The following is a 141794-nucleotide window of genomic DNA, read 5'->3' as shown; positions in this document are numbered from 1 at the left end:
TCAACAGGTCAGGTCTGCCCTCAAGACTCTTCCAGTTATTTATAAAATCTGTATTATTCTGCAGGCACCACAACCAGCCATTTAGTGATGATAATCTGCTACAAATCTCATCACCACGGTAAACAGTAAGGGGGCCAGAGAATATTACAGTGTCTGACATCGTTTTTGCGAGCTCACACACCTCTTTAATATTATCTTTAGTGATCTCCGATTGACGGAGTCTAACATCATTTGTGCCGACGTGAATAACAATCTTACTGAATTTACGATTAGTTTTAGCCAGCACATTTAAATTTGACTTGATGTCAGGCGCTCTGGCTCCCGGTAAACATTTGACTATGGTGTCTGGTGTCTCTATGTTAACGTTCCGGACAATAGAATCACCGATCACTAGGGCACATTCAGCAGGTTTCTCAGTCGGTGCGTCACTGAGCGGGGCAAACCTGTTCGAGACTTTAATCGGAACGGTTGAGTGATGCTTTGTCCTGCGACTATGCCGTCTCACCGTCACAAAGTTTCCCAGCTGCAGGGGATTTTCAACCGGAACCGAGCTGTGTGAACATTGCTCGCATCCGAAGTGTTTTCTACAGTCCTAACACTCTTACTATCCTCAAATAAAGATTGGATGCGAGACTCTAATTCTAAGATCTTCTCCGTCAGCCTAACTACTCCCCTGCATTTATCACATGTAAAACCCTCGCCGCTGACAGAGAAGGCTAAGCTAAACATATGACATGATGTGCAAGTAACAATAATAGGAATAGAAGCCATAACTCACCGGGTATGAAGTGCAATCCTAACTTACCAAGGTTGCTTGATGAGTCTTAGTATATACACTTAAAATGAGAAACAGTTAGCACACAAGACAAATAGGGGGAGATGATATTCCACAACGTAAACAGAAGGCGAGCTAACACGCTAATATGCTAGCGGCGTTACGCTTCAATTAATATAGATTTAGAAAATAAAGTTATAAATAATTCGGCAACGACAATGATAGTAAAATACACTAATATTAAGACCAGGAACAAATGTGAGGTGAAGCAAGTGTCAGAGGATACAAACTAGCCGCCGGCAGCGATGCAATCAGGAACCGGAAGTGCAATCAGCGATCCTTCCTCCTAATACTGCCAATCTTTGCTTTGTCTATTTCTTCCATTTCTTTACTGCTTTTACGTTTCATGTTTGTTTGTTATTGCTTAGGTTTGTTTTCCCTTTAGTGTGGTCAATAAACCTGCATTTGTCTGCATGCTCGAATTGTTGCTGTGTTTCTTTATCACATATTAACGTCACTTAAACTGCTTGATTTCGTTATAATTTCTGTAGCGGTACTGTACTACATACAGTAAGAGTGTTATGTTTCCAAGGCCAGGAAAGTAATATTTCTTAGATTTGATATACGATCTGCGGATCACTCGCTGGACGAGTGAATTTTAATTTGTCGCTATTATCAGGTCTGCCGAATCCGATAAAGTGTATGAAACAGGTATAGTTAATCATCATTAATTATATGTCTTTTACTGTGATCAAACTCATAGTTTCCCCCGAAATACACTACAGTTGCCTCGCCAGACAGCCCCCCAGCCTGTCTGTGAAGCATCTGTCGTTATGGTCTCTCTTGACCATAATGGGCCCATATTGACTCCTTCCGTCAAGCCTGGAGTCGAAAGCCACCATTTGACCGCTGGAAGACAATCCAGATCTCTGGGCATCAGTCTCCGTCCATTCTCGTATGGACTTACTTTGTACCTTGCGAACCATCGTTGCAATGGGCTCATATGAAGCAACCCCCAATGGCACCCCCTGACTGGCTGCTGCCATTAGTCCGAGCAGTCTCCGACCCGTCTTTACCATAACTTAACTTGTTATGATGAAGTTGGAAGGCGGTCCTTCAGTACTGACTGCATCTGTAGAGTCAGGGATGCTGAATCCACCACTCGTAATGATTCTGGGATACTTTCCTCCTCTGTCGAGGAGGAGAACGAATCCTGCAACAGACTCTCCAAATATATCAATAGTAGAGAGTTTGTGCAAGCCAGTCGAGCTGACAAGGCAGAGGCCTGATAGGCTTTCCGCAGCTGACTGTCAATCATCCTACCCTGCTTCTGAGGGTGTGTAGCATCCCCTCCAGTCCTAGCTACAGCCCCTGTCAACATAGCAAATGTTGGTCCGATCTGAGGAGTTGTAGTCAGCCCTTGGGGCGCTGCTCCTGCCAGGTTACTCAGCTGTGTCCTGGGAAGTGCAGTGGAGCTATTGGCTTTCCAGGAAGACTGCAACTCAGCTATAAGATCAGGAAGGATTGGCAACCCCTCTGATTTATTACGCTGAGGGCCTCTATCAAACACTGAGGTTGATGTTGAGGCAGCCTGGGGAGGCAGCTTTGCTCGCACAGCTGCTCTGGCGATCACTGCCTTGATTGAAGGGTCCAAACACATTGAGTCAAAGTCCTGGGTAGCGTACTCACCCATGTCGAAGTCAGAAATGTCGTCGATGTCAGAATGCTCGGGGCATTCATCCCTTCCAAACCTGCCAGACGCTACCATTGAGATTTCATCCGGATGGCGGCGCTGCCTTTTTGGTTTTGCCAAACCCAAGCCTCGAGGTTTTGCAGCTTCTTGCTGAGCCTCCACCACAATTTTAGTTTCTCCAGCATACTTCTCATCTGCGTCTGCAGCTGATCAAGGTCGCCTTGTATATGCTTACGCTTGTAAGCTTGTTTACATCTGACCTTGTCCTCCTGAGGTAGCGAGCTAGCCGGCCATGGGACTCAAGTGATTGAAACAGCACTTATAACATACCAAAAAGTAAACACAGAACTAGCGGTAGCATACCTTTTCGTGGGTGCAGAGGCTCAGAAATTCTTACAATGTATGTTTACCAAACAAACAATCGAGTGAGCGAATACGCCCTCGTTCCAATCTTATAATCACAGATATTTCTGTTAAATACCATAAGGAAAATCTTACCGTAAACAGCTTACCTCGATAGCTAGGAGGCAAAAAAGAGAATGGGTAGTGGCTCACGCCCGTATTTATAGCCGGGGTAGCAAGCGGGGCGTGGCTTATTTGATATACCATCTCCTGACAGCTCATCCTTAGCTAGGCTGACCAATACTGTGCCGTGTTGACTGAAATGAAATAGAACGATCTTTGCTGGAATCTTACGACAAGCTCAACTCATGGTTGCTTAGAAACGGCAGACGCCACAACAGCGCAATGCCCTAACCGCTTTGAAAAAAAAAACAGAGAAAACGGCAGGCTCTATACATTTTTAGATGTTAAATGTGTATTCTGACATATTTATGGATGTCTTTGGGGTAAGCCTCGGAACTCCAGTCTCCCTAGAACCGCCCCTGGGTGACGCCCCTAAGTTTTAAATCTTTTAATTACTTTATATTAGTGGTGGGCCATTAACGGCGTTAACGCCGTTAATGCAGTGAGACTCTTATTGCGCGATAAAAAAAATGTCGCCGTTAATCTATTCTCAAAGTTGGGTTGGGAGCTGGGTCTATACTACGCAAGCTATGATGACTTTCACCTTGATATTTTAGCGCGGATGTATACCAGCTTAACTGCACTGTAGGGGGCGAGAACGAAATTTTTCAACTCGCGTGATTCGCGGACGCAGAAGCCGCCTCATCATCTCATAACCAGGGCTTCATTCGCGTCCTTAGCGCCGCCTCATATTCTCATAACCAGGGCTTCATTCGCGCGATTCGCGCAGCAAGTAGGTCTATTGGCTCTTTGCATTAACATATAAATCACTCGAACTTGACACGCCATTCGCGTTTGGTCTGAACACAACATAACGTTACTGTAAAAATTACCGCATCAAACGTGACGTGCTAACATGGATGCAGCTTTGAAGCCGCCGGGTTTGCTTCAGGGAATATTAATTTTTAAGAAGCTTTCCAATAGAAACATCGACAAGACTAAGGTTGTTTGCACCTTGTGCAATGCGGAATTGGTTTAAAAAAAACACTTTCTCTCAACAGGTAGTGGTCTGGCTTTAGTTGAAACCAGTAACTTTGTATTGAGATCTGATGTATTATGGCTCCTGTATGACAGGTCGCTTGTTGCTCCCTCACTCTTTGTAAGTCGCTTTGGATAAAAGCGTCTGCTAAATGAATAAATGTAAATGTACTGTAGGAGCTCTTCCAGTCTCAAGTACCACCTAAACGCAAATCATCCCTTAGCTAATGCGGAAGTAAACACAATTTCATCTTACTGAACATAATTTAATTTTCATCACCAATTATCATAGCAGAACAGCTTTCTCAAGCAGTTTGTGATGCATTTTGGAAACAGGAGATGAGCCCCTGGTCTAATGCGCCACCTGGCTTGAGAAACCCGTTCTCAAAGACTTACTTTTAGTCATTATTTGGATAGCACACATATTCTGAATGCCTTCGGCAGAATTCAAATGAGCCATTTTAATCTAGATTAATCTAGATTAATTTTGGAATTAATCTAGATTAATCTAGATTAAAAAAATTAATCTATGCCCACCACTACTTTATATCCAACATAACATAGTTTTCATGTCAAATTATTCCAAAAATGTATTCAGAATAATAAGACAGACTTTAATGCAGTTTATAGGGCCATGAATCAGGAATGGTACAGTGGGTACAGAAAGTATTCAGACCCCCTTAAATTTTTCACTCTTTTTTATATTGCAGCCATTTAATAAAATCATTTAAGTTCATTTTTTTCCTCATTACTGTAAACACAGCACCCCATATTGACAAAAAAACACAGATTTGTTGACATTTTTGCAGATTTATTAAAAAGAAAAACTGAAATATCACATTGTCTCAGTATTCAGACTCTTTGCTGTGACACTCATTTCAGTCAGGACCTTTCAAGTCAAGAGAAACCCGTCAAAATTGAAGACAAGTAATCTTTTATTTGCCAGATTTGCTTAATTTCATTTGGCGGTATGGCTCTGTTCTAAATTCCCCATCCTTCTCATGAGCTCCATGAGAAGTAAGATGGGGAAGCAGCAGCAGCATCTGGGGTGACTCTCCCGGTTTAGCTGGGAGAGCAGCTCAACCCCCCCAAACAAAACCATACCAGGCAATCCTCTTTGGCTTTTCTTTCTAAATCGGAGAGCCAGCAGAGGAACAAAATGACCGGTCTCTGAAACTAGATTAACTGCATTTCTCATGTTACTGCCTTCCCAGACAATCGCTTGATCCTCGATTTTATTCATATGGATAAAAGCATCTGCGGAATGAATAGATCTGAGGGGAGTTGACTGATTGGCAAGAGCATGAGAAGTTCAGCAATATTTATAAAATTGGTATAAAATACTTTAGTTAACAGGCCCGTTATTGTTGAAGCTGTACATTTTTATTATTTTTGCCACAAATTAAAGAGCTGCACTCATAGCTTTTTGAGCCTGGAGGATGGCTCGAGCATCAGGTCGAAGATACCGTGCATAAGAGGCTGAGGACCATCGTCCCATGGCCTTCAAAGGGGAAACTGTGTTGGAAGAAGCCACTTCTGTTGCGGCACCGATGCGCAGCAAATGTGCAGTATAGCGGTCTGGAGGAATCCCGCAATATTGGCAAAGCAGACGAAGATGGGTGGAGAACCAGCGCCTGGAAACAGCCTTTCCTTCCTCTTTGGCAAATAATGGGTGTTTCGGACCAGCGTGTGAACTTTTTTTCAGGTAGGCCAACATGGAATACAAAGGACAAAATGCAGTGATACTTTCAGAGATGAATATGACAGTTTCTTCCTGGTTTCTATCCGTTTTTGAATGTTTAAGAAACAAGGTGAAGTGGTGAGCATAGATTGATAAATCTAGAACTGTTAGGTCATGTAATGTATTGAAAGAATCTGTTAGAGTAGTAAACTCGCCACCTCTAAGAAAACCATAGAATGCAGCAGACGCGATTTCTTTAAGACTGCAAGGGAAGCTCAGCTTCCCCTATAATTGTCGACTCGATTTTTGACTCGACTTCGGTTTTTGGGGTCCACATCTTATAAAAACATATTTCTTGTTTTTTTTTAGCTTGTTTGCTATACACATTGTCACATATCAGCTTTTAGACATTTTTTCTTTTATTTTTATAAATCATTGTAGTAGAGTAGGCGGGGCGAGACCGTGGTTCGAGTCCGGTGAGTAATTGTGAATTAGCGCCAGCTGTGCGCACACCGGGCTCGAATCACGTAGGAGATGGGAGCATAAAAGGAACGAGCGACCGGACCGTCGAGGAGAGAGGACCGGGCCCGAACTTATGTTATGTTTGTATTTATATTATGTTTTGTTCGCCGGCGGTCGTCCGTGAGGGGCCGCCGGCTGTTATATTACTTTATTAAATGTTTAAATGTTTGCCGGTTCCCGCCTCCTTCCTTCCATTTTATTGAGATTTGTTACTTTGGTGCCGAAACCCGGGAGGAAGGAGAGACATGCTGTCGGAGAGTCCTCGCCGCCGAGTGGCCTCGCGGTGCCGGAGAGTTCGGGCAGCGCGGACGAAGGGCCAGTGGCTGCCCGTCAAAACTTTGGTGGAACGGCGACCTTTGCTGCCGCGCCCCTGGGTCGAGGTGGGGTGGCTTTCGTCCAAGTGGGAGCGGGGGGGTTGCCGCCGTCCGCCAGAGGCCGGAGCCTGTGTCCGTCCCCCGAGGGGGAGGAGCAGGGGGCGGAAGTGCCGGGTGAGCCACCGCCTGCCAGAGGCCGGAGCCTGCGTCCGTCCGCCCAAGGGGGAGGAACAGGGGACGGGGAACCCGCCCCGACTCCCGGATAAAGGAGGAGCCACCGCCGGCCGCCAGGGGGCGGACGGTCGAGCCGTCCACCGAAGCCCCAGGGCCACCGCAAGGCACCGCGAAGGAGAGTACTCCGGCTGGTTGAGGAACGAGCGGCAGCATGTCGGGGAACCGGATTTTTTTTTTTTTCTCTCTCCCCTCTCTCTTTCCGGTCGCTCCGAGGGCTCCCGTCTCCGTTGTCTCGTCTCGTCGCTGCATACCCCCCACCCCACCCCCCCCGAGGGAGGGGGAGGGAGCTTGCACAGTCGCGGGGGTACCCCCCGGCCTGTGAGGGGTGATGGGGGTATGTAGTAGAGTAGGCGGGGCGAGACCGTGGTTCGAGTCCGGTGAGTAATTGTGAATTAGCGCCAGCTGTGCGCACACTGGGCTCGAATCACGTAGGAGATGGGAGCATAAAAGGAACGAGCGACCGGACCGTCGAGGAGAGAGGACCGGGCCCGAACTTATGTTATGTTTGTATTTATATTATGTTTTGTTCGCCGGCGGTCGTCCGTGAGGGGCCGCCGGCTGTTATATTACTTTATTAAATGTTTAAATGTTTGCCGGTTCCCGCCTCCTTCCTTCCATTTTATTGAGATTTGTTTCAATCATAAATGACAAGGAGGCGGCAGCTTCTCGCAATGCAAAGAGACGGTTGGTGTGGGCATGGTCTTCAGATTATGACGCGTATCACTCTGTGTCTCCATTTCCAACTCAGTCCCATGGCGGATTTTGCATGTGTAGTCGAAAGACAAACTGCTGCAAACTTCATCGTATATTTCACACAATTTCACACCACATTCATTGTTTCAGTTTAACATAATTCCCACATTTCCTCCCGTTGAGTTAAATATATATATATTTATTAGATTGATTGTTCATTAATTAAAGTCACTGGAAAAGACGCCTAGTTGGTATGACAGGGTTACAGAGCATTTTCTTGAAAAGGAACGTAAGGCGGAATTTACATATAAATAAATGGACAATTTTTATGATTTTGGCCGAAAATGAGCTTCCCCTCTTTAAAAGATCAGCAGCCGCCACTGGAATGCAGTAAGCAAAACGGTTTCCAGCAATAGATCAGAAAAAGGTCCAAGGCACCCTTCTCTTAGCACTGATATTATCTTTCGTAAGAGTGAGAGTGAAAAAGGGAGAAGCTTATCATTGGCTTGGGGTTTTTCTCTTTTGAAACCATTTAGCAGAACACGAATCGATGGATTTCCTAATAGGCTGATGGTGGATGGATCTGTTTGAATGGATTTGTTTCCTAGCCCAGTGTTTTCCCCATAAAATACACGCTATCATGATAGGATATAGTTCCCACAGAGCGATTGACAATATTTCATCTGGTGCATGTTGCAGCTCATTTGGCCACGTGCTAGCAAACCATTGACCATTAAAGACCCCCCCCGAAACAGACGGAAGGCGCAGCATCTGTGTACAATTTAAGGGCTGCGGAAGACTCAAGGTTGTCATTATAGAAAAAGGAGATGCCGTTCCAATTGTCGATGAGCAAAGACCAGAAGCTGAGATCTGATCTGCAGCCTGCCTCTAAGATCCTTGACAGACTTTGAGAGGTCAAGAAGCCTTGCTATGAAGGACCTGCCCTGGGGAATAATTTGAATGGCAAAATTGAGGTGGCCTAACAACGAAAGCAAATCTCTTTTTGAAAGAGACGTTGACACGCGAAAATTTCTTGACTTCTCTTATGGGATTTAATTTTTTGATGGGAAGAGAGTCTTGTATGAGATTGGAATCCAAAGTGATGCCAAGAAACTGGTTGACTTTGAGGGGACCTAGAGTTTTTTCATCAGAGAGGGGAATCCCTAGGTCGTAGAATGTGCGTTTAAGTGCTGAGATACAGCGATCTGGCTTGGAGTGTGGTTGTGGATAATCTACTAGCAAGAAATCGTCTAAAACGTGACGCAATAATGGCAATTTGCAGTTGTTGAGAAGAATCCAACACAACGCTTCTGACAGTGAATTAAATATTTTTGGACTGCTGCGACAGCCGAAGGTAAGCCTAACCAAAAAAAACAATTTATTTCTCCATTTAACACCAACTAAATGCCACTGTGATGGATGTAAAGGCATGAATTTAAAGGCGTCTGAGATATCTGCTTGGCTAGCCAAGCACCTCTCCCTGCTTGCTTAATGAATTTAATTGCGTCGTCAACAGAGGCATAAAACAGAATATTTACGGGTAGCGATTCCTATGGGATTAATTCTAAGGGTTGTGAAGGGGGATGTATCAAACGGCCCTATCATAAAACCTTTCTTAACCTCCTTCTCTAACATTAAATCTACTACTTCGGGTTCTTTAGAAGCAGAAAGCAAGTTATTGTAGACAAAAGAGGACTTGGGTAACAGACATAATCCTGCAAAAAAACATGGACGAGACCAGTTAATAAATAATTGATGAAACAGCGATTAGGATGACTTCTCAATGCTCTTCCCAGCTTGGGGTTGTTTGGAGTCGAAGGTTTTATTTCTTTTTCTCCTTCCTCAGAAAGCGAGTTTGTCTTGGGCAAACTGTTTTTGGATGACCATCCCTGCTACAAGCATGAATATATTTACAACTATAGAATTTGCAAACATTTTCATTAAAATTGTAGCAAAATGGAGTTGCAAATGGCATCACCTTAGAATCGCCAGGCTGGGAACTTTGGCCAGGTGGTTGCAGGGACACAGTTTTTGGGCACAAATTGGATGTGTGAGAGTGAGAGCCACAAATTGAGCAGGAATGAGCTTGGTGACCAGTGAAATGTCTACTGATCAGGGCCAAATCGACTACGGACCAGTCCAGTCTTTGATTGAATCACTGAATGTACATGGCGGATTTAGCGTAGAAGGATTTATGATACTCATAGAAGAGAGTTCCACCATAGGTCAGAGCAAGGTCGGATATAATGGCAAATATGTGTCCAACTCTGCCCTACGAGCAGGATAAACTTTGCATATTACATCTCTGTATGCTCCGAACGCCACGTTAAATTCAGCTAGAGTTAGTGTCTTTGAAAGTCGGGGGTCGCTGTCTTTGAGCGTAACTGATACATCGCCGCAATCTACAACACGTCTGTCGCATGATTCTGAGCCCAGTAATATGTTAATAAGGTTGACATCGTTACCTGCTAGGATTTGGCTTCTCAGCTGATGAGAGATTACAGCAGCCGGAGAAAAGAATGGAGAGCCGGTGGACATGGGAACTGCCAGATCGCGGGTTTTCGAACCTGATTCTAGAGCCAGAATTCTGGAGTTCATGGCGGAGAGCGAAGACTGGATACTGGACAATGTTGACAACACTGGGACGTTGCTTTGGACCGTCGAGGGGATTGTTCGGGCTAAGCCGGCGGGACCAGCTGCCCCTTTAGGTGTAATGTAAGCCTCAGCCGGAGTGGTTGCGGGTTCGGAATTTTTGCTCTTTTGGGATCTTTTCTTGCTGGATAAAGGAGGAGGTATAAGCGATTCTGTTGAAGACATGTCGATGTTCTCACAGAATAGAATGAACAGATCTTCGCGAGTAGCTCCCGTCGGAACCGGAAAGGTGCTCTCATACAATGTCTCCAATATTTTAGGAAGTGGCCAATCATTAATGCTGGGAAGACTGGAGGATTTGCTTGCCAAGCGAGAGCTCCGACAGACTGGAACAGTGCTCTCCTCTTGGGTGGCATCCTCTGCATGGATGGGATGCTGTTGCCAGGATTCTTCGATGGATTCGAAGTGCCACCGATCTTCATCATTTGCGGCGAAAAACATTATGAAGAAGAGAGATCGGCGTGAAATAACTGTCATGGTTCCACTACCATGTCATGTTTTATTCCTGTCTCAAGTGGAATCATGGCATAACCTATGGTTTTATGTGAGATTGAATGATTCTTTCTCGTGTCTCGTCATTGTTCCCTACATCTCGTTCCTCGTCAGCCTCTCCTTAGTGCTAATCCCCAGCACCTGTTTCTCATTAACGATCCATTGTCTGTTTCCCCTATAAAGAGTCCTCATGTTCATTGTCCTGTGCTCGTGCATTGTTCTTGTATGTACTTGTTCCCTTGTCCATGTTGAGATTGCTGTTCCTGTATTTTCTTGTTACTCCGTGTCAAGTAAGTGTAGTTGAGTGTTAGTTCATTGTAAGTCCTGTTAATTATTGTATTTTGGTTTAAGTGTAGTTAGTCCAGTTCCTGTGTACCTTTTGTAGTTATTGTATCCTGTTCTGTTTTACCCCATCGTGGGCCTTTGTTTTGCCGTTTGTTTAGTCTTGTTTATTGTTTAATAAAATATCAGTGTTACCACCCTATCCGTCTGTGTCTGCCTGCACTTGGGTTCTCCTGCCTTGTCTCCCTGCGAGATTCATGACAGAATGCACGAGCCAAAATCGAACCAAGTAGGCAGCATGGACGGTACGACGTCGTCCTTGCGGTCTCGCCAAGCCCACTTGCTGCTTGGATTCCGCCAGGGGAGTCACGGTGACCGGGAGTTCGCCAGGGCATTCTCGGCGGTGGCAGAGGTGACCGAGTTTGGTGAGGCGGAGTTGAAGACGATCTTCAACTGCTGCCTCACCCGGCGCCTCACACCGTCGGAGAAGAGGCTGCTGGCTCCCTTAGGGTTTGCGGACATGGTCAGGTACGTGACCAACCGGCGATCCCGGGGGTGAGGTTCCACATGGGACTTTCACCCCACGGTCGAGCGCTACGGAGGGTCTCGTCCTGGCCGCCGCTGCCCTGGGGGACTCAGTACCCTCTGGCTCGAGCTCCATGGCCGCCGGTTCTTCTGGTGGAGTCCGAGTTGGGTGGGTGGCTAGAGACTCGGGGGCGACGTCATGGGAAACCTCCTACCCGAGTCCTGTGGTCCCGAGTCCTGTGGTCCCGAGTCCTGTGGTCCCGAGTCCTGTGGTGTCTAACCCCAAATATTTGTTGGGGGGGGCTGTGGGGAGGTGACGGTCCGAGCGTCCAGCCCGGCCGAGGATTCTCCCCAGAAACCGGCACCTAGGCTGGTCCAGCAGAGCGCTGCCCAGCCGCCGCCACAGAACGCTGCCCAGCCGCCCCCACAGAACGCTGCCCAGCAGCCGCCAGAGAGCGCTGCCGGACAGCCGCCAGAGAGCGCTGCCCAGCCGCCGCCACAGAACGCTGCCCAGCCGCCGTCAGACAACGCTGCCCAACCGCCGTCTAAGAGCGCTGCCCAGCCGTCGTCTAAGGGCGTTGCCCAGCGGCCACCAAGCCCGATCCAGGAACCCGGCACCAAGCCCGGTCCAGCAACCGGCACCAAGCCCGGTCCAGCAACCGGCACCAAGCCCGGTCCAGCAACCGGCACCAAGCCCGGTCCAGCAGAGACCGTCAAGTCCGGCTGCCCAGCCGCCGTCCAACCCTGTCAAGCCGGTTTTCCGACCGGCACCAAGCCCTGTCCAGCCGACGATCCAGTCGCCCTTCCAACCCTGGTCCAGCCCGGCATTCCAGCCGCGGACTAGCCCAGCAGTCCTGCAGGGGACTAGGACAGTTCCCCCCAGGACTACCCCTGTCAAGCCTCCTGGGGCTCCGCGCCCTGGCGCGTCCCCAAGGGCTGGAACTTCCCCACCCAGCCCTACCCCTTCTGGACTTCCCACGTTTTCTCGTCTGCCCCCACCCCCCCTCCCATGTATGTTATTTTTATTATCCCACCCCAACCCATTCGTTATCTTGTCATTTATTCTGATAAGGGAGGGGGGATCTGCCAATACCCTTTCGTCAGATCCAATGTCGAATAAAAGCGAGCCGTCCCTAGCCGTTCAAGTAATTCGTCAATTCTAGGCATTGGATAGGCATCGAACTTCGACACCGCATTCACCTTGCGATAGTCCACACAGAACCGGACCGAGCCATCAGTTTTAGGTACCAAGACTATCGGGCTTGCCCAGTCACTATTGGACTCTTCTATCACTCCCATGTCCAGCATAGCCTCTAATTCTTTCTGAACCACAATTTTTTTGTGTTCAGGTAGCCTATAAGGGCGAGTGCGAACTACTGCCCCCGGTTCGGTCTCAATGTGGTGCTCTATGAGATTCGTGCGGCCGGGGCGAGAAAACATCAGCAAACTCTGTTTGTAATTTCACAAACATCTGTGAGTTGGTAGGACGAGAGATGATCTCCCCCTGGTGCCAGCGCGAGGGATTGTACTTTGGTATTCGCCTCTGGTCTGAGATCATCTACTCTACTTACTGTCGTCGCCAGCATCACGGTGTTTGCCTCGCTCCATTTTTTGAGGAGATTGAGGTGATAGATCTGATGTGCCCCGCTCCTGTCCGATTGAACGACCTCATAATTGAGATCTCCTATTCGTCGTGTGACCTCAAATGGCCCTTGCCACTTGGCGAGTAGTTTAGAGCTAGATGTTGGGAGTAATACAAGTACCTTCACTCCCGGTGAAAATTTACGCAGTCTGGCGCCCCTGTTATAATGTCCAGCCAAAAAAAACGTATCGTTAGGCGATTTATAGTTAAAGCTTGTCCTAGTTGCCCCGCCATTGGGTTACAATGAGCCGTTTGGAAAAGCATTTCCCGACGGCTCCTCGGTACGACTAACTGGGTTATATCTTGCTTTGACTGAGTGTCCTGGGTCACTCGATACAACCGGTCTTTTAAAATAGCGAAATATGGGTAGGATACGGGTCGCTCAGGGTGGAGAAGTTGACCGTCGATTGTACAGACCTGTTCAAACGCGTGTTTCAGCGACTCCTCCTGAGACTGTTCCAGAGGGAAATCATCACTCTGAGAGAGATTTATTTTCTCTATCGAGCTCCGTTCCTCTGGAACCGTCGTCAGAGGTCTCGGCTCTACTTCTCCGACCTGCGCAACCGCTCCTCCCCACCGCACTTGATTACGCCCAGAAACATCCGCACATAATTGTCCCATTAATATTGAAAACAACGGCCAATTTGTCCCTAAAATTAGCGGATGTCGGAGGTGCTCATTAACAGCCACCTCTATCCTATGTTTTTGTCCCCGAAATTTTATGGTCAGCGGCACCAAAGGGTAGTTTACGACATCCCCGTGTACACACCTTACCTTAACCCCGCGGCTCGTATCCAATCCCTCGAATTGAATCAGACCTTGGTGAATTCAGGTTTGGTTACATCCTGAATCCACCAAGGCCTGATATGTACCCCCCCTGATACTCACAGGTATCTGGTACAGCCCGTCCTGACCGAGGGCAGCCTAAGGGTTGTCGGGTACCCTTACCATCATACCGACCTCCATCATCGGGCAGCGGTCGATAAAATGGCCGGGGTCCCCACAACGCCAACAGGCCGGCACAGAAGTCCCCGCCGCCCCAGCGGCAGGAAGCAGACCCCCGAATTGGCGAGGAGAGGCTGGCGGAAGAGGAGAGGTATGTGTGCCGTTGCTTGACCGGCCGAAGGGTCCCTCCGAGGACCTTGCGCCCCCGTCTGGTCCCGCCTCCGGGAAAGTCCGAGTCCGCGGCACTGGACGTGGGTAGAACGTCCCTCGAGACCTGGGAAATGGGACAGGTTTGCTAGAGGGAGAAGAGACAATAGAGGGAGAGAGAGAGAGTGATGGTAGGCCTACGCCGGCCCCGGAGCACGCCACCAACTGGTCCTCCGCCAACTGGATCGCCTGGGCCAACCCCCGTCGGGCGGTGACACTGGACCCACTGGGAGGTTTTCTTGGGTAGCCTGGCCACGAATTGCTCCAGCGTCACCTGATCTATGATGGTATCAACGGTGCTGGCTCCGGTCTTCAACCATCTACGACAGGCATCCCGGAGCTGGTGAGCGAAGGCAAACGGCTGTGAACGTTCCCCGAACTCCAGGGACCGGAACCGTTGTCTGTGCTGTTCGGGACTCCGCCCCACCCGCTCTAGGATAGCCTTCTTGAGGTCCGCGTACTTCATAAGGTTCTCAACCGGAAGTTGCTGGGCGGCCATCTGGGCTTCTCTGGATAGGAGGGGGATGAGGCGGGCTGTCCATGCGTCCGCGGGCCAATCGGATAGTTCCGCGGACCTCTCAAACAACTCCAGGAAGGCTTCCGGCTCGTCCTGGGGTCCCATTTTATGTAAAGGAACCGTCGGGGAACCAGCCGGGGTCGAGTTGCCTCTTTCCTTGCTCAACCAGCTCCGGAACGACTCCCGGTCCTCCTGTTGGGTCTGGACGAGGGCCTGGAATCGTCTCTCCTGGTCTTCTCTAAGGCCCAACAGGGCCCGATGATGTTCTTGGTGAAGACCGGCGAGAGAGGTGATGACCTCGGCGAACGGCGATCCTGGGCGGTGACTGAATGCTGGTGGCGGCTCCTTCCTTTCTTCCCAGGTTTCGGAACCAGTGTAAAAAGGTTCAAATGTCTGAGCAAGAAAGGAGGCGGGTCGGCGTGGCTGGGAAAACGTAAGACACTTTTTATTCCTGCAATAGTTCCGGGTTGCAGACCCGCTCACTTAATCACTGACAGTTACACACTCAAGCTCTGTTTGTAACTTCTTGCTTTCCTCCGGATACTCTCCGACGTTGCGTCCGGGTAAGACTCCTTCACGAGCGTTTTCCCAGCCTGGATTCTCTCTCTCTCTTGCTTCTTCGGTCGCGCCTTAAATGCGTCTCCTCGCCAATTACTAGAACGAGAATCATGTGTTTTCACTAAGTCGTTGATCTGCTTACTTATCGTCATCGTCCCGACACGCCCCCCTTTGCCACACACCTGTTTTAACTTTACGTCACAATCACCAACTATTAATTATGGACAGATTAATGAGGAATGGTGTAACGTCATCATACCTGACAATGGAACATTGATAGGGCCATGGGCAAGAGCAGGACTATATCACTATTGTGGTGAAAGACGGCTGTTCACTAGAGTGTCAAAAAATACAAAGGGCCTATGTGCAATGGTTAGATTAGGAGCGCCATTGACTTTGATTGGTGAAAAAGTAAAAGTAGGGCCACAAACAACAGGTACGGGATCACTGACCCGCCGCAGACGGCGACATGTCATTAGCAAAAGGTTAGCAACTTCCATTGATTTGTCATTAAATAGCCCAACCTATATTGATGCTATTGGAGTACATAGAGGTGTCCCAGATGAGTTTAAATTGGCTGATCAGATAGCAGCAGGCTTTGAGAACATTCCTATTTTAGCAGGGTTATTCCCAGTAACCCCAAACAAAAATGTTGATAGAATAAATTACATCCATTACAATGTGATGAGATTGACTAACATGACTAGGGCCGCAGTTGAAGGCCTGTCAGAACAAATAGCCCCAACATCTCTTATGGCAGTGCAGAACAGAATGGCATTAGATATGCTGTTAGCAGAGAGGGGTGGAGTATGTCACATGTTTGGTGATTTGTGTTGCACTTTCATTCCCAACAACACTGCCCCCGATGGCACTGAAACAAAAGCTTTAGGAGGATTGAGAACACGTTCCTTAGAAATGAAAGAACATTCAGGTGTAAATAACCCCATAGGTGACTGGCTGGATAAAGCATTAGGCAAATGGAAAGTGCTGGTCATGTCAATAATAGTCTCAATTGCAGTGTTCTTGGCAATCTTAGTAACTTGTGGTTGTTGCTGTATCCCATGTATCAGATCATTGTGTAACCGACTGATAATTGCAGCAATAGAAAAGAAAGATCTTACCCCACCCCCTTACAGTATGCCCCTGTTGGCTAGCCAATTGATGGATGGTGATGAAGAGGAAGATGAGGACGATGATGAGAATTATGTGTGACCTCTTACGAGGTCAAGAGAGGCAATTGTGGGAATATGTTTTTATATCATGACATTTATTACAGTGTTTTGATAATCGTTTTGTTAAATGGTTTTATTATTATGCTTTTATAACAAAGAGTTGTTAGTTTAAATAAGAGTTTAAACTGTCATAGATGTGAAACAGCTATATGCCTATTGATGTGCTTCGCAACAGGAATGTGTGTGAAAGAGGAGGCCAGCCTGAGATGGAGGCAGGGGAGTTAAGATGAGAGCAACTGATAAAATAACTTCTCCTCCAATCCACAGCAGAAGCAGAGAGTCCCTTATGCTGGAATGCGTACTCAGTTCAACAAACACACACACATGTACTATGATAGATGATAAGAGTGCCTGAGATGGGGGATGTAATATGCTGCTCCGCAGAAACTACAGAGATACTGGGTGGGGGATGTTGTGTATGTTGTTTTGCAGAAACTATGCACGAAAAGAAGTCAATGATTGGAGGAGAGGAGACAAAGAAGACTTCTGGGATTGGTGGAGGCAGGGGTGATCCCGGCCCCCGGCAGAAGAGAGATCGGCGTGAAATAACAATAAATGCTGTGAATATGTGCTGTGGGGGTTGTTGTCCAGCAACCCAGCGCGCTGTATTTTTGTTAATCTGATTAATAAACCTCAGTTTGACTAGAAATCGCCTCTCTCCAATTTTTGGACATGCAGGACATTTTTTATAGTCCAACAGTATGATCTGTGTAATAGATCCTCACAATATCATTCAATATCTCATTGTGATGTCGGGCATCATCACACAAACGTATTGTGAGCCAGTTACCAAATTAATGAACACTTCCCCTCAGTTTTATAAATGCTTACGCAAACTTAAAGCTAAAAGCAAACACTGATCACCATAATGGTGACCAAACAACAACCATCATCAACTTGTTATTATTGTCAATAAAAGATTTTGTTAACGTACAACAGGAATAAAGTAAAAGTGGTGATGGTGTTAGTAAAGTTCTTTGATGGCAAGTTTTTACATAAACAACTGGTTGGCAGAAAACTTCAGAATTTCAATGTTAATCTCACAGACAGCTTGTACAGTGCACATTCCTTCAGTTCACAGTGTACAAACTGGAGGGCATGTGTGCGCTTGCATGCCCGTCCACCATGACAACGCTGTTCTAATCATTGGTTAAAGATCAATGTGCAAGTGCAAAAGGGGATCTCCACGATTAATTTCAACACAAGGTTTAATGTGCTGCTGCTTGTAATTTGACTTAATGATCAAATGACTGCAATGTCACTGTGAGGGAAATGCAAGGAAAGAAAGAAATAAGGGCCATACAGATCTTGTTCTGATTTTATTCCATATTGTTCTCTCAGAGGGAACTATCCTTTTTTAAAGTTATAATTTGTAAAGCTGTGGTTTCTGAACTTGTATTTTGATAGTTTAGCAATTTGGCAACATGTTGTTCCAGATAAAACAATGAGTTTAAGACAGAGCTTTTTCAAAATTGTACATTTCTATGCAAGGACCACTTTTGATCTTCATGATAAAATTAGAAACATGTTTGCTTTAACTTTACTTTAAATACTTGAGAAGATTTAATATAAAAATAACTTTTGATACTTAAGTACTTAAAAACTTTTACTCAAGTCATATTCTAAAAGGGGGGGGCACGGTGGCTTAGTGGTTAGCACGTTCGCCTCACACCTCCAGGGTTGGGGGTTCGATTCCCGCTTCCGACTTGTGTGTGTGGAGTTTGCATGTTCTCCCCGTGCCTCGGGGGTTTCCTCCGGGTACTCCGGTTTCCTCCCCTGGTCCAAAGACATGCATGGTAGGTTCATTGGCATCTGTGGAAAAATTGTCTGTAGGGTGTGAGTGCGTGAGTGAATGAGTGAGTGTGTGTGCCCTGCGATGGGTTGGCACTCCATCCAGGGTGTATCCTGCCTTGATGCCCGATGACTCCTGAGATAGGCGCAGGCTCCCCGTGACCCGAGGTAGTTCGGATAAGCGGTAAAAAATGGAATGGAATATTCTAAAAGGTTAATTTCACTTCTAGCAAAGTAATTTTCTGGCAAGATATTTGTACTTTTACTCAACTGTTGCTTATACTTTATACAGCACTGCATACTGGTAACTTTTGTTAGCCGGGAACAGTCTTAAAACATAAACAACGGACACTTTTCAAATGCATGAAAAACCTCTAAGGAACGTTCTCATAACAAACTTTTGTTAGCTGGGTGGCTGCTTTTGCTTGTTTTCAGAAATAATCTACAGGGATTTTAGGAATGTTTACCGGAAGTTAAATTTGGGCCACGCATGAGCATGCGCCATAACATTTGTTTATGTTGTTGCTTTGAAACTGTAATAGATAATGATTTGTAATATTTTATGCAAATCATGACCTATCATAGTTACAGTGCATCATTTAATACTCTTTAAATCATTCTAATTAAAAATGTTAACAATAAATTACTTTAAAACAGTGAACTAACAGTGAATAACATTAAAACAGTGAACTGTACTGTGGTGTTATCTCTTCATCACTTGGTTGAAGAAACAAACTCTGAGCATTTTCTCATGCACGTAGGCACGCACACACGCACATCCACACACATTAATGTTACAGTAATTTAAAAGTAATTTATGTGTTTGTAATAATAAAACTGAAAGATAATTAATTGGAGATTACAACAATGTGTTTTAAGAGTTTTGTGAGGAACCCTGAGTGGGATTATGTAACAGAGCCTGTTCTTTAGAATCCTCTGACTAAAATATTTCCATCAGATCTAAAAGCTGTCTATGTCAGTTTCACTTCCTTACTGGGTTGCAATGTCATGACTCAAGCACAAACTAACATAGTTTATTTTATATTTTATATATTTTGATATACCATCACAGAAGATGATTCTTAATCCATTACATATGTGATGCATAAATTAGAAACGTCGTCATGACTTGAAAACTGGATTCCTTGAGAAATTACATGTAAGGTTTCACACTATCTCTCTGTCACAAAACATGTGGTAAAATGCATGGGTGGTTAAAACAGAAACAGGCTTCATTACATGCAAACCAAATACATCGTCATTTCACAACAATTTTAGCAAATGACCATGAAGACTTGAGCCTGAAAAATGAATTCTGATCTTGAAAAAAGTATTTCACTCTTGCAGGAACAAGGCTTTTGACAGACCTGCAGAAAGTCTTTCTTTTTCAAAAAGGAAGGGGTCTACATTAACTTCCTCAATTATGTTTTTTACTGGAATCACATCCCTGGCAGGGTGACAGCAGGTGTTTACTCTTGCAGAAACTGCCTGTGATGTGTTTTTTATCATAAAAGTGATATTGAAAATGAATATAAATGATTCTTTGAATATTAGTAAATTGCAACCTTGATAGCAAGAAAACATTCAAATAATGTTAAGAATTGTTGATTTGAATTAATGTAGAAACATTTTGATATTTCAACAAATTATCATTATTGTGATCAGTGTTTGCTTTAATGACTGATGTAGTTTAATGTTAAATTGTCTTTGCCTGTTGTAACAGTGTGATTATATGCATTTGTTGTGGCAATGCATTATTGGGAAAGATTATTGGGATCTGGTGATGATGAGTATTAAGCATCAGCGTTAGTTCCGGCAGGCCTTGTAGTCAAGCTTGGTTATCAGCTGTCATCAGCTGATCACAACCCTAACCCAGCCCATCAGCTGATCTGATACGTTCTATCAATTGGGCGCCCTATTTAAATATCGGTTCAGTCAAGCCTGCCTCACTGCTTCTAATGCTTGCTGCTCTAAACCCACCATCTCCCCAGCTCCTCCTTTAATTTTACTTGATCGACTGTACTCGATCTGTTTTTCTATTGCACACTCTGTTCTCAGGGGGGTTGAGCTGCCCTCCCAGCTAAACCGGGAGAGTCAACCAAGATGCTGCTGCTGCTTCTTCCCCATCTTACTTCATATGGAGCTCATGAGAAGGATGGGGAATTTAGAACAGATCCATATCACCAAACGTAAATTGAGCAAATCTGCCAAATAAAAGATTACTTGTCTTCATTTTTGACTTGGGTTTTTCATGACATGAAAGGTCCCGACCGAAGTAACGGTTGTGTTATCTAATTACTTGTTAATTAAGTTGTGTGGGTGAATATGGTGTAATGGGTGAAGGTTGTGTGAGCCTACATTGTGAGGTTAACCACCTGTAAACTAATGGAAAATAATATAAAAAACTCAACCAAACAAAGTATCATGCTGGAACGCATGTAGGCTAACTCATAGTACAAAACTCATTCGAAACACACAGCATGTGAGCATTTTATTAAAAATATTAAGACAATAAAACACATTTCAAAAAGGAAATAGTGGAAGTGGTGCTATTAATATTTACATTTACTTCATTTTCAAATGAAGGAGAGCATTTATAATTATTTCGAAGAGATAACCAACCCATCCCTGCAAGCAAGCCTGCACTGGCACTTTATTGGCCGACTTAGGGCTAGGCTAAGGGCTCCTGAGAATTTGCTCACTGTCAAAATGTTGGCCCCTTAAGACCAATTTGTTGTTCTGCGTCAGACCTACATGGCTACGCCACAGCCTGATGCGCATTTCTGTAACGCATAAATGTAATGACGCGTCAACTCAAAGCGAGCACCGTGATTGGTCTGTTTAAACTCCTCCCTCAGGTCCAAAAACTCTACGATGTAGTTATGTTTACTCAAACGCATTTACAAATGAATTATCTAAGAAATTATTTGTGCTTCTGTATTTAACATCAAATCTGCAACAAAAAAGACTGTTCACTTGCCGCTAATACAGCTTATGCTTCTCAAGCGAGCTGCTTCGGCTCTTGTCTTGGTTACACAAGCAACACGCGTACGGACACTGACGCCTAGTGGTCATTGCTTGTCGACTCGGACACCAACGTAGAAGCATAAATGAAAACCGAAACGTAGCCTACGGCGTAGAGGCTAGCACTGGTCCTGCACAGGAGCCCTCACTTAGCCCCCACTGTTGATTTGTTGAAATGTTAATCACATTTGCACCCACTATTAATGTAGAAAAAAAACACCATTATTGGTATCAGTGTTGACTTTAGTTTAGCTCTTGACTCTTGAATTTTAATATTACGTTTTTAAGATTAAATGCAATAAGAGCTCACAGAATGCATTGCAGTTTATCTGAATTAATTTGAAGACTTTCACCATTGTTGAGGTTTGGATGATGAGTGTTGATGTCAAAGTTTGTCAGACTCATTTTCTGTTCATTGTGTCACAGCATCTTTGAACTGTAACATCCAAATAATTTGTGAAAGTTAAATTTCAGCATTACTTCTCTTAACGTCCATCTCATGCTCCAGCTTAACTTTAATACAACATTTCTTTACCATTGCACATGTTTTTTCTCATTGAAAGACTTTTGTAAGACCTTAAAGAGTAAATACAAGAGCCAAACAATAGCAAACACTGACCACGGTAATAGTGGTTTGTTAAAAGTAAAAAAGAAATTCAACATTAATTGCTGGTGCAAAAGTGATATTGATTCAATGCCATTAACATTGACAAATCCCCAATTTTTAACAACGATTACATGGTTTCACCTGTTGTCTTGCTGGGAATGTACATACTACTTGTACGCTGCAGTGATAAAACACAGACCCTGGTGGGAGGTGGAGACAGAATTAGTGCTGAGAAAGCACCAAACCTCAAACAACCTTGATGGTGTGCATTTTAAAGGTCGCGTCAGCATAGATTTGGTTTTGTTTTATTTATGTTACAGACTGTTTTGTGTATCAAACAACTGAGAAAAAAAGATATTTACAGACTGAGCCAACAGAGCAAGTGTGAGGAAGTCGTTTTTTCATCACATTGTTTCGCTGTATCTGCTGTCTCAGATGCCTCACTCATTTGTTTTTAGCTTTTGAACATGAACGCCGTTCAAAAGACCTACTACATTTTCGGAGTTCTTTTGTTTTTACTTCAGCAGGGTAAGTACTTTAAGATATAACTTTGTTTTAAATAATAAAATGTAACTTTGTTCTGTTAAATAGTAGCACATGTACTTTAATGTTACAAAATAATCTAATGTCACTGAAAAGAAATATGTCTAAATGTTTTGTTGGATTTAAAATTGAAGTTAAGTAATAAGGAATTTATTTATTTTTTTCATTCATTTTCATCATGCATGGTATGTGTATCAACTTCGTCAATGCAAAAAGCAAGCTCAGCTCAGGAAACCTCAAACCTTATCTTCAGAGAACGCGGCCAGTTCTAATAGAATGTCATACAGTTTCTGTTGCATGACAAGTAACCAAAATTCTCTTATTTTATAAAATAATGTTACCCTAACAGTTTCATGTCTCAGTTGGGGATCATAATTTATTCACACAAATTAATTGTGAATTTTACTACAAAAAATAATAAGACAATAAAACACGTTTCATAAAGGAAATAGTGGAATTGGTGCTATTAATATTTACATTTACTTCATTTACAAATTAAGGAAAACTTTTATGATCATTTGGAAGAGATAACCATGTCATCTCTGCAAGCAAGCATGTACGGGCCGACTTAGGGCTCGCTTAAAGGACAACTCCGGTGAAAAATGAACCTAGGGGTAATTAACACATCATTACCGAGTAGATCGTTCTCTGGGATGTGTTTTCATGAAATAGAATGTAAAGAGTTTTATCACTAAAAACAGATTAGCTTATAGCGCTAGTATATTGGGCACAGAGTAAGTTATACACACACTAACATGGTAGCATAATGAGGGTCCCTACATGCAAACCGAAGCATTGAGAACTTTTTAAGTGTACAAACAGTTTAATAAGAAGATACTTTATGAAGACATTATTCTGGCCCAGATTTATCCCAAAACCAACACCTTTCTGTGCTCCTGTTTGACAGAATTGTATTGAGTTTCATTATTATTACAGTGATGATTGAGACATTAGTGATGAACATCTGCTGTTAACGAACAACATCACAGAAGAAAAGTTCAACAAAAACTACAAAAAATATATTTTCCCAGGGAAACATATCAACTACAACCTGAAATACAACCTGAATACAACCCAGCTAACAAAACTTTATTGAAAGAACGTTCCTTAGAGGTTTTTCACATGTTTGAATACATACTTTTTTTTAATGTTTTAAGAATGTTACCATCATGGTGATCAGTGTTTCCTTGGGTTGTGCTCTTGAAAGTGGCTGCTTATAAAGTGTACTTGTCATGGCAGAGCAAATGTGAACCTTACCAAATGGTATTGGTGAAACCACTGTGATGTTATAAATTGACTCAGTGCTCTCATTTGGATTGAGTGCTATACTGTAGATCCTGAAAGAACATTATTAGATAAGGAAATTTTACTGTGTTTAGATATCTAGAAAGATTTGTGAAAAACGGATGTGTTTTTATCAGACGACATTTTAGAATCACACAGACATCAACAATCAATGTATGAATCTCAGCAATGGTGAGAAACAACCAATTTACTCAGATAAAAGGCTCAACCGCAATGCATGCTGGGAATTATAAATTTGTTTTGTGCTATGATGTTACCCAGCATGCATCACAGCATGAAGTTTTCTTTTGTTTATTCTTACCATTGTTGAGATTCATAAACTGATTCTTCATGTCTGTAAGTCTTAATTCTGAGTAACTTTTTTTTTAATCAAATCTTTCTAGACTGCTAATTCGATCAAATTCCCAAACATTTTTCAGGAGTAAGGTGTTGGCCATATGTGGGCCGCAAAAATTTGCTATCTGGGCTTGTAGTTAGTCAACCATATATTTTAATAAACAAATATAATTCTTGCATTTCCATGTAATTAGATTTCACAACCCTTCCTTGAACTGCCACCTTACCGTGGTGGATTGGTTTGAGTACCCGGAAGACCCCAGGAGCGATGTTGTCAGGGGCTTTATACCCCTGGTAGGGTCTCCCAAGTCAAACAGGTCCTAGGCGACGGGTCAGACTAAGAGCGGTTCAAATGCACCTTATGAAGACAAAAAATTGGAGCCAGGCCTGTGGTTGGGGCTCGTATGTGAGTGCCTGGTCGTCGTGCCTCCCCCCATGGGGTTCGGCCAGGCTCAGCCCGAAGGAGCGACGTTGCGCCACCCACCACCTGCAGGAGGAACCATAAGGGGCTGTTGCAAAGTGGATCGGGTGGCAGTCGAAGGAGGGGGCCTCGACAACCCGATCCCTGGACACGGAATCTAGCTCTAGGGACATGGAACGTCACCTCTCTGACGGGGAAGGAGCCTATGGGCCAAACGGCAGTGTTGAGTACCCGGCCTTCTTGGAGTCTCGGGGAGGGGTGCTGGAAAGCACCCCGACTGGGGACTCCATCGTTCTGCTGGGGGACTTCAACTCCGACGTGGGCAACGATAGTGACACCTGGAGGGGCCTGATTGGGAGGAACGGCCCCCCTGTGCTGAACCAGAGTGGTGTTCTGTTATTGGACTTCTGTGCTAGTTACAGCTTGGCCATAACGAACACCATGTTCAAGCATAAGGGTGGACATGGCACCAGGACACCCTTGGCCGCAGGTCGATGATCGACTTTGTGGTTGTTTCATCTGACCTACGGCCGTATGTCTTGGAGACTCGGGTGAAGAGAGGGGCGGAGCTGTCAACTGATCACCACCTGGTGGTGAGTTGGATCCGATGGCGGGGGAGGAAGCTGGACAGACTCGGCAGACCCAAACGTACTGTGAGGTTCCTGTCGAGGCGGCAATCCCCGAACCCGGTGGTGGACACCGGAAGTAAAGGATGCCGTCAAGCTGAAGAAGGAGTCCTATCGGGCCTGGCTGGCTTGTGGGACTCCCGAGGCAGCTGACAGGTACCAACAGGCCAAGCAGACTGCAGCCCGGGTGGTTGGGGAGGTAAAAACTCGGGCCTGGGAGGACTTTGGGGAGGCCATGGAGAAGGACTATCGGTCGGCCTCGAAGAGATTCTGGCAAACCGTCCGGCGCCTCAGCGCTGTTTACAGTGGAGGGGGGCAGCTGTTGACCTCAACTGGGGATGTAACTGGGCGGTGGAAGGAATACTTCGAGGTTCTCCTCAATCCTGCCGTCACGTCTTCCATTGAGGAAGCAGAGGCTGAGGGCTCGGAGGCGGACTCGTCAATCACCCGGTCTGAAGTCACCGAGGTAGTCAAGAAACTCCTCGGTGGCAGGGCACCGGGGTTGATGAGATCCGCCCTGAGTACCTCAAGTCTCTGGATGTTGTGGGGCTGTCTTGGCTGACATGCCTCTGCAGCACCGCGTGTTTCACGGGGAACAGTGTGGATTTCGTCCCGGGCGTGGAACGCTCTATACCCTCTCCAGGGTGCTGGAGGGTTCATGGGAGTTTTCCCAACCAATCCACATGTGTTTTGTGGATTTGTAGAAGGCATTCGACTGTGTCCCTCACGGCATCTTGTGGAGGGTGCTCCGGGAGTATCGGATTCGGGACCCTTTGCTAAGGGCTATCCGGTCCCTGTACGACAGAAGCAGGAGCTTGGTTCGCATTGACGGCAGTAAGTCAGACTTGTTCCCGGTGCATGTTGGACTCCGGCAGGGCTTTCCTTTGTCGCCGGTTCTGTTCATAATTTTTATGGACAGAATTCCTAGGCGCAGCCTGGGGCCGGAGGGCGTCGGGTTTGGGGACCAGACGATTTCATCTCTGCTCTTTGCGGATGATGTCATCGTGCTGGCCCCATCAGACCAGTACCTTCAGCATGCACTCGGACGGTTTTCAGCCGAGTGTGAAGCGGCTGGGATGAGAATCAGCACCTCCAAATCTGGGGCCATGGTTCTCAGTCAGAAAAGGGTGGCTTGCTCACTTCAGGTAGGTGGAGAGTTCCTGCCTCAAGTGGAGGAGTTCAAGTATCTGGGGGTCTTGTTCACGAGTGAGGGAAGGATGGAACGGGAGATTGACAGACGGATCGGTGCAGCTTCTGCAGTAATGCAGTCGCTGTACCGGTCTGTCGTGGTGAAGAAGGAGCTGAGCCGCAAGGCGAAGCTCTCAATTTACCGGTCAATCTACGTTCCTACTCTCACCTATGGTCATGAGCTGTGGGTCATGACCGAAAGGACAAGATCCCGGATACAGGCGGCCGAAATGAGCTTTCTCGCCAGGGTGGTTGGGCGATCCCTTAGAGATAGGGTGAGAAGCTCGGTCACTTGGGAGGAGATCAGAGTAGATCCACTGCTCCTCCACATCGAGAGGGGCCAGCTGAGGTGGCTCGGGCGTATTTTCCGGATGCCCTTGGACGCATTCCCGGGAAGGTGTTCCGGTTATGTCCCACCGGGAGGAGACCCAGGGGAAGACCTAGGACACGCTGGAGGGACTATGTCTCCCGGCTGGCCTGGGAATGCCTCGGTGTCCCCCCGGAAGAGCTGGAGGAAGTGTCTAGGGAGAGGGAAGTCTGGGCATCCCTGGTTAGACTGCTACACCTAAACTTCAATATGGCAAGAGTAATGAGCTGCTGCATGGATTTTCTTGATGGTAAGCGTGCCTCGCTCATAGTTGGCTCGAGGCCGAGCTGTTTCACCTTTACCTTGTTGTGCTTTTGACCAATAAAAAGAATAGCGTCCATGTGATGACACAGGGATCCAGAATTAGAAATCATTTTGGGAGTGGTTTCCAGAACAGGGTTTAAGACTAGTCCCAGACTAACTCAAACGTTAGAGATGTCTTGATTGAAAACAGCTTGCACTGACATTTCTTAAAATATATTAGTGCGATTTTTTGTCTCAAGATGCAGACCAGTAATGTTTTTGTGAAGTATGGTTTTCAAGCTTATCCCTGTCCTGGAAACCGGACCTTGCGGTTTTTGCTGAATAGCAGGACCTGACGTTTCTATAACAACATGTGATTGGTTGAGCAAAAAATAGCAGCTGAATTACCTGTAGGAGTATGGTTTTGAATAATTAAAGTTCAGTTTTTACTTTCAATAATGTTAGAATGCATTTTAGCGAGTAATAAGTATTGTAATTTTTTGTGATTGGTTATGGCAAAGACGCTCTGTGTTCATAATTCAAATATAATTATGTTTAATGTATAATTTTGCTGCCTTTAAAGCCTGTCTGAATTGGTTTCTCTGAGCTGTCTTTGTGCACAAATGCCAAAGTCATTGCCGGCTGCTATTTGTAACCACGACATTGCAAGCTTTTTTTTTACAAAAAGTGTCATTGTCAACTTTTTCTTGTCAAAAAAGAAGAAAAAAGTGAACATAGCTAAAGAGCTTTGATGAGATTTTGAAGCTTTCTGACTCCCACTCAAAAACAGCAACATAACTGACATTTAAAGCGCAGAATGTCAGTTATGTTGTTATCTATAAGGGAGACAGAAAGCTTCGGAGTCTCAAACAGTCTTAGTTTAATTTAATTTGAACGGATGTCCTATGATTGCCGAATAACTTGAGGGTAGTTCATAACAGAATTTTCCACAGAGTTTCCCTTTAAAGGGATATTTTGGCTTAAAAAAACATGGTGTAATATTGCTTTGAAATATAATATCTCTTTAAGTATGGTACATGCTCACCAGATTAAGTGAATTTAAATATATAAATTTAGAGATGCCTCAGCCAACTGGATACAGACATTTTAGTATAAAGGGTTTCTTATTCTATTTTTACATCATTTTATGTTTCACTGCTCACTTAAATGTAATTAATTAAAATTAATAGAGCCCGTTTGATTTATTTAACTCCATTGTTTTTGTAACAAACACATGTCTGTTGAGTTGACTCTACACACATGTCCATGACTGTAAGCAACAACCTGATTTAACTTAGTCTAGTTCGGTCACCACAAGCAGTTTTCATATAACATATTTCTCTAAAAAGGTTGTGTGAGGATGTATAAAAGTTACATAACACTTTCTATGAATTTTTTTTCTTCCATTTTTGGGAAAATAAATAGGCAAAATAATGTAAATATTGTGTCTAGTTCAAATGTTAACTTTTGAGAAACTTTTAATATAAGCTTCTTAAAGTTCCATTTTACTTCAACTTCAAAACTTAAGTATAAAGGATCTTATCAAATTTCCTTAAGCTAAGAATCACTCTTACGCTCTCCCAATTATTTAAGACAGCTCGAGAGGTCTCTCAAGTGCTAATGAGTTGCCACTGGGGGCTTGAGATGGCGCTGAGGAGACAAGCCATGTGGTGGACAGAGGGGTTGGCCAATGGAACTGTAGATTCCGCATACACACATACATTTGCTACTTCCCTGCATAGACATAGTTGCGGGTGGGACAGGAAGTTGATTGTGTGATGATATTTAAGATGATGATATTTTAAAACATAGAAGACAATAGCTGGCTCTTACTCTGCAATCAGCTTCAAGACAGGTTTGGAACATCGCTTTTGGTTCTTGCTCTGCGATAGGATCGCTACCACATACTTTCTTTTTACCACCACTGTCACTTTATTTCTGTTGCACATCTGCAAAAGTTCTAATTGAGAATTAACACAAGTTTACGTGTTGACTGTTTTGTTGAGTCACCATTATGGTGATGAGTGTTTGCTTTAGTTGGGATCTTGACCCTTTGCTTCCTATCTCAAATCTATCTCCAGTTAAAATATTTATGAGTCAAAATAGACACTCAAATTGGTGGGCAAAAGATAAGCAAAATTACTGCAATAGTTTTGTAGTTCGGTGTGTTCTTACATGTTTTTGAGTCGGGTTGTGATTTATTTTCCCCAATTTATGATATTGTATGAAACTAAATTATATACTGTAAATCTTTAACAGCACGTCTGCTATATGAAAAATGTTCTAGCAGACCTCGAGAATAAATCAGTTTGTCTCAACAATGGTGACAACCAAAAAGACCTCTTAAGATTTACGCAATGCATTCTAGGTATCATCAAAGCACAAAACTCATCCATGACTACCAGCATGCATTGCGGCTCTATGCTTTTCATTTGTTTGTCACCACTGTTGAGATTCGTACACTGATATTTTATGTCTGAGTCTAAGACCAACTGCAGTCCTCTTATTGTTCAAATACTATTTATATTGATTGTTGCAGGAACTGTGAATCTTAAATGTAAATTCACTCACACTGTTGTAACAAAATCCCAATGAGTAACTAAACAACTTCTGAAAGAATCTCATTTTCTTTTCATGTTATTTGCTATGAAACTATGTTTTTTATTAAACACTGTCATAACATCCCACAAACCACTTGAATTTTATAAATGAAGACCACAACTAAAGCAAACACTGATCACAATCACCGTGACTTTAACCAACAATAAAACATCAAGTCATGGATATTATACGGCAGTCCCTGTGAAGCAGAAGTGATGACCGTCTTCCGTATTCTGACGTATTTTCAAGATGACTATTCATCTTAATGAATGGCTCATGTTTTCCACTATGAATTGATTTTCTGGTAGTTTGCTGACAACCACAGCTGCTGTTAATTTTCAGTAAAAACTACAGAATTTGTATTTTCTCTTTTCTTTTCTGATATTAAACGTTTTGTGGGTCACCACTATGCTGAAGAGTGGACTCTGTGTTTAACTCAAAGTCAGCAATGAGATGCTGATGTCATGCTGCATGTTGCTTTGTTTAAAAGTGACTTTGATGTTTTTAATAATGAATTACAAAGAAATAAAATAAGTAAATGTAATGTGTTCACTTTTATGCATTTGGACCAAGTTTTCATTTTCTAAAAAGAAATGTTGTTAATATAAAAGACTCAAATGTATTAAGTTTATTCACAGCTTGGAGTTTGTGTCCTGAAGTTTTAAACTGGAAAGCTGTTACGTTTTTTTTCCTGTTTTTTTTACAGAATTTTACTGACACCTCAGCTGCCGGTATTTTTCCGGAAAAATTACGGAACATTTTTTACAGTGATAGTGTATACAATATGAAAGGGTTTATTTTTTCAGAGATTTATATATTTATTTAATATAAACTATTTATTCTTTTTTGTAGAGATATGTGCTGAAAAAAAGCCAGAGATTGTACATAAAGCTGTTGGGAGTTCCCTGCATCTATTTACGGATTATCCAAAAGACAGTCTTACTCAAATTGATTGGAAATTCTGTCAGAAAACCTTTGCTGAGTATGATCAATCCAAGTTCACCCTATTTACAGATATAAACTACTCATTTTATGGAAGGTTACACACTAATGAGAGTGATATAAGTGTTACAGTTAAAAACCTTCAGTTAAATGATTCTGGAAAATTCTCAATTGTTCAAGAAGGAAATGGAATTCAATTTGAAATGAAAAACATTCAGCTACATGTGCATGGTAAGAGTAATACTTTTAATGGCATTACCACAATAATCAGTAAATACTAACTCCATGCACATACATTCAGAAGTTAAAAAGAAATAAAACAAGGCTATATTATAAAAATAATGTTTTCATGATATGTTTTCTGTTGGATTTTCTTCTAACAGATCCTATCAGCGCTGTAAAGATTCAGAACAATGTAAATTGGCTGCAGTCAAAAAACATGTGTACGTTTCATCTTCATTGTGTGACGTTTGGGCATGTGAATGCCTCCTTTAACTGGAGTGGGTATCAGGTGGGAAATGGACCACACTTGTCTTTCAATCTCACGGCAGAAGCGAGAGCCACATTAAACTGCACAGCCAGCAACCGTATCAGTGTCAAATATACTACTACAACTGTGATGTGCAAAAAGGAAAATGGATCAAATGTGACATCAGGTGGGTTTGCTGCACAGGAACAGGATTCACAAAACATTTTTAGGAAAACATTCTTCTCAGTCTTTGGGAAAAATTAAGAGGTTTACAAATTCTCGAACCAAAAGCTATTGTTAATATACTTTTAAGATTAAGCCTCACAGTTGTCATTAATCTAAAGGGTAAGATGTTTAATACATGAATTCATTTTATTCCACATGTGACGTATATTCAATTGAGCCAGAATCATAATTTTTAGTGATGAGGTGATGAGGTCTAGCTCTCTTACTTAAATTTTTCATTATTAAAAACAGTGTGCTTTTTAGATTTAATCTGGGACAAAGCGACTCGAAACAAAGAGGGTCACAAATATTATGCCGTAGTAACACACAAAGAGTATTATGATAAATATAATACACATCACACGCTACTTAATAGACATGAATTTGAGGCACAGATAAATAGTTTAGATGAATATAGTTTCCACACAAGCAGGTGAGTGTAATCATTAACAGAATATGTCATTTATACTTACAAATAATATTTGAAAATATTTGAGAACTTCTGAAGACATTTTTAAGAATCGCATTTAGGAACATTCTTAAGAATTTCATATAATTTATCTTAAGAACAATCTTGTCTTGAGAACAGTTTTGTGAATCCCGCACCATGTTTGTTATTGCATATAGAGATCTTCTAATTTATACAATGTGTTAGCTTTAGTCAATCAGTATTATTAATTAGCCATAGTACTGGTAATTATTAGCTTTAATTAATTAAAACAAATGTTGTGACAGTGTTTAGAGGATGGGATATTGGTAATTATAATTAATGCCAATTACAGTTAACCAGTTAACTGTAATTAAACATTGCAGGTATTCCTCAGGACTTGTTGCTCATTGCAGTAGGGGCTGAAATTGCTGGCATTGCTATGATTATTGGAATTATAGGAGCTTGCTACAAGTGGAGAAATCCGAAAGGTGTGTTGGGTAAAGTGTCAATGTTCTGTTGCCAAAAAATGCTGTGCAACATTTTATTCTTTCTGACCTATATCATAAAAAAATATAATTTTGACTGATGTATTACACAGAATTACCATAAAATTTCACTCACCTTCATGTCATTCCATGATCTATTTTTTGGTTCAAAGATGTCTTACTGATTGTTCTTTTCCATGTCATTATGGGACTTTAAATAGAATCCAAAAGCATTATTAAAATTGTCCAAACATTCCAAGCCATCCTAAGGTGATAGTTCATCCAAAAATGAAGCAAAAAAATGTATTTTTAAATGTAGGTAACCAAATATTAACTTCTCAGTGGTTTTATGTACACACAAAAGAAGTCAATGGCCTCCATTGTTTGGTTACATTTACATTTAGTCATTTATAAGACGTTTTTATCCAAAACGACTTACAATTAAGGTAAACAATAGAGGCAATTAGACCAACAACAGGACAACAATGCCATAAAGTGCAATAACACTGGTCTCAGACAGCCTTCCAAAGTATAGGAAGCCATGTTCTTTTTTGAAGGATAAATGAAGTAGAAAAAGAAAAAGTCTGTATTAATTGATTCATTAGTTCGTTTTGACAGAAGAGATGTTTTTAAGCAGATTCTACAAAAATGCTACAGAATTTGTCAGGTGTCAATAGGCAGATGTCACAGAACAGTAAGGCAAGGCAGAGATGGACAGATGAAGGAGGTCTGGGTGGAGGGAGTGGAGCAGGCGAGGATTAGGTAACTGGAGCAGTGCGAGAAGGGAGACACCAAGATGGAGACGACTAAGGGAGGAGCCAAGGCAGAGCACTGACAGGACTTCTGGGTGGAGAACAAGGTTAAGAAGTAGGGACGAGCGAGCCCGGTGGAGCATCAGGGATGACGGACTATGGTAGAGCCGAGGGAGCTCCGAGCCAAGGCGGTTCCAAAGGGCTGATGAGGCGAGATGGGTCAAATGCCTGGAGGACCGAGGCACAGCTAGGAGGTCCACCATGCATAGTCGAGCTGGTGTAGAAGAAGCCCGAGGCGGAGCTACAGAGCTGGTGTGTCTGTGCAGATGGGGCGGAGCCGAGGAGCTGCAAGCCAACGGCAAAGGCAGTGGATCCCATGGAGTAGGCTGATCCAGAATCCTGGACAGGGCCGGTAGCAGCACAAAAAACATATTTTGGGTATTTTGTGGGAGATAGGAGGAGAGCTGGTCAAATACTCAAGAGTTTTGGAAATGCAGGTGAGGAGAGATACCGGTGTTTAGCTTTTTATCAGTGCAGGATTAAATGTGGGTTTTTAACATTCTTACCAATGTAACCGGTTGGTAAATAGCCTTAAAGTTTTCTTGCATGACCTGTAATTTACAAGAGTTGGCGACCGGGGGGCAATGTGTAGGTGCGTGTGGTGAAATGCTCATGCGTCACAAGTGCATGGGAGACGTTCAGAGTGCAGTGTGAGAGGAATGCGCACTCGTATGGGAATTTGCGAGAATATTTAGAGCATCCTGCGACAGAATATACAAGGATATATGTAGGCTGACTATGAACAGTGCGACTGAGGTCTTTAAAAGGTTGTCACTGCCCTTATGTGGTGATTGAGGAGGTCATCATTATTATCCCCACTGCCGTAATTTTGACGTGTTCTTTTTGATATTTAAAAAATGTACTGTTGTACAGCCGGGCCTGTCGTATTTTTGTGTTTTTGAAAATTGTATAGAACAGGTTGTGTTTTTCTTTGATTGGTAAAACCACACTTTGTGGTTCAAGAAACTGTGTTTTTTGTATTGTTTTTTGGTCCAGAGCTGTGTGTTCTAAATACACGTTTATTCAGTCTGATTCGGTTTCGACAAGCGCTAGAGGTTAAACAAAATACGGCAGTGGTGAAATTTTTTGCAGAGACGGACAACGTCCAGAACGCAGAGAATCATAGTTGCAGACAAGGCGGTCAGCGTGGGACTGAACCTGTTGTCAGTGGGTCAGACGTGACAGAAGAGACCACGAAGAGGACTGTTTCTATTGGAGGCGCTTTTTCTGGTGATGTGTAGCTCCAAGGATTCCATGGTCAAATCCTGGGACTGTAGGATTTACAACACCGTGTCTGAGGTACTGAAGTGGATCGAGAGAGTTAGATGGACTTTCTCCCATGGACATTTATCCCGAAATGAGTTATTGTTGAGTTATTGTAACTTGATCTATTCGTGTAAAGATGTCAGATCCTGTTGAAGAACCTGTAGGGGGGGATGTCCCTCTTGGAGCTGTGGGAAACAATGTTATTTAGCAAATGAGGGATCAAATTGCAAAGAGTCAAGCGATTGGCGTCATCGGACCTTGGCCAACAGGGCTGTCAGTGCTGGCAACACAAATCGTTCCTACATTTATGTTCCTCGTGACTTGTTTAATTTCCTGCGGGAGGCGTTTGGGGAACGGCGTAGCGGTGCGCAATTGTTGCAGATGTTTTATAACCACAAGCAATTGGACAGAGAAGATTTTCTGAATTTTTCCCACTCTCTCTCCCGCCTTTTAAGCTCTGTTGAAAAGAAAACCCCAGGTGGTTTGGCTAATGAACAAGAGATTTTGCGCGATCAGTTTGTGGAAGGCGTGCGAGATGCGGCGTTAAGGCGAGAGCTGCTTAAAATAGTGCGAGAAAAACCCTATTCAACATTGCTCAAGATTCGTAACGCGGCCATTCTTTGGTCTATGGAAGAGAGCCGGCCGATTAGATGTATAACTAGTCGACCAGTCGATTCCATAGTGCGGCATGAAACATCTAACATCTAATGTGTCAACATCAACATAAGACATCTCATGTGTTAAATGATATCTTACAGGGGATCTCAAGACAGGAAAAGAGGATAGGTTAGCAAGAGCAGAATATTTCACAGCTCACTAATGCAGTAAAAGAGTTGACTGTGCAACGGGGTTGATGCAATGGGGTTGGACATATTGCTAGGCATTGCACAGTGAGACACGGTGGGAAAACGAAAACTGATGTTACATCTACAGATGGTCAAGAAAAATCCAAACCTTCTGTTGCATTGCGTAGGGCCGCCCAAGGATCAGTTTCTGGCCCAGGGGGAACTAGTCGGGACAGGTTTTTCGAACAGACTGTTGGGACGTGCCCAATGATTGATTTGAAAATAAAGGGGGTGTCCTGGTGCTGAAACGGTTGTCGGAGACCGGCTTAAAGTCAAGTTAGGATAGTGCAGTTTCCTTGCTCACCAGGTCTCTGCGGAGGAGATTTCCCCTGACCCGGACAAAGTCACTGCGGTCAGTAATTGGAGGACCCCAGAAACCCTTAAGGAGCTGAGGTAATTTTGGGGGTTTTGCAGCTATTATCAGAAATTTGTTGAGGGCATCTCGAGAATAGCTGGGCCATTACATGACCTGGTAAATTATGGTGTGAGGAAAGGTAGGTGTGCTAAGAGCGGTCGCCACTTTAGTCGTCTGTGGACTAAAGAGTGTGCTCATGCATTTGACCAGTTGAAGTGTGAGCTAACGAGGGCACTTGTGCTGGGTTTCACGGATTTTACTTGTCCTTTCATTCTCGAAACTTATGCGAGTCAGACTGGCTTAGTGGTGATCCTATATCAGAAAAGGGTGAGGAGAAAAGAGTGATCGCAATTAGGAGGTTGCACAATGCAGAGCGAAATGATCTGAATTACAGTAGCATGAAGCTTGAGCTACTGGCCCTTAAGTGGCTCTGGTCGAAATGTTTTGTGGCTACTTACTTGGGTCTTGGTTTGAAGTGATCACGGATAATAATCTGCTATGTCACTTACAGACGGCCAAGTTGGGTGCAATCGAGCAGAGGTGGATGGCTCAGCTGTCTGTCTTTAATTTCGAAGTGAAGTATAGGCCAGGAAAGAGTAACATTGCAGCTCATGCTCTGTCCAGGCAGGAGTTTACAGGGGAGGATGAGTCCGATGCTGATTGGGATGAGTGTATTGCAGCATGATGCGTGATAGTACTGCATTAGACCAAAATCTTGTCTCGAAGGGGTTCGACTGTAGCAGATTGAGGCAGATCCTCAATCTTGGAAGTTGGAAACTTCTGAAATGTGTAACCCAGTGTAGAAGGGTTCGTAAGTGGGAGGAAGAAAGGAGGCGAGAATCGTATATTTATTTACAAAGAGACGTTGCGCCACTGCCCTTAAACAACTTTCAATACTTAAATTAAATGTCTCTCGACTTCTCTGGAACTATGTCCATAAGAATCCTTGTTTCCAGAACTCCGTCTGTTGGAATTTGTTCTCGGGCTTTCAGTCAGCTGCCACGTCAGCTGCTACGCGGTTTGACACTATGCCCTAAGTGACCGGCCATTGGATTACTGTGAGCCGTCTGGAAAACCAATTCCCGACGGCTCTTTGGGACAACTAACAGGGTTGTATCTTTCCTGTTTGAGTGTGTTGGGTCACTCGATACAACCGGTCTTTTAAAATTTGCAAAATACGGATAGATGAGCTGTTCTGTAGGGTGGAGAAGCTGTCCGTTGATGGCACAAACCTGGTCAAACGCGTGTTTGAGCGAGTCATTGTGGGACTGTTCCAGGGCAAAATCATTGCACTGAGAGAGACGTTGAGACTCTCTACAGCACTCCGACCCTCTGAGTCAGCCGCCTGTGGTCCCGGCTCAGCTTCTCCCGCATGCACAACTGCCCCCTTCCATCGCCATTGATTCCCCGAAGAAACATCCGCACACAATTTCCCTAATAACACAGAAAACATCGGCCAATTCGTCCCCAAGATTATTGGATGTTTGAGATGCGGGTTTACCGCCAACTCCACTCTATTCTTTTGATCCCTAAATCGTATGGGCAACGTCACTAAAGGATAGTTCACCACGTCGCCGTGCATGCACCGCACCTTAACCATGCGGCCCGTATCCTCTGCCACGGACTGAATCAAGCGTTGGATTGATTGAGGTCTGGTTACAACCCGAATCCACCAGGGCTTGATATGTATCCCCCTTTATACTCATAGGTATCTGATACAGTCCGGCCGAGTCAAGGGCAACCGGAGGGGCCGTCGGGGATCCGGATCACCGTACCAACCTCCATCACTGGACAGCGGTCGATAGTGTGACCCAGCTCCCCACACCGCCAACAGGTCAGCCCAGGCAGGAAGTAGGCCAACTGATTGGTGAGGAGAGGCTGGAGGAACAGGAGGGCCTGCAGTCGGCCCTGCATACGAGCTGAAGCGACCGGATCCCTGGAAGAAAGGTCGTCCAGCTCAGCTGTCTCCCTAGCCCTTGGGGAAGTTCTGGGTACGAAGGACGACTGGGACCTGGGAAGGGGAACAGGTTGAGAAACAGAAGAAAAAGAAGGGGTGAGAGAGAGAGATGGGCGGGGTAAGCCGACCCCGGGGCACGCCACTATCTGGTCTTTAGCCATCCGGATGATTTCCGTCAGCGATGCCGCCCGGTCGATGATCTTCTGGGCGTCGCCTCCGTCGGCCATCAGCCACTTGCGGCAGGCGTCCCAGAGCTGCTGTGCCAAGGGGAAGGGTTCGGGACAGAATATACAAGGATATATGTAGATTGACTATGAACAGTGCGACTGAGGTCTTTAAGCGGTTGTCACTGCCCTGATGTGGTGATTGATTGAGGAGGTCATCATTGTTATCCCAACTGTCGTATTTGTGACGTTTGATTTTAGACATTTAAAAAATGTACTGTTGTACAGCCGGGCCTGTCGTATTTTTGAAAATTGTACAAGACAGGTTGTGTTTTTCTTTGATTGGTAAAACCACACTTTGTGGTTCAAGAAACTGTGTTTTTTGTATTGTTTTTTGGTCCACAGCTGTGTGTTCTAAATACACGTTTATGAACTACCCTTTCATGTACAACGTAATAATTGACTAATCCACAAAAGCAAATTTAACCTGTTAAATGTGTTCCGAGTGGTAAATCTAAATCCCTGGTCACACCAACATGGTAACCGACGTTCTTCATAAAAAAAAATTTGTGTTCTGCGGAGGAAAGAAGGTTATACATGTTTGATATGACATAAGGGTGAGGAAATGATGACATAATTTTCATTTTTGGGTGATCTATCAAGCAATAAAAAAGCCATATAAAGTTGGAACAATAGGAGGTTAATAGTGGCATACATTTGGGATGCTGTTCTTTTTGGATGGTTTTAGGTCTTTTGTCACATGTATTTGTTATTCTTTTGGGAATAGGGGAGAGTGAGGCTGGAATTGCAGTGTATGAAGATGTAAAGCCTGATTCTGTTATGAAGGTGAAACACTTGCATGTCATCCCATTTCCTTCCCTAGACATGAAAATATCCAAATGTATCTTGAAATAAATATTCTACATATTTAACATAAAGATAAAATTATTTTTTTGCTAACTATATCTTGTTATATTACAGAAGCGGTCAGAGAGTTTGAATAATGGAATGTCTATTTATGAAACAGTGGGTTACATGAAAGTCACTCCAAAGCTGGTGGGTATTCACACATATAAACAACATTAAAGCACTCTAATAATGATGATATTGATATAATTATTCACATAATATGCAAATTAATTAATCAAATGAAATATTTGTATCAATATTACTGTAAGTGGTTTTAGAAATCTTATGAAAGATGTAAATGTCATGCAATGCAGGAGCCATTGAACATTTGGTCCTTACAGGCCGATTCCGCATGTAAGTGAAAAGTGAAGTGAAGAGTATACATAGGCCAAAGCCCTTTTTAGCAACTTTCAGTTTGACTCAAGGCAGCTGATGTCACATTTCAATTTGATGTATTTCACATCTTGAAAATATCTCAGAATATAGTACATACTACTTTTGATTGACCGTTAAATAAAAGATTTGCCTTCAACATGGTGTTGAGCGAGTTGGCAAATAATATTTACTTACAAAAAGTACCTTTGTATTATCATATGTTCTTTTTATGCTGACCACAGACAGATTTATTTTACTTTGGATGTTTCATTCTCTATGAACCAGCAGCTCATACAGCATACATAACATTTAATTCCTTAGGAAAGAACAAAGGATACACTCTAAAAATGGCTGGGTTAAAAACAACCCAATTGGCAACCCGGCGCTGGCTAAATATTGGACAGAACACATGCTGGGTTAAAGTAACCCAGCACACTGGGTTACACATGATAACCCATTGAAAAAAAAACAAAATGTAGTCATTTTAACTATTCATGTGTTTAATTCTGGGTTATTCTTGCTGGGTTATTCTTAATTTATTCTGTACTTCATTGTCAATCAAGACAATTGACACTTGTTTTTAAAAAATTAATTTTTATTTGACTGTAAAAATAATTGTTAATAAAAATGTCAACTTTTACACCCAGTAACAGCAATATTTTTAGAGATGCATAATTAAAAGAAAACAGTTTAATTATAATAAATAAAAATGTTTCATATCAAACATTAACAAGCATTATAAATAACATTATAAATGACTAATAAACATACTACACAAAGCAACAAATGTCAATTAATAAAACTAACTAAAGACATATAAATTATGTATAATACATTATGAATTACACCACTTAATACACTAAGAAACCACACGTGCAGCAAATCAACTCATTAAAACAGGCTACCACACTCGTCTTTCTTTAATATATGCACAAACCTTGAAATGTTTGGTTTAAAACAGAGGGAGCAACATAATTGACTGGCCGCTTAATATCCAGAGTGGACACCGAGATAGGCGTTCCTGAACCGTGAATGCTTGCCCGCGCTCGAGGGGCACTCGCCGGTTTGACTCAAATTTTGTTAAATTCTCACTAAAGTTCATAAACTTAGCTTACATGTGATGGTGTTCACTAAAATTGTATTAACTCGCATTTTCGCGCATCTTCACAGGACTATGCGAGGTCAATTTATCTGTAATGGTGATCTGAAGTAGTTGCTGGTCGTCTAAATTACATCACTAATGTTAGTTAAGACACTGTTGCCTTGCAAAACGTTACAATTTATGCTTATTTCAATAAATATTCAATTAAAACGTAAAAAACGTAGCTTTAAATTGCTCCAGCCAGTGACTTTGCCCCCTTGTTCTTTATAAAAATGAAAGTTGCGAAGTACACTCAACGTCTTCAGGGCGGTAAGCGCTCAAGACTCTTCAAATAACCCAGCGGTGAGCAGAAACAACCCAGCACATTTACCCAGCGGGTTTAACCCAACAACTTGAAAACTAAAACTACCCAAAAAGTGTTTAACATGTGGAAAAATAACCCAACAAAACAACCCAACGGACTCAACCCAGCCATTTTTAGAGTGTACAAAAAACTGTAAATGATTTTTAGCTTTTAATTTCTGCTTAGAGAAAAATATAAGAAAGCACAAAGGTAAAGTTGCAATCGTAATTAAGCTGAAAGGTGTTTCTTGGAATTTGATCTGATGTTACCCACCTGCTTCCCTTTCAGCCTCCAGACTCTTCCTACAATCTACGGACTCTTTATGACAAAATCAACTTTGAACATTACCCGGCAGTCACACCCACCACTTCCTCTCCCTACCAAGTTGTGCTGTGAGTTACACAGACACAGACTATTTATGCTTCATTTTAAATTCACATCTGTGGATCTGTTTCATTACTATATGTTCATACGTATTATTGCCTTAAGATGATTGCTTTAAAATTCTGACTGAACCCTTGCATTATACTATCTTAATATGTGCTCAAGCATATTATATGTGCTCGGCTGTGGTGCTGAACTTTGTAACAGTGAATATTGCAATGCACAGGCCCAAGAGCACTTCAGCTATGACTGAATATTCTAACTGAACAGTAATTGTTTGGCTGTTTTATTCTGGAAGCCATTTAATCCAATTAATTTTTATCCATATGTCAACAGTGAAGAAACTTTACAATATGACTTTTTGGCATTAAAACATGTTCAGTATTGAATCTTGGTGTAAAGAATGTTGAGTGACATACTCTTTGATCTCTCCTTTCTTCTTAAAAATTACGATTAGCATTATGGTAAATGGCAAGAAAAAAAACAAGAAGAAAACAGGATAAACAAATTGGTAACTGTTATACTTTAAAGTTACACCAGAAAGCAAAGTAATCAGATTATTGATACAATATTTTAAAACTAAATAAATCACATCTTTTGAAATAATGCAATATCGTTTTGGCCAAAGATGGTACTGTAGGTGCCAAACCTCCTCCAATCGATAAAGCATAGTGTTTTTTTAACACGGTTGTGCATCATTGAGCAGCATTGAGCATTACAACCAGTATTAAGTGAATCAATGATATTCATTGTTTATACAGTTGTGTTCAAAATTATTCAACCCCCAATGCTGTAAATGGTTTTAGGGAATTTAGTGTACATTTGTAATTGTATTCAGAATGAAATCCTACAAGGACTTCTTAAAGAACCATATTGAAACTAAAATGACATCAATTAGTTTTGTTATACAGTAGTAAATGTTGCTTTTGTGAATTCTTCATTGACATAATTATTCAACCCCTTAAAGACTACCACTCTGAAGAACAGAGGTTCAATGAAGTGTTTTCAATCAGGTATTGAAAACACCTGTGGATATCAGGGAGCAGCAATAAAGCCTAATAAGCACCAATTAGGCAGCTTTAAAATGCCTGTGATACTCAGCTCCTTCTAAACATTTAGTGGTGTGGTTAAAAACATGGTGAGGTCAAGAGAATGGTCCAGGAAGACAAGAGAACAGGTGATTACTCTTCACAGGGAGGGCAATGGCTATAAGAAGATTGCAAAGATGTTAAACATACCAAGAGACACCATAGGAAGCATCATTCGCAAATTCAAGGCAAAGGGCACTGTTGAAACGCTACCTGGTCATGGCAGAAAGAAGATGCTGACTTCGACTGCTGTGCGCTACCTGAAGCGTAGAGTGGAGAAAAGTCCCTGTGTGACTGCTGAGGAACTGAGAAAAGATTTGTCAGATGTGGGTACTGAAGTTTCTGCTCAGACAATACGGCGCAACCTGCGTAATGAAGGCCTCCATGCCAGAACTCCCAGGCGCACCCCCTTGCTGTCCCCAAAGAATAAGAAGAGTCGACTGCATTATGCCAAAAGTCATGTGGACAAACCACAGAAGTTTGGGGATAGTGTTCTGTGGACTGATGAAACAAAATTAGAACTGTTTGGGCCCATGGATCAACGCTATGTTTGGAGGAGGAAGAACAAGGCCTATGAAGAAAAGAACACCTTGCCTACTGTGAAGCATGGCGGGGGGTCAATCATGCTTTGGGGCTGGCTTCAGCTGGCTTCAGCATGTGCAAGGTACCATGAATTCTCTTCAGTACCAGGAGATATTGGATGACAATGTAATGCAGTCCGTCACAAACCTGAAGCTTGGAAGACGTTGGACCTTTCAACAGGACAATGATCCCAAGCATACCTCCAAGTCCACTAGAGCATGGTTGCAGATTAAAGGCTGGAACATTTTGAAGTGGCCATCGCAGTCACCAGACTTAAATCCGATTGAGAACCTCTGGTGGGACTTAAAGAAAGCAGTTGCAGTGCGCAAGCCTAAGAATGTGACTGAACTGGAGGCTTTTGCCCATGATGAATGGGCGAAGATACCCGTAGATCGCTGCAAGACACTTGTGTCAAGCTATGCTTCATGTTTAAAAGCTGTTATAACTGTAAAAGGATGTTGTACTAAGTACTAAGATTGAATGTCACTTGGGGGTTGAATAAAACTGATAATGATGTGAGCTCAGAAAAGACATTTGTGGTTATTTCATTATAAATGTTATGTTATATTTTTCTGACCTACACGTGTCTCTTTGATTTAATTGTAAGCAGGATAACTGAATGATCATAATCAATGTCAAACCGATCAAAACAATCAATTTCAGTGGGGGTTGAATAATTTTGAACACAACTGTAACTGGACTTTTGTAAAGTCTCCTGCAATCAAAGGCAAGTCCAAAAAACGTCTTTCCATGTTGTTGATAACGTTGCATAGACGTCCCCTGAGGAGCCAGAATGTAAGTTTTTACAACGTCTTTTATGACGTCTTCTGAACGTGTGCTATTGTTGTCCAGATGATCTCTATAATTGTATTGGACTGATATCACTTTTGCACCTGCAATTAATATTGAAATTTAATTAATCCAACATTATTGTGATCAGTGTTTGCTTTAGTTGGGCTCTTAATACTTGATCTCATTACATGAATCCTCTCTCAGTCAATAGTGTTTTAGAAATAACACTTGTTTGTCATTATAGAAAGAGATGATGAAGGGAATTTATTGTAATTAAAACAAATTCATACCACAATGTTGAAGACGATTAGATAAAACTAGATCATACATGACTGATGTGACAAGCATTGAATTAAAATCATCCTCAATCCTTCATAGACACACTTGCACATCAACACTCATCATACAAACCTCAACAATGGTGACAATTAACAAAAACTTGAGATAATTAGATCAATTGCAATGCATGCAGGGAATCATGAATGCTTTTTGTAATATGATGTCACCCAGCATGCATTGAAGCACAAAGTATTCTTCTGTTGGTTGTCACCATTGTTGAGTTTCATACACTATTTCATCGTGTATTTGTGTGTTTATTTGTGTTTGAAAATATATTTCAGAAAATTGCTGAGAAATGACAGACAAATGAAAGGCTTAAACCTCATATTATGCAAAAGTAAATAGGTCAGTCCAATGCAATTATAGAGATCACCTGCCCTTCAAACAAATGCAAGTCCAAAAGACGTCTTTTCAACGTCTTTGATGACATTGCATAAATGTCTCCTGCGGAGCCAGAATGCAAGTTTTTACAACGCTTTTTATGACGACTTCTGAACGTGTGCTATTGTTGTCCAGGTGATCTCCATAAGTGTATTGGACTGATATCACTTTTGCACCTGCAATTAATATTGAAATTGAATTAATCCACCATTATTGTGAATGGCATTGGAGTTTGGGTTCCTCTCCACAGCAGGGCGTGTTGGCTTGCTCACCGGGAGACTGCATTTATTCATTTATTTATTAATTAGATATTTTATTAGAATGATCTTGCTTGTTCTATAAACACCATGCACTGTGCTGAGTTTTACCTTTTCTCTTTTTCCTGTTTGCCCCTGTAAAGCTGCTTTGGAACAATGCACATTGTGAAAAGCGCTATATAAATGAATGAATTGAATGTAACAAATGCCTGTGTGGCTATTTCAATCTTCTTTAAAGATAGAAAAGACCAAACATCCAAGTTCCTGACACACGTGGTGCAGCCAGTGACAGAGATTTTCCGAGTTTGGAAATCGTACTTGTAACAAAGTCCTTTAGAAAGCAAGGAAGGAGACGGGAACCGGCAAACATTCAAACGTTTAATAAAACAATATAAAATAGACAGCCGGCAGCCCCTCAAGGACGACTGCCAGCGACACACACAAACCACAATTAAAACCACAACTCTCTCATTGACGGTCCGGTTGCTCGTCCTCTTATGCTCCCGATCTCCTCCGTGATATGAGACCGCGACTCACGGTCTCATCCCGCCTACTTCACTACAGTACAGTACACTACAGCCAAACACGATAAACTCAGTTTTACTGTCATTGAGGCATAAAAAATTCACTGCAAGCCAAAGTTTCTTTTCTTCCAGACAGTTCAATATTGGCTTAAAGGTATATTTATAATCACACTTTAAAGGGATATCGATTTGGGTGTCATTTGCATATAGATGAAAAGAGATGCCATATTTGTTAAAAATAGATCCTAAAGGAATCGTAGGGAGAAAAGTATAAAAGAATCGAGCCCTGAGGTACACCAGACCTTAAGGGTACCTCAGAGGAAGGATCTTGGCCGATATTGACAATAAACCTAGGATCGGTAAGATACGACCTGAACCCTCTAACCCTAACCCAAATGCAGAACTAAAGTCTAACAAAACCAAAGCAATATACTGGCCAGAATCGCTTGCAACCTTAATATCATTAAAGACTCTTAAAAGGGTTGGTTTAAGACAACTTTTTTACCATTGTTCCATGAGGAATTTTAGACTTGAAAAATCGTAACAAAAAATATCCAAGCAATCTTATCCTTTCCATAGTGTCTCATACATTAAACATCAGACTTCTTGGACCGATGAGTAATAGGAAGCTTTCCTTGAGGACAAAAAATGCAATCTTATGTCTGCTCAAATTACTTGGCAAACATTCTGGATGTTCCTCATAGATGTCAAATGTATGATTATAATATAACATTAGTAGAACAGTTTACTTGCAAAACGGATTGGGTAAGACTTGGTTATAATGAAATCTGAATTATGTCAAAACAGAGCTGTGTTTCAAACCACTGTTATGCAAAGAAAATATGAAATGTCAGCTCTTTTCAACCATAGGCATTATTAAAAACACAATAACATCATCCATACATTTTAAAACTATAACAACAGAAGTAGGCTTATAATAAAAGATTGTTGCAAAAATACAAACGCAAAATTATAGTGATTAACCTTTGATGAATGTCACAGAATAGATGGCGAAGGTGTAGGATAGATGACTAGATGTGAATAGATGTAATCAAAGTGATATTAGTGTCTATTACTCTTTCTTGTTGCTTCTTTCTTTTTTCTCAATAAAGTTAATGAGTTTTCTAACCCATGGTGTCCTGGGGTTAAGGCAGATCTTCTCTCCACTTGATAAACCGGCACTGAAAAAGAAAACATGCAACATATTTTTTAGCTGGTACATTCATTCATAACACTGAAAGCTTGAGGTGTATCTTGCTCAAACTGCACTGTAAAGAAAAATGAACTGTTCACATGCAAACAGAGGAATTTATATTTAATATATCACCTCTACTTTGATTCAACAAGTGTAATGTTCTGTCAATGTCGTAATATATAGACAGTGACCTACTATAATAAATAACAGATTATTTTTGAGGAAAGATTGTATGAGGAAAGTTGTTTGCCTTAGTGAAAAATGAAGAAACAAATCACATTCCAATTTGCAATACTCATCTTTGTGATTTTAAGATGATTTATTGAGTACTTACATGACCTCTGTAGTCTTACAGTGATGACCTCTGGGCAAGATCTCCACACTTTGCAAGTTATCTGGTGGGATTATCCTCGACTCGAGTTTCACACACATGCAGTGGCTGTTGTAACCTGGGCCGAAAGGCTGCAGCGCTGGAGAAAGAGACGGCACTTAGAAATCATACAAAGTAAACAATCATGTGAATCCTTGAGTCTAGCAGCTCAACCGCTGAGTTATCGAAAGTCATGGCATATATCCCAAACAACACAAAGAGTGAGTTCTGTAGAAGTGCTGGCTTTTTTCTTTTATTGGACAACAGCCTAGAACAAGAATTCTGACTCAACCTCCCTTTGTTCAAAAACAAGTCTTGGAATGACATGTTCTCCCTGACATGTACTCTAGTTTCCCCCACAGTCAAACACATGCGGATGAGGTAAATTGGCATCAATAAATTGCCCTTAGTTGTGTGAATATGTGTATCTGTGAATGCCTTGCAATAGACTAGCCATGTATTCAGGGTGTATCCTAAGTACCAGCCCCCCTTGACCTGCAGACAGGGGTGCCGCCAGAAATTCTGGGCCCTATGGAAACCAAAATTTCTGGGCCCCCTACAAATAGGTAAATATAAAGGGGCTCTGCTCTTCTGGGCCCTAAATCAGCCTGGGCCCTTAGAATCGTCCTAACCTTCCACCCCTTTACGGCGCCCATGCCTGCAGAGGACGAAAAGATTCATGGACGGAAGTACTGTGCAATTGCTTTAATGAATAAGACACTATTTGGCTCTACAGAAGCTACTAAAATCTAGAATAAAATTGTATCTATATTTTGTTCAAAAAGTACTAATCTTATTTCAGCAAATGTATGCCCTAAATCCATAAACGGCTCTACCAGCGGTTGGATCTTAGTTTGATCTGGAAAATCACTTTGACCCTTCATGTCACTGAACACAACCTATTAAAATTATATTGATTATTATTTTTTTTTAACATATTAAGCTTACCTTTGGAGAAAAGCATGCTGGCTCCAATCAACATTAACATCAGGAAGAACTTCATGGTGATTTAAACGTTTTAGTTTGACTTCTGAAGACAAAACAGTCAAAATCAGATTCTGTTGTTTGAGTCATTGTACTTTGGCTTATACATCATTGTTTTCAATGGTCTCGTGATATTTCAAAGTTTCAGTTTTATTTCACTTCCCCTGGCTGTTTTGTGTATATTTTTGACATTGTACTGTATGTGCGTGTGAAGGCTCATGTGTAAATATGTGGTTTTGATCTGTTCACATGTTTATAAGCCATGTGTTATATCTTATGTTCTCCACATTACATTAAATTAAAATTCCCCTAGAATTTTAGGCTGTTTTACAAAAATTGATTTTATGAAAACTGCTATGCATTACTTTCCATATTTAGGCAAAATATTGGGATACAAGACGCATATAGATAATCACTAATGGCTCAATAAATCATTTGAATGCAATACTTAGAAAAATTTATTTCATGATGTTCCTAAGAACAAATATATTGTGTGGCCACAATAGTAATACGTTTAGTCAAATTAATGTCATTTATTAAATCACCAAATAAATCTATAAATATTTTTTGTTTGCTTGCCTCATTTTTTAGGTATTATGAAACCACTGTAAGGACATTGTAAAATAACGTCTCAATGTGTCATTGTTGATATTAAGTCAGGCTTTCTCTCTACTCAAGCAGGTATGAGATGTTTTCGCTACAGATTATGTCAGTGTTACCGTAATTTCACAAACTGTTGTCCCAATTTATGACTTTTTTGTATTAATTTATTTTAAGGGTAATGAAGGCACAAACCCCATGTTCTGAAAAAGAACTGTCAAATTAATTTCAAAGTAAAGCATCAAACTGCACTGACCCTTTATAAAAAAAAAGCTGCCCTGTTAAGTATGGCGTTAAGTATTAGTCATCTGTTTTTTTACGTTTTTTTTAAACTGTCTATTTATTGATTTATTTATAATTAGAATTCACAATCTGAGAATACAATACACACAACAATCAATGGTAATAATACACTGTTTTCATTAAAAGCTCATTTCCATTCTCTTAAAGAATAACCGGTCAGTGGCTGAGTCGGTTGGTTCTCATCATCCCTGTATTCTGTCTCGTATTTCTTGCTGATGAGCAGCATGACTCTGGTGTCATCTGATGCTATTGCTTTGGTGTTTTGCAATCTGACCATAAGTCAGCGAGATGTATAACAAGGGCCACAGTGAACAGCTCTGACATTCTGTGGTATGTTGCTCAGGAAGTCCATTATCCAGTTGCACATGAGTGTTTTGATGAGCGTCTGTGGGATGATTGTGTTGACCATCTGACATCTAACATGTGAATACAAGTGTGTGAAGTCCAGGTGTACCGTTAATGAATTTCTATCATCTCTGAGCAGTCGTGTCTGCAAGAGTATTGTTAGTCTGATGTGGGTGTAAGAAATGCTTTTAGGTGAGCATAACTCGCTTTTGAAAACATCAGGAGTGATGGAGGAACATTTAAAGGACAAAAATAATAACAAGAAAAATATTAAGGACATCTGCTAGATGTGTTGCGTATTGTAATAATATAACATTTAAATAAGGTATAGAAAACACAAGACTATATAATCCAGTGTGTTTGTCTGTTTCACTATTTAGCATGTCATTTTAGAGAGTATGTGATACTTGATATAGCCAAGTTTGTAGCCATAGCCGCAGGAACATGTTTTGAGCAGGGGGTGCTGTGTATATTTTTTGGGCCAGGGGTGAAGCAGGGTTTGAATTTCAACTTAAATTTATATCATCGAAGCAAATATTGCTTTAATAATGCTGGAAGTTTCCTCATTGTTTGTAGCCTATTTGCATTATCTATGATAAAATAATGAAATAAAGCCACTGCCAAAAACAAAATTGTGTCAATACTCGAAACAGTCTTTATTCTAGAATTTAATTCCACAGTCAGCGCTGCACCACCTCCCTCTGACCAAGTTTACAAAATAAGTTTTCATTTGAATCTTTCACTCAGCCCTGTTGAACATTTCACTGTTTCTCACAGTCATTGTGGTCTGTCTCGGGCTGCGCACTCGCTCTGTTCTTGCCACACACCGGAATTTACCAAAGTGAGCCAAACATCTTATATACTGAGTAACATTTGAAGGCCACCTGTTATTCAAGGAATAGAGAATAAAAATAGTTTAAAATGGCCCATCCTGCATTAGTAGGAGACTCTGAACTTCTTAACATTAACCTGTAATAAACCATGGGCAAACCATTTACGTGATTAAAAACTCAACTGTACGCTGCACGATTCTTCCAAATATCTTTCTCTGTGTTCATCTGAACAAAGATGTGAATATAGATTTGGAACAACTAGAAGGTGAGCAATTAATGATATAATTTTCATTTTTGGGTGAAATATCCCTTTAAGTCTCATACTGTAACACAAACATTACAGTTTGCATCCCCATCAGAAAAAAAATATTTTGTTTATTGATGTTTTAAGGCACTGTTGACTAGAAAACAGCTTTAAAACTATTTGTATTGTATTTTTATTTATTTAATATTTAAACAGATACATATTTACAACAATCTACTATATATTGCACAATCTTACACAGAGATACAATCAACAAAATATGACAAGTAAAGCAGACTTTAAATGTATTATGTATAAACTTAAATACACAAATGATAGAGAGGTAAACAGCTCTCTAAGAATTCCATATAAGATAGATTCACATTAATAAAGCAGGGGGTGCTCACCCTGTGGTCTGTATGTGTCTTAATGCCCAGTATAGTGATGGTGACACAATACTTTAAAAGCACCGTCCCTGGATGAGACATTAAACTGAGGTCTTGACTCCCTGTGGTCATTAAAGATCCCATGGCACATCTCGTAAAGAGTAGGGGTGTAACCCCAGTGTCCTGGCCAGATTCCCTCTACTGGCCCTTGTCTATGGCAAGCCATTTTGTCATTTAACCCTTGAGGTTTACTAGTGTCTTTTTTTTGGCTACTAGTACTTATTGTTTAATCACTAGTAACTATTCCATTAAATACTAGTACTTATTCATTAGATACTAGTACCTAAAAATTAGATACTAGTGCTTATTTATTAGATACTAGTACTTATTCAATAGATACTAGTACTTAATCATTAGATACTAGTACTTATTCATTAGATACTAGTACCTAAAAATTAGATACTAGTCCTTATTTATTAGATACTAGTACTTATTCAATAGATACTAGTACTTAATCATTAGATACTAGTACTTATTCATTACATACTAGTACCTAAAATTAGATACTCGTGCTTATTTATTAGATACTAGTCCTTATTTATTAGATACTAGTACTTATTCAATAGATACTAGTACTTAATCATTAGATACTATTACTTAATCATTAAATACTAGTACCTAAAATTAGAGACTCGTGCTTATTTATTAGATACTAGTACTTATATGGCAAGCCATTTTGTCATTTAACTCTTGAGGTTTACTAGTGTCTATTTTTAGGCTACTAGTACTTATTGTTTAGTCACTAGTAACTATTCCATTAGATACTAGTACTTATTCATCAGATACTAGTACCTAAAAATTAGATACTAGTGCTTATTTATTAAATACTAGTACTTATTCAATAGATACTAGTACTTATTTATTAGATACTAGTACTTATTCAATAGATACTAGTCCTTATTTATTTGATACTAGTACTTATTGCATCAGTGAATAGTAATTATTCTATTGTTACTAGAAAAATTACAGATTTTTGCCATTGATTTCTATGGAGATCTGTCATTTAGATATCAACTATTCAGTTCTGACTAGTGTGTCTTCCAATACTACTTATTTATTAGTTACTAGTACTTATTTTCAAGATACTAGAGGCTGCAAAACGGATACCAATGCTTAATTTTTAGATACTAGGACTTATTCATTGGATACTAGTACCTAATAAATATATACTAGTATTTATTCTATTTTTACTAGTACTTATTCATTAGATACTAGTACTTATTTATCAGAAACGTATACATGTTTATCGGCTACTAGTACTTATTAGATTTAGACTAGTACCTATTCACGAGATACTAGTACTTTTTTCAATAGTGACTAGTAAGATATTTTATTTTACTAGTAAGACTTGCGATTGAACTCTACAATGGCCTTTTTGACTAGTCATTACATACGACAGGTAAAAAAACAATTGTGACCAGTAAGATAAGGAATGTTACTAGTAACAACCGTAAAAGACACTAGTGTCTAATATATAAGTACACTGTAAAAAATAACACAGATATTTACTTAAAAAAGTAATACACACATTTTTTACGCAATATTCCATGAATAAATCAAGTAAAACTACCTTAATTATTTAAGCAGGTCACATGATAAACTTTAAAAAATTAAGTAGAATTAATAATTTGAGCATTGGATTTATCTTCTTGAACTTTTTTAACTACATTTTAATATTTATTATTGTTCACAACATATATGATGTACAAATAAGCTGAGAGTTGACTCAGTACTGACATTATCAGCATTGCTGTTCACTGCATGAAAAAACAACACTGTGCAAGCTCTCCCACGAAACTAAGTACAAGCAGCACTCTTCTGAAAGATGGTTACCACGAAACTCAGAAATTCAAACTGAATATCTTCTAAATCTTAAAGACAACGGAACAATAAACACTATAAAGTCTTTCATTTCATTCTAAAGCACATAAAATAGCACTTTTTCACAAAAATGACTTTCCTAATGCAGTCGCATGCAGAGCATGCTGGGAACTCTAAATTCACTGCTCAGTTAGGGATTTTAACTTAAATAAGTCATGTAGTTCCACCTCAAAATAATTAAGTAAAGATCCTTCATACAAGTTTAAGTGGGTTGAACATGATACAATTAAGTCGAATTCACTCAATTATTTGTGCATTTAGAATTCTGAGATATTTCTATAATTTTAACTTAAATTTTGGTTAAAAAAGCAATATCACAATTGTATTAAGTAAAGTTTACTCAATTAATTTCATGAAATCTACTAAGATACAGAATCATTTTTTGCAGTGTACTAGTACTTAATGAATTACTACTAGTGCCTATTAAATAGGTACTAGTAGACATTGAATACAAATCCAGTATTTAAAAACAACTACTAGTATTTAATGAATACATACTAGTAGTATCAAAAAGATACTAGTCATTATTGTAACACGTACTAGTCAGAAATTAGTAACTGATATCAAAAACAGAATTACTACTAGTACCTATTCATTTGAAGATATCTTCTGCCTTAAAAGGAACTAGTAAGATGTGTTTGAAGATATCTTGATTCAAACACATTATTGCATAAACATGATTACCCCTCTGTCATCCAATCAGAGTTAACATACTAATACTATGCAAAATGACGATGGCATTGTATGTTAGCTTGTCTGGCTAATCAGTTAGCACAAAAACACAAATAAGGATGTGTTTAGTATCACTATTTATTGTTTTTGATGTGGAATATAATGATAAGTTTAACTTTGTTAGATGGTGAATTTAAATTTGGGATATTTTACGCGGGACTGATATTTGATGTAGCCTAACGGCGGATTTAGCACGAGGCTGAATCCAGCTTCTTATTCACGCTTAGCTTAGGGCCCATCTCACCTTTCTCTTCTTTTACATTTTTTTTTAAAACTTTGTGTGTCTGTAGGCGTGTCTCGGTGTGTGTGTGTCCGCGCGTGTGTCTGTGCCTCCGTACGTTTGTCTGTGTGTGTGTGTGTGTGTGTGCGCGTGTGTGTGCGTGTGTGTGCGTGTGCGTGTGTGTGTGTGTGTGTGTGTGTGAGAGAGCACCGAGGATGGGCTGCTGCTTGCTGTCTGAGTCAAAACATGCTGAATGCCCCTTGAGATGACCGTGAACTTCACGTGGAACCTCCATCACCCACTCCCCTTACCATTCTCAATATTACTTTGATAGAACAGTTTTTAAGCAGCCTATTTCCACCATGAATATTAATCACATCCAATAGTACCAACATTTTTGAAAGTGCAATATTCTAGTGCAGAGCATGAAATACGGTTTATACATAATGAAGTCAATTACGTGTATATTTGTAAAAACCATACTATATTGATATATATTTATTTTTATTCTATATATTTATTTTTTTCAAAAAATGTTCTGATCCATTGCTCTTATACAATTTATTATACACCTGTTGGTCTTAGCCAGTGCGTTAAACACACATTGTATTTCTACTATGTAGTTACATGTATATAGATTTTATGTAAACTTTGTCACTTGTTGTATGTACAGAAAATGGGTCGCCTCATTAACGCAAGCCGATGCCGCTCTTATCTATTTGTGCATGAACATTTATCTTTTTGCAACCCAGCATGCCCTCGATTCTTCTTAAGTTCACTAAACACAAATTAATTTTCTTTCAATAAAGCTGCATTTTCTCTGTATTTGCTCGAGAACCTCCAATTTGCATCTTCTTTTTTACTCTCCGGCCCAATCTCCCTTACATATTACGTTTTCTTATTAATATTCAACATTTAATTTGCATACTGAGTATAAGCTTAAACTAGTATATATTACGTTCAGGATATCTTTGATCTAAAAAGTTACTAGTATGTAATGAATAAGAACTAGTATCTAATGATTAATTACTAGTATCTATTGAATAAGTACTAGTATCTAATAAATAAGCACTAGTATATAATTTTAGGCACTAGTATCTAATAAATAAGCACTAGTATCTAATTTTAGTTACTAGTATCTAATGATTTAGTACTAGTATCTAATGAATAAGTACTAGTATCTAATAAATAAGTACAAGTATCTAATAAATAAGCACGAGTATCTAATTTTAGGTCCTAGTATCTAATGATTTAGTACTAGTATCTAATAAATAAGTACTAGTATCTAATAAATAAGCACTAGTATCTAATATTTAGGTACTAGTATCTAATGGAATAGTTACTAGTATCTAATAAATAAGTACTAGTAGCCTAAAAATAGATAACTAGTAAACCTCAAATGTTAAATGACAAAATGGCTTGCCATACCTTGTCAATCATGGCCTCCTAATAATTCCCACCCTCTTAATTGGCTCTGTATCTCTCTCCTCTCCACGTACAGCTGGTTTTGGTGAGCAAACACTGGCGCAGTTGTACTGTGGCTGCCGTCACATCTTCCAAGTGAATGCTGCACACTGGTGGTGGTTGGTTAAGGAGAGACCCGCTCATATGATTGTAAAGCACTTTAAACAGCAATACACAATTAAGCGCTATATAGATGCCTCATTCATTAATTCATGAAAATCACATTTTATTTTGTTAAGCATTTGGTCGCAAAAAACTTGATCACACCGTTCAAATCTTTAGGGTCAGTTGACTTAATTGTTTTTCATGGTCCTATAAAACATTATGATCAAAAGGTACTGGTTCAAAAGTTTGAAATTTGTCATGTAGAGACAAATATAATTCTGCCTATATATTAATTTCTTTCATTACAAAACCAAGATATTTTTGTTGACTTGGACTGACTAATAAAGAAAAACTGCCCTAAATAGCCCAGAATAGATGGGAACTCCATCACTAGTGAATCAGAAGCACCTCAGGGTGACTACACTGACAATGTTAAATATAGGTTATAATTCATTATTTATTTTTGTCACAACACAACTCCCATTATCGCATTTGTTGTTTTATAATTTAGATGAATAAGAGGGATGAATAAGTGACCCTAAACATTTGTACTGTTATGGTGTCAAATAAATACAATACATTCCTTCAAACAAACATCAGCTGGACTTCTAGTCAGAGTCCTCTTTGTGTTCTTTAGTAAGCAAGATGTTTTTCGATTCTTGCTGCCTTTATGCTGTTTGATTTCTTGTTCAATCTGCAAACATTGAGCAAAATAAAGTGAGTTTAAGTTTAAATGATTTTAAATAATTTTAATGAATAAAAAAATGTGTCATGTTAATTGAGTTGAAATTGAAGCAACTTACTCTTCAATGAGAGATTTCACCCAGGCATCACTGGGATTCAGACAGGTTGTGCTATGTTTTTTCTTCATTGTGGCTCTGTAGAAAACAAATGTGCATTTCAAAATAACAGACTGACATTACAAGCTAACTTAAAGAATGTCTAATGAGCTATTAAAGCTTCAGAAATAAGCATATTTAATAGCTCATATGCTCGGGTTAGTTTTATACTCACATGATCTCCTCATTATTGCAATGCGGACCAGCAGGAAATATCTTTATTGAATCTACTCTTTTGATAGAAATGGGATTTCCTGAATATGTTCTAATACACTGGCATCGAAGTTGTGGTCTACCTGAAGGTGCAATGATAAGAAAGACGGAAATATTAGTGAAATTGAAATGTTAATGTTTAAGAAATTTCCATTTACAGAAAGCAGAACAAAAGAAATCTATGCATAAACAATTATAAACATGCTTACCTTCTGTTGTACAGAACACTATCATGCAGATCAGGAAAGTCAGGGCTACTACAGTGAATGTTTTCATATTGATGCAATTTTATGCAGGGTAATGCTAGTGTCTTTCGTATCAAGTAGCTCACTCATCCACTGTTCATCAGTGAGTGAATCTAGCAATGGCCTGCACTCTCGCTTTTAAAGAAAACCTCCCGGAAGAGTTCATTGCGCAACAGAGATTTCTCAGTAATCTTATGTTCCACAGAATCTCCAAATCTTCATAAACCAGAAGCCACTCTTTTCACTTTTATTGCGTATGCATGTTTTTTTCAACTTCAGTGAGTAGGTGATGTGTAAAAATTGTCTTATTTTATCATAGTTTGCATCTGTCACTCTTGCTCCTTCATTGCAAGTGAAGCCTGACACAACTGCAAGTTGCTTTCCAAAATATTTTCTGGATATTAGAACTCCAATATTATTGTCAAAATGTTTAAAGAAGGCTGTAAAAACAAATCTGGGAAATTTATCTTCCATCTCTCATTCAAAATAGTTTAAATACGAAATTGAAATATTACCTCACTGAAGTAAAACAAAAAAGTGGAGAGAAATTTAAATTGCAATTAATGTTTTTTGCCAATTATTGGCATCCCCAGAGAAATTCGTATTAGTCAAATATCTTTGTTTATTTCCATTCATATTTATATTTTAATTTACACACTACAGTGAGTCAAAATAAGATAACATTTCCAACAATGGGTAAAACCAAAGATTATTTAACCTGCCATGTGAAAACCTAGCTTTTTTGTGATTAACTTTTTTACTGAGCTTAAAATCTTCCTACATAATTAAAAAAAATCTATGAATATAAATAACCTTTATATATTTAATACTGACTGGGTGAGGTCATGTTTTGAAATCTTGGTTATAAATAATGATTGAAATCAAATTTTGATTATTTACTTTATATGATCCTGTCTGTGAAAACCAGGCTCAAAGCATAGTTCTGATATGCAGCGAAAAGATGATAATCTAGGTGGCTGTAACAAAATAGCTAATGATAGTACAGTATCTCACAGAAGTGAGTACACCCCTCACATTTTTGTAAATATTTTATTATATCTTTTCATGTGACAACACTTAAGAAATGACACTTTCCTAAAGTAGTGAGTGTACAGCTGGTTTAACTGAGTAAATTTGCTGTCCTTTCAAACTAATAAAACACACAGCCATTAATGTCTAAACCGCTGTTAACAAAAGTTGAGTACACCCCTAAGTGAAAAAGTCCAAATTGGGCCCAAAGTGTCAATATTGTGTGTTGCCACCATTATTTTCCAGCACTGCCTTAACCCTCTTAGGCATGGAGTTCACCAGAGCTTCACAAGTTGCCACTGGTGTCCTCGTCCAGTCATCTATGACGATATCAGAGAGTTGGTGGATGTTAGAGACCTTGCGCTCCTCACCTCTCTTTTGAGGATGCCCCACAGATCCTCAATAGGGTTTAGGTCTGGAAACATGCTTGGCCATTCCAACACCTTTACCCTCAGCTTCTTTTGGGGTCGTTATCATGTTGGAATACTGCACGTTGCTTTCCAAAATAAACTGCACGTTGCTTTCCAGTCTCCGAAGGGAGGGGATCATGCTCTGCTTCAATATGTCACAGCACATGTTGGCATTCATGGTTCCATCAATGAACTCTAGCTCCCCAGTGCCGGCAGCACTCGTGCAGCCCCAGACCATGAATCTAATCTTATTTCAGCAAATGTATGCACTAAATCCATAAACTGCTCTACCAGCTGTTGGGTCTGAGTTTGATCTGCTTTATGAGAAGATGAGTCTCGCACTACTAGAGTATATTTTGTACTGAGGGGCGTGTCTGAGCATAAACACAACATGGATATATAAAATGTTGGGGGGACCAGGCCCCCCGCTAGCTCCACCCATGCTTTTAAGTGCCTGTGGATGAATATTTTTTGCTCTATCAAATATCAAAGTGTTACTTTCCATAATGTTCAACTATAAATCCCAAAATACCACATCAGGCTTATTCATAGCCACGGGGAATGGGGTTGCTGCAGCTTGAAGTCGAGCGAAAGGAAAACAGAAACAGTGTCAAAAATAAATAAACAAATAAAGGCAGATACTATTTGCGAAAAAACGATACCAATTAAATCAATTATTCAAGTGAGCTAAGGTGTAAAGTTTGTATAACGTGGCACAGGAGATCCCACTACAGATCATAAAGGCATTTAAATTCAATTTAATTGATTTAAGAGTTAAAAGTAATTTTTATTCATGAAGTTAAGGGTAAGGTTGGGGTTTAGGGCTTTAATATCTCAACAAGTTGCAATCATTTTAATAAGTTTTATAACTATAATGAATTACACTCTGTTATTATTGCATAATGTAAGTGAAGGTCAAACATCATCAGTGTCATCCCAGAAAGAATGGACACTTATGGTGTATTGCATGCAGGCCAGCCAGCACTAATGTAAGACTTTTTTTGAGATTGTGGCAAATAGGTCTACAGGCAGAATGTTACGGGTAGATTTCTATGTGCTGTCACTGTGCAGCATGCAGTTGTGTTTAATAGCGTGAATGGTTTGCCTATGGGTTATTATAGGTTGATGTTTGGGTGGTAAAGCTGCCACCGCGCAGCAAAAAATAACACCAGATAGGGCCCAAATCTGGCCCACACCTTAGTCCCCATACCACCTCGTCTGGCCCTCACTCCTGTTTGCCAGATTTGGGCCGCAGCCAACCAAAGCTATGCCATATGTCAAACATCAGAACAAATAAAGCAGAGCTGACCCAAATATAAACAACAGTTCATTTCAATTCTGGCCCAGATTTATCCCAAAACCAACACATTTCTGTGCTCCAGTTTGACAGAATTTGTATTGAGTTTCATTATTATTATAGTGATGATTGAGACAAGAGTGATGAACATCTGCTGTTAACAAAGAGCATCACTGCAGAAAAGTTCTGAAAATATTAAGTTTACCCAAAGAAACACAACAACTACAACCTGAAATGCAACCCAGCTAAAAAAAATGTTATAAGAACGTTCCTTTGAGGTTTTTCACATTTTAAAATAGGCAAAATGTCAGTTTTTAACGTTTTAAGATCGTTCCCATCTCACAAAAGTCACCAGCATGGTGATCACGGTTTCCTTGAGTTGGGATCTTGACCCTTGACGTTTACTTTTGTACATATATGTGCTAATTGAAATGAACTGTTGTTTATATTTGGGTCAGTTCTGCTTTATTTGTTTAAGGTTTTGCCTGTGGCCCAAATCTGGCAAACAGGAATGGACCGCCCAAGTGCCATCATTCCACACGGTATCTGGGCCAGATGAGGTGGTATGGGGAGTAAGGTGTGATTTTTTTTGCAATCTGGGTAGTTTCTACAACAGATTGTGCATTGCCTATTGGCATACAAATAACATGCGTTTGTGTTTTTTTTTTATGCTGTATCCTATAATCACACTGGGATCTTCTTTATTCTCAGCAGAAACACATCTTTGCATCTGTTATTTATTAACATTAAACTAAGCGGACCACCCATGGCACAGTCATAACTTTTTGCCCTGACCAAAAAACAAAGCCAAATCACAGCACAAACAATCCAAATAGGTTCCCACCACGGCTCTGAGCTTCTTGCACCGTTGAGAAATAGGAAGTGTTTCTTCAGCTCAAATTACTTGGCAAACATTCAAGATGTTTTTCATAGATTTCAAATGTACGAATATAAGATAACATCAGCAGAACTGCTAACTTGCAAAACGGATGTGTAAAACTCAGTTATAGTGATATCTGGATCATTACAGATTAGAGCTGTGTTACAAACCGCTATCACTATAAGAAAATATGTAATGTTAGCTGTTTTCAACCATAGTATTTATTAAAAACTTAACAGAACCATCCATACATTATACAACTATTACAACAGAAGTAGCCTTATAACAAAAGATTGATGCAAAAATACATTTGGTAGAGATTAACCTTTGATGAATGTCACAGAAAACATGGCGAAGGTGTCTTGTGAATAGATGTAATCAAAGTGGTATGAGTGTCTTTTACTCTTTCTTGTTGCTTCTTTCTTTTTTCTCAATAAAGTTAATGAGTTTTCTAACCCATGGTGTCCTGGGGTTAAGGCAGATCTTCTCTCCACTTGATAAACCGGCACTGAAAAAGAAAACATGCAACATACTGTATTTTTAAAGCTGGTACAACATTTATTCATAAAACTAAAAGTCTCAAACTGTACTGCAAAGAAAAATGAATGCAGACACAGGAATTTATATACAGTATAATATATCAATGTTCTGTCAATGTCATATGAATAATTGTCCTTCCCTGCTATAATAAATAACAGATTAATTCTGAGGAAAGGTTTTTTGAGGACAGTTATTGTTTGACTTTGTGAAAAATAAAGGCATTCCAATTTGAAATACTAATTTTTGTGAGGAACATTTCAGGAAGATTTAATGAGTACTTACATGACCTCTGTAGTCTTACAGTGATGACCTCTGGGCAAGATCTCCACACTTTGCAAGTTATCTGGTGGGATTACCCTCGACTCGAGTTTCACACACATGCAGTGTCTGTTGTAACCTGGGCCGAAAGGCTGCAGCGCTGGAGAAAGAGACGACACTTAGAAATCATACAAAGTAAACAATCATGTGAATCATTGAGTCTATCAGCTCAACAGCTGCTTTAACGAAAATAATGGCATATATCCGAAACAACACAGCGCGAGTTCTGTAGAAGTGCTGGCTTTCTTTATTTTACTGGACACCAGCCTAGAGCAACAATTCTGACTCTACATCCTTTTATCAATACAAGTCTTGCAGGAGATTGTTTCCTTTCTGTGTGGAGTTGACATGTTCTCACTGGCATGTACTCTAGTTTCCCCCACAGTCAAACACGTGCGGATGAGGTAAATTGGCATCAATAAATTGCCCTTAGGTATGTGAATATGTGTATCTTTGAATGCCTTGTAATGGACTAGCCATGTATTCAGGGTGTATCCTGCCTCTACCCTGAGAACCAGCCCCCTCATGACCTGCAGAGGACACTGTGCACTCGCTTAAATGAACAAGACACTATTTGGCTCTGAAGAAGCTTCTAAAATCTAGAATAAAATTGTATCTATATTTTGTTCAAAAAGTACTAATCTTATTTCAGCAAATGTATGCCCTAAATCCATAAACTGCTCTACCAGCGGTTGGATCTTAGTTTGATCTGGAAAATCACTTTGACCCTTCATGTCACTGAACACAACCTATTAAAATTATATTGATTATTATTATTTTTTAACATATTAAGCTTACCTTTGGAGAAAAGCATGCTGGCTCCAATCAACATTAACATCAGGAAGAACTTCATGGTGATTTAAACTTTTTAGTTTGACTTCTTAAGACAAAACAGTCAAAATCAGATTATGTTGTTTGAGTCACTGTACTTTGGTTTATATATCATTGTTTTCAATGGTCTCGTGATATTTCAAAGTTTCAGTTTTATTTCACTTCCCCTGGCTGTTTTGTGTATATTTTTTGACATTGTACTGTATGTGCGTGTGAAGGCTCATGTGTAAATATGTGGTTTTGATCTGTTCACATGTTTATAAGCCATGTGTTATATCTTATGTTCTCCACATTACATTAAATTAAAATTCCCCTAGAATTTAAGGCTGTTTTACCAAAAATTATTTTATGAAAACTGCTCTCCATGACTTGCATATTTAGGCAAAATATTGGGATACAAGACGCATTTAGATAATCTCTAATGGCTCAATAAATCATTTGAATGTAATACTTAGAACAAATATATTGTGTGGCCACAATAATAATACATTAAGTTAAATGAATGTAATTTATTATTTCACCAAAAATAATCGATCTATAAATAGTTTTTTGTTTGCTTGCCTCATTTTTTAGGTATTATGAAACCACTGTAAGGTCATTGTTGAAATTAAGTCATACTTTTCTCTCTACTCAAGGAACCATGAGATCTTTTCGCTACAGATTATTTCAGTGTTACTGTAATTTCACAAACTGTTTTCCCAAAACAGTGCATCAAACTGCACTGACCCTTGGTGTGAGGAAGGCGTGACGAGAGCCGTGAGGCGGGGCTGGTGGTGTGAGTGATAGTTGGAATCAGCTGTGGGCACACCGGTCCCGCATATCTCACAGAGGATATCGGGAGATAAAGAGGACGAGTGACGGGACTGCTGAGGAGAGAGGACCGGACCCGGACATGTGTTAAGTTTATATTGATGTTCTTGTGGCCTGCAGTCGACCATGAGGTGGCTGCCCGCATTTTAATTCCTTGTTTTTGTTTGTTTATTTTATTAAAAACTTTATTTTAAGTATGGCGTTAAGTATTAGTAATCTGTATTTTTATGTTTTTTTGAACTGTCTATTTATTGATTTATTTATAATTAGAATTCACAATCTGAGAATACAATACATACACCAATCAATGGTAATAATACACTGTTTTCATTAAAAGCTCATTTCCATTCTCTTAAAGAATAACCGGTCAGTGGCTGAGTCGGTTGGTTCTCATCATCCCTGTATTCTGTCTCGTATTTCTTGCTGATGAGCAGCAATACTCTGGTGTCATCTGATGCTATTGCTTTGGTGTTTTGCAATCTGACCATAAGTCAGCGAGATGTATAACAAGGGCCACAGTGAACAGCTCTGACATTCTGTGGTATGTTGCTCAGGAAGTCCATTATCCAGTTGCACATGAGTGTTGTCTGTGATGAGCGTCTGTGGGATGATTGTGTTGAAAATCCGACATCGTACATGTGAATACAAGTGTGTGAAGTCCAGGTGTACCGTTAATGATTTTCTATCATCTCTGAGCAGTCGTGTCTGCAAGAGTATTGTTAGTCTGATGTGGGTGTAAGAAATGCTTTTAGGTGAGCATAACCGCTTTCGAAAACATCAGGGGTGACGGAGGAACCTCTAAAGACAAAAATAATAACAAGAAAAATATTAATGATTTCTCTAGAAACATCTGCTAGATGTGTTGCGTATTGTAATAATATAACATTTAAATAAGGTATAGAAAAACACAAGACTATATAATCAAGTGTGTTTGTCTGTTTCACTATTTAGCATGTGTGTGCCTCATAAGCCAGTCATACATTAGCCCTTCAATACCACAGAAAAGAATGTGGAATGCCATAATGAGTGCTACATGTCATAAAACTCTCATAAAAAAAACTTATTGTAAAAAAATATTTCTACAGAAGACAATTGAAGAGCAGAACCGAATCTACAGTGTAAATAAATGTATGTGCCATTCTTCATACATGGGTTAAGTTTAAATTGCTTTACAGTTTTATTTTGTCATGTTTTAAAGACTAATCAACTAACATATATGACTCATTGATAGAAACGTGATTAGACTCCATAGTTGACTCCATCAACGTATTTTGAGCAGGGGGTGCTGTATATATTTTTTGGGCCAGGGGTCAAGCAGGGCTTGAATTTTAACTTAAATTTATATCATCGCAGCAAATATGACTTTAATAATACAGGAAGTTTCCTCATTGTTTGTAGCTGTAGTGGAGTAGGCGGGGCAAGACCATGGTTCGATACCGGTGAGTAATTGTTAATGAGTGCCAGCTGTGCGCGCACCGGTCTTTTATCACGTAGGCGATCGGGAGCATAAGAGAACGAGCAACCGGACCGTCGATAAGAGAGGACCGGGCCCGAACATGTTTATGTTTGTATTTATGTTTTATAAATACAAGGGACGTGAGGGACGGCCGGCTGTCTTTTGACTTCTGCGTTATTGTTTGTGTATTTTTATTTGTATTTGTATTTTTTGTGATTGAAATGTCTGCCGGTTCCCGCCTACTTCCTTCCTTTAAATTGAACCTAGCTACATTGGTGCCGAAACCCGGGAAGAAGGAGAGACATGCTGTCGGAGAGTCTTCGCCGACGAGTGGCCTTGCAGTGCCGGAGAGTTCGGGCAGCGCGAACGAAGGGCAGCTTCGGTGGAACGGCGACCTTTGCTGCCGCGCCCCTGGGTCGAGGTGGGGTGGCTATCATCCAAGCAGGAGTGGGGGAGTTACCACCGTTCGCCAGAGGCCAGAGCCTGCGTCCGTCCCCCGAAGGGGAGGAGCAGGGGGCGGGAGTGCCGAGTGTGGCCACCGCCTGCCAGAGGCCGGAGCCTGCGTCCGTCCGCCCAAGGGGGAGGAGGAGGGGACAGGGAACACGCACCGACTCCCCGCTAAAGGAGGAGCCACTGCCGGCCACCAGGGGGTGAGGGCCCATGGCCACCGCAAGGAGAGTAACCCGGCTGGTTGAGGACCGAGCGGCAGCATGTCGGGGAACCGGACTATACATTTTTTTTTCCTCTCTTCCCTCTCTCTTTCCAGCCGCTCTGAGGGCTCCCGTCTCTGTTGTCTCGTCGCTGCATGCCCCCAGGCGAAAGCTACTCCGAAACTGGGAGATCCCGTGGGAGGGGGGAGCAAGCACTGTCTCGGGGGAACCCCTCGGCCTGTGAGGGGCGATGGGGGTATGAAGTGGAGTAGGCCGGGTGAGACCGTGGTTTGAGACCAATGAGTAATTGTTAATGAGCACCAGCCGTGCGCGCACCGGTCTCATATCACGTAGGCGATCGGGAGCATAAGAGAACGAGCGTCTGGACCTTCGATTAGAGTCTTTTTACTTTGTTATTATTTTGATTAAATGTTTAAATGTTTGCCGGTTCCCGTCTCCTTCCTTCCTTTTATTGAACCTTGCTACAGTAGCCTATTTCCATTATCGCTGATCCAATAATTAAATAAAGCAACTGCCGCAAATAAAAATTTAATCATTACACAAAACATTCAGTCTTTATTCTAGAATTTAATTCCACAGTCAGCGCTGCACCACCTCCCTCTGACCATAACTACAAAATAAGTTTTCATTTGAATCTTTCACTCAGCCCTGTTGAACATTTCACTGTTTCTCACAGTCATTGTGGTCTGTCTCGGGCTGCGCACTCGCTCTGTTCTTGCCACACACCGGAATTTACCAAAGTGAGTTAAGAGTTATTTACTGAGTAACATTTGAAGGCCACCTGTTTTTCAAGGAATACAGAATAAAAATAGTTTAAAATGCCCCATCCTGCATTAGGAGGAGACTCTGAACTTCAGCTCGCGCATGCAGAATCTACCCATTCCACGGTGTGCGATACCTGTGACTTGAGTTGTAGATGAGATTATAAAGCATCCAAAACTAACACATAAATAAATGTTATATGTATGACTATAGTTAAAATACAATCTGCTCTACGAAACAAAAGTTGCACAGCGGCAGCTTAACATTAATCTGTAATAGACCATTTGCAAACCATTGACGTGATTAAAAACTCAACTGTACGCTGCACGATTCTTCCAAATATCTTTCTCTGTGTTCATAAGAACGAAGAAATGTAAACAGATTTGGAACAACTCGAAGGTGAGCAATTGATGATATAATTTTCATTTTTGGGTAAAATATCACTTTAAGTCTCATACTGTAACACAAACATTACAGTTTGAATCCCCATCAGAAATAGAAATATGTCACGATTCAACCTCTCCTTGTCACGTATTTCTTGGTTTAGATGTGGAATCATACAGGATCCTTTGTTTCATGTGGGAGAGAGACGATTTTGTCACCATACTCTCTCTCTTCTGCGTCATTGTTCCCGCAATATCGTTCCTCGTCAGCCTTTCCTTAGTGCTTAATCCCCAGCACCTGTTCCTCGTTAATGATCCTGTGTTTGTCACACTATAAAACATCCTCGTGTTCATTGTCCTGTGCTCGTTCATTGTAAGCTGTATGTGTTTCGCTGTCTCTGCGCCTTGGTTGTTGCCATGTATGGATTACCCATTATCATGTTCCTGTCTCTGTTAAGCTGTCATGTCTAGTAAGTTGTTAGTTTAGTTTATGTCAAGTGTTTCTTAGTCTAGTGTTAAGTGAGCCTTCGTTCTGTACTTTTATATTATTGTTTATTATTGTTTTATATTGTAACTGTTGCGTTGGGTTCTTCCACCTTGCACCCCTTGACAGAAATAGCTGTCTAATTGTTTTGTGTACTGATGTTTTAAGGCATTGTTCACAAGAAAATGGCTTTAGAACTATTTGTATTGTAGTTTTTTTTTTTATTATTTAAACAGATTCATATTTACAACAATCTACTATATATTGCGCAATTTTACACAGAGATACAATCGCCAAAATATGACAAGTAAAACAGTCTTTAAATGTCTTAATGTATTAGTTGATTAAATGAATTGTGTATAAATTAAATACAAAAATGATAGAGAGGTAAACTGCTCTCTTCGAATTCCATGTAAGATAGATTCACAGTAATAAAGCAGGGGGTGCTCACCCTGTGGTCTGTATGTGTCTTAATGCCCCAGTATAGTGGTGGTGACACAATACTTTAAAAGCACCGTCCCTGGATGAGACATTAAACTGAGATCTTGACTCCCTGTGGTCATTAAAGATCCCATGGCACATCTCGTAAAGAGTAGGGGTGTAACCCCAGTGTCCTGGCCAGATTCCCTCTACTGGCCCTTGTCAATCATGGCCTCCTAATAATTCCCACCCTCTGAATTGGCTCTATATCTCTCTCCTCTCCACGTACAGCTGGTTTGTGGTGAGAACACTGGCGCATTTGTACTGTGGCTGCCGTCACATCTTCCAAGTGGATGCTGCACACTGGTGGTGGTTGGTTGAGGAGAGACCCCCCTCATATGATTGTAAAGCACTTTAAGTAAACAGCAATACACAATAAAGCGCCTCGTTCATTCATGAAAATCACATTTTATTTTGTTAAACATTTGAGAGCAAAATAATATTATATATACATTTTAGTTATCAACCTACATTACAAATAAATAAAATGAAAATCTCAAACAAACATATCAAATGTTAAGGGTCAGTTGACTTAAATGTTTTATGGTGCTATAAAACATTTTGATCGAAAGGAACAGGTCTGAAAGTTTGAAATTAGTCATGTAGAGACAAATAGAATTCTGCCAATAAATACATTTCTTTAAATACAAAACCAAGATATTTTGGTGAATAAGAGGGATGAATAAGTGACCCTAAACATTTGTACTGTTATGGTGTCAAATAAACACAATAAATTCCTTCAAACAAACATCAGCTGTACTTCTAGTCAGAGTCCTCTTTGTGTTCTTTAGTAAGCAAGATGTTTTTCGATTCTTGCTGCCTTTATACTGTTTGATTTCTTGTTCAATCTGCAAACATTGAGCAAAATAAAGTGAGTTTAAGTTTAAATGATTTTAAATAATTTTAATGAATAAAAAAATGTGTCATGTTAATTGAGTTGAATTTGAAGCAGCTTACTCTTCAATGAGAGATTTCACCCAGGCATCACTGGGATTCAGACAGGTTGTGCTATGTTTTTTCTTCATTGTGGCTCTGTAGAAAACAAATGTGCATTTCAAAATAACAGACTGACATTACAAGCTAACTTAAAGAATGTCTAATGAGCTATTAAAGCTTCAGAAATAAGCATATTTAATAGCTGATATGCTCGGGTTAGTGTTATACTCACATGATCTCCTCATTTTTGCAATGCGGACCAGCAGGAAATATCTTTATTGAATCTACTCTTTTGATAGAAATGGGATTTCCTGAATATGTTCTAATACACTGGCATCGAAGTTGTGGTCTACCTGAAGGTGCAATGATAAGAAAGACGGAAATATTAGTGAAATTGAAATGTTAATGTTCAAGAAATTCCCATTTACAGAAAGCAGAACAAAAGAAATCTATGCATAAACGATTATAAACATGCTTACCTTCTGTTGTACAGAACACCATCATGCAGATCAGGAAAGTCAGGGCTACTACAGTGAATGTTTTCATATTGATGCAATTTTATGCAGGGTAATGCTAGTGTCTTTCGTATCAAGTAGCTCACTCATCCACTGTTCATCAGTGTGTGAATCTAGCGATGCACTCTCGCTTTTAAAGAAAACCTCCCGGAAGAGTTCATTGCGCAATAGAGATTTCTCAGTAATCTTATGTTCCACAGAATCTCCAAGATATTCATAAGCCGTGAGTCATTTATTTGGGTGCCAATCCTTTCACTTGTATTGTGGTATGCATGTTGTTTTCAATGTCAGTGAGTAAGTGGTGTGTGAAATGTATTATTTCATCATAGTTTTTATCTGTATATTTTGCTATTCATCACCAAAACTGTCTTATACAATTAAAAGTTGCTTGTGAAAACGTTCTTGGTTTTGGAACCCCCAAAGAATGCTGTTAAAATAAATCTGCAAAATTCATCCACCACCATTTTTTCTGGACATTTTCAGAATAAAAATATAAAATTAAATCATTACCTAACAAATGTAAAACCGAAAAGTGGAGTGAAAAAACGTATTTATGAAATGAATGATTTTCTCAAATACTGGCATCCCCAGAGAAATGCTAATGAGTAAAATATCTCTGAAGAATATCTCCATTCATTTCAAGATTTGCCACAATATGTAAATCCAAAGAATATGTGACCCTGCGTGTGAAAACACAGCCTCCATATATTTAATACTGACTATATATGGTGATGCACTTTTAGGTGGTTGCCCTGCAGGCCTATTACAAGAACTGCAACTGGTTCAAAACGAGTTCTTACACGTACAAAAAAAAAGTATGAGCATATAACCCCGGTTCTGTCAACCTTGCAATGGTTACCTATAAAGCATCGCATTAACTTTAAGATCTTACTTATTACCTATAAAGCCCTAAATGGTCTAGCGCCGCAGTATTTGAGTGAACTTCTATTGTATTACAAAGGACGCGGCAACTTGACACGATTTTTCTACAACACTTCGAATGCTATTAGATTGGACAGTCATTGGAGTAGTTTACTGTAAAACGCGTACAGTAACTAGCTGGCAACAGTTTTACCAATATATTACTGTAGAAATGGCACTCAATTTTTATTTATATTATAATCTATCTATTATCTTTTATTTTGATATAATACTGAGCTAATGAAATGTTAAATGGATGAATGAAGAATGTAAAGCCCACGCGCACACATTTCTATCATCTTATCTTCAATGTTTCTCAGGAATGATTTCCGATTGCATTTTTGCATGTCTAACTTCTGTTATAAAGAGAGCCGACTAGTTTTGTTACACATGAGTCATGTGACAAGACACGTTCATAATCATTTTGTCCTGATAATACCAGCACTCAACAGTTATGTCACACAATAGACCTTCCCTGCAATAATATCAAAGTGATTCATTGAAGTGCTTGGCCTATATTTAAACCGAGTAAGGAAGAGGATGCAGATACAATAACATTTGTAAGAAAAAATATTTAATCTATCAATACCTTCTAACAAAAAGTTATTGGCAGTGTACAGCCAAAGGATTTTGATGTGGGAAAACTCCAATCACTTTAGATCACAATCAGATTTATATGATGTGCAGTTGCATAGGTGTATTAAGTCCTCATGGTGCCCCTGGGCAACAGCCCCAGAGGTGCTCCCATCCACCAACCCGCAAGAATCCACTTATTCATTTCTAACATCTTGTAAGAATAAAACTTTTTTTAGCAATTTACAGTATAATGTTATACAAAAATTAAACACTAACATTATCATGATTCCGCTATCATGTCATGTTTATTCTTATTCTTGCAGCGGAGTCATGACTAAGTCTAGGGTTTTGTGTGGGAAGGACATGGCATGGCTCAGATATTGGCTGTCATGCGCCTTCTCGTGTCTCGTCTATGGCCCCGCCCCTCTCGTCTCCTCGTTAGCTTCCCTTGAGTGTTTCATTACCCACACCTGCCGATTGTTAATTATCCTTTGTTCGTCTCCCTATTTAATGCCCTTGTATTCTCTGTCCTGTGATCGTTTGTTCTTATACATACTTGTAACTTTGCTTGTCTGAACTGCTGTACCCAGGATTTATCCTTACGTTGTGTCCCAGCGTTTCTGCCCCAGCACTCTGTTCCTGAGAGTTTTTGTTACAGTTTGTTACCCTACGTGAGTTTTTTTTTTTGTTCCTGTGTGGCTGTCTTTGTTTATCCCCTGTATTTTACCCCTTTGTGGGTTTTTGTATTGTATTTGTCTTTCTAGTCTTGCCCCGTGTTCCGGAGGATATTTGGATTACCCTGTTACCTGTTTGAAGTATTGTATGTGTTTCTGTCGGTGTGTTTCGTGTTTTTGGACTTTTTTGCTACCTTGTTTTGTTTGTTCCCCTCGTGGAAAGTTTTCTGTTTAGTATCAGTCTCTGTTTTGCCCCATCGTGGGTTTTGTTTTATTTAATAAAAGTCTGTCACCTCCATCTGCCTTGCATCTGGGTTCTGCTCATACGTGCCGTGACAAACATGACACATTCGTAGAATAGAACACAAAAGCAACTCTTTTATCACGTATCTTTTTTAACGTGTCTGTAGTTAATGGGCACCTGCTTACTATTGTAATGTTACATTGCTTGTTTTGAACTACTGAACAAAAACATTTATAACAGGTGTAACTGTTGTGTGTGCCACAAACTGGGGGTATTGGGACTTTCATTCACCAGAGTGCAATGTAGTAATGAAAATATTAACATTCAAATTTTAACTGTTAGGGAGATGTGCTAAAGATGGGTTTCAATTGCATAAACAGCTATTCAAACACCGTTTTTAAGCACATTGTGCCTATTTAATCAATCTAATGCTGGGGTGTCCAATGTCGGTCCTGGAGGGCCACAGTCCTGCAGAGTTTAGCTCCAACTTGGCTCAACACACCTGTTTGGAAGTTTCTAGTCTGCTTTGTGAGAAGTTGGTTAGATGTTCAGGTGTGTTTGATTAGGGTTGAAGCTAAACTTTGCAGGACACCGGCCCTCCAGGACTGACTTTGGACACCCCTGATCTAATGTATAGAAGAGGCGCAGATCCATACCGCCAATCTCATAGTACCTTGATAAATGCAGCAGCTGATATTGTTCTGATATTTAAATGACTCTGTCTGTATGTGTTGTAAATCAAATGCAGAATTTCATTTATATTGAACAGAAGTATGTTTTTGCTTGTTTGAACAAACTAAGTTAACAAACAAAAAAATCAACATATTGTACACTGAAACAAATGTAACATTTGGAAACTTCTATTTACTATTTAACCCAACTATAGCTTTTCTATCTAAACAAATGACAAAACAAATAATTTTGTTAGAATTTAATTAAAGCTTCCCGAGGTTCTAATTCAATGCTCAAATTTATGTAAAAATGTAATGCTAAAATTGTCAATATCCTTACTGCACCCCTATCTACTGTTGAAAAAAGTTCAGATAAACTGCAATGCATTCTGGTAATCATGAATGATGTTGTACTATGATGTTTCCCATCATGTATTGCAGCATTATGGGTAAATTTGTTGATTGTCACCATTGTTGAGATTAATACGATTCTTCATTCAGAAATGTAACAGCTTTGTGAAAATCATGGATTATTAGTTGTCCATATAACTGCTTTAATAACTTTAAACCGTGTTTTGAAACCATATTCACACATTATTAATATTCCTATAACACACTCTAAAAGCCATTTAAAGTACTTTATTGTGATTAAATGAATATCATAATCTGATTCCACTGGACCTTAGTTCTCTTGTGTTGTAACTCACATAGTCAGTTTAAGAAATTTTAAGATTAAAATTTTAGAGTCAAGATTCCAACTAAATCAAACACTGATCAGAATAATGTTTGTTTGATATAATAAAAAAAAAATCTACATTAATAGCGAGTTTAAAAGTGATCATTTCAACAAATCAACAGTGGAGGCTAAGAGAGAACTCCCGTGCAGGTTCAGCACTAAGGGGCCAACGTTTGGCCAGTGAGCAAATTCTACAAGTGGCCCTTGGGCTAGCACTAAGTGGCCCCGTAAAGTGCCAGCCCAAACTTGCTTGCAAGGTAAATGTGGATTTTTGTGCTTTGACATGTTACATGACACCTTTTTTATTGAAAAATGTGAAACCTATAATCACACACAGCCTTCTTGTGCATTCATGTCTATGTATGTGTGTTTGGTGTCAAAGAAACTTGGATGACTCACTTTTCTCGTCAGACCTAAGTTTGATGTTGGTGTTTAAGACATGTTACGGTGGATAAAAACGCAGACCTAATCTTGTTCACACTCACTTTCTCACATAACCACACATTCTCTTAAAAACAAGTTGCGAAGAAATCAACACAATATTTTAATCTTCAAACATGCATCAGGAATAGAATAACTTCAAACATAAATAAAAATTATACAAATATAAACTATTTACTCACCCATATGACATGTTGAAAAAAATACAATACAATACAATATAATATAATGTAACAACATAACATAACATAACATAACATATAACATAAATTATCTCAATCTCAACATTCTTACTAGTCCAATCAATTTTGCATTCATGTTAGTTCAAAGAAAATAATGAGGTTTGACATCATCTTCCCAAAGCCCATCCACCCTATGACAATCATACAAAAAATTCTCAATTTCATATTTATATCATATATAAGCTGTCACTCTCAAGAAAATCATTGTGCATTTTACCAATGTAACACTTTAGCGAAGAAACAGAATAGTGACAAATTATTGTCAAGTTGTTAATTCTAATTTTGTTTTTGTATTTAAACAGAAAAATACTCCAAAAATGAAAACATTTAATCAAAACATTTAATCAAAACGTCAGAAAGACGTACCCTGAAGAGCCAGAATGAAAGTTTTCATGACGTCTTCTGATCGTCTGTTATTGAAGTTCAGGTGCAGAAACACCATCAACATCTTTACTTATTTATATTATTAAGAATAAAGAGAGTTTCTTCTGTTAATGTTTTACTTTAAATAACTGATTTGATGTCACCATTCTGGTTATGAATGTTTGTTTCTGTTGGACAGTTTGACTCTGACCGCTGTAGCGCAATTTTTTATGGCATACAAGTCACAAGAGAATGTGACCTGAATACTTTCAACTTCTGCAAGGATAGATCATTGTAGTGTTTTTCAGGGAAAACTATGGGTGTAACCACAGTAAAATACGTATAATTAATGGTGATTAACAATACCCCTTTTTTTACACACTTTACCTGATGCAGTAGACCTAATAATAGCAACAAACTAAATTCACTCGTGAAGTGAGTGATCAGCAGATCGTATATCAACTCTAATGCAGTACCGCTTCAGAAAATATAACGAAATCAAGCAGTCTAAGTGACGGTAATATATGATAAGTTAACACAATTCGAGCGTGGAAGACAAATAAGGGTTTATTGACTACACTTAAGGGAAAACAAAGCGACTAACTAACAAATAACAAACGCTAACAAACAACTCATGATACGTAAAAGCAGTAAAAAAAATGAAAGAAATAGACAAAGCAAAGAGTGGCAGTATTCAAACAGCTATTCACATCTGCATGAACCATCGAGGACAGTCTCCTTAGTTATAAGGGGTTACAGCTTAAACGCAGCTATTTAGAATATATACTTGCACTGGCTTCCTGGGTGTGCTGGGACAAGTTCTTGTGCTATGGAAAAGGGTTTTTAGAGTCCTGATGGTTTCTAAGCAAGCGGGTGAGTCCGTCTAATGCTTTCCTAGAACCGGATTGGCTGACGAGGGTAGAACGAACTTAGCCGAAGCAAACTGCCGGAAGAAGCTGTCTCCAAGGCGAGAGACAGGTCTCGATGACTTGCTGGCAGGAGTGCGAGAACACGATTTTGAGCATTGTTTGCTCCGTTCACAGATGCTTAAAGCCTGGGGGATTTACGCCCCTCCAAGGTGGACGATCCAATGCGATGAGATGATTTTGGGCGCGAAATCAAGTTTCTTTGTCCTGCTCATTAGCTCATTTGCATTTTTGGTCACCTCGTCTTTGGGGCTGTAATACTCTTAGCATAACATAAAATGAGTATGGTATAAAACACATTACTGTGCTATACACCATCTTTTAAGGAATGAATAGAGAAACTTTTAGATATGAAACATGCAAGGATTATATTTACATTGACCTGTATTTTGTACAAGAATGTAAATATAAACAGAATACAACTCAGCACACATGCCTTTGGGGTTATAGGTGAGGCCGAATAAAATGGGGACAAACATACAATGTGGATATATAGGTGTATACCCATTAAGACCATTTTTGTGACGTTAAGGAGAAAGGAGCACAATTTCAAGAGGAATGAAACTATTTGCCACCTTCCTTTTGAGCCATATGGTATTCTCGTTGGGGAAGCACTCCATCCTCCTCGTTGGGACTCCTTTAAAGTCCAGGACAGTGTGTTGGAATCTATCCGGGTCAAATGATGGATGCTTTAAGAGAGGGCAGTTGGATCAGACTTACTGGTGCCAATTAGATTCCTGCTGACAGGTCATGGTGTTTTACAATGCCCAAATGGTCCCGTTTGGTCCGACCAGATCCTACATCATACACAAACATAAAGATTCACGAAGTTAATGCGGTCAAGTACTTTACAAGATTTCAAAGCACATGGTCTACTTTAAACTTGTTCAATTTTCTCTAATGAAGCTGTGCTGTTTTCCTAAGTAAAAAAAATCTCTTTATGGTCACTCAACCATATACATAGGTGCAACAGTAGGTGAAAAACTTGGGTGCAGTTCCGACCAACATGGCAGTATGACAGGCGTTTCTTGAACACATTTACACAGTAAACATTTCTATACAAGTTTTACACCAGAATACAACAAATGACAAATAATATACATGTAACTACATAGCAGGAGGGATACTAGATCTGAGATCCACACTCTGGTCTGCCAACAGGGAGCTACCAATAATAGGAGAGACCCCTGTTGATGGACATTCCCCAGGACTCCCGGGAGCAGTGCGATCGGAGGAAATGCATTAAGTCACAGTCTGGGCCATGCTGAAAGCGGCCGTCATCCAGGCGTACCTCCTGGAGGAGTTGGTGAAACTCACCAAGCTGGGTACGCTTCTGAAGGATCTGATGGACCCATACACGGCGCCGAACGAGTCTACGTCATATTTCAGCTTTCCATAACACATAAAGTGAAGCTACCCTCTCAACAAAATCCATGTCAGCCATTTTGTAACGAGACTGGAGCCGCCTTGCATGTGCCCCGTATGGAGGTCTTGCGGCGTGAATGATTCGCGCCGTGTTAACCAATAAGGAGCCTGCTTGCTGCTGTCACTAATGAAGTGACGTGTAAACGGGGCCAGGCCCGCTTTTCAGTTTATAATGTCATTTTATATGTTTGGCCTCAAATTATTTTGTAATATGATTAAATGCGTGAAAGAAGGAATGACATTGTTCAGCTGTTAACTATGAATGTGACAATGAACACTTGTCATACATTTCTGAATGAGATGAATTAAACTCACATAATTAAAGAAGTCGTTTGACCTGCATTATTACATTAATGTCTTTTAATTTATATGTTTCTTATAACAGAACCGAAGCTATAGATTGTGAATTTAAACATTTCTCGTTTACCAGCGGCAAACGTCAGGAGGACTAGCCGAGGTAAGGCTGTTCCAGGCGGGTAACATGAACGCTGAGCGCCCGGTGATCGTTGGATCTCACAAACCGAAAACGTCACATCAAAATTTTAAATAGGCGCTATCTTTATAAATAAACCACAGATTTGAGCTTTAAAAAATGACATTCTCGACTGAACAACTCATAAAACAACATTTCGTGACACAATAACAATAGTATTTTAAAATTTCGCGGCCTTTCTTGCAAACAGACAACCGCCTAGCACTTGCACTTCCCACAAGAAGCGGATTTCGCCTGGGACGCGCAAATGTATTCAAAATGTTCAAGCTGCAGACGCGAATTTGACCCTTGCCGCGTTTGGCGTGAACGCAGCATGATACAATATGAGTTTTTAATATTTGTTGATGCAATAAATGCCCTGCTTGCAACTAGCATAGTAGCAACCTACTACGACTAAACTAATTAGGCTTTTACATTTTTTGTATGGTAAAAAAAAGACATTTCGTACTCGAGCTCAGACTAGAAAAGATACATTGTATGCTCTCTCTCTATTTGTCATGGGCATGTCAAAACATTAATCTGAAAGGACTTCAGTTGATTATCTATCTTACACCATTAGCTTGCCTCGGCTTATGCAAACTATTGACAGGCCAAAGTTAGCCATCTGAATGGGTAGCTACAGCTGGCAAATTGGCAGGTGCATGTGGCTTCGACTACTCAAACGTAACCGAGAAAGTAAAACGCTGCATTATCGCAGCTAGCCAATCATTTAGTGCACTTTTCTGTATCTAGAATCTAGCTTAGAAATGTAAGGAAGTTTATTTCAATGTGAGTGCCTTGACATGCTTCCGCAAGTTGGAGGATGAATTTTTGTAGGCAGTGATGAAGTTTTGTTTTGGTAAACACAGCAAACACTTGAAGCGAAAACTATCATTAACTTCTTCGGAAAAATTTGAATAGTCTGTCGAGGTGGGGCCACGGGTTGGCACATTCCCGGGATGGACCTGCTGCGTCTTCTTCCTCCATCGTCTCTTATCTAAATCTGACCATGGAGTTGATTTTGGCGGAAAGCTGAAGGAGATTGCTGATAGGCTGTCCCAAACAGTGGCGCCTGCACAATCCAATCACGTTTGAGAGGGAAACAACAAATTGAAATATATATATATATTTTTTTTAGAAGAAGTAACAGGTACTCACTGTTATGGATAGAAATGTAGCGGAGTAAAGAGTAAAATATTTACCTCTCAAATGTACTTGAGTAAAGTCATGAGTACTCGCCAAAAATGATACTCGAGAAAGGTACAGATCCCTCAAAATTGTACTTAAGTACAGTACTCCGTTACTGTCCGGCTCTAGCAATACATGATGGGTAACATTATAGTACAAAACTCATTCATGATTCCCAGCATGCATTGCAGTTTATCTGAACTTTTTTCCACAGTAATTAGGGGTGAAATAAGGATATTGACAATTTTAACATTACATTTTTAAATAAATTTGAGCATTGAATTAGAAGAGTTTTTCTATGTCCACAAAAGGCCTTTTTCTATCAAATATTGTTCACAAATCTGGTGAAATCTATGTTAGTGGGCACTTCTCCTTTGCCGAGATAATCCAACCACCTCACAGGTGTGACAAAAAAAACGAAGAATATCAGCTGCCGCATTTATCAAGGTACTATGAGATTGAAGGCATACAGTGTTTGATAAATCACACGTAAACCCTGTCGTAGGACGATTTCTGCGCACAAATCTACGCCTCCTCTATACATTAGATTAATAAATGAAGCTCATGGTGCTTAAAAAGAGTGTTTGAATAGCTGTTTATGCAATTGAAACCCATCTTTGGCACGTCTCCCTAACAGTTAAAATTTGAATGTTAATATTTTCATTACTACTTTGCACTCTGGTGAATGAAAGTCCCAATACTCCCAGTTTGTGGCACACACAACAGTTACACCTGTTATAAATGTTTCAGTTTTTGTTTTTGTTCAGTAGTTCAAAACAAGCAATGTAACATTACAATAGTAAGCAGGTGCCCATTAACTACAGACACGTTAAAAAAGATACGTGATAAAAGAGTTGCTTTTGTGTTCTATTCTACGAATGTGTCATGTTAGTGTTTAATTTTTGTATAATATTAAAAAAAATTAATTACTTAAAAAGTTTTATTCTTATAAAATGTTAGAAATTAATAAGTGGATTCTTGCGGGTAGGTGGGTGGATGGGAGCACCTCTGGGGCTGTTGCCCAGGGGCACCATGAGGCCTTAATACACCTATGCAACTGCACATCATATAAATCTGATTGTGATCTAAAGTGATTTGAGTTTTCCCACATCAAAATCCTTTGGCTGTACACTGGCAATAGGTTTTTGTTAGAAGGTATTGATAGATTAAATATTTTTTCTCACAAATGATATTGTATCTGCGTCCTCTTTCTTACTCGGTTTAAATATAGGCCAAGCACTTCAATGAATCACTTTGATATTATTGCAAGGAAGGTCTATTGTGTAACATAACTGTTGAGTGCTGGTATTATCAGGACAAAATGATTATGAACGTGTCTTGTCACATGACTCATGTGTAACAAAACTAGTCGGCTCTCTTTATAACAGAAGTTAGACATGCAAAAATGCAATCGGAAATCATTCCTGAGAAACATTGAAGATAAGATGATAGAAATGTGTGTGCGTGGGCTTTACATTCTTCATTCATCCATTTAACATTTCATTAGCTCAGTATTATATCAAAATAAAAGATAATAGATAGATTATAATATAAATAAAAATTGAGTGCCATTTCTACAGTAATATATTGGCAAAAATGTTGCCAGCTAGTTACTGTAGGCATTTTACAGTAAACTACTCCAATGACTGTTTCAAGATACATCATTAAAACAATCTATTAACACTCTGACGTCACACAGTCTTAGATGAAAATTAAGGGAAAATAACAGATGAACACATGAAGTCTGTCAAGATCTCATCAGAGGAGAATTGAACACAAACATCATTAACATCTTCACTTATTACAGACACCACATTCACTTTATTTCTGTCATCTGTGTAAGAACTTATTGAGAATTAACAGAAATATAAATCTAGTTCATTATAGTGCTTTTATTATGTTTTAAGTCACCATTATGGTGATCAGTGTTTGCTTTAGTTGGTCTCTATTGTGGCTCATAATCTTAATCGCCAGTTATACCTGAACTTTGGTATATACACAATAAATAAAACAAATAAACATAATTTGCGCAAACAGTTCAGGACAATAATTTTAACCAATGAGATCCAACAGACCAACTGAAATAAACACTGATCACACTAATGGTGACTTACAAATTTAAGCTCAATAAGAGCTTTTGCTGATGTATGATCTACAGTAACTAGCTGGCAACAGTGTTGCCAATATACTACTGTAGAAATAGCAGGTAAGGGCTAACAGGTCTGTAGTTTGTTTGGCAGTAAATTTAATGGAGAATGTTCGCATTCTAAATTAATTAATACAGATTTGAATTTGTTTGGATGCTTTTAGAAACAATTTTAAATTGTCCAGTATATTTGACCATTTCAGCTGTGACCTGAACTTAAGTGACCTGAAAAACGGTGATCTGTTGGTATTTAATAGAATCCATAATTCCTTGTATCTGAGCAAGACGTCCAGTTAAAAAGTTGACCGATAACAATAAAGATCTAATATAGAATTAGCATCAAGGTTGGATTTCAGTCATTCATTTCCACTATGATTTCAAAAATTTTCACTGATTAAAAAACATCACCATATATAGTCAGTATTAAATATAGAGAGGCTGTGTTTTCTCACACAGGGTCACATATTCTTTGGATTTACAGATTGTGGCAAATCTTTTCTTGTTTTGCCTTACATTTTTAATCTATTACTAGGCAGCCAGGTGTGTAAAGTAAAATATTAAAATGAATGGAAATATTCCTCAGAGATATTTAAATCATTAGCATTTCTCTGGGGATGCCAGATTTGAAAATACATATAAAGTTACAGATTCAAACTATGATGAAATAATACATTTCACACACCACTTACTCGCTGACATTGAAAGCAACATGCATACCACAATACAAGTGAAAGGATTGGCACCCAAATAAATGACTCACGGCTTATGAATATCTTGGAGATTCTGTGGAACATAAGATTACTGAGAAATCTCTATTGCGCAATGAACTATTCCGGGAGGCTTTCTTTAAAAGCGAGAGTGCATCGCTAGATTCACACACTGATGAACAGTGGATGAGTGAGCTACTTGATACGAAAGACACTAGCATTACCCTGCATAAAATTGCATCAATATGAAAACATTCACTGTAGTAGCCCTGACTTTCCTGATCTGCATGATAGTGTTCTGTACAAAAGAAGGTAAGCATGTTTATAATTGTTTATGCATAGATTTCTTTTGTTCTGCTTTCTGTAAATGGGAATTTCTTAAACATTAACATTTCAATTTCACTAATATTTCCGTCTTTCTTATCATTGCACCTTCAGGTAGACCACAACTTCGATGCCAGTGTATTAGAACATATTCAGGAAATCCCATTTCTATCAAAAGAGTAGATTCAATAAAGATATTTCCTGCTGGTCCGCATTGCAATAATGAGGAGATCATGTGAGTATAAAACTAACCCGAGCATATGAGCTATTAAATATGCTTATTTCTGAAGCTTTAATAGCTCATTAGACATTCTTTAAGTTAGCTTGTACTGTCAGTCTGTTATTTTGAAATGCACATTTGTTTTCTACAGAGCCACAATGAAGAAAAAACATAGCACAACCTGTCTGAATCCCAGTGATGCCTGGGTGAAATCTCTCATTGAAGAGTAAGCTGCTTCAAATTCAACTCAATTAACATGACACATTTTTTTATTCATTAAAATTATTTAAAATCATTTAAACTTAAACTCATTCTATTTTGCTCAATGTTTGCAGATGGAACACGAAAACAAACACTATAAAGGCAGCAAGAATCGAAAAACATCTTGCTTACTAAAGAACACAAAGAGGACTCTGACTAGAAGTACAGCTGATGTTTGTTTGAAGGAATTTATTGTGTTTATTTGACACCATAACAGTACAAATGTTTAGGGTCACTTATTCATCCCTCTTATTCATCTATATATCTTGGTTTTGTATTTAAAGAAATGTATTTATTGGCAGAATTCTATTTGTCTCTACATGACTAATTTCAAACTTTCAGACCTGTTCCTTTCGATCAAAATGTTTTATAGCACCATAAAACATTTAAGTCAACTGACCCTAAACATTTGATATGTTTGTTTGAGATTTTCATTTTATTTATTTGTAATGTAGGTTGATAACTAAAATGTATATATAATATTATTTTGCTCTCAAATGTTTAACAAAATAAAATGTGATTTTCATTAATGAACGAGGCGCTTTATTGTGTATTGCTGTTTACTTAAAGTGCTTTACAATCATATGAGGGGGGTCTCTCCTCAACCAACCACCACCAGTGTGCAGCATCCACTTGGAAGATGTGACGGCAGCCACAGTACAAATGCGCCAGTGTTCTCACCACAAACCAGCTGTACGTGGAGAGGAGAGAGATATAGAGCCAATTCAGAGGGTGGGAATTATTAGGAGGCCATGATTGACAAGGGCCAGTAGAGGGAATCTGGCCAGGACACTGGGGTTACACCCCTACTCTTTACGAGATGTGCCATGGGATCTTTAATGACCACAGGGAGTCAAGACCTCAGTTTAATGTCTCATCCAGGGACGGTGCTTTTAAAGTATTGTGTCACCATCACTATACTGGGGCATTAAGACACATACAGACCACAGGGTGAGCACCCCCTGCTTTATTAATGTGAATCTATCTTATATGGAATTCGAAGAGAGCAGTTTACCTCTCTATCATTTTTGTATTTAATTTTATACATAATACATTTAAAGTCTGTTTTACTTGTCATATTTTGGCGATTGTATCTCTGTGTAAAATTGCGCAATATATAGTAGATTGTTGTAAATATGAATCTGTTTAAATAATAAAAAAAAACAACTACAATACAAATAGTTCTAAAGCCATTTTCTTGTGAACAATGCCTTAAAACATCAGTACACAAAACAATTAGACAGCTATTTCTGTCAAGGGGTGCAAGGTGGAAGAACCCAACCCAACAGTTACAATATAAAACAATAATAAACAATAATATAAAAGTACAGAACGAAGGCTCACTTAACACTAGACTAAGAAACACTTGACATAAACTAAACTAACAACTTACTAGACATGACAGCTTAACAGAGACAGGAACATGATAATGGGTAATCCATACATGGCAACAACCAAGGCGCAGAGACAGCGAAACACATACAGCTTACAATGAACGAGCACAGGACAATGAACACGAGGATGTTTTATAGTGTGACAAACACAGGATCATTAACGAGGAACAGGTGCTGGGGATTAAGCACTAAGGAAAGGCTGACGAGGAACGATATGGCGGGAACAATGACGCAGAAGAGAGAGAGTATGGTGACAAAATCGTCTCTCTCCCACATGAAACAAAGGATCCTGTATGATTCCACATCTAAACCAAGAAATACGTGACAAGGAGAGGTGGAATCGTGACATATTTCTATTTCTGATGGGGATTCAAACTGTAATGTTTGTGTTACAGTATGAGACTTAAAGTGATATTTTACCCAAAAATGAAAATTATATCATCAATTGCTCACCTTCGAGTTATTCCAAATCTGTTTACATTTCTTCGTTCTTATGAACACAGAGAAAGATATTTGGAAGAATCGTGCAGCGTACAGTTGAGTTTTTAATCACGTAAATGGTTTGCCCATGGTTTATTACAGATTAATGTTAAGCTGCCGCTGTGCAACTTTTGTTTCGTAGAGCAGATTGTATTTTAACTATAGTCATACATATAACATTTATTTATGTGTTAGTTTTGGATGCTTTATAATCTCATCTACAACTCAAGTCACAGGTATCGCACACCGTGGAATGGGTAGATTCTGCATGCGCGAGCTGAAGTTCAGAGTCTCCTCCTAATGCAGGATGGGGCATTTTAAACTATTTTTATTTTGTATTCCTTGAAAAACAGGTGGCCTTCAAATGTTACTCAGTAATATGCTCTTAACTCACTTTGGTAAATTCCGGTGTGTGGCAAGAACAGAGCGAGTGCGCAGCCCGAGACAGACCACAATGACTGTGAGAAACAGTGAAATGTTCAACAGGGCTGAGTGAAAGATTCAAATGAAAACGTATTTTGTAGACATTTTTCTCGTTCTTTTTCTCGTTTGGCTCTCAGCGGAGGCGGCCGCATTTTTCACTCCCCGTTCACTTGGTCAGAGGGAGGTGGTGCAGCGCTGACTGTGGAATTAAATTCTAGAATAAATACTGAATGTTTCGCTTAATGATTCAATTTTGTTTTTGGCAGTGGCTTTATTTCATTATTTGATCAGAGATAATGCAAATAGGCTACAAATAATGAGGAAACTTCCAGCATTATTAAAGCAATATTTGCTTCGAGGATATATATTTAAGTTAAAATTCAAACCCTGCTTCACCCCTGGCCCAAAAAATATGTACAGCACCCCCTGCTCAAAATATATTCCTGCGGCTATGGTGTCTTATCAAGTTTCTATCAATGAGTCATATATGTTAGTTTAAAACATGACAAAACAAAACTGTAAACCAATTTAAACTTAACCCATGTATGAAAAATGGCACATATATTTATTTACACTGTAGATTCGGTTCTGCTCTTCAATTGTCTTCTGTAGAAATATTTTTTTACAATAATTTTTTTTTATGAGAGTTTTATGACATGTAGCACTCATTATGGCATTCCACATTCTTTTCTGTGGTATTGAAGGGCTAATGTATGACTGGCTTATGAGGCACACACATGCTAAATAGTGAAACAGACAAACACACTTGATTATATAGTCTTGTGTTTTTCTATACCTTATTTAAATGTTTTATTATTAAAATACGCAACACATCTAGCAGATGTTTCTAGAGAAATCCTTAATATTTTTCTTGATATTATTTTTGTCTTTAAATGTTCCTCCATCACTCCTGATGTTTTTTCGAAAGCGGTTATGCTCACCTAAAAGCATTTCTTACACCCACATCAGACTAACAATACTCTTGCAGACACGACTGCTCAGAGATGATAGAAATTCATTAACGGTACACCTGGACTTCACACACTTGTATTCACATTTTAGATGTCAGATGTTCAACACAATCATCCCACAGACGCTCATCACAGACAACACTCATGTGCAACTGGATAATGGACTTCCTGAGCAACATACCACAGAATGTCAGAGCTGTTCACTGTGGCCCTTGTTATACATCGCTGATTTATTGTCAGATTGCAAAACACCAAAGCAATAGCATCAGATGACACCAGAGTATTGCTGCTCATCAGCAAGAAATACGAGACAGAATACAGGGATGATGAGAACCAACCGACTCAGCCACTGACCGGTTATTCTTTAAGAGAATGGAAATGAGCTTTTAATGAAAACAGTGTATTATTACCATTGATTGGTGTATGTATTGTATTCTCAGATTGTGAATTCTAATTATAAATAAATCAGTAAATAGACAGTTTAAAAAAACATAAAAAACAGATGACTAATTCTTAACGCCACTTCCCATAAACAGGGCAGCTTTTTTATAAAGGGTCAGTGCAGTTTGATGCTTTACTTTGAAATTATTTTGACAGTTCTCTCAGAACATGGGGTTTGTGCCTTCATTACCCTTAAAATAAATTAATACAAAAAAATCATAAATTGGGACAACAGTTTGTGAAATTACGGTAACACTGACATAATCTGTAGCGAAAACATCTCATGCCTGCTTGAGTAGAGAGAAAGCATGACTTAATATCAACAATGACACATTGAGACGTTATTTTACAATGTCCTTACAGTGGTTTCATAATACCTAGAAAATTAGCCAATCAAACAAAAAACTATTTATAGATTTATTTGGTGATATAATAAATTGCATTAATTTGACTTAATGTATTATTATTGTGGCCACACAATATATTTGTTCTTTGGAACATCATGAAATAAAATGAAGTATTACAATCAAATGATTTATTGAGCCATTAGAGATTATCTATATGCGTCTTGTATCCCAATATTTTGCCTAGATATGCAAAGTAATGCATAGCAGTTTTCATCAAATAATTTTTGGTAAAACAGCCTTAAATTCTAGGGGGATTTTGAATTTAATGTAATGTGGAGAACATAAGATATAACACATGGCTTATAAACATGTGAACAGATCAAAACCACATATTTACACATGAGCCTTCACACGCACATACAGTACAATGTCAAAAATATACACAAAACAGCCAGGGGAAGTGAAATAAAACTGAAACTTTGAAATATCACGAGACCATTGAAAACAATGATATATAAGCCAAAGTACAATGACTCAAACAACAGAATCTGATTTTGACTGTTTTGTCTTTAGAAGTCAAACTAAAAAGTTTAAATCACCATGAAGTTCTTCCTGATGTTAATGTTGATTGGGGCCAGCATGCTTTTCTCCAAAGGTAAGCTTAATATGTTAAAAAAAAAAAATAATCAATATAATTTTAATAGGTTGTGTTCAGTGACATGAAGGGTCAAAGTGATTTTCCAGATCAAACTAAGATCCAACCGCTGGTAGAGCCGTTTATGGATTTAGGGCATACATTTGCTGAAATAAGATTAGTACTTTTTGAACAAAAAATAGATACAATTTTATTCTAGATTTTAGAAGCTTCTTCAGAGCCAAATAGTGTCTTGTTCATTTAAGCGAGTGCACAGTGTCCTCTGCAGGTCATGAGGGGGCTGGTTCTCAGGGTAGAGGCAGGATACACCCTGAATACATGGCTAGTCCATTACAAGGCATTCAAAGATACACATATTCACATACCTAAGGGCAATTTATCGATGCCAATTTACCTCATCCGCACGTGTTTGACTGTGGGGGAAACTAGAGTACATGCCAGTGAGAACATGTCAACTCCACACAGAAAGGAAACAATCTACTGCAAGACTTGTATTGATAAAAGGATGTAGAGTCAGAATTGTTGCTCTAGGCTGGTGTCCAGTAAAATAAAGAAAGCCAGCACTTCTACAGAACTCGCGCTGTGTTGTTTCGGATATATGCCATTATTTTCGATAAAGCAGCTGTTGAGCTGATAGACTCAATGATTCACATGATTGTTTACTTTGTATGATTTCTAAGTGTCGTCTCTTTCTCCAGCGCTGCAGCCTTTCGGCCCAGGTTACAACAGACACTGCATGTGTGTGAAACTCGAGTCGAGGGTAATCCCACCAGATAACTTGCAAAGTGTGGAGATCTTGCCCAGAGGTCATCACTGTAAGACTACAGAGGTCATGTAAGTACTCATTAAATCTTCCTGAAATGTTCCTCACAAAAATTAGTATTTCAAATTGGAATGCCTTTATTTTTCACAAAGTCAAACGATAACTGTCCTCAAAAAACCTTTCCTCAGAATTAATCTGTTATTTATTATACCAGGGAAGGACAATTATTCATATGACATTGACAGAACATTGATATATTATACTGTATATAAATTCCTGTGTCTGCATTCATTTTTCTTTGCAGTACAGTTTGAGACTTTTAGTTTTATGAATAAATGTTGTACCAGCTTTAAAAATACAGTATGTTGCATGTTTTCTTTTTCAGTGCCGGTTTATCAAGTGGAGAGAAGATCTGCCTTAACCCCAGGACACCATGGGTTAGAAAACTCATTAACTTTATTGAGAAAAAAGAAAGAAGCAACAAGAAAGAGTAAAAGACACTCATACCACTTTGATTACATCTATTCACAAGACACCTTCGCCATGTTTTCTGTGACATTCATCAAAGGTTAATCTCTACCAAATGTATTTTTGCATCAATCTTTTGTTATAAGGCTACTTCTGTTGTAATAGTTGTATAATGTATGGATGAATTTGTTGTGTTTTTAATAAATACTATGGTTGAAAACAGCAAACATTACATATTTTCTTATAGTGATAGCGGATTGTAACAACTCTAATTTGACGTTATTCGGATTTCAATTTAACTTAGTCTTACACATCCGTTTTGCAAGTTAGCAGTTCTACTGATGTTATACAGATCAACTAAAGTGAACTCTGATCACAATAATAGTTTTGTAAACATTTGTTATTTGGTCAATAAAAGCATTTGATGTGATCTCCTGTTTCTGACCATTTTTAGGTAAATTCAAGCTTCTCTGAATCAGTCATATTATTGTTCAATCATTCAATATTTATCATTCATAATAAGCAGATGAACTGTTTTCAGTTATATAAACTAATATTACTCAATTTTTATAAGTAATTCATTTTGAGAAATATTAGGTAGCCTTTATCTAATTTCTTTTAGTGTGTCATGACTCATATCTGATCAATTTAGGTACTCTTTACTTAAAAACAAAGAATAAAATCTACTCAATCTAATTGTCTTTTTTTTCAGTGACACCGTAAAAAATGACACAGATATTTACATATTTATTTAAATTAGGTTACAGTATTACACAAAATATTTGTACTTTAAAGCATATTTTAACACAATATTGTAAGTAATCAAGTAAAATTACCTTAATTATTTAAGCACAAGAACATGTATTAAGAAACAGAAAAGAAACTCTCAGACCTCAAATAACGCAAGAAAACAAGCCTGAAATTATGTAATAGCCTGGATTTATATCTTTTTTTTTCATATGTCTTGTTATGCTGCCAGTCATTCACATTGCTGTTGGATGACTTTGTAATCTCTGAGGTTTGAGATTAAAATTTAACAGACACTGGACTAGAATGGCCACATTATTTTCTGCAAGTGCATGTATAACATAACATTTGTAAATGTTTCAGAATGTAATTATCGCCACCAACTGGACATTTTATATTCTGTACTTTCTCTTTAGTAAATCTAAGCATTTCCATCCTTACTTTGGTTATCCCAGAAGACATATGAACTTTGAGATTTATGCATCCACTTAAATATAAACACCTTAATACGAACAACACATTATAGCAAAAATGCACGATTCTGAGAAAAGCTTCAGACAATTTGTGGATGAAACTGTATTTCAAGACTTTTAAGCATTTTAAGTTTCAACTTAAATTGAAAAACAAAAATAGTTTCATACTACTTATGTGTCCGTGTTGAATGATTTAGAAAGAGTGTGTTCATTTACATCAATACACACATAAATCCACAAAACCCCAGGACTGTGTGAAATAAAACATTTAATAATCCACATTCGAAACAACCCTTTATTCTAAAAATGTGGCAATATAGCCACTGGCTATGAAATTAGAACAGTTTTAAAATACACATATTACAGATTTAAGTCCAGATAATAATTTAGATTTTTCATTGTTTTTAATTCACATTGACTGGACTAAAACAAAAAAATACATTTAACTAAATCAAGCCGAGCTAAAATTAGTCACTAACAAGCATTCATTTGTTAACTTATTAAAATACAGAGGAACTGCTTGTAAAGTGCTTGTCACATGTTTTAGGCACACAACAGTATATTTTGAAATCGTTTAATGAAGCAAAAAACAAAATTATATCTTGCTCCTTTTTTATTTGGGGTAATTATGGGATCTACAATGATCATCACATTACACATGTATGGCATATGGCAATTACAAGTTCCACTCGGTTTTAAAATGGCATGACCAAAATGTATAACGCATTTTTAATACACCCCTTCAAGCTTCCAGCATTAAAACACAAAATTTGTCTCATGATATCATTACTGTCAGTGTTTACAGGTCTTCAAGCACTACCTTAAAACATCTTTTAGTAACTGAAACTGCTAAAGACACAGAGGTAGATAAGAGATTTACTGCTCACAAATCACAGCAACTTCATTAGCTCATCGTGACAACTTTGGACAGTGCTTTCTCTTATGGGTCAGAGCATTACTTAATTGGCTAAAACCCTTTCCACATAAGGGGCAGTGGTATGGCTTCTCTCCAGTATGCATCCGCACGTGTTTTTTCAAGGTACATGAACGTGGAAAGCCCTTTCCACAATACAAACACTTAAAAGGTTTTTCTTCAGCATGACTATATTCATGCTCTTTCAACTGTATGGCTCTTGCAAAGGCTTTGCCACATTTAAAGCACACATTAGGTCTCTCACCAGTATGTACTTTCTGATGCTCTTTCAAATTGTAGTGCAATAAAAAAGTTTTGTCACAAAAAGAGCACACAAACGGCTTCTCATTTGCATGGATTTTCTGGTGTTTTTTTAGCTGACTCTCTTCAATGAAACTTTTGTCACAATGAGAACAGCGATGCAATTTCTCACCCAAATGCATTTTCATATGACTTACTAGGTTGTGTTGATACTTGAAATCTTTACCGCACTGAGAACATGTGAAAGGTCTCACTCCAGAATGAATTCGTGTGTGAACGCTTAAGTTTCCTTTATGTATGAAACCCTTTCCACATTGAAGACATTTAAAAGGTCTCTCTAGAGTGTGTATTTTCACGTGATGTATAATGCTACTTTTATGCGTGAAACATTTTTCACATTCAGGGCACTTGAAGGGCTTCTCTCCGGTGTGGATTCTTAAATGGTCAGTTAGGTTATCTTTATGTATGTAACTCTTTCCACATTGGTGGCATATATATGGCCTCTCTCCAGAATGAACCCGCATGTGGTTTTTAAGGCTTGCTTTGTGAACGAAACTCTTTTCACATTTATCACACGTGAAAGACTTCTCTTCAGCGTGAATTTTGAAGTGATCCAAAAGGTGTTCTTCTTTTGTGAAACTCTTTTTACATATAAGGCTTTTGTCCCCTGTCTTTCTAGTTGTTTTTGGAGAGGAGTCAATCTCAGTCTCTGAGCAACTTAAAGAATCTTCTTCAGACTTCACAACAGTTTCTTCAGTATTAATTTGATTAGGTTCCTGGAATAGATATTTCTCCTCCACCTTCAGTTCATGACATTCCTCTTTTACTTCCACCAGATCTAAAATTAGTGTAAAGTAAAGTTGTGTGACAATTCTAGCCATAACATCTGACACATACATTTTTTACATAAAAATGATAGTTCTACGTTTCATTATATTAACCACGTTTTCACTGGTTTTGTTTTCAAAACCGCAACGTTAGATTAGTTACTTTTCTTAGCGGTTATAAAAGTAAAACAAAGACATGTGTAAAGTTACCAACCGTTTTGTCCTTTGGTTTTCATTTCACATGTTTTTGGAGAATTCGTGTCTTCGCTCTCTTCTTTAATACAATCCATCGTTTTGTCTCGCAATTTACTTGTTCCCTTTAGGATGACAAGAATATTTCCGCATTATAAACACTGTATTGTCCTGGCTGTTGTGTTCTGCTGCCCGTGCACAAACAATCACGTACAAGAAACAAAAGGACATTTAAGAAAACCACCAACAAAACAAATATCTTAACTATATTTAACAATTTAGTGTAACAGTTTGCTAGTTGTAGTTCACAACTAATAAATGAACATTAAAGTCTAAACTTCTATATAACTGTAATATCTCTATGAGTGGCGCAATGTACGAGTCATGTTCGTCAATGCTCTTCTTTCGTTTTCCTATCGGTTGGCATTACTCCTGAATAGTACACTTTCGCCACCTACTGGACTGGATGGTAAAAAGGCTGGTTGGATGTTTATATACATCATAGAAATTAGCCGAAATAATATTATTCTATTATTCGATATTCTTTTTACTTTCAAATATGGTAGCCATGCGTATTATTATAGTATACGTGTTGGTTTGTTAGCAAATTAATAACCATTTGTGTTACTTGAAGTGACTTTTATATTTATGAAAACTTTGCTGCATTAGCCAACAACAAATGCATAAGGTGAACGTTATAAATTAATGCCCTTAGAAGGAAAGATTTATACATTTTCGGACTTTACGACTGTTATGCATTACGTCTAAATACTCGGTCAACAATTTGATATCACAATGATGTCACCAGGAGCTGTCAGGATACTCATGATGTCAAAATGTAACCACACTGTGTGGTCAAACTGTGAATTTACTATTGAACTGTGAGCTTAGAGGTTAAGATGTGGCTGTTTCGTCATTTGAAGTCACCATTTTGTTGATCAGTGTTTGCTTCAGATGGGCTCTTGACTCTACTATGTATTTCTTTTCCTGCTCCGGTTGCTGTTTTTCTGCGTTAGATCTGTATATATAACGTGGATGCTTGTGGCAAAATCGATCATCAAATGTTGAGGAAATCTAAAGACCAAGAAGCCAAGTTTCAAGCGTTTCCATATTTAATGTGTTCGAACAAGTCATAGAGGGACATACAAACCCATGATCGTGTACTCCGTCATTTTTTCTGTCCTGGCTTAAAACGAGATGTTTGCAAATTATTGTCGAAGTTATCATGTGTGTCAAGTAACTGGAAAACCGAATAAGAATATTCTGCATGCTCCATTACATCCAATACCAGCCGTTGGGGAACCATTTGAGCGTGTGTTGATTGACTGTGTCGGTCCCTTACCTTGCACAAAGTCCGGTAATCAGTACCTATTGACCATAATGTGTACATCTACGCGTTTTCCAGAGGCAATTCCTTTGCGGAAAATTACTGCCCCAGTGATTGTTAAATCACTTATTACGTTTTTTTCTCTGTTTGGTCTCCCACATACTATTCAATCAGATCAAGGTACGAATTTTATGTCACGCATGTTCAAACAGGCTCTTGATCAGCTACACATCAAACACTGCACGTCCAGTTGTTACCATCCACAAAGCCAAGGAGCACTCGAAAGATTCCACCAGACTTTAAAATCCATGCTTCGTTCATTCTGCCTGGAGTTCCAAAAAGACTGGGATGATGGAGTGCCTATGGTTATGTTTGCAGTGCGGGAGGTAGCTCAGAATTCGTCATGACATACCTAATGAACACAAGATTCATTTGATGGCACCATTATTGTGATCAGTGTTCACTTTAGTTGACATCTTGACTCCTACACATCGCAATAATACATCTCTTTTACCATTCAAAGCTGTGTTTCATGCATCAAGCTTCTGTGTTGATAACAAATAAGCTTGCTGCAAAAGTATAATATAGCAAAGTAAAAGTTAATGGATTTTTAGTATTTAAGTATTATTTAGTGTTTGTGGATTTGAGAAAGATTCTACAATGAAGTGACAAAACTAAGTTACCACAACATGTGCCACAAGGGTGGCAATCATCAAATTAATTCAGGTAAATTGCAATGCATGCTGGGAGTCATGAATGAGTTTTGTACTATGATTACCCAGCATGCATTGCAGCATGATGTTTTCTTTTGTTGTTTGTCGGCATTGTGTAGATTCATACGCTGATTCTTCATCCGTCTGGGCATCTGAGTGAATCATCAGCTTTATATTTCTCAAAATCTCTTATTATTCACGTGGCAGGATTAGATGTCTTGAAAACTGTTACTCTATGTCTATGAAATGTCTGACTTATTGCCACATATTTTATGTGTAACTATGTGCCAATGTTGCAAAAGAAGACGTAAAGAAAAGGCCCCAATATATGAATTAATTTGATACTTTTCTCTATATACTGATACATGCATTCAATATTTTCAGATCAATAAACTGTCTATTTATCAGTTGAATATTTATGTCCATTCTTCAACCAATCTCATTATTTTCATATGCTATACAATGAAAACCATTATGAAGAGAAAGACACTGTTATGTCATCCCATATAATTAGTGTTTCATTTTTACATGTTATTTATATGTAACTAACACGCATGTAAATAATCTGACATATTATTGTTATATTGGATATACAATAAATAAAAAAACAGCTTTCAGAAAAAAAAACCTTGAGTGCTGTATTATTCAGTCCTGTTGAAGCATACATGTTTTTTTTAATTAAATTTACATGAAATATATATAACATGCTAACAATGTTGGGTTACATATAACATGAAATAATATAATATGAAATATTAGGTACGTTAAATAAAATATAACTGGAATGAAATAAAATGCCATATTCAAGACAAGCATCACAGTTACATAAAGTGTAAAATAGTTACGTGAGATAGAAAATATATATTAAAGGCAATATAAACAATCTCCAATATATTGTTGCTTTTAAAATTAAAACAGCAGATACACATATAAACTTTATAAAATAAACAATAGTCACCATAAACTGCAGTTACATGTCATGAAACTCTAAGTAGGAACCCAATTGCAAGGCAGAGGCAGGACGAGATGGGAGGAGTAAACACGGGTATTTAATACAAACAAGACTATAAACTGACAAAACAAAACCCACGAGGGGGAAAACAAAGCAGGATAAATAATAGCAAAATAAGGACACAGACTTACTAAAATAAGACTAAGAAAACAAACACTTGATAAGAACACTAAACTAACACTTACTAGGACTCAGGGTAACAGAAACAAGGTAACAAGGAAAACTTGTGACTACAACAAGGAACATCTCATACCGCAAACAACTTACAATGAAAGCGCACAGTACAAAGAACACAAGGATGTTTTAAAGGGAGAGAAATCAAGAGGGAACAGGTGCAGGGGATAAACTAATTAACACAAACTAGGAAACAGGACCGCAGGAACGATGACGCAGACCAGAGAGCGATGAAAACGTCTCTCTCCCAAATGAAACAAAGGATCCTGTACGATTCCACCTCTAGAACAAGAAATACCTGACAAGGAGAGGTGGAACCATGACATACATGAAATAAAAACGGTGTTCCTATCTCACAACAGCAAAACAAACTTCACTTTTGTGAGTCCACAACTGTGGTAAAGTGTTCATACCTGGTGAACACTCTGTTGTCCAATCCTTTGGAGATCGACATCATTTTCACAAGACAAAACGTTTTTTTTTTATAATTTTTATGTCCCTGAGTGGGTTGTTGGCAAAGTGTACAAACAGGCAAGTTATGCACACATGACAGTTTGACTCCAACTTGAGTAAGACTGTTTGGGCTTTTTCTTTTGTACACTGTAGCTCTGGACCAGGTTAAGGGGGTGTCAACACTCTGTGGTGTGTCAGTGGGGCCGGAAGACAATGTCAAGGGTGTTGTGCTGGTGGAATCCGGAATCACTTGTGTATTAGCAGTTGATGAAGTGATTCTTGGTGGAGGTCTGAAGACGGCAGACATAGCTGGCATTAACCAGGACAAGGTTTTAGGTGCTGGCATTACCATGACTGATCGTTCTTTTAAGACCTTGGTCCCTGCCTTGCTGGGAATGTGTTCGTACACAATTTGTTGATAGACAGGTGGAGGGAGAACCGACGGTTGATGAGGTGCTGGAGGTAAGTCTTTTGAGGAGACAGACGCAGTCTTTGATATTGTGTCTGATGGCATTCTTGTTGACTGCAGATTGATGAGCCTGTAAAGAGTGATTTTTAATATGGCAACTAATTCCAGGCACGTTAGTTGCGTTTACACAACTCTCCAGTGTACTCACTTGTCCATCAGAAAAGCCGGAAACTTGGCTTGGTGAGCCTCAATGAGTTGACAAAGAATGGCAGAATCCTACGCCAACCACCTGCCCATCATGCAACTACCACCACCCCTGGCTGCTTTTGTACACAACAGGACATCTGTTATTATACAGTACCAGCTGGATAAATCCCAAACAAGATTAACCTGCAATTTAAAAATTGAGGCAACATTGTTTTCATTGATTGTTGGTGTATTTACGTAATAACAAATCATTGAATTGTTGTATTCCAAATGTAATAATAAATATCTGAAATACCTTAGTATGGTAGCTGGTGTACCAGCATTGTCACGGTACACCTGAATGGGGGCAAAGAGTCCGTGCTCTGTGTCATCCTCCACCCAGGAAAGATCAGCTGGTGGGATGCCATTGGAATTTTCCCACAATCGCACCCAGCCCTCCAGCTCGACCTGAAACATTTAAAACAGAAAACATAATTACATAACAATACATTCGTATTATCACTCCAACTATTATAATTTATGTGTAATACATTTGTGTATGCAAATATTACACACTGTGGAGTAACTACTGGGTTCTACTGGGAGCGTGGCTGTGGATGACTTCTTTGATGAAGATGTGGATGAGGACTTCTATGAAGGTTTGGATGAGGAATTATTTGAAGGTGTGGATGTGGCTGCGCATAATGCTGAGGTTGCGGATGAAGCTGAGACTGCGGATGATGCTTGGGCTGCGGATGATGCTGAGGCTGCGGATGATGCTGAGGCTGCACATGATGATGTGGAAGCCATGGGCTCAGAATTTGATCACCTCCAACAAGTGGGTGTCATCCAGCAATGAGGGGTCACTGTTGGAAGAGCTTGACTTCTGTATGATAAATAAATTATTTCTTTCACCGCCATTGACGAGTTATCTCGTCATTTAAAACAAAAAGGGTTCCGCGCCAAAGACAAGTTTTTACGGCAATCAGTTTTTGTACTGTTGTACAGCAGGTGGCGCTATTACACACCTTTGGTAAAAAGTACGGAATCCCAGAACCTAGAACGTATATTTCTTATCGGTTTTTAATGATTGTTCTGAGTGTAATCTGGGCGGAATCTTTGACAAAAAACGTTAATTATCTCAGCTGTTTAATCAAAGTGATGCATCTTTAAAGAAACCTGCCCACATCTAAGGTGTGATAAAAAACAAATGGATATAGAAGAATACGGTTTCTTTTGTTTAAAAGCAGAGACTCTGTTCTTTTATTGGAAAAATTGTTTGTCCATATATTCTTTACAGAAAATGTACTGTGAGCCATTAAAATTTGGTGAAAATGTAAAAAAACGCTGGTGTAGGCTTTTTTTTAAAGGCTGGTAGGGAAAGAGTTAAATAATGCGCTTTATGTTCTCAAAACATTAATTTAATGTTGTGGGAATATGGTTTGTGATTCAGATAACTTACTTGAATCTTCTTGTCATACATATGTATTTTCTAAATCTTTTCATCTGCACACTGGTGATGAGGGTTATAGGTGTATTTAGCCACCGGCTAACAGAGCTGTATACCTTCTGTATCGTTTCCCCCTGACTCGTACCAAAACCATCTGGCCTGTCCTTCTGTCCAGAATAGTGGCTGTAGAGCTCCCACATCTCATGGAAGCTATGGCTCTCGAACCCTTTCTGTCTGTAAACACATCGGTGGATGTTGGCTTCCAGGGCGATTGAAACTTCTGGAAAGCTCTCTGCATACTCTGCCAGGTGGTCTTTTATCCATTGATTTTGTGCCTGCCCCTTTCCAACTTTTTTAGAGAGTTCTTCTCTGTGCTTTTCGATCAAACTTCAATTACAAAATCATTTAAAAGTTAACAGCCTACACAGCGATAACAACCATATAATTCTGTCAATAGACTGAGAGAGTATTTGTTATCGACTACTTTTGAAAATTATGATAAATACAAAATGCTTACCACTTCATGTAGCCCACATCATTTGACACAACCCAGTGAAATGGTGCGTTGAGATACTGGCCAAAGGGTAGCACCATCTTCCCCACACACTGCCGTCGTGGTGGTGCTCTTATCCCTTCAGTACGAAGTGCTCTTTCAGCATGGGCCACTGCAGTGGAATCATTGAGGAGGGGGAAGAGGAAAACTCATTCTCCTGTTTCTGCAGTCACGGGCCTCATTTGTCGCCACCAATAAGGCCTGCTGACGACCCTCTGGAACAGTGGGGTTTTGAAGACGGATGACTGGCTTCGCCATATCAAGGTGCAATGAAATAAAAACACAATTTTTAAGATGACAATAATGCACTTATAATAACAATAACACATAACACTAAGATTTTTTTTTGTCACCAGCCAATTAACAATGTGTTCCCTTTCAGCAATAGTAAAGCCTCACAAACATCATCACTATAATACTCATGTGCAAAGATAAATTACAGGTATAATCACTGTGATCTATTGTATGGACACAAAAGCAATGCAAGTGAGTGCCTGTTAACAACGTTCTTTGAAATATCTACTTTTGTGTTTTGTAGAAGAATGAAAGTGGAAATGACACGCGTCAGTTATGTTCCTGAAGTCACTGATTAGCCTCATCAGGTGTTTTATCAGAGTTGGGGCTCAACTCTGCCGGAAAATGGATCTCGCAAGCTAGGGTTGAGAACCACTGGTCTAAAATATGTATTTTTTTTACAGCCATTTTCCCTTAAAATATAAAATTTTGTGTTTGAACTGATCGAATCCACTCGATAAAGTCCACAAATCAGGAAAAGTTTGATGTTTTAATTATTGGTAATAAAAACATTCACTGAGTTTATATTCCAAGTTTAGACTGCAAATGTTCCAACTTTGGAATTGCCAAAATACAAAGAAAATGTAGAACGTGTACTAACAAATTGAAGAATATTTGGAAACATATATTATCAAATCAGGAAATATTTTAAAAAATATGGAATAATCGTTGAATGATGGCGGTATGCGCCTTTAAATTGCTCTATAACGCGCCATTAAAAGCGACGTCATCAAAGTCCGACAGCGTCTCACGAGATGTGGTTCTACTTGAAGTTGATAAGGTGAGTGCATGGTTATTCGCTAGTTCAGAAAAATTGAATAACGTTTATTTCTTATATATTTGTAGCTTTCTAATATCGTTCCTGTGTAATTAAATATGACATTTTAACCATTACATTAGACCCGTCGTTGCACATGTATCGTTGTGTAACGTTATCCATATTTGTCATGCCTTTTACCTGGCAATCTGTCCCACTGAAATGGAGAACATTTCTTTTACATGAAGGTATTACGACTTTCTCTGTGATTGTCTTTGTAAGGATGCATCACCTCATCTTTGATTAAGTATTACGAATGGAAGGAGAAACGCTACCGTTACAGGAGCAGCGTTGTTGTGATGATGGGCTGTCCCAAACAAACGAATCCCTGATCCCTGATTTATATGACTTTCTGCGTATCGATGTGGAGCTCGAACCTGTTGGTAACGACAGAGAGGAAAACGCGTGTTCTGTAAGATGACTTTGGTGCAGAGAAGCGGTCCTGACAGAGAGAACATGTTATTGCAGTCTCTTATTTAACTTTTTTCCCAGAAAAATGTCATGCGAAAGCAGCGTAATTGGGAGAGAAGAGTGGAGGCGAATAAAAGCAAAAGAAAAGAGGAGAAGCAGAGAAAGAAGCTCAACAGTCGAAATAAAGGTGACATTTATTTAGTGTTTTGTGGGAGTGCACATAATTGTACAAAATACAGTTTGTAAGGGTTTTAAGGTTCATTTGGTATGTTCATCTCACTAGGTTCATGTAATGCAAAGTGACATTGTATCTCAAATAGTTTTAACACATGGAAAACAGACAGACTGGCTTGTATGTTGTCTTGGCTATAAGTTTTATGTTTTTAAGCAAAAACTGTTGTTAAAAAAAGTTTTTTTTGTAGATATTAATGGAACGCAGCTTAGCAAGCGTGTCATGAAAGCGATTACAAAAGAGAGACTGGAGGATGCCAGAGAAGCAGGACTGGTTTTGTGCGTGGACCTCAGCATGACTGATCACATGTCACATAAAGTAAGCTTTGCAAAACCATAACACAAACACACATTTTGCACACAATGGACTACTTGCACTACTTCCGCGTTCTCCTGGATACGGCTCAATCATTTATATATTTTTTTGGAATGGTCATTTCATTAAAAGAATAAGTCCTGTTAATGAATTTAACATGCTTTAATGTGTTTTTTTTATGATGGATCTTATGGTGGGTTTTTATGACAGATCTTAAATTAGCAGAAGTTCAACTTCTAATATATTTTATGAATCTATACTCAACTCCTGCATAATAAAGCCATTGTATGCACCCTGCAGGAGTGCATCGCTTTCCTAAACGGTGTTAGTCTCATTCGTATATTACATTTCATACATTTTAACGACATTAGACCATACAATGATTGTTAAAGTGATATGTGGATTAATTAGATGTTCATTCACATTGGAAAGGATTTAAAAATATGATAGTTTTCAAATAATAGAGCAGATTGAATTCCGATTATACATTAATTGGGCAATTTTTTTTGCCATTTATTCTTAATGGGGTCATATGGCGCGAATACATGTTTTCTGTGTCTTTGGTTTGTTATTAGTTGCCCGTGCATGTATTAGACATTTGTTAAGACACTTTAATTTTTGCAATTTTACTAAAGATGCATTCTGTCTAAAAATGAATTCTCAACCAGACCTGCCTGAAACGCCTTGTGTAACCACACCCTACAAATCTACATCAGTTTGTGGTATGATTTGAATAAGACAGCCCAAATATATATGCAAGTAAGCTGGGCGTACCTGTCAGTTCAATTACTATATTTGGAACATCAGGTTCAAAAGCAAGAGGTGTTACATTTCCGTCACACCCTTGCAGTTTTCGACCAATCACTAAGCACTGGTTTACTGGCCAATCATAGCACACCTCGTTTTTCATAGTGATGAGCTTTTGTAAAAAAATCTGCGCGTTTCAGAGAAGCGGGGCAAAGAGGAGATACAAACATGCACAGTATGTCTTGTATACACATTGCCTTACATCTAAAACAAATGATGATATTTGTTTTAGCCGTGTCATATGACTCCTTTAAATGTTAGAACTACACGTTTTACATAGGCCTATAGCAGGGGTCTTCAACTACTTTTCTCTAAGGGCCAATTTCCTAAAGTGTAAATAGGATGCGGGCCTTTTTTTATCATATCCTCATTTCTACTGTTATTTGTATTTGTTATTTATTGCATTTTGTGTTTATTTTATACGTAACTTGTAGGTCATATATTAAAACATGCACACAAATATTGCATCTGATATTTGTGCATTATCATGATATTTAATTCAAGGGGATATTGTATTTTTAATTTAATATTCCTTGTAGCGTTAGTTTACTCAAAAATAAAATATTCACCACCAACCCATTAAAGATTGGGTGGGATTGTTTTTTCAAGAAGATGGCCTATTTATGAAGATATTTGTTTTAATTAATGAAAGTCAAATCAATGAAAGTCAAAATTACCATATCTTCCCCACGCACTTAGAAGGGCAGATCCTTTGTAGTGCGAGTTCTGGAGGGAAATGAAAAGCGGTTTTCGTATATTTGGCAGTTAAAGGCCTGATTCACATATCGTGTCTAAAACCGAGTGGAAAACGCGAGCTGCACTGCATTCTTCTTTTTTTCCAAAGCGCCTGGACTTTGCACTCTTCTGGCGTCTGTCGTCGCTAAGCAACCATGGCCAACGTCAGCTGTTGAGACGAGGAGGTATAAACAAAGGATTTATGGATTATATGCACTGAAAATACTTTGAAATAATTTGAGACACAGATGATCACATCTAGTAACCATTTTCCTTGAGCTTGTCTATTTTGGCTGTTTGGTTCTTGTCACATGACTTGCGGTGCGCTTGCGGCTCTCTGAAAAGTTACGATTTTTTCATCTAGATAGTGGCGCTGAAAAAGAGCGGAACGCACTTGACTGCATTGCCCTTTATTTCCACACATCAACATTTAAAATAACTAATATGCGCACAGAAAAGACATGAAATGTGAATCGGGCCTTCATCATACATAATGAATGCAGTAATAAAAACAACACAGTTTTCCCCTTATCTGAGACAACAGTTCTCGTGGTGTACCCTTCCTCCAGTTACTTTTAATGGCACAAAACGCGTTCTTAAAGTGTCTCCACTAATTTGAAATGTTAAGGCAGGCCAGGTAAAGATGATTGGCGGGTCGCATTTGGTCCATGGGCCACCAGTTGACTAGCCCTGGGCTGTAGCTATTGACAAAAATTGCATTTACTTATGGATAGCATTTGTCAATAATATACAGACACAACCTAGTGATCCAAACATGTAATAAAAATGTGTTGCGTGTGTTCGTCAGGTCCGTGCTCTCTTACGCATTAATTACATTTAATGTTACATTTGCATTTATTCATTTGGCAGACGCTTTAATCCAAAGCGACTAACAAGTAGGGTGCAGTGGGCAGCTATCACTGCAGAGCAAACAGGGTTGAGGCGCCTTGCTCAAGGGCACTTCAGTCATTTCCTGGTGGCACTGAGAATTGAACCAGCGGCCTTCTGGCTCTGAGTCAACTCTCTAACCACTAGACCACAACTGACCTCAATTACTGTATTTTGAAGGGATGGTTTACCCAAAAATGAAACTATTTACACACCCTCCTGTAATTTCATACCTAAATAAATTACTTGGTTCTGATGAACTAAGAGAAAGATATTTTGAAGGGGTTAATAATTTTCATCTCCAGGACATCATTGACCACCATAAGAAACAACCAACACATTCAATGGCACCTTAGAATAGATATTTAATGATATTCAAATTTCTTCAAAATATCTAATTTTGTGTAATTTAGAACAAACAAAAATATTCTTGATGTCCAAGAAATGAAATTTGCTAACATTCTTTCTGTGTTCATCGGAACAAAGAAATTTATTCAGGTTTGAAACATCCTGAGGGTGAGTAAATGATGACAGAATTTTCGTCTTTAGGTGAACTATCAGAACAACTTAGGTTTAATTTTGAAGCAACGGACCATTGTAAATACATGGAATCGAACGGCTCCCCAGGTTCCGGTTATAAGTCGGATGTTAAAGTAGTCCATTTCCCATTGAGTTCTTGTAAGGCATGAGTAGTTAAACTGGACTATTTATTTTAAGTAGACACTGTATTTACTAGTCTGACGTGATCTTTTACTTTTTTTTTTCTTTAGGAAATCAGCCGCCTTGCAGGTCAGATTAGGCGCCTTTATGGATCAAATAAAAAAGCTTTGCAGCCATTCCACATTTTCCTGACAGAATTGAAGAGGGACAGTCTGCTGTATAAAGAATGTGTTAGGATGAATGACGGCTTCCTGAATTATTTGGTTGGTAAATACTTTTACCAAATATTTTATGATGTTAAGGAATTCAATTAATCAGAAGAAGAATTATATTTTTGTTATGGAGGTGACTCATAACACTCTGTATTTGACAGATTGATGTGACAGATGAGACATGGTTTCATCTGTTCCCCTCTGAGGATGTGATATATTTAACCCCAGACGCAAGTAAAGGTTCATATCTGACATACTTTTTTTCAATAAAGCAATGTTCTAGGTTTAACAGTAGGTTTCACTTTTTACTATAAAACTTTGTATGGTTAAGGTTAGAGCTTAAACACTTACTCTATAAATTTACGAACTTAATCTTTCTTTTTTTTCTGCATATTATAATGTATGCAAAGAGTCTTGAAAAGGGTCTTCAAAAGTATTAAATTTAGCTACATGATGCCTGTATATACCCTGTGCAGGAAATGCACGGTTAGTGACGTTTTAGAAGTTAATATGGCGAGAACAGTAGTCTTAACTGTTTGTTTCTATTTTGCTTCAGGTGCATTTCTTTTCATTGAATTGTAAATATTTTTATTGAATTGCATTATATTAATTATCTAAATGTATTGCATACAGCTTAATGTTATGAGCTCCTACTGAAGTTAAAAGATAAAACTTATTTTTTCTCAGCATTAGAACGTGTGGATGAAGATAAAGTGTATATCCTTGGTGGTTTAGTGGATGAAAGCATACAAAAGGTGTTCATATTATAATTTATAAAAAATTGTTGATTGATGCTCTTCCAAACTATAGTGTAGCGTGGAAGAAAATATCTTAAGCTATGCCATTGACCTAGACTTGATATGTTGTCTATAACAGAAAATAAGTTACAAAAGAGCGAAAGAGCTTGGAGTCCGCACAATGAGACTGCCTATTGATGAATACATGGTGAAGAAATCCAATCCCAAAAACTTCTACTCCAAAATTTTGGCAATCAACCAAGGTAAGCACTTTTGCATACTTAAGTCATAATCCTTTACAAGTGACCATGCTTTTGCATTTCAGTGTTTGAAATCTTGCTGGCTTTTTGTGAGACCAAAGATTGGACTACAGCTCTTGCTTCTGGTATCCCACCTGGAAAGGGTTACGTGGTGACTTCACTAATGTCCTCAGAGGTTGGACAATGATTTCCTGCTGCTCTGGAGGGCCAATCAGGGACATTCTTTGGTCAGCCAGAGTTTGAGGCCATGACCGATGCAAAGTTAATATGTTTGCACATTATATTGATTACATCCTCACCATAACCGTATGACAGTATGCCTGCCGTGTTTGTCAGGGTAGAGGTGTATTTTGAACTGTTAATATTTGAAAGATTTTGCTGTATCTTTTGTGTATCATTTTTACTTGATTCTCAGGAAAAGTTTACATAACAAATGTTGAGTTAATAGATATTTTGTGAGCGTTAAAGAAAGCTATTGAATCATGACACTGATATTCTAATGCCTTTTCTTTTTGTCAAAATACGAACAACGCAGTAAAAGTCATCACATTCATTAAGGGAAAATTGTCTTTGATCAAGCAACCCAATATTTAAAAGAATCATATGACTTTTGAAATTGAATGATCTTTTTGTCTATGTTATTTATTTTGAATGAAAACTATGCAGTTTTGCCTTTTTGCAGACCAGTATTACAAAAATGAAGTACAGAGAGAGAAGTTACAGTAAAGACAGTTGTCTATAAAACAAATGAAATCAGAGAACAAGAAATATATTAAATCTGAAGGATTTGCAATATTCTATACTACCAAATTTTCTTTATAATATATGTATCATTGATATTATTTGTATAAAGTTGTTTTCAGTAGGATTGTTATCGGACCATTACATTGATAGTGCTATTCAGCATGTTTCATTTTATAATGACAATAAAAAGCAGGCATGTGATTGCTGGTATTATTTTTTGGAGAGGAGAAAATTACTCTTGTTAATCTGTGTGATACAATTGAGACATCCAAAGGGAGAAATTAATTTGCACAACCAAAAATACCAAAATATGTTTGCTTTAAGATGTGCTTAATAAAGCAATTAACATGCTGAAATTAAAAAATGAATTTAATTGAACGAAAACAATCAGTCCTTGTTTTTAATATTGAGTATTTCTTATTCGTTTTGATTTTTATAATTCAACATTATAATAAAAACAAATGTATTACATGGTCATATTAATAACTTTATAAAGAAAGGAACACAAAAAAATAACATCAGCTTATCATCCCTTGTTTTTACTTTGTGTGCTTATACACAGTAAAAAGTATTTGACAAAATGTGTACCGTAAACCGTACCGTATGGATTTTATGCTGTTAATGTTTCCGGAAACGATGTCTCAATCTTGATGTGAATTAAAAGCAGTTAATATTAACATGAGCCGTACTTGTATTCAGATCATGTCCATTGGTTAACTTTAATCAGTTCTTTTTGGTTCGTAGAGGTATTACTTGTAGTATCTTGCATTGCAAGATAAATTAGACGGGTTTATAATCAAAACATATGTTAATACAAAGTAAATACTTCTAAAGGCGTTTAAATCATATGCAGTGGTGTTAATATTGTTTAAACTTTTTTAACTTGGTTCTGAAAATCATGTATATAGTAATCAGTGTTTATAAATGTAAGCACTTAATGAGATGTTAGCCGTTTAAATTAACATTGTTACAAGACTAGAGACTAGCAAAGCATATCAGGCCAGAACAAAAGACAACTGGATTTATGGTCAGTTATATAACAGAGCTCACAGTCACACTTACAGACCAATGGACAAGCAGTAGATTCGACAAATCTTGATATTTTTAGCAATCCAGAGTATCCGGAAGAAACCCACGCATGTACCTGCCATGTACAATTCTGTACAGAAACGCATATTGGCTCATAGATTAAGTAGTTCTACATTCTTTCCAGTAGATGGAACCAACAGGATATGTCAAGTTAACATTGATGGAAAAAGATACCTTTAATAAAAACATTCCACGATAAAATTTCCGGATATTTGTATATTTCGTTCTCAAGTATATATTATTTTATTGATAATTCTTAAATTAGACTTCATATGTATCCGCACAGTCTATGAGGATAAATGTTTCAATTTGCGTATTCACTTATTTATTAGAGATTTATTGCAGCATGTAACAATATTTCCATTTCATAGACATGCATTTCTAGATACTAATTAATTTTATTATAGTAAGATTCTAAATAAATGTAATACTTAACATTGAACAAGGTTATAGCCACTCTGATCATGCATTCCTCCTCACTACACCCCTTCAGGCATAGAGAACGTTCTTCAATAATAGTAATCTGTGATTAATATCACCGAATACTATTCGTTTCACGCTCAGAGAAACACATCGATACTCTTCATCGTGGTTTAGGAGACAATTCTTTTAAGAAACACATTTCCTAGTTAAAAACTATAGAAATGATCCCTGAAAGTATAGTCTTAACATACTTCAGCGCTCACTAAACACCCCTTCAGAGAGACGATCAAGCTCGATGACGGTAACCTGTAGTTGCGCCCTTTCGATAAGTAAAACTCGCCGAACGAAGCGGATTTAAAGGGTTTCAACCAAGAAAGTCAGCAGAAACTTACTCAGTTGAACATGAAATACAATTAATAAAAGAATGTCTGTCAATAACCACACGTTATCCATATGAATAACTAGTTAACTTAAACGTTAAAGGCTGTTTGACTTTTTGAATTAGCCTAGTTCATGTAACATTTTTGTTATTTACATTCAGTAACATTAACCATTTTAGTTCGCAATTAAAATACCAAAGGGAAATATTTTCCCATTCATATGAATATCATGTGAATTTAATCACATACTCAAATTACTTTTGTTAAGCTTTTAATGAAAGTACGGTTTGGAATTTTACATATAAATAGTATTAAATTAAAAAGGACAAATTTAAACACATATTATAATAGACACATGTCTATGCATATAATGAGTAGCGTAACGTGTTTGTGCTTCGACTAAATAAGCCCCATCATGCAACACGACACATTTAGCATCGTTCCATGGTAGTAATAAAAATGCAGTAACATAGTTAACCACTAGGCTATATGAATGTTGAACCACAGTCAAAACGTTTGTCTCGACGGATTATATACAATTTTAATGTGAAGAAAAAATATATATAGTTTACATGTACAAAATCATATTTAAATATGAAATAAACTTTTAAGCAGTCGCTAAATAAATCAAGATTTTAATTCAAATATGTAAAATATTTGTAATGTTTAAACCTAAAGAGAACCTTGCTTTGATTTGAACCTTAGTTAAAATTTTGATTGTAAACACATTTTAATTTCTCTCTCTCCCCCTCTCTCTCTCCCCCTCTCTCTCTCTCCCTCGAGCACGCAGACATCACTAAACGCCCATTATTGGCCCCGACGACGCTCTTTCGTAGTCTGGAGAAATTCTCAAGACCGCATACGGCTAGAGAAACTATTCTATAAAACACCAAATGGAGTGACCAGAGTATAACAAAATTCCATGGACTCCAATCGTACAGGAGATAAAACGTAATATTTCAAAACTTCGTTAATGACATTTGTGCGAATCAAAATACTGATATTGCAGTATTTTAATGGTGAAATAACATCGACTGTACCGTGGACAATGCAACGAGAAAATAATTGGAATTCCTTGGGTGGTGTTCTCTGATCTTCTAATAACGACGGAAGAATTCGTCATTGGAACTATGAAGTGTAAATGATGTTTAATTCTTTCTCGGGTGGAAGACATTTTCAGTCATTTTCTAAGAACCTTGAGGATTTTGATTCTATACGGAGTGTACTTCTTTACAGGTTAGTATATATAGCCTTTATTTTGTGCAGCAAAGTGTGGATCTGTTAGTTTATAGTTTTTTTCAGCCACATAGTTGCATTTAATAATGGTGAGCTGCTTTTGCAAAGCGTGCCAGAGGGAATTTGATGGGATTTTGGACCGCTTGTGCATGGATCTTGCTGCTATAAAGACTATTTACTAACCGGCCGAATCTATGTCTTAGAGAAGTAGGCTACCATAGTTTCTTCTCAATATTAATAAGTAAGAAGTACTATAAATTAACTGGTAGAAGCTAAATGAATGTGAGGTGGCGCAGATGAGTCGTTTTCAGTCCTTCCATGCGGTGAGCGAAAGCTTCAGAGTTGTTATAGCAACGGTTCCATTGTACCAATCACTCTTTGAGAAACTCGTCACGTGACCTAAAGAAAGCCCCGTATGCAGACAAGATGGCAAAATGTCTCTCTGCCCAAAGGTAGAAATGTACAATTAAAATCCGCTTCAGATGGGAATAATGACAGCTAAGTGAGACAATATTCGTTAATGGCATCTAGACATTTTACAGAAGACGTCGGGACGCACTTACAGCCCGACTCGCGTGAAAATAAAGAAGAGAAAGGAGGACACGACGGCAGCGACGATGACTCTGTTGCATCAAGTTACAGTAACACAGGCTCAGGTTTCTCAGAGTAAGAAACGTCGACAAATAACGATTTTCTCAATTAGAATGTTTATTTTATTCTTTGCCGTGAACTTTTATGACATGACATTTTAGTCACTGTCAGATTTGCTGCATGTACGTTAGTAAAAGGGGTGTATGTTGATCCCGAGTTTGTAAGACGTTTCTAAACTTATTGTATGTTGCCCTCTCTCGTTCTTAGTGGAATTTCTGTTTCCAATTCAAAAAGTCAGCCATTAGAAATAATGATATACTACTAAATCACCATCTCTAGTGAAGTTATGGACGTGGTTGCCAAGAGCTAACCACCAAGGCCATGTGACTTAATTTAGAAAGGGGATAAACGTCTGTCTGGCTCCATTGGCATTTAGTTACGTTTTTTTTTTTTGTATGATGGAGGCTGTTCTGTTGGGTCCTTTGGCTTACTCCTGCTGCTGTGCAGTGTTTGGCGTGGAAACTTTTTAAATATTTTTTTGTCTTTTATATGGAGATCAAAATATAGACACTCACTACACATAGTATGACAGTTCAATAATAGAGGCCATTATGCTTGTCTTTTTTTATAAACGTGTAAATGAAACACTGCCAACTTAACAACATAACTAACCCAACCTACTCTGGTTATAGAAAAGTGTGTCATCCATGGTGACCAGCCAATTGTTAAAAGTGTTTTTGATCCTACCTAGCAGAACTTGAATGTGCTGTGATATCCTGTACTTTCTTTACAGCTATGTTTGTTTTGATTTTAAGAAAGAAAAGTCTTCATAAATCACTTTCAAAAATAAATTCCAGTTAGGGAAACTTTCCCCTTCACCTACACTTTCTCTTTTTTTTAGGATACTATACATATTTTAAATACTATCAGTAATATGAAACCATATTATTTGTATTAATAAATCATTTTTACTCTATAATATTTAATAAGAATTTTACTAAGGTGGCCCAAAATAGTTTGACAACTAAGCATCACAGCCACAACATATCACAAGCTACAATTTACGATGTTTTTCAAGCTAAAAAAATATATTTAAAAACGTAAATAGGTGAAGCAAAGAAAAAAAATCCTAAATAAAAGCAATGCTTTGATACTTTTAGTTTTTTAAAAAAATGGAATATTTCCATAAATGCGGAGAAGTACACCTTTACAAAATTCACTGTAACACTCTTTGAATGCAGAAATAGCTCAAAGAGATAGGCTCATGATTTGTTTCCATGTTTTAACATAATGTTATAGACTGCAATGACAAAGATATATTTTTGGGTGTGATATAAATGAATAAATACTGAAATTGTGGGATATTGTGTTAGTGGACGTTTAAATTACTTTTCTAAAACTCCCTGTTTTTTGGCTCAGTGACCTAGAGCCAGAATGGCTAGATGATGTCCAGAAGAATGGTGAACTCTTTTATCTTGAGCTGAGTGAAGGAGAGGAAGAAGCTCTATTGGGCCAGGTGACCGCCAGTCAGTCCGCTGCCACTAATCACGTACGTTTCAGTGAAAAAGAGGTGGAGATTATCACAGACAGTGGTAAAAAGCAAGCGGACTCAAGCAATAAATCCGAAGCAAAGTTCAAGAAATTTGCCAAAATTCTGAGACGAAGGCAATCATCTAAAAAAAAAGCAGTGAATAGAAAAGAGGGAGGAGCTCCCCAATGCCCCACATCCATCCTTAAAAATCAAGCAGGCCAGCGGCCTGGGGTGGTGGTACATAAGCAGCGTCAGAAGGACGTGTATGTGTATCTGAACCCTAAACGACTATGCAGCTCTTCGCACCCACCCCCAGAGAGAGGGGGTCTTTTGGATACCTTGCTGGGTTTGGTGCATCGGCCAGGAGGATATGCAGGGAAGAGGGGAGAAAAACTCACTATACATGCATTGGTCCCTCACAGTCCTGCCAGCAAGTGTGCTGACATTCTAATCGGTAAGCATGACAGACAAGGATGTTGATTTTTTTTTTATGTAGAGATGCTTTGAACATCCCCATTTTGGCTACAGCCCTCAATGACCTTTAAGAGGAGTTTTGAAGAAAAGTGTGTTATGAGTTTTTTACAAACTATTTTGCTCAACCCACTACAAAAACTAATAGACCACCTTGCACTTCATCATAGCATCACTTACAGAACATTCTCTTCTGGAAACTTATGGCGCTTTTCACTGCATGGTACCGTCAGGTTTGGTACGACTAATTTCACTTCGGCTCAGTTTGCTTATCCACAGCAGTTTAGTACTGCTACAAAGTGGGTGGGGATTATACACTTATAAAAGTAGCAGGTACTAGGTACTGTACTCAGTGGAAAACCCACCAAAAGTAAGTTGTACAGCGCCATACCATGCAGTACTATGCAGTGGAAAAGCGCCATTACTGTAACTGTAACTTATTAAAATTGAGGGTTGTTGCCGTGCATGTCCTAAATGTTCCGTTATACAACTGGCTGTTAAACAAAGCCAGTTTTACAGGACATTTGCAAGTAAAATCAATACAATACAGCTGGTTTCCTGGTTTAACTGTATTAGCAGTCAAGTGGGTTTTTTGTTCATGTACTTAAATGAAATTCAAGGGAAACCCACAGTTGCTTTCTTCCACCAGAAAGACCAAATTCCAAAAGAATTACACTGTGAAAGTCTTTGGCCACCAGCTTTTACGACTGTTTCCCAAACCTCGTCCATACTAAAGCAATTAGAATGCTTAGAAAACTTGCACCATGCAAAGATAAGACTATGCAGATCTACCAAAGGAAGGTGCAGGGTGGATGGCTTTGGTAGGGAGGGTTTATATCTTTGTAGAAATATAATATTACCTAAGTGATTTGCCCAGCGCACTGAAGAATCCTATACTCCTCTTTGTAAGTTACTAACATATTCATGATCTGTGAGCAGAATTGTTGTCTTTTTTTGTAGGTGATGTCCTGGTTGCTGTAGACGATGTGGATGTTACCTCAGAAAACATTGAGAGAGTTCTGTCTTGTATACCTGGCCCCACACAGGTAGTTGTTTCTCTGTATTTGTATACAGTAGCTATGAACCACACTATATGTAATAGACGATATCATGTACAGTATGTTCTTTTTGAGACTATCACTTTAAAGTCATAGAAATGTTGAAAGGCTTGAAATCAAATCATCAACTTTTTTTTCTCATCCGAGAATCAGTTAAAATGTAAATTAAAGATATTTATTCATAGCGGTTTTGGACATAAATGGAATTGTGTCAGCTAAAGTGATTGTTGCCCCCCCAAAAAAAAATTGTCATCATTTATTCACCCTCATGTCATTTAAATCTTTGTATGACTTATAAAACATAAAGAGGATATTTAAAGAAATGTCTTGCATCCAAACATTGGAAGTCAATATTGGTGGTGTTATTTAGTTATCTACATTCTTACAAATGCGATTGAGCGCCAAGAGAGTCAAAGGGCAAACTTACTAACCTGAGTTCACTTTCACGTCTTCTTCCTACGAAATGAAACGGACCAATAAACATAAATTTATGTAAAAATTCCCATATTAGCAAGGGTCCAAGTAAAAGTAGTCCGTTTTATGAACGTTAACAGCTGGGAAACGAAACGGATGAGACGCAGTATATTAGAGCCATATATCTGTATATAGCGCTCTTAAAGGGGCAGCAGCATAATAAGGATCTCTGTTTATAATGTTCAACGTAAACAAAGGATGGGCCCAAAACAATCACTCATATTAAATATAAACACAAGCGGTTTCTGCAAATCTCATATTAATCTTGAGTATCTATAGAGTAGTATTGCATACTTCGGATCTTCAAAGAGTATTTAGTTTGATCACATTTTTAAAAGATATATACAGATGTATGATTATTTCCGAAATCATACGGCTTGTGCGGTGGGAAGGGGTACAGAACACAGACATCAGTTTCACTCACTGCATGCGGTTCATGTCTGGCATCTTTTAGCGCTGGGACGACTCCATATATCAGTTTCAAAGATCTCCAAATCCTGCTTTATATCCACCGTTAATATAACATTCATCACCCAAATGCAGCGAACAAACAAACACAATTGACAAGTTGACCATGTTAAGCATGAGAAGAGAGCGCGTTTAACAATGTAAGGAGTTCAGAATGCATGACACAGTGTTGCAGCACCCCTTTAAGATAAAGAAAGAAGTAGTAGCAATAATATAGTTGTTAAACCTGTTAAACGACGGGTCCGTAGAGCTTAATAGGCTAAATATGTTCTTTAAATACAGTACACTTTACACTTTTTGTTGAATAAGAGTTTATGTATAAGCAATAAAATCAATTATCATTATATCTTCTAAATCAAACTAGACTAAACGTTAATGCTCTGGCACTGGCAGATAGCTTTGGTTTTGTATTTAATTTGATCACATTAAAGGTACAGTTTGTAGAAATCGCGACTAGAGGGGCAGTTTAACAATCATAGGTAGTTTATATGGGTAGAGTAAGGTTAGGGTGTGGGTTAGGGTAAACGTTTCGTAGGACTTGAAACATCGAGGATTTAGTGGAATCCAACAAGCCACGTCCATGGATCTGACTCGAAACATCAAGGATTTAGTGAGAGCAGACGGACCGGCGGTACAAACTACCTCTGCATCTGTCTACGACAGGGTCACGCGGTTGCTACGTCAGTAAAGGCGGTAACAAAGGGTAATGTGGATATGACGCCATTGACAGGTAAACGGCCCCGGTCCACTGTTTAGAATGGAGATTTTCTCAGGATTTAAAAGCAGTTGGAAACATTTGAGTATATAATATTGGATATTGGATAAATATATAATATTGGCCTGGTGGTTTTTGGATATTTTACTGCAAAATTCTTACAAACTGTACCTTTAATGTTTAAGTTGAGATTTACAGGAAATATTTAGTTAAAACTGTTAATGCTACTATGTCACAGGAAGTACAAGATTTGTTTAAAGTGTTTGCAAACCAGGTCTGTGTCGGTGGCAGTTCAGTTGAAGTACCACTTCAGTGGTAATGGACAAATCAACTGCAGTGCTGAGTTGGTTGGGAAATATATATTATTTATATGAATTATATGTATATTATTATATTTCCGTGTAGCAACCATATGACGAGTGTAAGATAAATATGGACCTTATTTAAATACTTGAAATTCAAATAGGATATCTGAAATAAATGAGGATGAAACATCCGTCAATGGGCCTGTTGTAGGGCTGCAACAACGAATCGATTAAATCGATAAAAATCGATTACTAATTGGCAACGAATTTCATAATCGATTCGTTGTGTGGCGTGACAAGGAGACGTTTGATTATAAAAAGACTCTATTTGAGCGCAGAGCGGAGTGAACACACTCGGTCTCTCTCGCGCACTGATGCTAGCAGAGTTCGGCGCCTCATAGACAGGGCGGAGCAAAAAAAAAAAACGAGGAAAGATACATGGCGGAGGCAGAGAAATCCGCGCGACCCAAGTCATCCAAGGTGCGGGAGCATTTCACACTAAATAAACAGAAAAAGTGTGTTAACTGGAAAATATGCTAAAGCGACATGGCACGGGAGCACGACGGCAATGATCCAGCACCTGAAATGCAAACATGTTGGACTCTTTGATGAGGAGGAAGGGAGTTCAACAGCAGGTTAAGTCATTACGGAATCGTACTTTTGTTCCGTTTTGAAGTGAAGAACGTAATGTTCCTGGTGCTGGTGTTTACTCGTTATCCAGTTTGACAAGTTAGCGTTAGCTCGTTAATAACAGTATTGAAGTAGTATAGTTAAAGTATAGTTACTTTGCACTTTGCATTGCAAGACTAAAGACACGTTTTTATTCAAAAAAAGATTTTCTTGGTAATTTTCTCTCGTTTCCAGTCCAAATATCTAAAAAATCTTAAATCAAGATTACTAGACAAGATAAATGGCATGAGAAAATTAGGTGATGCTTAAAACTTCTGCTTGAGATTATATCTCATTAAGATTATTTTTCCTACCCCATTGGCGAATAATTTTGCTTGTTTTAAGCAAACAATCACTTCATTTTGAGGTGTTTTTTCAGAAAACAAAACATAATTTCTTATGCTATTTCATGTGTCTAGTAAATGTATCTTGATTTAAGATTTTTTTGATATAGGGACTGACAACAGGACAAAACTGTCCTGTGAGAGTTTGTGCATCTGCTAGTGTGTGCGTCTGCAGTGTAGTTTAGAGAACAAGTTCTGACATTCAAACAAATCCTGCTAAATTTTCTGATTTGAATTGTTCTTTATTTTTTATAAATTATTAATTGTTCTAGCAGCTCAGGTGGCAGTTTATTTAAAAACAAATATTTTGCAAACATGTGTTTGTGTTTTGTGTTAGTCAAACACTATTATTTTATTTTATTATTATATTTATTATTATTACAGCTCAGGGATGATCAAGGAGCAACATGTTTGTGCATTTTCGGAAGATTTTAGTTCTGTTTTGAATAGAGGGTTGAAAATGAATGCTTTTCTTGTTTTGGGTTTTTATCCGATTCATCGATTAATCGAAAAAATTAATCAACCGATTAATCGATTGTTAAAATAATCGTTAGTTGCAGCCCTAGCCTGTTGCAGAAACAGCTTAGACTTGTCCTAGATGTTAGTCATCTATTTTTTTCTTCAAGACTAGTCATACCTTCTTTAAATCAGTTCCATTTGAAACAAACTGTTTAAACCTACCTTGGCTTTCCTATTCAAATTGCTATAAAAACATTACCTTTCCTACTCGTTTGTGGAAAACTTACATGTTGACATTGTCCAGATAAAAATGATTACAGCTTCAATACATGCGTGTTCAGAAGATGTACACTGCAGCGCAAACTTATAGATGTCTCGTATGCAACCGCGGCAAAACCTGGGTCATAACCCGTTTTGATTGTACGAAACTGTCAATTTCAGGACAAGATCCTTTGCAGAACCCGCAGAATTGGTTTTGACGTGCAGTCCGGCGCTCAAATGCATGAACGGAATCGATGCCAATAGTTTCTGTGTTAATGTAAAATATTTTAAAAGAAACCATCGACAACTGGAAAGGCTACAAATAGCAATCCAGTTTGCAACAGTGACATGCACTACCACCGATGGCAGCTCACCACCGTCATGGCACTTGACCACCGCGGTGGTGTTGTTGTCACAGCCCCCGGCACAGTCCTATTGCAAACCAAATCTTATTGCACCTTTGTTCATAGCAATACTTTTAAAATAAAAGTGCACAATACTCTACTTTTGAATTCATCAGTGAATTTTATGCGATTCATTTATGTGATTAAAAATCATTTAATCGTTGACCAGCACTAAATTATAATCTATGAATTAGAACAGGCCTACCCTAACGTTTGTCTTAAGTCTCAAAAGGTAAGAGATGTTTTTACATGTATTTGGTGAATTTTATTTTGATGTAAGGATGATCAGGTATGCCTTATTTGTACATGCGTCTCTCCGTACGGCGCGAGTTGGGCAGTTTGAGGGACAGTTGCCAGTCTCCCTTTTTAATTTCCATTTCTAGAGCTCTTCCCTTCTAAGTGAGTTCGGCACTTGGGTGCGATTGATATTCATCCAAAGTTTCAGTCTAAGAAGCTGAAGTTTACAGATGATATTTAAATATTATTGTAGAAACCAATCAATTCACATCGTAATACATTAATATGTCACCAGGAACCGCATGGATTACTTTTGTAATGCTTGTATCTGCTTTTTGAATTTTTTTTCACGAAAGCTGTTAATAACACTTTTTGAATTTTTGAGCTCTTATAACTCGCATCAATCAGGTCCTGCACTTTTTCTCTCTTAATAACTCTTTTAACATCAGTCCCGCACTTTGTTTTCTCAATCCTGCATATTTTAAAAACCGAGACAGGCAAGCGCTTTGCTTCGGATGGACACGCATCCTTTTTATTAGGAAAGACTTAGGAAGGTGCACCTCTCAGAAAATGTAAACAACTAAAGATCATTTTAGATGTTTAATTACAACTTGGAGCATTGGGATCGCGAGACGAGAGCAATGTTTTATTTTTTATGAAAATCTCAAATTCGACCGCAATACATATTTTTCACTTTTCCTCGTAGCTCCAAATTATTGTCATGTGATTGGCTAATGCTCCATAGGTGTCTTGGGGTGCACTTGAAAACTTGTGCAGGCCAAAAGACTGAAGAAAATAACTATTCCGAGTTTCCAGGTCTGTCACATTTACCGAAGGCTTTAATGTTGAATGTTTCAAGCATTTTGAGACTTATAGGAAGGTTATAAGTAGTACTTGGCTTGCTGGGGCTATTGCTTAGGGCTAGGTATTTGTTTCCTTGCCCAAAGTATACAACTTGAAGTATTTATCTATCGTCGTAGTGGTATGGGACCTCAAAACATGTGGTTTGTTGATGAAAAGATGTTTTTTTTTAAGCAATCTGGTCAACAAAGCCATAGCATCAAATATTTTATTACAAGCACCACAGAAACACTCCTGAGAAAGCACTACGTTATGAGATTCTGAATTGATACTAAATTTTGATGTCCTTAGCATTTTGTTATTTATTTATTTATTTTGGTACCTAAACGCTGCTTATTTCTGAATATGCCTTTTGTTTGATCGCTTTTCAGGCTGGTTTCAGTATGGAATGTTGAAATTATAGAGTTCTTTCATCCCAGCCTTGATGGTGGTTATGGCAAAGCTTGTTTTTGGAGACCACAGGAAAAGTGCTATTACTCTGTGGAGAAGAGAACGGGAGAAAATGATTAAAGGACAAGAACCGATAGCAAATTACACCATATAAAACAGGACAGGCAAGTGGTATTATGATATCAGGGTAGAGGAACTCTACCCTACATGCACTAGGGAGGTTTAGTGACACTTGCCAAGACTTAAAAAATGAGCATTGCATTGACCACAGACAGTTTTATAAAATTATAAGGTAAGTGTTGCCTGACTGTTGACTTTCAATGAGTCAGCCATTTGAGCTCCTTCACCACAGGAAAGAAACATCATGTCCACTGGCAGCACCTTTTCACGGAGACATTACCGTTAACACTCAAGAACTTAAAGGAACACAGAATTTTAACCATTGTCTAGAAGATGAAGTGTGAAACTCATAGGTCATGGGGCACTGCGGCGTATAACGTGTGTGAAATTCGAATCTGAGGTCATTTTATTTCGACACATCCTTTAATAACAGACCTCTATTCTTTTCCTGTTTGCTTGTTGCATCGCATACGCCTGACACCAGCTCACTTCTTCAGCACAGCTGCTTTCGGTCAGAATAACATATGGGTTTGTGGTCCATTCTGCATGTTAAATAGGCAAGTGGGAGTGGGTTAGCTGCTTTCTGTGTTTCTGTTAATGCACAAATTTGTGCTTTTGCTCTTAAACAGAAGGGTCTTGGAGTGTCCTTCATCTGATTTGTGTATGGGAAAGATTTGTTTTTGAAGTGGTTCTAGGCTTCATTTGCAGCTAGATGTTTTGGTAACTGTTGTAAGAATAAATACTTGTAATCCTATATTTGTGTGTTTTGAGAGTTATATGACAAATATGTTGACCGGTATTTTATGTCGGTTTCTAGTTCTATTGGAAATCCAGTTGCTTTCTTTTATCTTCATGCTAAATGCATTCAAACAGCTATAATCTCATGGGAAAGGTAGGGAGTATTTAAAGATTTAAAGATTGAAAGAATTCTGTCAACATTTACTTACCCTCAGGTTGTTTTAAACCGGTTTAAGTGTCTTTGTTTCAAATGACCAAAGAGAAAGTTATTTGGAAGAATTTCAGTAATTTACAATTCTGGATTATCATTCTCTACAATAGTAGGAAAAGGTATCTTTTTTGTTTTGTTGAACACAAAATTAGATTTTTTTGAAGAATTAAGGAAAACGAACGGTTCTAGAGCACCTTTGATGTTTATTTTTTCCTACTATGGTAGTCAATGATGTTCTGGAATTGAAAATTACAAACATTCTTCCAAATATCTTTCTCTGTGTTATTCAGAACAATGTTATTTAGACAGGTCTGAGATTACATGTGAGTAAATGGAAAATGGACAGAATTTTGGCTTTTAGGTGAACTATCCCTTTAATAGCTTGCAAGAGGGTGGATGTTCAAAGGGTGCTGTATGGAATTTTTTCGAGGCATCTAGCGGTGAGGTTGCACATTAATACCAACTGCTATCTCCACCCCTCCACGGAGGCCAAGAGAGGATGTGGTGATACTTTTGCTTCTTTCCCCAATAAGGAGAATAAGACTCCGCTATTAAAAGGTGGGGACCCATCAGATCTTAATAAGTAAGAAAATATAAGACTTCAATATGGAAGGTTATTATTCACTTCTGAAGACATGGTTATGTGCATGTTACCTTTCTGTCAATAGATCCTCCAAAAAACTACACACTGGTCCTTTAAGGGTCATGTTTGTAAAACATCTTTGTCATGAAAACTTTTCCCTTGCATAGCCAAACATTTTCAGCATCCATCTACACAGTTTTATCCATAATAAAATAAGATTAAAAATCGTATTTTGTTCATTCATATATTTACAGCTCCGTCCACATCAAAACAATCACTGACAACCTCTCATATTTTGTTCTGTACATATTATATTTTGTTGTGTTTAGTTCATAAGCAAAAAGCAAATGGGACAGTTCATGTGTTTACATGCAGATCAAAATTCTAATATTAAAATGAATGAGCAAATTGTTAAAACAGACTTTTAAGCATCAAAGTAGAAAGAGGAATTAGAAGAAGACGTGTGTTTTAAGGCTTTTACTCCTTCACATTGCCCTGTGATGATCATTAGACAATGCGAAATCTTGATATTGACCATCCAGATCTTTACTGAGCTCAAATTTTTGGTTAAAAGTTCTCAACATCTTGTGAGATATGTTTTATGAAAAATACAATAATGTCTGTTTCTTCCTGATATTAATTTTAGATTTGTTCTTTCTCAGGTGAGATTAACTTTGGAGACACTGGGACCTGTCGAACGGTGTGTGCACTCTAGACTTAAGCCATCTCCTCCGGTCAGCCAGCTGGTCAGACTGCTGTGGGGGGAGGACACAGTAGAGCTCGAGATGTCTATAGCACATATACCTCACATAGTGATGTACCTGTCACTCAAACTGGACTCCGAGTCGCCACAGGAAGAGGTCAGTCGGTGTGTGACACTGGCGCTTGTCTTATTTACTTCTAATCAAAGCTGCGGTGTCTGACTTCCTCTGTAGAGCCTTCACATACAACATATTGTGTAGACTTTAAGAGGGTCAGATACTTTTAGTATTCTCAGCAAATTGGCGCATATGATCCGGTTTTTGCTGTCGTTGCGTGCAACTGGTTGCGTGGAACTGATGTGAAATTAGACTTCATTGTCAACAATCGACAATATGTTTACACTTTCCGGATCATACCCTATCTCCTATCCAGTGCACTATGCTACATTCACCATGTAGGACATAATAAATGTGCGAACAAGTGGCTGATATGACACGCCACTTCAGTATCTTTCTTATTAAAAGGGCCGGGAATCCTCATTTCTAAATCTAAAGCGTATTTGATCGGACAGCAACTTTAAGAAGGGGCTGAAGTGTACCATGATATCACGGAATTTCTAGATTTTTTTGAGCGCATGTGCGAGACTGTCAGATTTGACACTCATCTTCTAAATGCGAATTTTGTGGCTCTTAGGAGGATATCAGTTTATTTATGTCCTTATTGCATATTTTTAAAAGACACAGTCTTTTGCTGTTTTAGAGGCTTTGATTATGTTTTGGGGGTGTTTAACAATGGATGTTCATGTTTCTAGTTTCAGAAAACACTTTATATTTCACATATTTCAAGTCTATTGTTCACCGCTGTCCCTCTTCTCAGAAAACTACCGGATTTCTTCCGGTCTAAATAAAGTCCCTCCTTCCGAAACGCTCTGATTGGTAAAGCTGACCAGGTCTGCCGTGATTGGATCCCTGCTTAAAGTGTCTTTATATGCCGCGGCACTACGTTATCATAATTTTTCTATATAAATGCCCTAAATGGAGGTGTTTGGATGTTTGCGTGTGTCTCGCGCATGAGCGGTTATGTTAAATATTTCTTCCCCATTGCAATGGGAGCGTGCACCTCGCGACTGAACAGCAACAGAAGTGTAGCACTTGCAAGTTCGCATTACGTTAGATTAAATATACTCACGAACAAACTTTTTCAAAAAACGATCGTGTTTCCCTTATATCTGCTCAATACAAGCATAAAATATGATGTGTATTTAGTTTGAACTGTTTCTCTATATGCTATGATGAGGTCAGTACGGAGAATTGACAGTGTGATGCGATCGTTATCCTCCCACATATCTAATTAAAGCCTTAGTTTTATGATTAAAAAATATAATTTCTTATAAAACACAACAGACATCACAATCATGATTTAACGGTACAATTGTTAATATTCTGCTCTTCTGAATTAAAGCTCTTCTGATTTTGTTTTCTACTATTCAACTAATAATTTCTGGGTGGATGGAACTTTCACTTTTTCTCTTCAACTTCATATCGCTTTACTACATTTTAAAGATAAAATAATTTTTTAGCCGTTGAGAAAATGCAAAAGATGAAAAGGAAAAATGTCAAGGGCTGTTGCCACTTCATCCTTTAATAAGATTTCACCATCCTGAAGAGTTTCCCCTATTAAATCAGTCAGTGCTGAGCTGCCAGGAAGGAACATGAATTGCTCTGCTGTGTATAACAGCCAGACGGTATTTATAGCACCATCAGTTTGACCTCTGGAAACTCTGTCGCTCTGTCTGACTAAATAATTCACAACCAAAAACCCATCAGAATGCAGCGTTTTTAAGGGCTTTGAGAAGTAGCTTTAAATGCTTGCAATTGCTAAATTCATAAGTGGGGGATTGAAAAGCACTTATAGAGAAAAGCTCAATATGAGTTTGAGTGTTTGTGATGTGTTTTTACACACTTCAACTTTAAACCAAAGGCCACAACAACACGGCAATGTTTCTCCCACTTAAAGAGAGTGAGAAATATGCTTTATGAATATTGTGAGTTTGTGAGAACCTTTTACAGGAATCTCATTTCTCACACAGACACAAGTGCACATGCTCTGAAAGCATTTTCGAATGAAAGTATTCCTGACGGCATTCAGTCCGGTGTCATTCCCCTCGCCATAGTAAGAATGTGCGATCTCTAACTAGTATTGACGTTTGGTTGTTACACTTCGATCGATCTGCATGTTTTTAACTGATGAAGAGAAGTTGACGCCATTGTTACTGTTTATTGCTAAAAGCCAAAGTTTATGAATGGGGCACAACAGCCTGAGAAGCGGAAACCAATCACGACAGACCTGGTCAGCTTTACCAATTGCATTTGTTGTGGTTTGGACGGGAAAATGTGGTGAAGATACGATATAATAAAAATGAATAAGCGAGTTAGTGACCCTAAACGTACAAACTTTTATTAGCTGGGAAATTTAAGTTGCCAATTAATTTTTTTTTGTTTTATTCGACTTTTAATTTTGTGCATATGTTGTGAATTCCCAGTTTGTTTTAATCAAAATGGGGGTTTATTCCCTTTTTTAACTACATTGCTTTTCTATTTTCTTATAGCAGGAGATCTTGTACCAGTATCCGGTGTCAGAGGCATCGGCCCAGCTGAAAGCAGTGAGAGGGATTTTTCTGACACTCTGTGACATGCTGGAAAATGTCACAGGTGGACAAATAGTCAGGTGAGAACAACTACCAAATCTACCTCTAAAAGAAATATTCTGCAACAACATGAATTCTGAGTTATCTCTTCTCCTCCCTATAGTTCCTCACTGTTGCTTCGTAAACAGTTGGTTCACGTGGGTTACTGGAAAGAAGGATCCAATCTACTGGTTTTAGGTGTGCCAGCCAGCAGGTAATCCTGAAATTGGGAATGAAACAGGCTAAACTGGGCCAGAAAATCTGGTTGAAACAGAAAGTTGGGCAGTCCATGTCTGACGTGTCTGCTGCTGTCCAATTTGTTTGATCCAGTCTCTTTTTATGAATTATTCTTTGAACCATGTTTTTCACAGAACAGTCTTTCGTTAAACAAAAAAATCACTTATAATATCTGGCATTGGACATTCAATCAGAAAATGTTTGTTGCTTTGTATCAGCATGCAAACATATTTTATATCAAGTAGTTTTAGCTTTTGTTTACATCTACGTTTTGCAGGGTTCCTCTGCTGTACCTGCAGAATGTGATAGAGGGAGTTGTCCGAACACTGAAGGTCATGTATGGCTCCCTTGACAGGTGGGTCGTAGAGCATTTATTCAATGTGCCACAATTATATGCATTGAGATTAGTTTTATCGATATTCCTCCTCCCTAATAATTCATTATCAATATGAATAATAATCATTACTGTTATGCCCAAAATTGTAAATACAGTGATGTGATGTATAATTTAATTGTAAAGTCTTACACCTTGTCTACACCAGATGTTCTAATGGGATTGTCGCTTCGCACCGTGCAGCATCAAGTGTGGATAAATTGTAAAATTATAATGGGTTCTTATGCGTTCCATTTACATTACATTTACATTTATGCATTTGGCAGACGCTTTTATCCAAAGCGACTTACCTTGGGTTTGTTAACGCAATGCTCTTACCACTGAGCTACAGGAGAGCGTTCCATTGTCTTTTTTGCGGCGCATCTGATGTAGACACAGTGTTAATGGCAAAAAAATATATAATAATTTATTTTGAAGTTAAAAACGACATGCATTTTTCTTCATAAGATTCTAATTCTTTCACTCACTCTCTGTACTCAGTGCCTTTTGTGAGATGGAAAACGGATCTCGTCTGGATCACTTCTTCTGCCTGTTTTTTCAGCAGCTTATCCAGCCATCCCATTTGATTGACAGCTCTAGACCCCCCACTCCTGACATCTCAGGGACGCTCTTCTTAGACGGCTTACCAGCAGTTCGCTGGCTCACCTTACCAGCAGACATAAAGGTGTGATTACCAGATATAGTTATTGAGCTTTAAAATTCCATGACAAAAATGAAAACAAATTTTCTGTTCTGTTTGACCTTATTTAGGTTGAGGTGGACACTGTCCTCTCAGATTTTGAGTCCTCTGATTTTGGTGACATGGTAAGTCCATTTGAAATGTTTAGATTCTGAAATGTAAAAAGCACATCTTTAAATCTCAATTGAATTGAGAAGGACCAAAATGTGGCCTGTTGAACCATTCAAGTCAGTTCATTGATCTGTCTCTGTCTTTCATTGGCCAGTCTGAAGACTTCTATGGTATGAGGCGTCTATACGTTATTTTGGGCTCTTGTCTGTTCTACAAGGTAAGTCTCAAATGGAAATGTTTTTTTGATAACAAATCCCCCATATTACTGTGATAGTTTACCCAAAATGAAAATGCAGTCATCATTTATTCATCCACAAACAAAGATATTTTAAAGAAAGTTTGTAACCAAACAGCCTCTTCTATTGTATGGACACAAAACCAGTACAAGCGAATGGGTGACAGTTAACAACATTCTTTAAAATATCATCATTTGTGTTCTGCAGAAGAAAGAAAGACATACATATTTAAAACGACAAGAGGGTTATTAAATAATATAATACATTTCATTTTTAGGTGAACTATGAATTGAAAAAAACACAATTAATGCCACATAAATCTTAAAAATGATAATCCTGCCTCATTCAATGAATTTAGTATTTTTAAATAAATGTATTTATTAAAAAAATTAATGTATAAATTGCTATGAATGGAAGTAATAGCCAAATTAAGTAAAAATGCTTACGCAGGTGTTTTTAAAATTGACTTCGGAAAAAAGAGAAATGAGCACTAAAAACAAATTTGACTTTCTCTTGACATCGTCTGTTGGTTGATCGTCTATGTGATGTCACCCAGGGATATCTCATAGCAAATCACCTACCAAAGGAAGACCTACTGGATGTCTGTCTTTACTGTCAGCATTACTGTCTCCTGCCGCTGGCGTCAGAGGAGCGTGTGGGGCAGCTGGTGGTGTGGAGGGAGGTGTTTCCTCAACAGAGAGCACAGCCAAGTCCCGCCTGTAATCCAGGCCACTGCGAACCACATGGACGCTACTTCCTGCTCATAGTGGGCCTGGTGAGACATTGTTAAGCATTATGACACATGTGACTCGTCGTTTAGAACAGATGTAACATTTCAACATTTATTGTAAAACGTATGAAAGCCGTGTATCAAGCCCAGAACTTGGTAGATTCAAGGAAGACATTCTTTCATTTGTTGACACATACTTCACATCCATGGTAATTAATCAAAATTTGTCTCCAGCAACACTTTATGCAGTGTGTATTGCTGGAGAGCGGAGGCTGTGCCTCACCTGCTCTTGGATCTCCAGCTCCAGACTGCGTGTATGTGGACCAAGTCAAAGCCACGCTCCTTCAGCTAGAGAGTCTCGATGCAGGCATTGAGGAGCGTCTGTGTGCTCCACCCACACCCTGCTTGTCATGTGCCGATTGGTTCCTTCCTGCGGGTGGACGGGATCGACAAGATGCCGTTGGAAGCTCACCGATCCTTAACCGTTTGACAGCAGCCATCAAACCCCCATCTCCAGGGTCAATTGGTCGAAATCTGTTTGGGGAGATGGGGTCGGGTTTAAGAGGACGAAGACCAAGTCCACAAAGGAGTCTGTCTGATAGCGGGAGTGAAGGTCACATGGAAGGGCCGGGGCCCTTTACTTCAGGTTTGAGTCCTTTTGCCACACCGGACACGGTGCGGAGGACGCCCACTAGTGGCACGCGAAGAGACTCCCTTGGGTCGGGCGGGTCAGACGGCAGTGGAGGAAATGCTGGATTTTTCAAGGTGTTTGTCCTAGTGAATTATCATTTATTATATTATATTTTTCACTTATAATTAATTGTTATTAATTGCGATCTATTTTCCTAGTATTAACAGAAAACAAAAACTTTAAAGTTTTTCTTTTTGGGGGCATTTTTTGATCATGGGGGGGCACAACCTCAAAATTTCAGGCCACATTTTTATTTTGTATATAGGCGAATCTCACAGAATACATTCGGGTGAGACACAGTGGCGGCTCCAGACAATTTTGATTGGGGGGGCAATGGGGGGTCCTGGTCATTTCAAGGGGGTCTCATGAAAACCAAAAAAAATACAGTGGACACGGCTAATAACTGTATATTACTGCTACTAAACAAATAAAACGAGATCCATGCACACTTCAAAAAAATGAAGACAGGCAAAACAAAAAGCCGCATCTTTTGACAGAATATTCAAGCCACTGGTACTGTTTGAACCACGAGTATTTAAAACCCCTGGATGCTAGCTGCCCCTGCGATCCAAAAGAACGACATGGTTATGATTTTAATTTAGGCCGTCTTGGTTTCTCGGCTGGGCCATGGCTTAAATCCCCCGTTAAATCCATTCCATTTCAAATAACGTATGTGCAACATTAAGTGCAAAATGAAAATAAAAATTCAATTATATCAATTATATTATCAATTAACTCCCAAATGTAATTGATAGAATTGATTTTTTATTTTCATTTTGCACTTAATGTTGCACATGTTATTTGAAATGTATAATTAGATACACAATTGCATTGTCAATTTACATACTGCATTGCCATTTTGCATATTACATTGCAAATTGAATTTTGTAACACATATGCTTCCATATGCGAGTTGCTCCGGTCCCACCTCCTCATCCTCCAATTCCTCGGTGTCCTCTATTTCTAATTCTAGGATCAAGCAGGGCTCGCCCTCCACTGCAACGGGTATATATTCAGTCTTATTTCCGTCTGCTGTCATTTTGTTTTTAGGTATGAACAAGCAATCCTTTTTTAGCTTCAAGATATAAAGTGCGTTGCAGCACTTGCGGGCTCGCGGCAGCGCCTTGAACGCAATCACGCAAGGCGCAGCGGCAGTAACATTCATGGGGCGTCGCTGTGATTCTTATGTTTATATTTTTTTATATGTCGAATAAATTATGAATTATTATTATTCTGCGTAGTTTGAAGAGGACTATTGTTAAATCTTTATCCCGGATATATATATATATATTTTAATATATATTAAATATTTTTTAATCAGGAAGGGGGTGGGAGGTCAAATGGGGGATAAACCACCTGGCGCCGCCGGTGGTGAGACATAACCTTATATTTAGCAAAAAGTAAAACCTCATTTTAGGACCATTTTTTGTTTGCACCCAATGTGTATTGTGAACTTATTTTTATGGAAAACAGTACACCCTGTCAATCTTCTTCATCCTAAGAAGTAGTAAAATTGATATTTTATGTAAATAATAATAAAACATTCAAATATAAAGTATTTATTAATTCCAGTTGTATGTTGTACTGAATAAAAAATCTGAATTAAATCTACTTACAGTAAAAAAGTAACATCCAGACATAATTATTTTTATAAGCATAAGAATTGGTTGATAAAAGGAGATTTTTTGATTAAGTGTAAAATATAGCTTTGTATTTTATGAGATTTACCCATATTATATTGACATAAAACATTCTGTTGTCACATCTCACAAACCCAATTCAGTATGTATATAACCACTACAGTATTTGTTACATATGAATTATGACCGCGCTGTGTATTATTGAGCATGTGCTCTAAGTGCTTTCCAAAACCACATCTTGTATAGCAGTATCAAAATGTAGAACTGTAAATCAAAACCAATCATCAATCATCTGGGTTAAACTGGCTGAACGTGTCCAACAGAATGGACATCCTGGACCAGCATGTCTGGCTCATAAATTCTCACAGGTTAAAGCAGGAGACAGTAGCTGCTTTTTAAGATTAAGTCCACATGAAAATCCTTTTACAAAACCAAGTCGGACAAAGTTCAACCCAAGATGTATTTTTTGAAAAACGAACCAAATCTACCTCTTATATTCAGTAATGTTTTTTGTAGCTTTGTTTTTTGTTTGAGATTGAGGTCGTGTTTTGTCACACATTACTTTATCATTTTTGACAGCAAGTATCTGCCAGTGGACCGAGTTGCTTTTAACTTCAATATAACTTTGATACAGATTATACTATACATTGAAATGAATCATTCTTTAGTAAAATATTTAGTTTATCCTAAAACTATTGTATTCTTTATTAAACCTTTTCTTTTGGTGTGCAGATTCCACGTTTAAAGCATCCTAACCCCTTCTACCTCGGCTCCTTGAAGAAAAGTCTGACAGAGAGGGAAACAGAGGAAATGCACAAGGTTCTCAAGTGAGTTGCAAATATTCACTAGTGGCCCGTGAAATAACCGTTTAAATAGTGAACCGTAGCAGTAGCAGAGTGGTAATTGTAGTTCTGTTTAAAAATACTTAATGTTTAGCTTCATTCTAAATTAGTCAAGCAGCTAATTGTTATTGTAAAAATGATTGTTATACTGTATATCGCTGCTGTCCTTGTGAAACCTTGTATCTGAAAAGTGCTTGTTAACTTTGATTAAACGAGGGACAAGGTATTGGAAGGACAGCAACAATATAATAGTTTTCTTGTGTGGCTGTTAACAGACTTACAGCAGGTGCCGAAAACACGCTGTTCCACTATGTCTTGATGGAGACGGTGCAGGGCATCTTTATCGCACCAACACACAAAGAAGTACATCAGCTCAGCGGATCCATCCACCCTCAACTCATCCAGAACTTCTATCGCTGCTGTCTGTCTATACGGCACGTCTTCCAGCAAAGCCTCCCGACAAGGGTAACAACAGCTCTGCTAATGGAGTTTACAGTAATTTAAAGGATAGATTTAAATTACACAGAATTTATTTTGAAATATAATGAGCTTATTCTTTTTTTTTAAACATTTCAGCGTATGTGTAATGAGCAAATTGTATTTATCAACATAATAGTGTTCCATTCACTGGTAATGTTTCATGTCTTTAGTGTTAATAATTAAATTTCACTATAAAATTACTACAAATTTAGAAAATAAACTTTGCTTGAAGCATACCAAATAGAAGTAAAGGAGATTATGTTTTCAATCTTTATTATTATTGATAGATTTTTGTTAAATAAATAGCTACTACTGCAGATGATTTTTGTATTCACAGACATGTGTAAATGTGTGTGTTGCAGGATCGAAGAGGGTCAGAGCGGCCACAGAGCACTCGAGGTTTAGGTCCAGTCAAAGAACACGGTGTTTTGTTTCAATGTAAACCTGAAAGCTGGACGGATCAGAAGAAACCAGCGCCCATGATGACATACTGGGTTATAGGGTACGTAATAAACAACTTTTGACTCATAGCTATCTTGTGCTAGTTCCTGAAATTGCTTTTTAAATCATTAAACCAAAGAACAACTTGACTTTATAATGGAGACCTATTTTCTTTTTTGGTAAATGCATTGTTTAAGAATTGAATAAAACAAAACAGCATGTATCATTAATGGACCAGCAATATATTAAAAGTAAACTGTTTTCATTGTTTGTCATGTCTCTGAAATCTTAAATGCAACAAATAACTGCTTTATCGGAATCAAGCATGCATTCATTTACTCATTTATCAGCCTGTTTGCATTTTAAGCACCAATATGCTGTTCCAGACACATAGTGAAATACCTTCCCATAGTCCTCCTATCCATAAAAGCAAAAGCATAAATTAGTGTTGTTGTAAGATGCCAAGTCAAAGAAATACTGTTAGAAATATTTTCAATACAAGAATTGTGACCTTATTTACTGTTTGTGTTCCAGACGGATGCTTCTAGAACCAGTGCCTCAGGAGTTCTACGTGTGCTTCCATGATTCTGTCGCAGAGGTTCCAGTGGAGATGGCATTTAGACTGTCTTTCGGCTTGGCTTTGTGATGTTCCAGAATGCTAAATGTCATCTGTAACAATAGCATGTTCTGGTCTGGTACGGGAGGTGGTTGCACACTTTAAGGGAGATATTACAAGAAATTACTTTACATGTGCAAAATGGGATTTTTTTTCTGTTTAAGGCAAAAAGTGGCTGATTATGCAGCTGTCACAAAATCTGAACACAGAAAAATGTGTGGCAGTAGTTTTACACTACTGAGTTAATATTAAGCAGGCCAATAAATGCACCTGCAACGGTTAAAAGAAAACTCAACTTTAATACCTCACACAATGCTGGATTTCTTAAATGTTCACAAGAAGCTACAATGCTTATGAAACTTCAGCAGCCTTTGTATTCACACTCAGAACTTTATAAAAAATCTTATAAACTTTCCTTGCTGGATCAAGTGGAACAACATTTTATTGGCAACAGCTATGCAGAATTTATGACCACATCCTTGTGAAGCTAACACAGTAACTTTTTTCAAAATGTTATTTAATGTGTGAAACTGGGTTTCCAATTTTATTTTTATACATTATTCAAAAGATGCATATAACTTTTAAAAAGAAATGTCAAAAGATTGACTTCAGTGTTCTTTTTTCAGTCTTTTCACAAAAATAATGGCGTCTTATGCCTTTAGCTCACAAACAATAATACAATGTAGCAAAGTTCTATTATCCAAATCATAAATTGAGTTGTTTTTGAAATGGCAATGATTTTTCTTTGCGTTTATGAATAAGCCCCACTGTGGCTTACCATTCACAAAATAAATAAAACTTCACCATGATTTCACAATGACTTTTCAAACATCCTTGTATTAAACATAATTGTATGAACCAGACATGTGACACCTGCATGATTTAAACAGACCAAACATACAAAGCTGCAGCTAACAACTTTCAAGCAACGCCCTCCACTAATGTCAGGTTCTTCTTGTAACACTCCATACTGCACAGAGGAGTCCCAGTCTTAGAGCAGGAGTATTTCTTTAGATTGGCGCATCCAGACACTCCACAGTTCACCGGCGTGGGAGGAGGAGCTTGGGGTGATGCAGGGGTTAGATGAGGTATCCCAGCAGGGTAGGATACAGATGCACCCTGTGCAGAACTGCTGTAGCGTACCATGGGGAGCTGGCCCTGTTTTGACTTGCGCTCCTTCATACTCTTGATCTTGGCTTTGCTGGTCTTGGTGAGCCTCTCAATGGTCTGATTCTTGCTCTCCTCTGCTTTCTTGGCGGCCTGAAGACGACGTTTGCGAGCACGCTCTTCACGCTTCTGCATCATCTCCGCCGTGAGCTCCTTCTCCTTGTATCCCATGGGGAGCTCTAGTAAGGGCTGGCTTTGCTGTTTATGCAGCAGCGCTTTCTGTTCAGATAAAGCAAATATATAATTGAATTCCCAAGCTGGGTGCACAACTAATCCTCTCCTGTGTTTGTATTATATTGTGATCAATTTAAACCCCTGACCAACCCAAACAGTTTTTTCAACCTACTTGTCTAGCTGTAAGCAACGACTCGTCAATGTCTCTCTTTAGTTCTCCATTGTCATCCAGCTCTCCCTTTTCCAGAGCATCTAGCCACCTTTCCTCCTCATCCATAGGGACTTCCAGAAGTGAATATGTGTCCATGTGTGGCATTGGAGATGGGTCCAGGTTGCTGTCTTCATCTGTGAATAACAAACCATAACAACAACAAAAAAACATGTTCATGGCACGAAATGATTTGGGTCAGATGGATTGGTCCAGAAGGACAAAGCTCTGATGTCAACATTAGAGTCGGTCCGGGATTTACGTTTAAGATGAATACTCGACTAAATCTGTGCTTAGATAAGTTACAGACTAATCAGATTGTTTTTCATGAAGTACTTGAACCAGTATTTAAAAAATTTAAACAAAGAGATGCTGTTTTTTTCTGTTGATAAATATCAGTTGTAAAGAATCGCAGTACGCTTATAGCAGGAAGTCATCCGTGTCCCAATGTGAAGTGAGCTAGGGTCCTAACCAGTGCCCAAACCCATGTTCCTGCTTTAAATAATTTTTAATGCTTCTTGAAAGTAGTTCGGTCGTCTCAAGGCAACATTTTTTATCCCAACCGCCCAGTCAGTCACTCACCCAGCCAGGCTCTGTACTGCTCAATAGGGACACCCTCTGAGGGCACATCATCATCAGAGTCTTCATCATCCTCACCATCATCACTGTCTACATTCAGCGGTGACACCACACGCAGAGAGTCCGGGATCACTGTAAATGTGGGCACACTAAAAAAAAGGAGAGAAGTCACCTCTCATTCATCTGATCATTTTGATAAGGTTGGGTGGAATTTAAGTTTAAAGTTTTTCAAGGCATAAAAATGTCATGTACGTCAGAAAAACATGACACAGTATTAATTATGTATATTAGCAAGAAACTAGTGTGAAAAAGCATGCGAACAGTCCTCTGAATCTATGAACTGTCTGTGACATTAAACTATAAACTTTACTAATTATAAACTTTACTAAATATAAACTTTTAATTAAAGCTTGTAGTATGATCAGCAGATTACTAAACTACTACACTGAAACTGAAAGTTTCATAAGTGTCAAAGAAATAGGACTAACAATGCACTGCTATCAAGCAAAACACAAAAGTTTTCAAAAGCACAGACCTTTTGGTGCCTAATGTTTGTCCTCCTAGTTTGATCTTGAGTTTGAGTTGAGGGGGTTTGAGCACCATGCCGGAGTCCGACTCCAAAGCCTCAGAGGAGAAACTTTGCCCATCATCCCGATGATGCTTCTTCTTGTGTTTCTTGTGCTTTTTGTGTTTCTTCTTGTTGATATAATCGTCCACATTTCCTTGAGAACACAGGATATCTTTCAGCTGATCAGGGACCAATCAGAATAATAAACAGACACTCCAGCTGGCCGGTATGAAACATGTAAACTTTCCCTTGTTAATATCTCACATTTTGAAAATCCACAAAGACAAAAAATTACTTCGAATGCCAATGATCTTAAAAATGATCCTCTAAGGGTAATAGCCTCATTTACACTAATATTAAATAGGTAACGATAAGACTTTTCTTTAACTTACATACATAACATCTGACTATACAGCCCGCATACTCATACATTGCAACACTTTAAAAACACTTACCGGCGAGAAACCTGGGATGAATCATGTCTTTCCTTTTCCCCATGGACACACAAATTTGCCTGGCCTTAATTAATAACCATAACAGTTATCTTAATACACATATATCACTTAATATCTTTAACTAACAGTTACATGACGTACCTGAACCTAACGTTAGCTAAAAGCAAACGTGCGAGATCTACTTAAAATGATGCACCAGATGCAGGAAATGAATGCTGTGCTCTTATTAAAGTTAACTGCGTTAATGAATAGAACGCTGCATGATATCAAATATCAGTTATGAGACGACACCGAATTATACGCATATTTTTGTGAATAATAATTGTAGCCTAGCATTTTAGCGATGTTTGCTGAGCAGCGGTAGCGTGCCAAAGGATTGTGGGAAATGGTGTTTAATGCTGAAAGGGGCGGCGCTTGTTTGACGTCTCTAAACCATTTCGTTTTTTTACTTTTCAGTGTTTATTTATATCGTTTAATTTATAGGCGTATTTAAGAGAACGAATATATATTTTATTTTTTTAAGAGAAAGCCATCATGTGAGATTCCCTTTCTAGTGGAGGAGTCGGGCACGGGACGCCCCCTCCTGGTACTGTATCTAAACGTACAGGCCAACGCTTTCTGACAGAAAAATGAGACTTACCACTCTCATCCCATAACGAAATGTAACGAAACAAGCGTATAGTGTGAAACAGACTGTTGTGGATTGTGTTCAACTTGGAAGTTTTTCCCAAAGCATTTCTTTGTGCATTGTGCTTTTCCCATCCACCGGACCAGCAGATGTCGTCATGGAGTGTTTCAAACGCTTCAAAACAGTGAATCATTTTGGTTCAGTGTCGATAAACATGGTTTCTCTTACTCCTATATCGCGCATGTTTGATAAATTATGTGCAAAGTGATTTAAGAGGCGAACGATTTCAAAGATAATGTGTGATTTGGGGGAACTCTTTCAACCGGTTCACTGAGAAGCACCGATGCTACTCGCAAATCACTATTCGTTTACTAAAGCAACTAACTACACCGTCCATAAGGCTTTGCAGGGGGGGAGGTTCTGAGTTCTAAAGGTCAGTAAACATGCTCGAGATATTAGGCTTAAATTGCTTTAAATGTGCTTTGGTTATAAACGTTTGATCCACGATGAACCACCACGTGCTCTAATATTTGTAATAATACCTGGTTGTTACACTCATGTCGTGCTTTATTTATTTGGTTGGTTTAGCTTAGCCTCAGTTTCACTTACATAATGTACAGCTTTCAAACGTGTTCTAGGACAATTTAAATACTTTATCGCATCTATTGTTAATGGTTACCCTATGTGTGATTATAAAATAAATGCATTTGTGCTTGTTACACAATTCACCTTTTTATTTGCTTTGTAATCTTTCCCATATGATTTTATGTTGCACATATCACTATCTTATATATGAATGTATATATTTATGTGAAAGACAGTACATTAAAATTCATTTTCTACCCTTTTATCAAATTAGAAACATGAACTATGCTAGATTTTTGACTGCCGTAAGTGCAGCGCGGAAACCATCCCCTATTCGCCTATTGAGTGAGTCTGATATTCTCTATGTGTTAAGTAACAGGCATTTATGTTATTCTCATTGACATAAATAAAGTGTCTGACAGAAATGTGACCTAATAAATGACACAACACTGATTCTTTCTATGTACCAGCTGAGCTTCAGCAAAGATCCCCTCCATCTCTGATCTCCCTGGCTGGAGGTGCCCCAAACCCCAACACCTTCCCTTTCCAGTCTGCCAGGATTAAAGTGAAGGGTGGAGATGATGTGGTGTTTGATGAGACCGTGATGAAGAGAGCGCTTCAATACTCTGGCTCATATGGGTATAAAATCAAGAAACTGTCTGTACTATAATGTTTTAAATTTACAGTGTGAGCCAGTTATAAATTGTTTCTGTGATTTTAGTAGGTACACATAATACCTGAAGATACAATGTGCTATTGTACTTTAATAAGGAAGACCGTTTATGTAAACCTTAACATTCTCTTGTCTTTGTGCATTTATAGTATTCCAGAGCTGGTATCATGGATGAAGAACCTCCAGAAGAGTCTCCACAACCCTCCTACTGCCAGCTACAGCCCAGAGAAAGGACAAATGGAATTGTGTGTCACAACAGGCAGCCAGGAGGGCCTATGCAAAGTACACCTAGTTTAACATCATTAACGTCATGCATGTACTGTGTATTTACTAGCAATGTTTCAATATCATAGCTGAAGAATTTCACTTTTTGTGGGTGAACTTCTATCCCTTTACCCAAAAACATATTTCCATTAGGGCTGGGCGATGTGTTAAAAAAATATTGATAATCGACTTTAAAATCATCGCGATGTCCGATAATATCGGGCGTGTTTGACTTCATGCAACGTTGCGCAGACGATCGATCTGTGGATATGGAGCGGGAGGGAATTCGTCCCAGGAGCTGCCAAACAAACACGCACGCATGCACCAACACACAGGCGTGACTTCTTTCATCAGGTAAAGCGAGCAGATAAACCATATCTTTTATGGTGTAGAAAAATGTGTCCTGAAATTTCATCCTACCCATCAGATTATCCTACCAGGCACGCACGCGCACGTCAATGTTACGTCATTTTTCATTTTACCTGTTTATTTTATACTGCTACGGGAATATGATAGTGCATTTTCGTTGTTTAATCATTCTACATATAGTTATATATATATATATATATATGTTTCTTTTATGCTGGTAGAATAATCTGAAAGGGTATTTACGCTGTTAATTTATTTTATGTGTTTATTTTAAGATGGTAGGACTATCTGACAGGGTATAATGCATTGTAAAATCATCCTAACGTTTTCTATTTATATTGTCGATCTGGTTGAGATTAAATAAAAATTTGCCCTGCGGCAGGTTAGGACAATTTGAACACCGGTACAGCTTCGCGAGCATGAGGTTTTGCTTTGCCGTCTTTCTCTTGTTCTGTATCTGTTCAATGACCGGCAGAAAACAGCAGCACATTCAACTGACCCAACAAAATGGCATTTCCAAACTTATGTCACTGATACTGACTGCCTGGGCATATGGACATTAATGTTCACGCTAAAGCCTACATTATAACGCATATTTTCCATTATCAATTATCGTCTGGAATCTGTCTGTTGTAATCGACATCGGGATATTTGCGAGACATCGGCGATATACGATAACATCGTCACATCGCCCAGGCCTAATTTCCATTGATTTTTTTCCCCAGCAACTGTGTCATAAGTGTTTTGCAGTCTGAATGCTGAATTGACAGTCTTAATGTAGACAGTCAAGTTTCTTCAGTACTTGTTTGTGGAAATTGCTCATTTTTAGATTTTACTGACATTCTGTATTTCAGATATTTGAGATGCTTGTCAATCCTGGTGACAATGTCCTCCTAGATGCACCTACATACTCAGGAACTCTGGCAGCAGTAAGAATACAGATACATTGGTGCAAGAAGGCCTTTACTATTAGCATTTATTGTTATATGTATCCTTTTAATGCTCATTGTAATGATTGTTTCAACAGCTTCAGCCGCTGGGCTGCAACATCATTAATGTGCCGAGTGATCAGTATGGTATGATCCCGAAAGGCTTAAGGGACGTTCTGGCACAGTGGGATCCAGTAGATGTGCAAAAGACGGTTAGCACGGTACCAAGACTTCTGTACACCATCCCTAATGGAGGCAATCCAACTGGAGCATCTATGACTTTGGAGAGGAAACAGGAAGTCTACGAAGTAAGGGCTGTTTTAATGTCCTATCATGGGCTGATTTCCTAAATTTGCTATTTTACTTGTTAGCTTTTTATAAAGACGTTATTCTTTGTGTTTCCTCAACTACCTTTTGTCTCTACAGTGAGGGAAATAAGTATTTGATCCCCTGCTGATTTTTAAGTTTGCCTGCTTACAAAGAAATGAGAGGTCTATAATTGTTAAAGTAGGTTTATTTGAACTCATAGAGACAGAATATTTTTTTTTATAAAATCAGGGGAAAAAAGTTATCAGTTATTATTTCAGTCTGTGAAATAAGTATTTGATCCCCTACCATCTAGCAGGAATTCTGGCTCCACAGATTGGTTATGTGACTATATTTACATTTACATTTAGTCATTTAGCAGAAGCTTTTATTCAAAGCGACTTACAAGTGGGGTAAGCAATGGAAGCAATTGGGACAGAATAAGGACAACAAAAAGCATAAGTGCAATCAAAAAAGAAGACTGTAACATATAACCTAACACAGTATACAGAGCTAAGCAAGATATATATAATAATTAATAAAGAGTAGAGAAGAAATAGAAGTCCGTACTGATCAGTCAGGTGTTGACGGCAGAGATGTGTTTTCAGACGATTCTTAAAGATGATCTTGTAGCAGTGTGCAGATCATTCCGCATAGGTGGAACCGATCTGGAGAACCTTTATGGACAACAGATTGGTTATGTGCCTATATGGACCACAGATTAGTCCTGTCACTTTAAAACAGTACTCCAAAATCAGCTTGTTAAGTGTATAAAAGATGTCTGCCAACCGAATCTGTATCTTCCATTCAACCTCTCCACCACCATTGTCCACACCAAATAGGTTTTAAAGGATGTCAGGGACAAGATTGTAGACCTGCACAAACCTTGAATAGTCTACAGACAGAAGCTTGTTAAGAAGGGGAAAACTGTTGGTGCGATTATTTGGAAATAGAAGAAATACAAAATAACTATCAAATGCCCTTGTTCTGGAGCTCCCTGCAAGATTTCCCCAATGGAGTAAAGATGATTATGAGAAAGGTTAAAGATCAGCCCAGAACAACATGGAAGAAGCCTGTTAATGATTTTAAGACAGTTGGGACCACAGTTAGCAAGCAAACCATTGGTAACACGCTATGCCACAATATATTGAAATCCTGAAGCACCCGCAAGTTCCTCCCACCCAAGAAGGCCCGCCCGGCTCATCTGAAGTTTGACAATGAACATCAAAATGATTCAGAAAAGGCTTTGGGGAAAGTCCTGGCACTGCCTTGAGACCAAAATTCACTCCTGTGTGTGTAGGGAGAGAAATGTTGACGATGACCCCAAGAACACCATCCCTACAGAGAAGCACAGTGATGGAAACATTATGCTTTAGGGCTTTTTATCTCTGCTTCAGGGGAAAAGGAAGACTTCACCGCATTGAGGGGCTGAGGGACGGGCCAGTGTACCGTGAAATCTTGGACCAGAACCTCCTGCTCTTAACTAGATCACTGAAGATGGGTCGTGGATGTGCCTTTAACATGACAAAGACCAAAAACATATTCCCAAGACCACCAAAGAGTGGCTTAAGGAGAAGTATACTAAATGTCTCTAGACCCTAGTACTATAGAAAATCTGTGAAGGAGGCTAAAACTTTCTGAGCGACAGCTAAGAAACCTTAAAGATTTACAGAGGAGTGGACTTAAATGTATCCTGACACGTGTGCAACCCTGGTGACCAACTATCAGAAATGTTTTACCTCTGTGCTTACCAACAAGGGTTTCTCCACCAAGTACAAAGTTATTTTTTGCTTTGGGATCAAATACTTATTTCACTGAGTGAAATGCAAATCTATGTATAACCTTTATATAACATTTTTGTTCCCAGATTTGTTTTTTAAGTTAAAATAAACCCACCATAAAAATGATAGAACCTTCATTTCTTTGTAAGCAGCCAAACTTAGAAAATCAGCAGGGGATCAAATACTTATTTCCTTCACTGTATGTGCGTAATGCATGTATGTGGGAGCAAATACTTAAAAAGTTGTTTGTCGAAAAATGTATGCGTTGTATGCTCAGCATTGCCACCGTGAAAACTATAGAAGACATTAGTGTACACTGTAGTTTAAAGTGTATAGCTGGTTACCTGAATAATAACCCTCCACATTTGAGCATGACTTTATTACCCCTTTGAGGACTAAGGTTTGTAACTGCAAACAGGTTACCAAGCATTTGCATCTTCATACATACAGTATGTTCACTGAAGTGAACGTCCAAAAATCAACAGCTTGGCAGTGCTATGATCTGCAGTTGGTCAGGTCTAGGTTCAGCAACGTTATGTGCTCAAAGAATGAGGTTAGCTGACTACCTGAATAGACTGAAATCACCAGACTATTTCATCAATGGATTCTTTATTCCCTGATAGCATGGGTATAATCCAAGATGACAATGCCAGGATTCATCGGGCTCAGGGTGGTTCAGGGAGCATGAGACATCATTGCATGGATTGGCCACCACAGAGTTCTGACCTTAACCCCCTTGAGAATCTTTGGGATGTCCTGGAGAAGACTTTGCGCAGTGGTCTGACTCTCCCATCATCAAAACAAGATCTTGGCAAAATATTAATGCATCTCTGGACGGGAATAAATGTTGTGACATTGCAGAAATTTATCGAAACGATGCCACTGCAAATGAGTGCAAAAAGTCAAGCTAAAGGTGGTCCAACGAAATATTAGACTGTGTGAATTTTTTTAGTTTCCTGACAGCCTTGTGACCAGAACATGTGTGGTCAAAATTAGTACATCCAATAGCATTCTTTTGGATCACATTTTCTCATTTTTTTCTCTTTCAGCTTGCAAGAAAATATGACTTGCTTATCATTGAGGATGACCCATATTATTTCCTTCAGTTTGAAAAAGTAAGCACGGGTGATTTATTGCTCTCTTTATGTAAACTGTTTGTATTTGAGTGATTTATTATCAGGCTATAGTTCTTATCAAGACCATTTTTCTGATAACCTCTGTGTTCCTCTTCTTGTAAAGTAAACAGTTAGTTATAATTCATGCAAAGTCAACACGTTTATAAATTGTAGTGTTTCTTTTGTACTTCAGCCTTGGGCTCCGACGTTTCTTTCCATGGATTTGGACGGACGAGTCCTGCGAACGGACTCTTTCTCTAAAATTCTTTCTTCAGGGTGGGTGGTGTTAAAAGCACGTTTGTGCTTGAAATGTCAATGAGTACATTTAAACAGCTGTGCTTTTTTTTTAGACACAGTTATCAGGGTTATACATGGAAATCCTTATGGAAGAGTTTTTCCCTAAGGGGGTTTCTGTGAAGAGTGAGGGTGTGAAAAACTAGTATACTTATCCTGGGTCTCCTGTAGCTCATAAACATTCTCACATACATAAAGGGATTCTTCTGATTTATGTTTTCTCTGTTGGTAGGTTAAGGGTTGGATTTGTCACAGGGCCGAAACCATTAGTGGACAGAGTGGTACTGCATATACAGGCCTCTACAATGCACACCAGCACCTTCACACAGGTCAGTCATACTTCACTCAAATACACACACACACAAAGAAAAGGTTTTACAAAGAGTTTTAAGCATCAATTTTGTGGTAAGAAGGAAGGATCCTGGTTGGCTTGATGATGTGTGCTTATAATGTATGAGCTCTCAGTGGTACGCAGCTCTGTTCTTATGAATTTAAACTGTAATTTATATATCAGTGGGAATCTCCGGAGAAGAGATGTGATGAGAAAAACATGCTTTAGCGTAAACTGATACTGTCAGGTCTGTTGCATGTGCCAAGATTATAAAGATCATTGTCACTATGATCACTTATATCTAGCAACAGGCTCCAGCACTCCCAGCAGCAAGCATGTAGAGAATGGAAAGTACCGTAGAACAAAGACAAAATTTTGTCCACTTGACTGCCACAAGTTGTTTTCATTCAGGCGGTCGGATAGGCACTTGGGATTTAAGCAAGCTCTTGCTAATTATGTGTGTCTATGGGCTGAGATATTTTTAGCATGGTTTTATTTATAAAATAATGTGATGTCAGTGTAATTTAGCAAATTAAAATGTTTTCTATCTTCTCTTTGTGTCTTCAGCTGATGATTTCTCAGCTGTTGCATAGTTGGGGTCAAGATGGGTTTCTTAAGCACATTGATGGGTTAGTATGCAAATTATGATCAGTTTGACTGTAAGTAAGGGTTTTAATAAGTTGTAAACTTTTTTTGGGGCAGTTTGTGTTTAAAATGAACAGATTGGATTGGATTAACTTTATTGTCCATTCTGTTTGTCACAGAGTGGAAAATTGTCTTTGACACTAGTGGCATGGTTCAAAATATTGACATAAACATTAACATAAGCATTACACATATCACACATAACTCCCCAATTCCGCAAACACATAATTAATAAAATCATTAAAAAAAGGAAAACCTTAAAAAGTCATTAGATTTAAAAATATTACTGCCATCGGGACAGATGGTAAAACATTTTTTCTCTAATCTGCAGGGTCATTGAGTTTTACAGATGTCAGAGGAATGCCATTCTCTTCTCCGCAGACAAATGGCTCAAAGGTATATAATGACTTTTTTATTGCAATCAAAAGCAGCGATGTATATATTGCACAACAGATTTCATGTGAATTTACTACGATTGTTATTTGATTATTAAATTAGTTTATTGTGAATTGTAATAACACAATATGACACGAGGATAGCTAATCAAAGTAATTGCAGTAATCCCAGATATAAAAAATGTATACCAAAAGACTGTAGCACTGTGGTAGGTTGTTTTGTACCACAATGTTTTTTCTTTAAAAAAAAATTAAGTCAGGGTTAAGTTATGTAAATTATTGTCTGTTATGTCATTTGCATTTGTTTTATAGATGTTGCTGAGTGGCATCCTCCCATGGCTGGCATGTTCCTGTGGATTAAACTCAAGGACATTAAAGACACACAACAGCTTATAATGGAAAGAGCTTTAGAGAAAGAGGTTTGAATGCTTTAATGTACAAATACACACTCATGTAACATAAAATAATTTTTCTTACAATGTAAGGTGGTGAAAAATGTGAGAGAAGAAGAACCACCAACCATGGCGAAGGCATACGCGCGTTCTGTCTTTCCAGATCTCTGGGTTGTTATAGTTAACGTTATTTTAACATTGGGTAATTCATCCGAGTCCAAAAGATAAAAAGGAAAACCTTGTTGAATGATATTATTTGTATTTGATTATTTATCGTGATAATAATCATGCAATTTTGCTCAATGTTTGATTCTTCTGCCTTATTCTAAATTACACTCCTTCATCCAATTCTCACTGTCGCTTAGAGGCTCACACCGGCTGTTACACGCGGATCTCACAGTCTCGGTCACTGCCAGAGGTTTTATCACTAGTAGTACTCAGAGAGCATTATTTTATATAGTCCCCTTAGACCGTAAAAAAATTCTTATTTCTAACCAGAGGTCATGACCACTCCATAGAGATAAATAGACCAATCTTACTTCCTCTGATGGTAGCTTTGTATAATTATGCCATAGTTTCCTATGTACCTATGTAGTTAAAATAATATTCCAGTAACCAGAGGTTTGAGACTTACACTATTTTGATTGGTCAGACAACATATGTGCTGTTCTAAACGGAAACATTAGCCCCTACGGTCTAAGCACACTTAAACTAAAGCCAAGTAGTTAGTCGGAGCTCTAAAATCTCAGCTAGTGTGCTCCAATGCTCCACCTAATACAGGAATTTAGTCCGTCACTAACCTGAACGTAGATTTGCGGTAACAAAGGATATAGTGTGATCTACTACACTTAATAAACTCTGAATAATGCAGATCAAATTCAAACATGAGAATTTATTAGTCAGGTAAATGTTTATTGCCAATTACAATTCAATTCCTAGAATACAAAAACGGTCTACGAGTCTAAGACGCATACCTGACAGTAGAAAAAGATGTGATCAGAAAAAACACAGGGATTCATCTTAGTAAGAATTCCACAGAACATTTTGCCAGCTTCCCTTAAATACCCAGACCAGAATACCCCTCTTCCACACAACAACAATTTACATTGTAAAGGACTCTGTCCTGGATCTGATCAGGCCACAAATGGCCATTTACATGAAGACAAAACCTCAACAGTGAGCAGAATCTCTTTAAACCCTCAAACCTGTGTTATGCTTTGCTCTACTGCTGTGGAAATGAGACAATTTTAACAATCGCACGTAGACATTTCAAATGATACAAAACATGCATATGAAGATTCTTTGTTCATACAAGATATGGTATTTGTCAAATTCAGTTCATGGGTAAGCTTTGAAGTGCTCTGAGTTGAGTTGAAGAGAAAGAGGAGAGGGGGAGAAGAGAACAGATGTAAAGGTGTGAGTTGGTAATCATCATTCATTGTTGTATGCTGTTTGAGATGGAGATGCAAACCCTGTGGGGTTCATTGTATTGGATGAAGTTCTGTGTTTCTCGGGATGTTGTGCCCTTTTAATGTGGACACCTTGGCACCAGCCTTACAACAATTAGAAAATATTGTGTACGGCTGGCCAAGTTTGAAACTCGCTTACCCCAGCTTAACCTCTAAAAAGGTAAAATGGGATTTATTGCTTAATATATCCGATACCTTAATTAATTCCTTCTGGGAATCAGAATAACTTGCATGACTATTAAACGACCTTGAAGTATTTTACAGATAGAATATGTGTTGTTAAGGTAACCAACAGGAATAATCATTTTTTTCATTCTTTATATTTGTATGTAGGTTCTTCTGGTGCCTGGAGGAGCATTTAACATCAACAGCTCAGACCCATCTCCGTATGTTAGAGCTGCCTTTTCTCTCTCCACACCTCAACAGATCGATGAGGTACTTAAAACAGGATTAGACTAGTGAGCTGCCTAACTAGATGCCATGTTAAGGCATTCCCGATGTTAAAAAGTTTCTACTTTTTTATGACCACGGATAGGCATTAATGCAGCCAATGTTTTCTGTTTACACAATATCTACTTTCACACCGTTGTAATAATCACATTTGCCGTTTTATTCTATACACAGGCTTTTAGAAGACTCGCTGATCTTATTAAGGATGCCATGTGCTTGACTGATTCCCAGAAAGGATGAGTTAAGGGTCGGATACGTACAGTAATTGACAGTCTAAACCACAAATAAAATCCTGCGGTCACATGCCACAACTGAAAATCTGAAATTCTATAAACCTCTGGAACGTCATCATTATAGTAAATCTTTATTCCACCTTTAAACCAAATTTTCACACTCAAGTCAATATCAGATAACAACACTATTAAAATATCGCTATGATAATTTTTTGGATTAAGTGTGGATTACAACATATCACGATAAAACTTCTTTTTATAAGGAGATGCATTTGATTTCAAAGCTTTAATGTAGTTTAAAGAGTAACGTTTGACAGTGATATGGATGTATTTCGTTTTTTAAAAACCATGCAAGTAAGTAAATAATCTAAACGGAAGTTCACCAGCTTAATGTGTTTGTGTCTTGTTTCTTTCACACAACAGAGCTTTGTATACAGTACTCAGGGAAAGAGTTTCTTAAGAACTTGGACGCTCTTCAGCTATCATAAATGTTTTTTGCATGAACTTGGGAGAGTGTATTTTGGCTAGATGGCTTATTCGCCGGTTTCTTTTAAGTTGATCAGTTATGTTAACTGGCAATAAAGATACTTTTCATCAAAAGTGGTCAAAGTGCTGCAAAAGTGAATTGACATTG

The 141794-nt window shown here is 38.6% G+C and overlaps 12 protein-coding genes, 1 long non-coding RNA gene, 1 other non-coding gene and 1 pseudogene across 20 annotated transcripts; 6 read left to right on the top strand and 9 right to left on the bottom strand.

Annotated features, from left to right (window-relative positions):
* Positions 1-1854, bottom strand: part of LOC130417418 (uncharacterized) — a 13288-nt pseudogene extending 11434 nt beyond the window's left edge.
* A 20286-nt stretch (positions 1855-22140) lies between these two features.
* LOC130427412 (uncharacterized) lies at positions 22141-40994 on the top strand. The gene is made up of 7 exons (XM_056754880.1): positions 22141-22417; positions 30372-30692; positions 30845-31117; positions 31969-32073; positions 38257-38315; positions 38451-38525; positions 40487-40994. Exons 1-7 carry the CDS (start codon positions 22357-22359, stop codon positions 40592-40594), a joined length of 1002 nt encoding a protein of 333 aa, XP_056610858.1. The 5' UTR covers positions 22141-22356; the 3' UTR covers positions 40595-40994.
* A 3392-nt stretch (positions 40995-44386) lies between these two features.
* LOC130427432 (interleukin-8-like) lies at positions 44387-47373 on the bottom strand. The gene is made up of 3 exons (XM_056754917.1): positions 47059-47373; positions 46075-46210; positions 44387-45726 (listed from the first exon to the last, which is right to left on the bottom strand). The coding sequence occupies exons 1-3, from the start codon at positions 47111-47113 to the stop codon at positions 45618-45620; spliced, it is 300 nt and encodes a 99-aa protein (XP_056610895.1). The 5' UTR covers positions 47114-47373; the 3' UTR covers positions 44387-45617.
* A 6990-nt stretch (positions 47374-54363) lies between these two features.
* LOC130427419 (C-X-C motif chemokine 10-like) lies at positions 54364-55663 on the bottom strand. The gene is made up of 4 exons (XM_056754892.1): positions 55529-55663; positions 55282-55402; positions 55071-55145; positions 54364-54961 (listed from the first exon to the last, which is right to left on the bottom strand). Exons 1-4 carry the CDS (start codon positions 55593-55595, stop codon positions 54901-54903), a joined length of 324 nt encoding a protein of 107 aa, XP_056610870.1. The 5' UTR covers positions 55596-55663; the 3' UTR covers positions 54364-54900.
* Positions 55664-59395: 3732 nt separating this feature from the next.
* On the bottom strand, positions 59396-60939 carry LOC130427426 (interleukin-8-like). The gene is made up of 3 exons (XM_056754905.1): positions 60837-60939; positions 60003-60138; positions 59396-59688 (listed from the first exon to the last, which is right to left on the bottom strand). The coding sequence occupies exons 1-3, from the start codon at positions 60889-60891 to the stop codon at positions 59580-59582; spliced, it is 300 nt and encodes a 99-aa protein (XP_056610883.1). The 5' UTR covers positions 60892-60939; the 3' UTR covers positions 59396-59579.
* Positions 60940-61750: 811 nt separating this feature from the next.
* Positions 61751-86300, top strand: LOC130429087 (interleukin-8-like). Its single transcript, XM_056757456.1, has 4 exons — positions 61751-61810; positions 84533-84614; positions 85313-85448; positions 85763-86300. The coding sequence occupies exons 2-4, from the start codon at positions 84560-84562 to the stop codon at positions 85869-85871; spliced, it is 300 nt and encodes a 99-aa protein (XP_056613434.1). The 5' UTR covers positions 61751-61810; positions 84533-84559; the 3' UTR covers positions 85872-86300.
* On the bottom strand, positions 65973-67460 carry LOC130429066 (C-X-C motif chemokine 10-like). The gene is made up of 4 exons (XM_056757438.1): positions 67331-67460; positions 67084-67204; positions 66873-66947; positions 65973-66763 (listed from the first exon to the last, which is right to left on the bottom strand). The coding sequence occupies exons 1-4, from the start codon at positions 67395-67397 to the stop codon at positions 66703-66705; spliced, it is 324 nt and encodes a 107-aa protein (XP_056613416.1). The 5' UTR covers positions 67398-67460; the 3' UTR covers positions 65973-66702.
* On the top strand, positions 79281-81084 carry LOC130429076 (C-X-C motif chemokine 10-like). The gene is made up of 4 exons (XM_056757447.1): positions 79281-79410; positions 79537-79657; positions 79794-79868; positions 79978-81084. The coding sequence occupies exons 1-4, from the start codon at positions 79344-79346 to the stop codon at positions 80036-80038; spliced, it is 324 nt and encodes a 107-aa protein (XP_056613425.1). The 5' UTR covers positions 79281-79343; the 3' UTR covers positions 80039-81084.
* Positions 86301-87660: 1360 nt separating the features above from the next.
* LOC130429057 (gastrula zinc finger protein XlCGF8.2DB-like) lies at positions 87661-89650 on the bottom strand. Its single transcript, XM_056757426.1, has 2 exons — positions 89281-89650; positions 87661-89077 (listed from the first exon to the last, which is right to left on the bottom strand). The coding sequence occupies exons 1-2, from the start codon at positions 89354-89356 to the stop codon at positions 87975-87977; spliced, it is 1179 nt and encodes a 392-aa protein (XP_056613404.1). The 5' UTR covers positions 89357-89650; the 3' UTR covers positions 87661-87974.
* A 2374-nt stretch (positions 89651-92024) lies between these two features.
* Positions 92025-103809, bottom strand: LOC130426128 (uncharacterized). The gene is made up of 6 exons (XR_008907153.1): positions 103710-103809; positions 95500-95784; positions 94109-95369; positions 93849-94000; positions 93555-93736; positions 92025-93476 (listed from the first exon to the last, which is right to left on the bottom strand). It is a non-coding gene; the product is annotated as an uncharacterized LOC130426128 (long non-coding RNA).
* trmt10b (tRNA methyltransferase 10B) lies at positions 96508-102848 on the top strand. 3 transcript variants are annotated; one of them, XM_056752668.1, is made up of 9 exons: positions 96508-96610; positions 96869-97058; positions 97139-97244; positions 97480-97607; positions 100805-100957; positions 101068-101146; positions 101594-101661; positions 101783-101906; positions 101969-102848. In XM_056752668.1, the coding sequence occupies exons 2-9, from the start codon at positions 96903-96905 to the stop codon at positions 102088-102090; spliced, it is 936 nt and encodes a 311-aa protein (XP_056608646.1). In that variant the 5' UTR covers positions 96508-96610; positions 96869-96902; the 3' UTR covers positions 102091-102848. The 3 variants fall into 3 exon arrangements, with proteins under 3 accessions (XP_056608646.1, XP_056608639.1, XP_056608654.1); XM_056752661.1 differs by having other exon boundaries at positions 96565-96610; positions 96835-97058; XM_056752676.1 differs by lacking the exon at positions 96869-97058 and having other exon boundaries at positions 96571-96610.
* Positions 103810-104188: 379 nt separating the features above from the next.
* LOC130431204 (small nucleolar RNA U3) lies at positions 104189-104403 on the bottom strand. Its single transcript, XR_008908178.1, has one exon. It is a non-coding gene; the product is annotated as a small nucleolar RNA U3 (small nucleolar RNA).
* A 935-nt stretch (positions 104404-105338) lies between these two features.
* intu (inturned planar cell polarity protein) lies at positions 105339-127427 on the top strand. 3 transcript variants are annotated; one of them, XM_056758182.1, is made up of 16 exons: positions 105339-105775; positions 107786-108351; positions 109329-109414; positions 117328-117525; positions 119976-120094; positions 120178-120267; positions 120568-120645; positions 121165-121348; positions 121435-121488; positions 121629-121691; positions 122267-122485; positions 122675-123205; positions 125504-125598; positions 125889-126078; positions 126456-126595; positions 127069-127427. In XM_056758182.1, the coding sequence occupies exons 1-16, from the start codon at positions 105681-105683 to the stop codon at positions 127178-127180; spliced, it is 2820 nt and encodes a 939-aa protein (XP_056614160.1). In that variant the 5' UTR covers positions 105339-105680; the 3' UTR covers positions 127181-127427. The 3 variants fall into 3 exon arrangements, with proteins under 3 accessions (XP_056614160.1, XP_056614151.1, XP_056614142.1); XM_056758173.1 differs by lacking the exon at positions 105339-105775 and adding an exon at positions 106090-106441 and having other exon boundaries at positions 119979-120094; XM_056758164.1 differs by lacking the exon at positions 105339-105775 and adding an exon at positions 106090-106441.
* A 147-nt stretch (positions 127428-127574) lies between these two features.
* ino80b (INO80 complex subunit B) lies at positions 127575-130692 on the bottom strand. Of its 3 annotated transcripts, XM_056758219.1 has the most exons (6): positions 130443-130692; positions 130302-130365; positions 129814-130000; positions 129282-129427; positions 128664-128836; positions 127575-128536 (listed from the first exon to the last, which is right to left on the bottom strand). In XM_056758219.1, the coding sequence occupies exons 2-6, from the start codon at positions 130342-130344 to the stop codon at positions 128072-128074; spliced, it is 1014 nt and encodes a 337-aa protein (XP_056614197.1). In that variant the 5' UTR covers positions 130345-130365; positions 130443-130692; the 3' UTR covers positions 127575-128071. The 3 variants fall into 3 exon arrangements, with proteins under 3 accessions (XP_056614197.1, XP_056614203.1, XP_056614192.1); XM_056758225.1 differs by having other exon boundaries at positions 129814-130025; positions 130302-130692; XM_056758214.1 differs by having other exon boundaries at positions 130302-130692.
* A 195-nt stretch (positions 130693-130887) lies between these two features.
* Positions 130888-141547, top strand: aadat (aminoadipate aminotransferase). Its single transcript, XM_056758191.1, has 14 exons — positions 130888-131362; positions 131789-131859; positions 131985-132153; positions 132337-132469; positions 133675-133749; positions 133848-134057; positions 136886-136951; positions 137145-137227; positions 137478-137574; positions 138144-138205; positions 138553-138617; positions 138929-139035; positions 140811-140912; positions 141102-141547. Exons 2-14 carry the CDS (start codon positions 131793-131795, stop codon positions 141165-141167), a joined length of 1302 nt encoding a protein of 433 aa, XP_056614169.1. The 5' UTR covers positions 130888-131362; positions 131789-131792; the 3' UTR covers positions 141168-141547.
* The last annotated feature ends 247 nt before the right edge of the window (positions 141548-141794 follow it).

This window comes from Triplophysa dalaica, chromosome 1, assembly GCF_015846415.1.
Source record: "Triplophysa dalaica isolate WHDGS20190420 chromosome 1, ASM1584641v1, whole genome shotgun sequence".
In the NCBI taxonomy this organism is placed as follows: Eukaryota; Metazoa; Chordata; class Actinopteri; order Cypriniformes; family Nemacheilidae; genus Triplophysa; species Triplophysa dalaica.
This window is presented reverse-complemented; position numbering and strand designations above follow the sequence as displayed.

Excerpts from the sequence above, each read along its gene's own strand:
- LOC130427426 (XM_056754905.1), bottom strand. The coding sequence starts at position 60,891 with ATGAAGTTCTTCCTGATGTTAATGTTGATTGGAGCCAGCATGCTTTTC. Across the intron at positions 60,139-60,836 it reads CAGCATGCTTTTCTCCAAAG|CGCTGCAGCCTTTCGGCCCA; the intron begins GTAAGCTTAATA and ends CTCTTTCTCCAG. Across the intron at positions 59,689-60,002 it reads TGTAAGACTACAGAGGTCAT|TGCCGGTTTATCAAGTGGAG; the intron begins GTAAGTACTCAT and ends TTTCTTTTTCAG.
- LOC130427432 (XM_056754917.1), bottom strand. The coding sequence starts at position 47,113 with ATGAAGTTCTTCCTGATGTTAATGTTGATTGGAGCCAGCATGCTTTTC. Across the intron at positions 46,211-47,058 it reads CAGCATGCTTTTCTCCAAAG|CGCTGCAGCCTTTCGGCCCA; the intron begins GTAAGCTTAATA and ends CTCTTTCTCCAG. Across the intron at positions 45,727-46,074 it reads TGTAAGACTACAGAGGTCAT|TGCCGGTTTATCAAGTGGAG; the intron begins GTAAGTACTCAA and ends TTTCTTTTTCAG.
- aadat (XM_056758191.1), top strand. The coding sequence starts at position 131,793 with ATGAACTATGCTAGATTTTTGACTGCCGTAAGTGCAGCGCGGAAACCA. Across the intron at positions 132,154-132,336 it reads CAATACTCTGGCTCATATGG|TATTCCAGAGCTGGTATCAT; the intron begins GTATAAAATCAA and ends GTGCATTTATAG. Across the intron at positions 133,750-133,847 it reads ACTCAGGAACTCTGGCAGCA|CTTCAGCCGCTGGGCTGCAA; the intron begins GTAAGAATACAG and ends TTGTTTCAACAG.
- LOC130429057 (XM_056757426.1), bottom strand. The coding sequence starts at position 89,356 with ATGGATTGTATTAAAGAAGAGAGCGAAGACACGAATTCTCCAAAAACA. Across the intron at positions 89,078-89,280 it reads GAAAACCAAAGGACAAAACG|ATCTGGTGGAAGTAAAAGAG; the intron begins GTTGGTAACTTT and ends CACTAATTTTAG.
- LOC130429066 (XM_056757438.1), bottom strand. The coding sequence starts at position 67,397 with ATGAAAACATTCACTGTAGTAGCCCTGACTTTCCTGATCTGCATGATG. Across the intron at positions 67,205-67,330 it reads GGTGTTCTGTACAACAGAAG|GTAGACCACAACTTCGATGC; the intron begins GTAAGCATGTTT and ends TTGCACCTTCAG. Across the intron at positions 66,948-67,083 it reads TGCAAAAATGAGGAGATCAT|AGCCACAATGAAGAAAAAAC; the intron begins GTGAGTATAACA and ends TGTTTTCTACAG.
- LOC130427419 (XM_056754892.1), bottom strand. The coding sequence starts at position 55,595 with ATGAAAACATTCACTGTAGTAGCCCTGACTTTCCTGATCTGCATGATA. Across the intron at positions 55,146-55,281 it reads TGCAATAATGAGGAGATCAT|AGCCACAATGAAGAAAAAAC; the intron begins GTGAGTATAAAA and ends TGTTTTCTACAG. Across the intron at positions 54,962-55,070 it reads GTGAAATCTCTCATTGAAGA|ATTGAACAAGAAATCAAACA; the intron begins GTAAGTTGCTTC and ends CAATGTTTGCAG.
- trmt10b (XM_056752668.1), top strand. The coding sequence starts at position 96,903 with ATGGAAGGAGAAACGCTACCGTTACAGGAGCAGCGTTGTTGTGATGAT. Across the intron at positions 97,608-100,804 it reads CTGATCACATGTCACATAAA|GAAATCAGCCGCCTTGCAGG; the intron begins GTAAGCTTTGCA and ends TTTTTTCTTTAG. Across the intron at positions 101,662-101,782 it reads TGGATGAAAGCATACAAAAG|AAAATAAGTTACAAAAGAGC; the intron begins GTGTTCATATTA and ends TGTCTATAACAG.
- LOC130429087 (XM_056757456.1), top strand. The coding sequence starts at position 84,560 with ATGAAGTTCTTCCTGATGTTAATGTTGATTGGGGCCAGCATGCTTTTC. Across the intron at positions 84,615-85,312 it reads CAGCATGCTTTTCTCCAAAG|CGCTGCAGCCTTTCGGCCCA; the intron begins GTAAGCTTAATA and ends CTCTTTCTCCAG. Across the intron at positions 85,449-85,762 it reads TGTAAGACTACAGAGGTCAT|TGCCGGTTTATCAAGTGGAG; the intron begins GTAAGTACTCAT and ends TTTCTTTTTCAG.
- ino80b (XM_056758214.1), bottom strand. The coding sequence starts at position 130,344 with ATGGGGAAAAGGAAAGACATGATTCATCCCAGGTTTCTCGCCG. Across the intron at positions 129,428-129,813 it reads CAAACATTAGGCACCAAAAG|TGTGCCCACATTTACAGTGA; the intron begins GTCTGTGCTTTT and ends CCTTTTTTTTAG. Across the intron at positions 128,837-129,281 it reads GCAGTACAGAGCCTGGCTGG|ATGAAGACAGCAACCTGGAC; the intron begins GTGAGTGACTGA and ends TGTTATTCACAG.
- intu (XM_056758164.1), top strand. The coding sequence starts at position 106,296 with ATGGCATCTAGACATTTTACAGAAGACGTCGGGACGCACTTACAGCCC. Across the intron at positions 109,415-117,327 it reads GTATACCTGGCCCCACACAG|GTGAGATTAACTTTGGAGAC; the intron begins GTAGTTGTTTCT and ends GTTCTTTCTCAG. Across the intron at positions 121,692-122,266 it reads GCTCTTGTCTGTTCTACAAG|GGATATCTCATAGCAAATCA; the intron begins GTAAGTCTCAAA and ends GATGTCACCCAG.
- LOC130427412 (XM_056754880.1), top strand. The coding sequence starts at position 22,357 with ATGAACGCCGTTCAAAAGACCTACTACATTTTCGGAGTTCTTTTGTTT. Across the intron at positions 32,074-38,256 it reads CAAGTGGAGAAATCCGAAAG|GGGAGAGTGAGGCTGGAATT; the intron begins GTGTGTTGGGTA and ends TTTTGGGAATAG. Across the intron at positions 38,316-38,450 it reads AGCCTGATTCTGTTATGAAG|AAGCGGTCAGAGAGTTTGAA; the intron begins GTGAAACACTTG and ends GTTATATTACAG.
- LOC130429076 (XM_056757447.1), top strand. The coding sequence starts at position 79,344 with ATGAAAACATTCACTGTAGTAGCCCTGACTTTCCTGATCTGCATGATA. Across the intron at positions 79,411-79,536 it reads AGTGTTCTGTACAAAAGAAG|GTAGACCACAACTTCGATGC; the intron begins GTAAGCATGTTT and ends TTGCACCTTCAG. Across the intron at positions 79,869-79,977 it reads GTGAAATCTCTCATTGAAGA|ATGGAACACGAAAACAAACA; the intron begins GTAAGCTGCTTC and ends CAATGTTTGCAG.